We start from the raw sequence: 111,361 nt of genomic DNA, 5'->3' as shown, positions 1-111,361 counted from the left end.
AACAAGCTTATCTTATAGTTCAATTTAACTTTGAAAATGACCCAGATATTATCAGATACTGTATAAGAGAAAAGTCAAGATCTTTGACCAAAACATGATTTAAATACAGTGTTGTAAGCTATGACTGTGTGTGATGGAGTTTTTGTTGTCTGGTCAGGTGGAAACATTTTGTTAAGATAACATCAGATCACCAAACCACAAACAAGTGACATCAAAATCTGTTCTGTATGCAATGGACATTTTAGGATGAATCACAACAAAACAAGGGATTCTAACGTTGGTGTGTTGTATAAAAAACACCTCATAAATAGACACATTATAAAAAGAGAGAGTACTGAGCATGTGTTACTGAAAGATGTTTGATGTAGGTGGAAGGACATTATGGGGAGGGACAACGCTGTTGAGAGGGTGCAGTATGAGTCAATGTTTTTATTCCCGGAGAAGCAGAGGACCTTGATACTTGTTTTACGTGTACCTAAACACCCATTTGATTTAATTCCATTTGACACATGCTTGCATTTCTCTGAAGATACTGGTTGTCAAATATTTGCTTGACTGAACATTCTTCAAACAGATCACATCTCTGGAAAATGGAAATATATCCGATAATCGTCAGTTTGATTTTAGGTTTAAATACACTTGGATCCTCAAACGCAGCAGGTAATAAAATGTTTCATTCAATTGGACGATTATAATTGATTCATGAGAGATGAGAAGAATCTGTACACTTAATGCCTTTCAGTAAAAGTATCAGTTGATTGTTTAACTAAAAGCATTTATGAAGCATTTTTTGCTGCCATATAAAAAAGAGATGGACATTTGAACTAAATCATGAAAACACTAAATAAATAAAGTTGCGAAACGGTACATCACTGCCCGATTTTTCATATGTGTACAGCTGCAGTAAATGTTATAAATTATGCTAAATGTTCAATACATGCATAAAGAATGATCATTGTCTCATTGGGTTCCCTTTCTGTTTGTCTCTCGACGTTGTGTCGAGACTGACAGAATGGGGTTTGACTTGAGAACCTATCATCTCCGTTTATACTTTTGAGAAGGCCAATGAACTTGGCGAATGGGACAGCGTGACCATTCATTCTCCTTTTTGTTCTTCGGAACCTGCAAGGCTTATGCTGAGTGATCTTAGATTCTTTCTACTGGGTCTATGAAGCAAAGCAGCGGAACTCGTCCAAGCGTTTTGCCACTTCCCCTGTGCGTTTCGGTAGTTGTTTCTAAATGGGAAAATTCTCCTACAGCGAGCACATGTCACCAGGCATGTCTCGCCGCTGTAGTCTTGGGTGCGACCGTCCCCAGCATGCTGAGGTAGCAACCGTGGATATGGTTATGCAGTCATTGCTGGTTGTTTGCGTGGACACAGCCACAATATCGTCTTGGATGGCAACATTGGATGGCGTCTTTCTGACATCAGACACTGAGGACTCGCAGCTTGCAGCTTGAGCCCAGGTCCCGCGTCCCGCATAGGGGCCAGTTTCCCGGAAAGGCATGAGGAGCATGAAAACCTGGAGCGCCCTCTTCGGGGTGTTCACGGTAGATGAGCTTGGTTGCCCTGACTTCCCTCGACTCTGGAGCACCTAAGGGCAATGTCGGTAGCCCAGATAGAGCATGCTGTTACGGGACCTTCTGAAGCTTGTAAGCTCTCGTCATCGCTGAGGTTGGACAATGTGCACTTTGGTGGTCTGAGGCAACTTGTGCAGATGTGAGATTACAAGAAAGCCAGCTTTCTAAATGCATCCATTGCCCACTTACTCCCAGGGTGCCCATGACATGCAGCAGCCTCAACTCGATGTTGCGCATCCAACTTTCGCAGCCATCCGCACCCTCCATTCGTCGCTGCGTCCGGCGGCGAAGACTTTAGGCAGGTCAGTTAGCAGACCCGCTTGCCACCTGCCCTCACGAGACAGCCATGCTGCCCACAACAGAACATCCCCCCACAGGGGCAATGAAGCAGATCCCCTCGCTAGCTCCTTCATCATGCTATCTAGGTGCACGCCAGCACGTCACTACGAGTAGTGAGGACGGTTCGGTTCGTCAGGCACCCCGCCCAAGTTACCTCAGTCAGAGGTGAGAACACTCCTGTGCTTCGGTCCGAGGTTACCAGCCTTCTGGAGAGGGGGGCGATCAATGACGATCGCCAGGGTGGGGGGGCAATGCCGGACGAACGCCAGAGCAAAAGGGACCGCAGCATCGCGCTCTTGCATTGATCATTCAAATGGGGACATACCTGACGAAGAGATGGATGAGGAGTTATGAGCATACTTGAGCCACGAGATCTGTTGACTGCAGGAGCTGGGATTGTGGGACGTCAGACAGCGGAGTCTTCATTCTAGATTCTGGTGGGCTCACTCACACTGCCAGTTGGACTGGGGATGGAAACCTGAGGACAGACTCACAGAGGCCCTATCTGTCTGCAGAACTCTTTTCAGAACTGGGAGGTGAACTGAGGACCCCAATCGGAAATGACGTCGACCTGTAGACCGTGGAGACGTGGTCCACCAACAGCTGAGTTAACTCTTGGGCGAAGGGGATCTTGGGCAAGGGAACAAAATTGACCGCCTTGGAGAAGCGATCCAACACCATAAGGATGATGGTATTATCGCCAGAGGGTGAAAGGCCAGTGACAAAATTCATGGCAATGTGTCACCAAGGGCAGGAGGGGATGGGAAGAGGATGGAGTAGACCAGCCAGTGGTCGATGAGATGGCTAACATTGAGCACACACTGAGCAAGCCAACACAAAGCTCTGGCACACGGAAACCAAGGTTCCTTGAACCCCTGGATGGCCTGCCAGCCTGGACGAATGACACCACTGAAGGACGTCAGGGCACAGTGCAGCGCAGTGCAGTCGGCATGAACACCTTGCATGCCGGACACTCATCCGGCACTTGTACCTCTCAACCAGCCTCGGCCACTCATTGCTTGAGACTTGTGGCTATATAAATAATATAAAGATCCAACACAAAGTCAACAGTGCCACAGTCAAATATGCCCTAAAAACAGTTAAGCAAATAATTCATTTAAGTTTGACCCCTTTATTATGCTCGTTTTATTCAGAAATAACCTGTCAACTCAAGGACGTAAAATATGGAATAGAAAATATAACACCAGAGGGAAAAACTTTCTTTCGAGCTGGAGAGACGGTCCGTATTACCTGCTCTGAAAGATTCTTGCTGTTATTTACAAAAGAAAGCACAAAAACATTTCACTGTCAGAATGATGGGGAATGGGACAGCCTTCCTACTTGTGTGGGTGAGCATACAGAGAAGCTTTTTTTGGACTTATTGCTTAACTCGTTGTATATATAATCTTGAATAACAAATCTTCTTACAGACATTAGATGTGAAATTCCTCGTGACAGACGTCTTTATTATCAAAGTGATTACTTCTATGGAGAAATGAAATTGGATGCGAAAAGATCTTACAGGTGTTTGACTGGATATCGTCAAACGGCAGAGATGGCCACATGTACAAGAGATGGTTGGAAACCAGATCCACTGTGTGCTGGTACTGTATGTCTTTCTATCAATCCACAATCGGTGCTATTAATACATCATATCATTTACATTCTAATACTGTGATGAATTTGTTTTCCAGACATTACCTGTGAAGCACCAAACATCCCAAATGCGAAGATTGTGAGTGGTGAACGCACTAAATACGATGTGTCCTCAAGAATAGAATACAAATGTCTTCCAGGATTCGAACCCGAGCAACTTATACAAATCACATGTAATTCTGCAGGCAAATGGGAAAACAAACAGGACTGCGTTGGTAAATCATGTTATTATCATTCATCTAAACACCCTCAACATCTGCGTATTGATATCAATGAGACCGTATTTATATACTTCACAGAAAAGGAAGGATCTTGCATTACACCAATTTTGGAAAACGGGTACATAGAGAGAAACCCCCCTACAGAGGACAGTATCTTTTATTCATGCAACACAGGTTATAAAACGGTCTTTGGGTACTGGTGGGGAGCAGCGACGTGCCACAACAGCCATTGGTCAAATGAGCCGCAATGTATTCGTGAGTGTTTTTACTGAATCAGATTTCACAGCCCAGGAGTAAATTTTACTTTAATATATTAAGTAACAAAGTAAACTATATGCAAATTTATTGAAAATCAGTATTGAGAATGATTTGCTTGGGTAGTATTTACTAAACCTCAAGAATATTTTTTTTCAGTGGAATGCGTGTGTTATGAAAATGTGTTTGTTGGGTTTACAGCGGAGGACAAATGTGGTGTTTTGCCAATTGTTCAACATGGACAGCTAAACGAAACAATCCCTAGACAATCTGCAGAAATCGTATGTGATCCAGGATACAAATCATTAAAAAAATCTATTAAATGCGACAAAGGTTCATGGGAAACAATAACCTGTAAAGGTGAGCCGTTTCATAAATCTCTCTATATATATATATACAGTATGTTGCAAAACACAAGTGACATATTACATTAGATAAATGAATACATGTTAATTATGTTGTGGTTTTGTTGCTGAAAGTTGGCAGTTACTGTTTGCTATTAAAGCATTCCTAAACATCAATTCTGCTGTCATTCAAGACATTCTGGAAATATAGTATATCAATTCAAGTGTATAATGCATCATGCTTAACGCTATGTTATTTTTTGCATTCTGCCAACAAGTTGCATTGTAAAAATGAAAGACTCTCAAATCTTGTGATTTTCCAGTGGATGAGGAGGGTTGTGACAGTCCTCAAAGAGTTGAAAACGCGGTCATCATCTCTAAACCTCAACAATGGTATTCATCTGAATCCCATGTGATTTACAGATGTCATGGAAATATCACAATGACAGGGGAAAGCAAAGTTCATTGCCACAATAAAGTTTGGGACGAAGCACCAACGTGTGAAGGTGAGCTTTCAGTGGTGTTGACACCACTTTAAATAATAAACAATACCAATCTAGTAGGGAATATTTACATATTAAGCACTATACAAATGTTAGTTCTTCTAATAGCTTTCTCTTCAATAGCTTAACACAGTATTTTAACAATCAAAAGACAATATATCATCAGACAAAAAAATTGACAAAATAATGCATGTATAAATTCTATCTGATTTCAAATGTTCTTGTTTATTGTAGCTTTTTGTTCAAAGCCTCTTCTGAAAGTAAACAATGCCAAACTAACTGATGAAATCCAAGATTTCCAAGAGAGGAAATATTCACATGGAGACACAGTACCGTATGAGTGTGATGATGGCTATGAATCTATGGGAGAGACCATCGCCAAATGTGACGTGTACACTTGGATTTACCCAGAATGCATTAGTGAGTCAAGTTCTATAAATCCTGTAAATTTGAATATAATATATGCACATTACATGTAGACACGTCTACATATACATGCCATATTATTAGCTTTATTTTTATATTTTATATAGCGCTTTTTACAATTTTCATTGTTACAAAGCAGCTGTACAAGAAAACATTGACTATAAGCAAAACATATAAGGTTATGTAAGTCAAAACACAGGTCAAATATCATACAGACTATAAATTCAAGTAGCCCCCCCGACCAGGCAAACAGTGCAAAACAGTATGCAAACGGTGACGAGGATCCCAAAACCTCAGAGGGAAACCAGGCCTAACCAGGGGATTCCAGTTCCCCTCTGGCAAAAGCTGCAGCCTCTGCACAAGGCAAAATAAAAAAAGTTCATTATGAATCTAATGCGCCTGAAGTTTTGTAGAGTCGACACGCCCTTTGTCCAGCTCTATCATCACAGCATTTGTCAGGTCTGGGTATGTACTGCTTTTCTGCCCACTCTAGTAATCTTGGAACAATGAGACAAGACTGGCTGAGAGTAGAGTACTGTTCTGCTCTCTTTGATGCAACAAATGCATCAGCTGTTATTGGAAGTGTTCCTGGTTCCGGTTGATCTAACTAGTGCAGCCTAAACCTTCGGAATATATATATTATGATAGTGTAGTGTATCCAAGATTAAAAAGATGCGTCTTTAGTCTAGATTTAAACTGACAGAGTGTGTCTGCCTCCCGGACAGTGCAGGGAAGACTGTTCCAAAGTTTAGGTGCTAGATAGGAAAAGGATCTGCCGCCTGCACTTGATTTCGAAATTCAAGGTATTACCAACTGACCTGATGCCTCAGAGCGTAGTGCAAATGAAGGAATGAAAAGTTCATGAAAAGTTCACTCAAGAAGTGAGGATATTATCCAGTATTTGCAGGCATTGCTATTTAAATGTGAAAGTTATAATACATTTTTACATGTAATACAGGAATATTGAACAAATTCCACTTTTTTATTTCAGAAAAAGCTCAGTGTGCCAAACCGACAGAGAACTTGCAGTTTGTGACTCTGTTAGATGAGAAAAATCTATACAACAACTTTGATAATTTGACATACAGGTGCAATAAACCATATGACAAAATTCAAGGAGGAACTTTGATGTGTAAAAATGAAAAATGGATTGGAACGATTGACTGCACAAGTGAGTCACATTTACAAATGATTTATAACAATAAGTCTGAAAACTCATTTAAAATTTCAATTAAAAGCAAGATATTGAAATGTAGCTATTAAAAAGGTAAGTACATCAGTATTTTATTGATGAACTGTAGAAAACTGTTCAAACCAGACATACATGCGTTTGTGATTTGTTCAGGCAGCATTTGTCCTCCACCACCTTCAATTGAAGATGGAGATTATAACATTGAGAGTAAGACTGATGAAATCATCACAAAGGTATCATACTCTTGCAAATCTTACTTTGTGCTGGACAAACCACAGAGATTTCACATGTGTCGGGATGGGAAATGGGAGACGCCTCCAAAATGTCTGAGTAAGTCATCCATTACCAAAGTAGTCGAATTCCATTACACTCCTAAACACATACAGTACTTCTGGACAGATTACACGAGCCATGCAAAATAATAATGCAAATGAACAAACAAGTAAAGATGATATGAAAGTATACACGTCCATCTTAAAGACATCTAGCAAACACTCACAAAAGTGTTTGTTTGTTTGTTCATTTAAGTTTTTAACAGAAATCGCTCACAGCACCTTTCATCCGTTCTATTTTGTCTCTCGCAGAGCCTTGCGAATTTACACCTGAGATTTATAAGGAGTACAATATAAAACCTCAGCGAGATAAATATGTAAAACACAGAGAAAGCTTTACACGTGATTGTGAGTATGGATGGATGGTTGGAGGTCTGATAAGAAAATACAGAGTTAAGGTGTCGTGCTCTGATGGGAAGATGACAATTGATAATAAATGTGAGTACATGTTAGTCTCTTTATATTTATCACAGTGTTGGTTTAGTCACGGTGCACAGCTGAATGTGTTATAAATGTTATGTTATCTTATGCATGTCCTGTAAGAGGAAGGTTTGAAAAAGCGACAGATCATTCAGAGACCATTAAACTCTTCTCCTCACATGAGTTTCCATCAGGAGAAGAAGCAGTTAACTCATGTGATCACATGTCATTTTATTATACTGTATATAGCCACAATCTTTTTTTCTTTTCTTTAAGTGACCAAACATATTAAACAAAATAAACTGAAGCACACTAAGGTAATGCATGAAAGTTCACAATGAATCTGAGAGAACGTTGTTGAATATTGCTCTATTTTTATGCACAGAAAATCTGAAATCAATAAAAAGAAAATATGACAGGGTTATCAAAGATTTGATTTCTTTGATCACATTTTATATAGAATACTTAATTTCATCCAAAGTATAATCGGAGATGATAGGTTCTCAAGTCAAACCCCATTCTGTTAGTCTCGACACAACAAGACAACATTTTTATTTAAAGGCAATAATTGTTCAATAAAAACAAAGTGAATATCTAATTCTAATGTTCAGTGAGTTATAAGATGTATTCACAGTTTCATAATGTTATGTGTTAAGGCCTGCAGATTTCTGATGTAACCAAACCATGAAGATGGACAGACACAGCGACAAGAGCACTCAAATGCATTTATAACCACTGTTGCTTTAGTGAACAAGCTTATCTTATAGTTTTATGATTTGTATAATCTTTCTTAAATTCACAGTTAATTATTCTTTAAGAAATACATTCTTTATCATTCAGCTACTTTCCTCTCTTTTATGTACACACATGAGCTTTAGAGCTAAAAAGACTAATTTTCATCGCTGCCTTACAATCGATTTAACTCTGAAAGTGACCCAGATATGATCAGATACTGTATGAGAGAAACATCAAGATCTTTGAGCAAAACATGATATTAAATACAGTGTTGTAAGCTATGATGGTGTGTGATGGAGTTTTTGTCAAGCACAAAGGAGAACGTAATACTGTCTGACACATTTCAGCTGATTCAGCCTTTAGTCCGTGTATACGGTGTATACACCAGACGGGACCGCTGTAGCTAGAAGCTCTCTCTATACTGTACGCATCAAAGCAACCGTTTTAGATCATGGTTTAAAGCAGGGGTCCCCAAACTACGGTCCGCGGGCCAGCCACAGGTTTTGACCGGCCCTCTGAACAACGCCTTATAGTGTGTTCACACCAAACGCGAATGAAGCGTTAAGCGCAAGTGATTTTCATGTTAAGTCAATGCAAAGACGCGGCAAGAATTTTCGCCAAAGTTCAGATTTTCAACTCACACGAATCACGCAAACGCTCAATTCGTGCGAGTTGATAATTCTGGACTTTGGCGAAAATTCACACCGCGTTGACCAATCAGGAGCTTGCTCTAGTAGGGCCGTGAGTGAGCGGCAGAAGCCCCTTCCATGACGCGAATTTGCGCCTGTAATGAAGCGGATTTCAGTAAACTCAAAATGTTCAAGCGTCCAACTACACGCGAATAGCGCCATTTACCGCGTTCAGTGTGAACAATCTATGAGACTTATTTTTTTTCAAATATACAGTTTCGCTTATATCATGTCTATATTTGATAATAAATATTGGCTTTCAGACTCAAATTTCGCTAAGTTCCTAACATAACGTAATTATTTGTTAAATTCACATACCACCGGAATGGTATGCTCAACATAACGTACCATTGCGATAGAACAGCTGACGCGCGAACCAGCAGAAAATTTTAAAGAGACGACAACATGGCCAAGCGGTTGGGAAAGAGAAAGGTTAATTCATATGCATAAGTAAATGTTTTGAATTTGAGTAGCACTCGATATAAAAATATTTCATTATGATAGTAATAACATTGCTCTTTAAATAGGCTATATCTCTTGAAAAGTAATCATTAATGGTGCATAACAAAATAAACTATTCTACCATTAGGAGGCATAATAAATACATTTCAAATCATAATTAAATCTCCACAATAATTCAAGTAGTACCTCCGGCACATGTCATTTTCTTTTACAAACCAACCCGGCCCCCCATTAAGGACAGGGAGAATTATGTGGCCCCTGCAGAAAAAAGTTTGGGGACCACTGGTTGAAAGGTTAATACATGAAAAAAAGCGTGATTGTATAATGTAAAGCTAGAAGAAGGTGGTCAACATATTTTTAAAGTATTATTCTGAAAAGGTAATGCCATCTGGGAAAACCCATCACATTGTGAAATTGTACATATTACAAGTTTTGATTACATATTAAAAAGGTTTCAGACCCCTTCCAAATCCAAGTTTTACAGCGTGAATATCAATTAACCATGCAACCATATAATAAGATTGATTCATAGATGAAGTATACGATCAATCATAAATTAAAAATGTATTTCTTAGTTATATTTTACCAAGGCGATGACATTCGGTGGCTTTGTGTCGAACTCAAATCCAGTAAACGTTACAGGGTTTGTGACCAGCGAATGTGTGCAAATGTGCTTTTTGTCCGTCAGAATTTCGAACGCCGACATCACCATTTTAATCTAGAGGTTATATGGGTGCTGTGTTCCTGTTGTAAAATACATTTGGCCAAAACTAATTTATAAAAGATGAAATGCTATTGTGTGCACAGGCTATTAAGTGCAGGCGAGCCCTCTCTCCATTCCCAAATGTCCCAGACCTCAAATACACATAAATGACCATTTTAGACTTTCTTCGTGTTTCTTGCGTGAAGGAAATGCTGTATTTGTTTAAACAACAAGATCTTTATATATTGACAACATTACCCTTGCAAGACGTTCAACTGATGTGGTGGAATGAGCTGCAGTTCGGTCAAGATAGAGTGGAGTGGAGCCATGAGATCTATCTATAGAGCCACTATGGTTCCCAATCTTTTCAGTTCAAGTACCACCTTTAATAAAACAGTTATTCCAAGTACCAATGATCGCCATAGAAAAAATCACATGAATAAACATTAAAATGAATAGTAGATCTGTGAATCTGTATCTTTACAACTAAATTCTAATGTGTTATCAACAATACAAACACTTTCTCATTTTCTCACACTGTCTTCAAACTAACTACATTTTCCATGTTTTTTAACCAAAACTCACAGTCGAATCTTCACAGAGGTGTTATGCAATGGGGATCATGCCATTTTGGTTATATGTTCAGTGGCCTAGAAGACGGGCACACACTACACCGTCAAAAATATCATTTACGGTGTAAAGAAATGGGATATTTTTAGAGTTTGCTACCGGAACCCCTGACGCATATGAGCGTGAGGTCCGGCTATGACCCAGCGCAGGATCACATCTCTCCGTGTCTTCTGTGCTGGGAGACCGATAAAGAGAAACAGCTTGTTCCACACGTGATTTGTGAATGTGTATACCATTTTACAAACTTTTGTCATTTTCTGAATGTTTGGGCATTTTAATGTGATTTAACACGTTGTCTGTAAATGCACGTTCTAAGACTGAACTTTATGCTGCACAGTGGCGTATCCATGGGGGCACTGGCCCCTCTTGAAAACTGATTGGCCCCCCATTGTGCCCCCACCCTTCTACTTGTCTGTCACTCACAAATTCAAATTATAATCGTTCAGTTTGTAGTAATTCATGATTGCGTCGCGATGCTTCTCAACGAGGACCAAGAATAGGAAGCTGCTGTTTTCGAACAACAACAACAAAAAAACACACGGTAAGTTGATCTATTTTATATTGCTTATGTTTTTTCGATTAGCGAGTTGTTGCAGTGCAAGAAGGGTTTGGTACTATTAACGTTGGCAGCTACCGTCTTTCGGTGTAAGGACAGACCAGGTTCGATGACGATGTTATCTCCTAGAGCAGACTAAGATAATGCTAATCATTATATTTACTATGCACCTGACCTGATGCTGAATGTAAAATGGGAGTTACTTATTTTTTGGCCGCAACAACGCAAGTTATATTGCAAGCGAGGTGACGAAATAAATCGTATGATTTATGATGTTTATCTAAAGCTACACACTTTAAGGTGAGACACGGCAGGCAAAAACATAGTTTTCTATTATTTTTTACTTGTCAATTGTGAGATTTGGGGCTAATGTTATTTGTCTTCAATAACATGTCGTCTTTCAGACTTGTGGTGAGACAAAAGTTGGCGTTCTCTCTCTCTCTCTACAAATATGGTAATTTCCTTTTCATCAGCAACCAATCGTGAAAGTAAAATGGGGCATTTAACTCTAAAAGCGAATCTCATAGCTGATGCCAATTTCCGACAACGTGATTCGTTCAGACGCATCACGTGACATGCTCTGACATTTCCACAGTGTTTTTGACTGTTTTTCTGTTCAGTTTAAGGCCATAAACGCCGAGTTATAAGTTTTAAAGTGTTTTAGTTGGTTTGTATTGTTTTTTCTTGTTGTGGTATGGTATAATCAGTGCTGCACATTTGCTTAAATCACATTAGTCTCTATATTTATATATTGGTACTTTAGTATATTGGTCATTTCAGGATCATACAGAAAAAGTGCACTCCAGAGTGTTATTCTATTAATGCATAAAGTTATGTGGTTAAAATCCTTGTATTTTACTAATATGCCTTTGTGTTATAGCTGTCTCTAGGGATGAAACAGATGAGAGTGAAAGTGATGTGGAAGAGCTGGATACTTCCCCACCTTCAGAAGCTGAATTGTACTTTTTTTTAATTAACCAGATACATAAACCTATTATAAGCCACATTTTACTACTTATGAACTAAGTTGTTGTTTATTTGTTTGGTCAGTATTAACAGTTGTTTGGCTAAAATTAATTGTATCTAATTTCTATAACTTGATGTTTACTTTTCTTGCCATGCTATACAATATATTGTAGTTTTCTTGAATTTTGTGTCAAAGTAAATAAAATTAGTCTCAAATTTAGTGTGTACTGTGTTTTCACAGAAGTTTATTTATTACAGTTTTTCTTTCACTTTTGTAATGTGAAAAGTTAACACAAATTGTTTTGTTTTGATTTAGAGCCGTGAATAAATGCTATTAAAATATAATAGGGTATCACTGTTTATTACTGAATTTAAAGGTTCCTAAACTCTTAAAATTATTTTGATATACAGTTCACACAACACAAGATTGGCCCCTCTGTATTAATTGTGGCCCCTCTTGTGCCCCCCTGTTGAAAAAATCCTAGAATCGCCCCTGACGCTGCATGATACAAAAAATTATAATAAAGTAATATATCCAAAATCACTGCATATAGCAAGCAATATGACACTTTCAGAACTTGTCCTTCTCTGCACTGAAAGCAATCGTGCATGTAAGGAGGACGGAGAAAGAGTGAGCAGGAAAAAAAGGAGAAAGGGCCTTTATGACGGTTTAAATGTTAAGATGCTTTATTTCATTCCTCCTTTACATGCGGAAAATAAAGTAACTTTATCGGTAGTTCATTGGTAATGAAGGTGATGTATTCCCGTATGTAAAAAATATTAATTATTATCAAGTAGTTTTAAGGTTTTGTGGTCTAGTATTGTATGGCACAGCATTGTTACGTGACGTTCAAGGAATATGTCCATTCATTTGACTATTTGTGGCTTGTGTTTTGAATATTTTCCTCTACATTTCAGACATTTTACCTATACACATTTATTATTTTTATTATAAAGGTATATTCTGTTCTGAACAAATTCTGTAAATTCATGTTTTTTAGCTTCAGGGTTATATTTTCTGTTTGATATATTGTAAAGGTTAATAAGCGGAAATAAATAAAACAAGTTTATTTGATTTAGAATCTGGTTGTTTCTTGTTGTCTCTATTTCACCCTGAAACTGAAGAGAAACAAATACAAAAAGAAAGAATTTAGCAAAGATACAGGCATTGGTTGGTTTAGTCAGGCATGCTTAAGCACCCCTAAAAAGAAGCTCAGCACCCCTAAAACTTATTATTTAGTGTTGTGAATCAACTAAGTTGCTCCAAAGCTGTCTCACACTTCTTTCCTTTTACATAGAGTTGTTCCGATTGCGAAACCATATTGGTGAGTACTGGAGTCAGTATCCTGAATCACCTTGGTACACCTATAACAAGTGTTTATTTTCGGACTATTTTAGGTGTGGAGTAGCACAGGATATGGGTGACTCGTCCATAGTCATAAACGGATAGAAGTAGCGCCTGTTAATATGTTCTTCCGCAAGACGCATTCAGTTCTGTTTATTAACTGCTAGAGCGTGAAACGAAAACAACTAAACTGCGGACCTGTGTCTCTGTTGTTAAAGTTTATCGTTCATTTGATACTTATTTTAACAGTCTGGAGTCATGTAAACATGACGTCACGTGCGTCTTTTCTGGTCAGTCGTCATGGAAACATGATCGCCCTGGCGTTTGGACCACAGTAATAATTGCTTGAAATAATTGAACCCCAAAGGGTCATTGACAGGTTTGCCAGCCTCAAAGTGCGGCGACACAGATGAACTCTCCCAAAGAAGAGCCAAATGGGGATTCAGGGGAAGTACTTTAAAGATTTCCCTCTATTTCTTTTTTTATATCTTTACTTTCTAAGTATTTTCAAGACCTCTGTAAATTATCTGGATATTTTGGACTTTTTGGTTTTACCTTCTTTTTATTTTTTTATTTTATTTATTGATGACTTTTATTGGTTTATGAAAGTTCAGACTGGCGTGCGACCAGATACGTTAGAGATGGTCATTTGTAAATAATTTACAGAAGGTGAATTACATTTTGTTGTCCAAGTACCTGTTACTTGGTTCAATGACAATAAAGATCTAATCTAACCAATCTGATGACTGTTGATACAAAAGGAGGCATATGGAGTTAAGGGTCAGGAAAAGCTGTGTGAAGAAGGTTTTGTGTTTGTTACAGGGGGCTGTCTGTGTGAACTCTCACGATTAAGCTGGTGTCCTGAAAAGGTCTCAAACCTTGTTTGTATGTGTTAGCGACCACTCGTTCAGTATTTTAGGTTTAGTTAGTTAAAACGGCTCCGTTCTAACGTTCTTACTTTAAAGGGATTGCCATGCAAGGAGTTCTGTTCTGCAAAAAACGGTCTAAAAAAAGGTGTAAAAAATTTTTGGATTTTGGAGTTAGTTGAGTCAATGTTAAAATGATTAAGTTATTTTTCAATAGACACATTTTTTGTTTTTGTGTGAAATGAGGGTGGGTGGTGGCAGTGGGGCTCATTGGGTGCTCAGCACCCCTAAAGCTCTGACCCTAAAATTGCCCCTGGATACAGGTATCCTACAAAGGTTTTTCAAGGTTAAGGTTGCATGACTTTTGAATTATTCACTTCTTTAGATTAGATTCAACTTTATTGTCATTACACATATACAAGTACGGTGTAACGAAATGTAGTTTAGGTCTATACAATAATACAATCTAATACAATATTGAGAAAATATTATACAGTGGGCATGGATTATGAAAATATTTTACAGTAAGAATGTGTATACAGTTCAACTTCCATGTCAATGTAGACGGGATTTAGCTCTTCTTCAGCTTCTGTTCTCTGGCATTTTTTAGCAGGTTTTACTTTACAATAAAGACTTATTTTAAAAAACACTGTGTATTTGGATTTGTTTAGATTGTGCAATGTTTGTCAGCACACAACCCTGAGCAGAAAATCATTAAACTTTTTACCAGTCAACTGTCAATCTTTGCTAGGAGACTACATTACTTCATTCCATTAAAACAGGTAAACTGCTATAAAGATTTTCTACATTTACACAATATATTACAGTCATCATGTTTTATACTATATTTACTGACTACTGTATTTACACATTTGGATAAAGGTTAATGTTTAAATTCATATTGAAATAAACTAACATTAAACATTCTTTAATATTTGTATAGCTTATATTTGATAATAAATTGTACTTTCGGTCATGTTAGCGCCAACATTGTTTTATTCTCTGTTTATCCACCTATAGACTTTCTTGCAACAAACACCGACGGCTCACATGTTAAAACACATTTAATGTCTAATTTATGCAGGAACTGTTGGCACAGTTTATTTGTACTATTTTATTTTACTATCATTATTTAAAAAACATCATTCCTCGTGTTTTATACATTCTTCAAACATGTAAATCTTCTGTGTAAAAAGTATTAATCCAAGGACTGCTTATGATGTTCTGCTTACAGCTTAACATGAAATCCTGCAAGATATTTCTCTTTCTTCTTCTTTTGACATGGAAGGAAATCACAACAAACACTGAAGGTAGGGCTGTTTGTGTTCTGTGCCAAAATCATACCAAACTGTGGCCTCGGAGTAAACTGAGTATTGAAAATGCCTGTTTTTCTCCAAAGGAGACCTTTTATATTCTTGTACATACTTATATCATTTCTTGTAGAAGTCACCTGTCAGGAGCAAGATCTCAATAAAGTTCACATTTTAATGGGACATCCAGGAGTCAATCCACCTTATAAATCTGGACATGTCTTGGTTTTCAAATGTACTCATGATAACATGAAGATGAACGGCCAACGAGCAATTGCATGCCAGTCAGATGGAAACTGGGATAATCCATATCCACAATGTGAAGGAAAAGGTTTATTGAACTTTCAAATGCTTAACACTATGTTTTTATGTGACCTTTTCTGATTGGTAGTTTTGTTTCCAGTCAAATGTAGCCACGTCTTAATACAATACAATAAACAAAATGTTCCTATTGTACAAAACTTGGTTTCACTGGGTTCAAGCACTCTGGGTTTTATCTTGTTTTTTCCCCGTTTATTGGCAGCTTTTTGTTCAAAGCCTCTTCTGACTGTAAACAAATCCAAACTTATTGATGAAACCCAATATTCACATGGAGACACAGTACGCTATGAGTGTGAGGATGGCTATGAATCTATGGGAGAGACCACCGCCAAATGTGACGTGCACACTTGGATTTACCCAGAATGCATTAGTGAGTCAAGTTCTATAAATCCTGTAATTTGAATATAATATATGCACATTACATGTAGATACATGTCTACATATACATGACATATTATCCAGTATATGCAGGCATTGTTATTTATTTAATACAGGAATATTTTATTTCAGAAAAAGCTCAGTGTGCCAAACTGTCAGAGAACTTGCGGTTTGTGACCCTGTTAGATGAGAAAAATCTATACAACAACTTTGATACTTTGACATACAGGTGCAATAAACCATATGACAAAATACCAGGAGGAACTTTGATGTGTAAAAATGAAAAATGGATTGGAACGATTGACTGCACAAGTGAGTCACATTTACAAAAGATTTATAACAATAAGTCTGAAAACTCATTTAACATTTCAATTAAAAGCAAAATATTGAAATGTAGCTATTACAAAAGGTAAGTTCATCAGTATTTTATTGATGAACTGTAGAAAACTGTTCAAACCAGACATACATGCGTTTGTGATTTGTTCAGGCAGCATTTGTCCTCCACCACCTTTAATTGAAGATGGAGATTATAACATTGAGAGTGAGATTGATGAAATCATCACAAAGGTATCATACTCTTGCAAATCTCACTATGTGCTGGAAGAACCACAGAGATTTCACATGTGTCGGGATGGGAAATGGGAGACGCCTCCAAAATGTCTGAGTAAGTCATCCATTACCAAAGTAGTCGAATTCCATTACACTCCTAAACACATACAGTACTTCTGGACAGATTACACGAGCCATGCAAAATAATAATGCAAATGAACAAACAAGTAAAGATGATATGAAAGTATACATGTCCATCTTATAGACATCTAGCAAACACTCACAAAAGTGTTTGTTTGTTTGTTCATTTAAGTTTTTAACAGAAATCGCTCACAGCACCTTTCATCCGTTCTATTTTGTCTCTCGCAGAGCCTTGCGAATTTACACCTGAGATTTATAAGGAGTACAATATAGAACCTCAGCGAGATAAATATGTAAAACACAGAGAAAGCTTTACATGTAATTGTAAGTATGGATGGATGGTTGGAGGTTCGAGAGGAAAATACAGAGTTAAGGTGTCGTGCTCTGATGGGAAGATGACAATTGATAATAAATGTGAGTACATGTTAGTCTCTTTATATTTATCACAGTGTTGGTTTAGTCACGGTGCACAGCTGAATGTGTTATAAATGTTATGTTATCTTATGCATGTCCTGTAAGAGGAAGGTTTGAAAAAGCGACAGATCATTCAGAGACCATTAAACTCTTCTCCTCACATGAGTTTCCATCAGGAGAAGAAGCAGTTAATAGTTTACTCATGTGATCACATGTCATTTTATTATACTGTATATAGCCACAATCTTTTTTCTTTTCTTTAGGTGACCAAAGATATTAAACAAAATAAACTGAAGCACACTGAGGTAATGCATGAAAGTTCACAATGAATCTGAGAGAACGTTGTTGAATATTGTTCTATTTTTATGCACAGAAAATCTGAAATCAATTAAAAGAAAATATGACAGGGTTATCAAAGATTTGATTTCTTTGATCACATTTTATATAGAATACTTAATTTCATCCAAAGTATAATCGGAGATGATAGGTTCTCAAGTCAAACCCCATTCTGTTAGTCTCGACACAACAAGACAACATTTTTATTTAAAGGCAATAATTGTTCAATAAAAACAAAGTGAATATCTAATTCTAATGTTCAGTGAGTTATAAGATGTATTCACAGTTTCATAATGTTATGTGTTAAGGCCTGCAGATTTCTGATGTAACCAAACCATGAAGATGGACAGACACAGCGACAAGAACACACAAACGCATTTATAACCACTGTTGCTTTAGTGAACAAGCTTATCTTATAGTTTTATGATTTGTATAATCTTTCTTAAATTCACAGTTAATTATTCTTTAAGAAATACATTCATTATCATTCAGCTACTTTCCTCTCTTTTATGTACACACATGAGCTTTAGAGCTAAAAAGACTAATTTTCATCGCTGCCTTACAATCGATTTAACTCTGAAAGTGACCCAGATATGATCAGATACTGTATGAGAGAAACATCAAGATCTTTGAGCAAAACATGATATTAAATACAGTGTTGTAAGCTATGATGGTGTGTGATGGAGTTTTTGTCAAGCACAAAGGAGAACGTAATACTGTCTGACACATTTCAGCTGATTCAGCCTTTAGTCCGTGTATACGGTGTATACACCAGACGGGACCGCTGTAGCTAGAAGCTCTCTCTATACTGTACGCATCAAAGCAACCGTTTTAGATCATGGTTTAAAGCAGGGATCCCCAAACTACGGTCCGCGGGCCAGCCACAGGTTTTGACCGGCCCTCTGAACAACGCCTTATAGTGTGTTCACACCAAACGCGAATGAAGAGTTAAGCGCAAGTGATTTTCATGTTAAGTCAATGCAAAGACGCGGCAAGAATTTTCGCCAAAGTTCAGATTTTCAACTCACACGAATCACGCAAACGCTCAATTCCTGCGAGTTGAAAAATCTGAACTTTGGCGAAAATTCACACCGCATTGACCAATCAGGAGCTTGCTCTAGTAGGGCCGTGAGTGAGCGGCAGAAGCCCCTTCCATGACGCGAATTTGCGCCTGTAATGAAGCGGATTTCAGTAAACTCAAAATGTTCAAGCGTCCAACTACACGCGAATAGCGCCATTTACCGCGTTTAGTGTGAACAATCTATGAGACTTTTTTTTTTTTCAAATATACAGTTTCGCTTATGTCATGTCTATATTTGATAATAAATATTGGCTTTCAGACTCAAATTTCGCTAAGTTCCTAACATAACGTAATTATTTGTTAAATTCACATACCACCGGAATGGTATGCTCAACATAACGTACCATTGCGATAGAACAGCTGACGCGCGAACCAGCAGAAAATTTTAAAGAGACGACAACATGGCCAAGCGGTTGGGAAAGAGAAAGGTTAATTCATATGCATAAGTAAATGTTTTGAATTTGAGTAGCACTTGATATGAAAATAATTCATTATGATAGTAATAACATTGCTCTGTAAATAGGCTATATCTCTTGAAAAGTAATCATTTATGGTGCATAACAAAATAAACTATTCTACGATTAGGAGGCATAATAAATACATTTCAAATCATAATTAAATCTCCACAATAATTCAAGTAGTACCTCCGGCACATGTCATTTTCTGTTACAAACCAACCCGGCCCCCCATTAAGGACAGGGATAATTATGTGGCCCCTGCAGAAAAAAGTTTGGGGACCACTGGTTGAAAGGTTAATACATGAAAAAAAGCGTGATTGTATAATGTAAAGCTAGAAGAAGGTGGTCAACATATTTTTAAAGTATTATTCTGAAAAGGTAATGCCATCTGGGAAAACCCATCACATTGTGAAATTGTACATATTACAAGTTTTGATTACATATTAAAAAGGTTTCAGACCCCTTCCAAATCCAAGTTTTACAGCGTGAATATCAATTAACCATGCCACCATATAATAAGATTGATTCATAGATGAAGTATAGCTAAATATGGTGGGGGAGTGACTTTATGTCTGAACAAAGCAAAATCGTATATATACACTGTGAGAGTTGATTTGACCATTTTTAACACTGGTGATTTTGCTGTGAACGGACGTGTTGTTGATGTTTGGGTCAAACACTTGCTCTTATCCCAAGCACACTCCACCGGGCTGCTCGCGTGCGGAGTAGAAAGTCGGTGCGTTCCAAACGGGATACATTGCCCTCTGAAGGGGGAGAACTAATGTGAGATGAGAGAACTGCTCGGTCGGCTTCTGTTTCTGAAGTTGGATACCTTTTATGGTTTGTCTCTTGAATCTGCATGAATGGGGATGACTGTGACGATGCACAAGCAGCCTTATTAAAATCGAAGGAAGTATTACAGCTTTTGCGCGGTGTCAGTACTTTTCTCTAGTAATTGTACTTATTTCTCTGCACATCCCAATTTTGAGGTACAACGGGGAGATAGAAAACTTGAAAACTGACCTGAACTGTATATCTGGACAAGTGCAGAGACGCAATAAAAAGAAAACTGCAAGCAGAAACAGTAATGTTCATACATACAATACACGCCATAGAAACCATGGGCCAAAGCAGTCCGCTCGTCATTTGTTGTATGTGCCCTTGATGGTAATCTACATTCTACGTTCACACATCGTCACCTACTGGAATTTGCCGGTAATGTTACTACTTCTATTACTGGAAGTACCGATTTACCCCAAAGTAAAGTACAGTGATCTGTTAACTGCAATTTTCTTGCAATTTACCAGTAAAGACTGTACGTGTGAAAGGGACTATAAATAGACACATCACAAAAAGAGAGAGTATTGAGCATGTGGTAACTAAAGGATGTCTGATGTAGGTGGAAGGACAATATGGGGAGGGACAACGCTGGTAAGAAAGTTCAGTATGAGGTAATAGTTTTTATTCCTGTATAAGAGGAGCATTGTGCTGCATGTATTGTCTCCATGTTTAGCAACAACTTAACACCCATGTGATTTAATTCCATTAGACACACGTTTGCTTTTCTCTGAAGATACTGCTCGTCGAATATTTGCCCGACTGAACATTCTTCAATCAGTTTCTTGTTTAACCACAGGACAGATCACAGCGCTGGAGGATGGAAATATATCCAATAATCGTCAGTTTGATTTTAGGTTTAAATACACTTGGATCCTCAAATGCTGCAGGTAATAAAATGTTTCATTAAATGGGACGATTATAATATATTCATGAGAAATGAGACGAATATGTAAGAATATAAACCGGTATGTCTTTCAAACAGTTGTGAAATTTAGAAAGAGCTGTATGGATTTGCTTAATTTACACCTATTGTTTAACTAAATACATTTATTTATGCCATATAAAAAAAGAGACGGACAAAATTAAACAAGTAGAGGAAACCAGAAATGTGGACATAAAACAACATTTTTGCGAAACGTTCATTCAGTTTTTATTTGTATTGTTGTACACATTTTGGCACAAAATGTATTGGGCTCTACATTGTATAGCCAATACAACAACACTGTTTTAGAAAGCGATTTCTGAATGGATACCTCTATACAACAAGGCTGAATTTGTTAACATGAGTAAATGCGTTTGCTAACATGAACTAACAATAAACAATGTCGCTTTTCAATTCCAATTTATGGTACTATTATGTGTTCATGTTAGTTCATTGTGCATAACTAATGTTAACAGATACAATGTTTGATTTTAAAATGTATTTATAACTGCTGAAATGAACATGTTCTATGATTAATAAAGGCCTTCAATGTTTAGTTTTATTGTTAGTTCATATTAGCTAATGCCATAACTCGTGTTAACCAATTGTTAAGTTTTACCTATGAATGCATATTGGATGCATGTCAAAAACCTATGACTGATACTGTTTGTCCTTCTTTTCTAGCAGTTTGTTGACTTATTGAAAGAACTGTTTTGATGCCTTATGCACTTTGAGCAGATTTTACAGACAGGGCTTAAAGGGACAGCTCACCCACAAATAAGATTCTGTCATCAGTCGAGTTCTTTCAAAACGGTCTACATATCTTTGTTCTGATGAACAGAGAGAAAGATATTTCGAAGAATGCTTGTAACCAAACAGTTACAAGCCATAGTTGGTAAAATGACAACGGTACTCAATAGTGCCCCAGAACTCTTTGCTGTCCTACATTCTTTAAAACATCTCCTTTTGTGTATAACAGAACAAAGAAATGTATAAAGCTTACTTTTGCAGTCAATGGTGGCCAAGAACTGTTGGGTTATAAGCATTTTTCCAATGCTGCTGAACACAGAGAAAGATATTTGAAAGAAAGTCTGTTTATAAACAGCAAACTTTTTTTTCTTCACATAAGAGAAAGGCTCTTGTACAACATCACATTTGGAAAATGGGTACATGCACGGACATCTTCCTCAAGAGAAAAGTGCCTATTATTCATGCAACACAGGTTACAAAACATTCTCTGGGAACTGGTGGGGAGCAGCCACATGCAACAACAGTCAGCAGTCATCTGAGCCACTGTGTATTCGTGAGTGTGTTTTCTGAAACAGATTTCAAAGCCCAGGAGTACAATTTGAATGTGTTTGTTATGAAAATGTGTATGTTGGGTTTACAGAGGAGGACACATGTGGTGTTTTGCCAATTGTTCTACATGGACATCTAAAAGTAACAATCGCTGAACAATCTGCAGAAATCGTATGTGATCCAGGATACAAATCATTAAAAAAATCTATTAAATGCGACAAAGGAACATGGGAACCAATAACCTGTTATGGTGAGCCTGTTACCTATAAAACTACAGTAATAAAAGTATTAACAAAGTATAGATATATATAGTATAGCTTTATGTTTGGCAAAATGCAAATGTACCACAAGTCATGTCGGATAAATAACATTTAAATGTAAAGTAAATAAAGGTGTGATTTTTCCCTTTTCTAGTGGATGAGGAGGGTTGTGACAGTCCTACAAGAGTTGAAAACGCGGTCATCATCTCTAAACCTCAAGAACGGTATTCATCTGGATCCCATGTGACCTACAAATGTCACATACAATTCACAATAAACGGGAAGGACAAAGTTTTTTGCCGCAATTCAGCTTGGGACAAAGCACCCACATGTGAAGGTGAGCTGGCATTTATGACCTCTTCAGGTAGTAAGCAATGCCAATCTGGAACAAAGAAATCGGACAAGAATATTTACCGAATGCGCATGTGTCGAAGTGCTCTGGTGAACACGCACCATAGACTGAAAACACACAGGACAATATATTGAATAAACTTGTTAGTTTGTTTCGTTTTTCACACAAAAAGCATTCTCGTCACTTAAAAAAATACAATTGAGCCACTATGAGCGGATGGACTTGAAAAATCACAAGATCATGTGGTTGAGTAAAAAATTACAACATTTTTATTTTGAGGTGAAGTTTTCTTTTAAGGTTGCTCGACATCACCACCGCCAAGCCTCCGAAAACGCTTTCGAACTTTATAAAAAATGTGTTCCCTGGAAAGTTATCATCTGTGAATGAATCCGCATCTACGTTTTAAGAGATTTGTGTCCATGTTGCATTATTTGTGAGCTTTATATGCGCGATGACGTGTAACGTCCCCGCCAAAGTAAGTAGACACCTTTACAAACTTGATAGTAACCACCATTTTAAAGACACAATCAGGCTTTAAAAAAACAGTGTGTTTTATGTCATGGAATAAAACGTTAAATAGTTTTTTTAACCACAGACCTTATTTCATGCGATTTACCCAAAAAAGTTACTCAATAAACAAAGCTAAAACAACAGAACTACGGGACGTGTGAAGGGACAATCTGGGTGTACTATTCTAAACCGCATTTCGATGCTTTACCTTTCATGGATTTATGGCCCTGTGAGCTGCATTACCTTTTTATTCTGAATAAATATATTGAAGAACTTGACATTCAAATTATGTTATTTTAGATCTAAAGTAATTCAATGATTTTAAAGATTTATAACAGAAGGGAGCCCTATTTGCCCTGCACAACACCCGAAAGGTGCAACCACCTGTGGGGATCAATTGTTCTCTTCATTCGATCAGATAAGATGTCCACAGACAACTCAAAAACAGTGAAACAAATTCAACGATGCATGCATTACTTATAAACAATTTATAGGTTTACATTAGGCCTCCATTCAATTCAACTTCATAATATCTAACATATAAACATTTTTAAACGTGCATGTTGCTATAGTACGGATACTCACAAAATACTGCAGGTTCGTTCGACTTCTTGAAATGCTGCAGACTGATCGGCAAATGTCTAACTACTGGGTACCGCGAGAACATTTCGAAAGCACACAGAGCTCTGCACTTCTGCTCTGCTCATGAAAGCAAACAAAACTCGTCTTGCAAACAGCTTTGTAGTTCGGTTCATACTTTGTCAAGTATGGAGGACTAAAAATGACAGAAGGAAAAATAAATAAATAAATAAATAAAAGTAGAAATAAATAAATAAATGCATAAATAATAGTGAAAATAAATACATTTTGGTAATATAAATGGCTATTTCTGTATTTTTGCATGTATTGATTAATTTATTTATGCATTTCTATATGTATTTATACATTTATTTCTATATTTATGTATTTATTTATTTCTACATTTTTTATTTCTACATTTTTTATTTCTACATTTATTTATTTCTGTATTTCCACATTTCTACATTTATTTATTTCTGTATTTACACATTTCTACATTTATTTTTCCCTGCGCCTGTATGCTAATTGAGTGGGGGGTGCCAACATCAGTCTGAAGAAGGATTGGTTAGAGCGATGTGATCGAATCTTGATTTCGCTGCCCTGTTTCGCTGGTACAAGCAAGCCTACTCGTTAATGCTGCTTGAGTATGTAGCCTGGATGGAGACTTTTGTTCAAGCGATTGCTAACGATTTAAGATCATTAGCGCAGGATTGTGAGAACAATGCGTCCAATGACTATCTCCAGTTTCGTTTGTGCAGAGTAATGGAGGATTTAGTTCAGATCAGTGCTGAAATGGATGTCGAAGTTGAGGTAGCAGTGCTAGAGAGTCTTCAAGAAATCCTCTGCAACTTCACATTCTCTCTGAGACAGAGATGCCGCCTACAGGAACCGACCATCCGTTTGTGAAACTTATTAGAAATCATGTTTCTATAGGCATTTAAAGTGGAAAACTGACATTTTCTCCCAAATACTACAGTAAACCATTACCATTAGTTATAAGTCATTATAGTAGGAAAGCATGTTTTTTCAAAACGCTATAATACGCTTTCAAAAGCCATTCCACAGTTAAACTTGTACAAACTTATGTTACTGTATTAAAATCATGTATTTGCATTTTGTAGCTAATCATCTAGACACTAACAACACATCTACTAAAGGATACACATTAAAAAAAGATTTTCACAGGAGTAGGCTACAGGTAAAACAATTTTAACCCGTTTTATTTGACGGAAATATCAGTAACAGTAACTGTTAAACAAAAGTTGCAGACGGAGACATTGCTTTCACAACATGCATAATGCAAACATTCTGACAAAAATGTTCTTCAATTACGGAAATTCTAAACGTAAAACAAAATATATAATATTGAGGAGACACACAGACACACAGCATGTAAATAAAGCTTTAAAAGCGGTGTTTCTAGAAATTACCGTAGTTTACTAAGTATGCACGCATAATGAATCAAACGGCGGCTGGCTTGACCGCGGTTCTGTCTCAGAGAGAATGTGAAGTTGCAGAGGATTTCTTGAAGACTCTCTAGCACTGCTACCTCAACTTCGACAACCATTTCAGCACTGATCTGAACTAAATCCTCCATTACTCTGCACAAACGAAACTGGAGATAGTCATTGGACGCATTGTTCTCACAATCCTGTGCTAATGATCTTAAATCGTTAGCAATCGCTTGAACAAAAGTCTCCATCCAGGCTACATACTCAAGCAGCATTAACGAGTAGGCTTGCTTGTACCAGCGAAACAGGGCAGCGAAATCAAGATTCGATCACATCGCTCTAACCAATCCTTCTTCAGACTGATGTTGGCACCCCCCACTCAATTAGCTTACAGGCGCAGGGAAAAATAAATGTAGAAATGTGTAAATACAGAAATAAATAAATGTAGAAATGTGGAAATACAGAAATTAATAAATGTAGAAATGTGGAAATACAGAAATAAATAAATGTAGAAATAAAAAATGTAGAAATAAAAAATGTAGAAATAAATAAATACATAAATATAGAAATAAATGTATAAATACATATAGAAATGCATAAATAAATTAATCAATACATGCAAAAATACAGAAATAGCCATTTATATTACCAAAATGTATTTATTTTCACTATTATTTATGCATTTATTTATTTATTTCTACTTTTATTTATTTATTTATTTTTCCTTCTGTCATTTTTAGTCCTCCATAGTCAAGAGCCTTAACTTCCATAAAAGCATGATGCTCGCTCTTATAAAGTCCTCGCACTCTGGGTATCTTGAATCTGGCCTACGGGCGCGAGAGGTTCCCACAGATGCGTTTTTTGACGTTGATTAGTTTTGGGACACTTGCGCATAGCACTGCATGTATTCATAAGTATGTACAATGTTTTTAACAATCAAATGATGGTGAAGGGTGAGACACCTGGCGAGTCACATGGTTTTTGAAAAGAGCCACGTGGTTCCGCCCACAGACCTAACCCAACCACCACAACCACCTCTTAACCCCCCATCACCCAATCGTGGGTCTCCAAGATCTCGGTTTTAAACTTGTATCATTGTTTAGTTTATCATATATATATATTCTGCAAACAAATCATCCTAAAGGCAAATTAAACAAGATTGTATTTACCATGAACTGTAGTATACTGCTTAATCTTTGTATTTGATACTGTGATATCATTAGGTAGCATTTGTCCTCCACCACCTTTAATAAAAGATGGAGATTATATCATTGAGGATAAGAAAGATGAGGTCATCACAAAGGTATCATACTCTTGCCAATCTTACTATGTGCTGAAAGAACAGAAAAAACATTACAGCTGTAGGGATGGGATATGGGACACCCCTCCAGAATGCCTGAGTAAGTCTTCTAATACCATATTATTGTCAATCCCCTTATGAAGTTTATTCTGATGTCTTTAAATCAGTTTGTCTGTCTCATAGATCCTTGCAAACTAACACCTATGATTTATATGGAGTACAACCTACAACCTGTCCAAGATAACTACATAAGGCACAGTGATGAAGAGATTCAACTTGATTGTAAAAAGGGATGGAATGCTGGAGGTGTCCTGAGATTAGATTATGTGAAGGGGACATGCTCTGATGGGAAGATAACTATTAAAAAGAAATGTGAGTACGTGTTAGTCTGTTTTCACTTCACACATTAATGACAGTGCTGTAGTCACACTGGACATCTGAATGTGTTTTTATCAAAGATCAATTCTGCATTTTATTTAAGTGATGTTTTACCATAATAAATGTACCCACAGTACCCACAATAATAGTGTTTTTATCCTTTACTTAAGGTGATTCAAAAAATATATTTGGATAGACTTGGGCTAAGACTGAGGTAATGCAACAATGCAAATTTACAATGAATTTAAGAGAAATGTAGAAGTGAAACATTATACCAACCAACCTGTAATGATGTATTTTCTGTTTCATTACATTTTGTATTTAGACCTGAAGATTTCTGATGCACCAAAGCATGAAGATGGACAGACACATGAGACAGAGACACAGAGACAAGAACACATGAATGCATTTATGTTGCTGCAATCTATATGCTCACCATAAAGTTTCATGGTTTCAAATAATCTTTATAAAATCTCACTTCGGAATAAAGATTCACATTCAATCTGTTGCAGTGAGTTTGGTTTATCATTCAGTAACATTCTCCTTTTTTATTAACACACAAATACTAACTATATTGAAAACTTTAATAATACTATCATTATTTTATTATAATGTTTATTTGCCTGTACGTTTCTTTAAACAACATGATTCTGTTACTTGCCGAGCAAAAGCCCAATGACTGTGGAGGCCTCGTGTTGAGAAACTCTCTGAGACGTTTGAATCAGATAAATGAATTCTATAATCTGACAAAAGTTTTATTATATATGTATTACCAATATATACTGAATATATTACCAATATCATATTTATGGTGTAAAGAAATGGGATATTTTTAGAGTTTGCTACCGGAACCCCTGACGCATATGAGCGTGAGGTCCGGCTATGACCCAGCGCAGGATCACATCTCTCCGTGTCTTCTGTGCTGGGAGACTGGCAAAGAGAAACAGCTTGTTCCACACGTGATTCGTGAATGTGTATACCATTTTCCCCGTTTGGGAATTAACACGCTCTAAGACTGAACTTTATGCTGCATGATACAAAAAATAATAATAAAGTCATATATCCAAAATCACCTCATATAGCAAGCAATAACAGACTTTCAGAACTTGTCCTTCTCTGCACTGAAAGCAATCGTGCGTGTCAGGAGGACGGAGAAAGAGTGAGCAGGAAAAAAAGGAGAAAGGGCCTTTTGACTGTTTAAATGTTAAGATGCTTTATTGCGTTCCTCCTTTACATGCGGAAAATAAAGTAACTTTATTGATAGTTCATTGGTAATGAAGGTGATGTTCCCTTTCTGTCGGTCTCTCGACGTTGTGTCGAACCGACAGATGGGGTTCGCCCCTGAGAACCTATCATCTTCTGACTATTTTGAAAAGGCCAATGAAATTGGCGAATGAAATTTGCATGCCGGGCTCCGCCCCCGGATATCCGGGTATAAAAGGGGAGCCGGCGCTCATTCATTCACCTTTTGTTCTTCGGAGCCTTCGCATCTGATGACATTCTTCGAATTGCCGAATTCTACGACGCGGTGCAGCGGAGATTCCCCTGGGCGTCCTGGCAGTTCCAGAGGTATTTTTCTAAAAGAGCAATTTCCTCAGCGTGGCATTGCCCGCTGATCTCTTGGGTGCAGTACACTCATCGAGGACGGGGACGGACACGGTGGTTGCCGCAGGTGTTCGGCAGCCTCGTGGATTCGTCCTGCCCGCACTGCGGGCGGATGGCTATTCAGACGTTGCGTCACTGCGGGCGGATGGCTATTCAGACGTTGCGTCACGGTGGCTGTGTTCTGTAAGATCCAGCCACCACCTCGTTTGCTTCCCGTTCTGTGACCGCAGCGGCTACGGCCCTGCCGTCAGCGGCGGCGAGCAGCGAGGGTGATGTGGGGATTATCGTGAGCGTTAATCCGTCAGCCGGCCGGCTCGCGGACTACTCACGCCCCGTCTCTCTCGTTTAGCAGTTCCCCAAAGATGGTCCTAAGCCGTCTTATTCCTCAGCCACGTGCTCGGACAGGAGCCGTGGAGATGAGGTCTCTCTTGCAGCATCGGAGAGTGACCTGCTGGCATCAGACTCTGGCGATTCCCTGAAGCTCTCCCCTCGGGAGGTCGAGCACAGGTGAGAGCAGACGTCAAGATGTCAGCCATGCTCGCTCGGACCGCCGTGAGTGTCGGATTGCGGTGCGCCGCAGCCCTGACGCTCGCGGCTGGGTACTTCGCACATTGGGTCCGGGCACGACTCCAAGCCGTGCCCGGCTCAAGTGCTGAGTTTTACCGAGCTGCATAAGGAGTTCAGTAAGACCTGGAGCGCCCCCTTCGGCGCGCTTCCGGCTAGCTGACTCTATCGCCCTCTCTTCCCTCGGGGCGGGGAGGCAGCTAGGGACTATGTCAATGCACCCTGGGTGGAGCATGCAGTCGCGGGTATCCGCAGACAGCGGCCACCTGGGGAGCTTGACCTAGACTCACCGTCCAGGGCATGTAAGGTCTCGACATCTCTGGTGTTGAGGCTGGCAGTGCCGCGGGCCAAGCTGCCACCACTCTTACACCATGGCCATCCTGCAGGCCAGGGCGCTAAAGAGAGCCCCACGGGGTAAGACCGACCCAAGTACTGCCGCCGCCGACTGGCCCTCCGGGGACCACGGTGGCAGCGCAGGCTGGGTCAGACGATGTCCACATCAGTGGCCCGGAAAGATGCCTCGGACTCAATCTTGCGCAGGTGGGCGATGTCGAGAAAGGCCACTTTCCCGACTCCCCTCTCGCAAGGTCGGCTGATTGGTGGAGCTGTCAAGGACTGCTCCAGCAGCCTTTTGACAGTGTAGAAACAGACCGGCCTGCTGTGACCCGGCCGCCTTTCGGCCGTCGAGGTCTCGCATGTGGTCTGCCCCCCAGCAGCCCCGGCCTTCTCCACCGTTGACTTCGGTTCTGGTGCCCCCGCAGGTGGCTCCCCGGAGGAAGACGTCGATAGAAGGACCACCTAGAGAGATTGAACCATCGGGCCCGACCCAGCCTTGGTCGCTGGATGGTCGGACTGGGGCGGTCCCTGCCGCGTCCCAACACCTTCTGGGCCCCTCCGGGGGCCTAGTGCCCGCCTTCTCAAAAGGAGAGGTCTCTCTCTGGGTCCCACTTTGCAGCCGCTCTCACCCTCTGAAAGATGGTGTTCGGCAACTCGACGTTGTGTTGTGGCGGCACGCAATGGCGAGTATAAAGCAGCCCTCAGCACTCTCGCTTCGAGACCCTGTGAGGTCCCTGGGTGCTTGGTTAGCATTTCAAACCATCACGGTGGCTGGGAGTGCGGTCCGTCTCGGCATTCGATCCAGTTCGCCAGAACTCCGCTGGGCTTCGGGCATCCTCTTACCTCAGCAGAGGCAGGGATGTTCCCGTGCTCCAGGCCGGGGCTGCCACCCCTCTGGCGAAGGCGATCGAACCGTCCCCTAGGCCGAGATGTCCAGTGGCTTCTACAGCCGCACTTCATCATCCCCAAAACCAGGGGTCACTGCATACCTTGAGCAGCACCTTGCAAGGGTGCCGTTCAGGAGGCGCAGAGGCGTCCTGGTGTCTGTCAGACACCAGGAGTGGTTCATGACAACTGACCGCATACTCTCATGTCCAGTCTCCCTCGGCACTGTCGAGGGGCTGGCATGTCAGTAATGGGTCAGCCGGGAAAAAGAGCAGCTCTCCCTGGCGCAGAGCTCCCCTTTTCCTGGTAGGGAACTCAACACTGTCTCCATGACGGTGTGCTCGCTCTCTAGCACGCACAGTCAGTGCTGAGCTGCTTGTACTTCAGGCAGCAGCCAGTGGTCCCCTGAAATCAGTTTCAGAGGCTCCTGGGCATTCGAGCCGGACCTTTGGGTCTGGCTCCTGGACGGGACGAGGAGTTCCTGGATGATCTACCCCCCACAGTGGTGGAGACTATCACTCAGGCAAAGGCCATGCCCACAAGGCTGGATGCCTTTAAGTGGCACCATTCTCGTCCTGGTGCTCTTCTCGAGGAGAAGACCCGCGGAATTGCTCGCTCAGGAACGTGCTGTCCTATTGAAGGAGAGGCTGGGGAGTAATCTCCCCTTCCACTTTGGAGCGTGGGTACCCGCTGTCGCGGTTATCATGTACCAGTTGCTGGTGAGCCTCTGGGGCGGCATGACCTGATTATTAGGTTCCTCTAGGGCGCGAGGGGCTAAAGCCTCGCCCGCGCCCGGTACCCTCTTGGGGCCTTAAGGTGGACCTCTGGGTTCCCTTTTTTTCGGGCCCTGCGGAGAGCCCCCTTCCTCGTTCTGCGAGGGGGGTTGGCTCTCCTGCTGGGGCTCGAGTCCATCCAGAGGGTGAGGCACCTGCAAGCATTTCGTGTCCACCGATTGCCAAATTTAGGCCCGGTGACTCTCACGTGATCCTGAGACCCCGGCCGACTTGCATGCCCAAAGTTCCGCCGCCCCCCTTGGGAACTAGGTGGTGAACTTGCAGGCACTCCCACACCGGGAGAAAGACCCAACCTGTACGCGTGGTGTCCAGTAAGCGCATTGCGCCTCTACTCGAACCACACGGAGGGCTTCAAGGCCCTGAGCAGCTCTTGTCTGTTATGGAGGTCAGCAACGGGAGTGCTGTCTCCGAGGAGAGTTGTCGCGCTGGATTGCACACGCCGTCACTACGGCGTGCCGATCCTAGCCCGTGCCCATTTGAGTGACGGTACACTCCGCTCGGGGTGTGGCCTCCTCGTGGGCATCGGCTCAGTGCGCCTCTCTGGCAGACATCTGTAGAGTTGCGGGTTGGGCTACGCTATACCTCGCAGAGGCTTGCAACCTCCGCGAGTCTTGCCAACAGGTGAGACCAGCGGTCGTAGGGCGTACGCCTGCGCATAGCGCCATTCCCCTTCTTAGGTGGATCAGTGCGCTATGGGCTGCCTCCCTTCTTTCCCCAAGGGTGAAGAATAGGCAGTCCGTCCATCCATCAAAAAGCACTCAGGGCGGCGGGCTCGGCGGAGCAGCCCTGCCGCCTATGGCCGGGTATCAAGCTGTGTTATTACATATAGCTCTAACCGGACCTAGTGCCCCACACGTAGTAACCCCCCACTAGGGTGGTTCCGTCTGAGATGTCGTCATGAGATGGTTCCCCGCGTGGCAACCCATGACCTCCCCCAGGTGGACATCCACCTTGCGGCATTCCGCACATACCTCCCATGAGTTCTCCCCTATTTGGTGAGACCATGTTGGTGTCTCCACTGTATTCCCCCCTATGGTGGGAAGTGGTCTCCGTAGCGCACGTCCACATTGAGGGAACAGCGCTTACCCAGTAGCCCTACGGTACCGGACGGCTTCTCGTTTAGAGAACAAAGCCTCCGTCTGTGGTGGCCGAGGGCAGGGGCTACTCATCTTTGCCAAAAGCTCTGGGACCCCCTGCCTGCACACTGGAAGGTTACAAATTTCGCGATAGCGCTCACGTGTGGCTTGCCCAGGCCGGTCAACGTCGCTTCGCTAGAGATTGTGACGCGGCTTAGTGCTGTGGCGTTTTCAATAGGAACCCCATCTGTCGGTTCGACACAACGTCGAGAGACGTCCCTCATGCCACAACACTAGCCGTCCGCTGCAGCGATCGTGAGATGCTCTCAGGCTCCTCAGCACAAAAGGTGAATGAATGAGCGCCGGCTCCCCTTTTATACCCGGATATCCGGGGGCGGAGCCCGGCATGCAAATTTCATTCGCCAATTTCATTGGCCTTTTCAAAATAGTCAGAAGATGATAGGTTCTCAGGGGCGAACCCCATCTGTCGGTTCGACACAATGAGTCGTTCCCTCCATCAGGGAACAGAGGTTACATACGTAACCGAGACGTATTCCCGTTTGTAAAAAATATTATTATCAAGTAGTTTTAAGGTTTTGTGGTCTAGTATTGTATGGCACAGCATTGTTACGTGACGTTCAAGGAATGTGTACATTCATTTGACTATTTGTGGCTTGTGTTTTGAATATTTTCCCCTGCATTTCAGACATTTGACCTAAACACATTTATTATTTTTTATTATAAAGGTATATTCTGTTCTGAACAAATTCATGTTCTTTGGTGCATCAATGCGTTGTACCCCTGTTAACCACCTGGTGTCATCCCCACATAAACACGATCATTTTAGCTATATATAACACTCATTTACTCTCATCCAGCACTACACATAACAAGTGGTCAGGAAGAAACAGGTTCTACCAACAAATATTAAAATGCATTTAGAGAGAATGCTGTTCTGGAGGAAATTATTGGAGCAAACAAGTGCACTTGAAGTCAATGTTTTTTTTGTGCTTAGTTTCAGGGTTATATTTTCTGTTTGATATATTGTAAAGGTTAATAAGAGGAAATAAATAACACGAGTTTATTTGATTTAGAATCTGGTTGTTTCTTGTTGTCTCTATTTCACACTGAAACTGAAGAGAAACAAACACAAAAGAAAGTATTTAGCAAAGATACAGGTATCCTACAAAGGTTTTTCAAGGTTAAGGTTGCATGACTTTATTATTCACTTCTGTGTATACAGTTCAACTTCCATGTCAATGTAGACGGGATTTAGCTCTTCTTCAGCTTCTGTTCTCTGGCATTTTTTAGCAGGTTTTACTTTACAATAAAGACTTATTTTAAAAAACACTGTGTATTTGGATTTGTTTAGATTGTGCAATGTTTGTCAGCACACAACCCTGAGCAGAAAATCATTAAGCTTTTTACCAGTCAACTGTCAATCTTTGCTAGGAGACTACATTACTTCATTCCATTAAAACAGGTAAACTGCTATAAAGATTTTCTACATTTACACAATATATTACAGGCATCATGTTTTATACTATATTTACTGACTACTGTATTTACACATTTGGATAAAGGTTAATGTTTAAATTCATATTGAAATAAACTAATATTAAACATTCTTTAATATTTGTATAGCTTATATTTGATAATAAATTGTACTTTCGGTCATGTTAGCGCCAACATTGTTTTATTCTCCATTTATCCACCTATAGACTTTCTTGCAACAAACACCAACGGCTCACATGTTAAAACACATTTAATGTCTAATTTATGCAGGAACTGTTGGCACAGTTTATTTGTACTATTTTATTTTACTATCATTATTTAAAAAACATCATTCCTCGTGTTTTATACATTCTTCAAACATGTAAATCTTCTGTGTAAAAAGTATTAATCCAAGGACTGCTTATGATGTTCTGCTTACAGCTTAACATGAAATCCTGCAAGATATTTCTCTTTATTCTTCTTTTGACATGGAAGGAAATCACAACAAACACTGAAGGTAGGGCTGTTTGTGTTCTGTGCCAAAATCATACCAAACTGTGGCCTCGGAGTAAACTGAGTATTGAAAATGCCTGTTTTTCTCCAAAGGAGACCTTTTATATTCTTGTACATTCTTATATCATTTCTTGTAGAAGTCACCTGTCAGGTGCAAGATCTCAATAAAGTTCACATTTTAATGGGACATCCAGGAGTCAATCCACCTTATAAATCTGGACATGTCTTGGTTTTCAAATGTACTCATGATAACATGAAGATGAACGGCCAACGAGCAATTGCATGCCAGTCAGATGGAAACTGGGATAATCCATATCCACAATGTGAAGGAAAAGGTATATTGAACTTTCAAATGCTTAACACTATGTTTTTATGTGACCTTTTCTGATTGGTAGTTTTGTTTCCCGTCTTAATACAATACAATAAACAAAATGTTCCTATTGTACAAAACTTGGTGTCACTGGGTTCAAGCACTCTGGGTTTTATCTTGTTTTTTCCCCGTTTATTGGCAGTTTTTTGTTCAAAGCCTCTTCTGACTGTAAACAAATCCAAACTTATTGATGAAACCCAATATTCACATGGAGACATAGTACGCTATGAGTGTGAGGATGGCTATGAATCTATGGGAGAGACCATCGCCAAATGTGACGTGTGTGTATGGACTTCATAGGATTCATATGCGAGAAATACTGCTCACACGGATATGATGAGCGAAGATCAGCACACCAATACTAACGCGTTGCAGTTTGCTTCAATCTGATCAACGGATACTTTGCTGCATGGTTTGTCTTAAAACGTTTTACTTGTGAATATAGCGAGGCAACAAGTTCTGTATCATGCGCCACAGAGAGCCGTAACTTCCATAAAAGCATGACGCTCGCTCTTCTAAAGTCCTCGCACTCTGGGTATCTTGAAACTGGCCTGCGGGCGCGAGAGGTTCCCATAGATGCGTTTTTTGACGTTGAATAGTTTCGTGACACTTGCGCATAGCACTGCATGTATTCATAAGTATGTACAATGTTTTTAACAATCAAATGATGGTGAAGGGTGAGACACCTGGCGAGTCAGGGGGTTTTTAAAACAGCCACGTGGTTCCCGCCCACAGACCTAACCCAACCACCACAACCACCTCTTAACCCCCCATCACCCAATCGTGGGTCTCCAAGATTTCGGTTTGAAACTTGTATCACTGTTTACTTTATCATATATATATATTCTGCAAACAAATCATCCTAAAGGCAAATGAAACAAGATTGTATTTACCATGAACTGTAGTATACTGCTTAATCTTTGTATTTGATACTGTGATTTCATTAGGTATCATTTGTCCTCCACCACCTTTAATAAAAGATGGAGATTATATCATTGAAGATAAGAACGACGAGGTCATCACAAAGGTATCATACTCTTGCCAATCTTACTATGTGCTGAAAATACAGAAAAAACATTACAGCTGTAGGGATGGGATATGGGACACCCCTCCAGAATGTCTGAGTAAGTCATCTAATTACCATATTATTGTCAATCCTGTTATGAAGTTTATTCTGATGTCTTTAAATCAGTTTGTCTCTCTCATAGAGCCTTGCAAACTAACACCTGAGATTTATATGGAGTACAACCTACAACCTGTCCAAGATAACTACATAAGGCACAGTGATGAAGAGATTCAACTTTATTGTAAAGAGGGATGGAATGCTGGAGGTTTACGGAAATTAGATTATGTGATGGGGACATGCTCTGATGGGAAGATAACTATTAAAAAGAAATGTGAGTACGTGTTAGTCTGTTTTCACTTCACACATTAATGACAGTGCTGTAGTCACACTGGACATCTGAATGTGTTTTATCAAATATCAATTCTGCATTTTATTTAAGTGATGTTTTACCATAATAAATGTACCCACAGTACCCACAATAATAGTGTTTTTATCCTTTTCTTAAGGTGATTCAAAAAATATATTTGGATAGACTTGGGTTAACACTGAGGTAATGCAACAATGCAAATTTACAATGAATTTAAGAGAAATGTAGAAGTGAAACATTTATACCAACCAACCTGTAATGATGTATTTTCTGTTTCATTATATTTTGTATTTAGACCTGAAGATTTCTGATGCACCAAAGCATGAAGATGGACAGACACATGAGACAGAGACACAGAGACAAGAACACATGAATGCATTTATGTTGCTGCAATCTATATGCTCACCATAAAGTTTCATGGTTTCAAATAATCTTTATAAAATTCTCACTTCGGAATAAAGATTCACATTCAATCTGTTGCAGTGAGTTTGGTTTATCATTCAGTAACATTCTCCTTTTTTATTAACACACAAATACTAACTATATTGAAAACTTTAATAATACTATCATTATTTTATTATAATGTTTATTTGCCTGTACGTTTCTTTAAACAACATGATTCTGTTACTTGCCGAGCAAAAGCTCAATGACTGTGGAGGCCTCGTGTTGAGAAACTCTCTGAGACGTTTGAATCAGATAAATGAATTCTATAATCTGACAAAAGTTTTAATATATACACCAATATCATGCAATCCTTCATTTCAACCTTCTCAGATTGATGGAGCTTTTTTTCTGGATGGAGGAAAAAAGGTTTATGCCGTATCAGAGATCTATCTATAGAGCCACTATGGTTCCCAATCTTTTCAGTTCAAGTACCACCTTTAATAAAACAGTTATTCAAAGTACCAATGACCGCCATAGAAAAAATCACATGAATAAACATTAAAATGAATAGTAGATCTGTGAATCTGTATCTTTACACCTAAATACTAATGTGTTATCAACAATACAAACACTTTCTCATTTTCTCACACTGTCTTCAAACTAACTACATTTTCCATGTTTTTTCACAAAAACTCACAGTCGAATCTTCACAGAGGTGTTATGCAATGGGGATCATGCCATTTTGGTTATATGTTCAGTGGCCTAGAAGACGGGCACACACTACACCGTCAAAAATATCATTTACGGTGTAAAGAAATGGGATATTTTTAGAGTTTGCTACCGGAACCCCTGACTTATATGAGCGTGAGGTCCGGCTATGACCCAGCGCAGGATCGCATCTCTCCGTGTCTTCTGTGCTGGGAGACCGATAAAGAGAAACAGCTTGTTCCACACGTGATTCGTGAATGTGTACACCGTTTTACAAACTTTTGTCACTCTCTGAATGTTTGGGCATTTTAATGTGAATTAACACGTTGTCTGTAAATTCACGTTCTAAGACTGAACTTTATGCTGCATGATACAAAAAATTATAATAAAGTCATATATCCAAAATCACTGCATATAGCAAGCAATATGACATTTTCAGAACTTGTCATTCTTGTCAGGAGGACGGAGAAAGAGTGTGAAGGGAAAAAAAGGAGAAAGGGCCTTTATGACGGTTTAAATGTTAAGATGCTTTATTTCATTCCTCCTTTACATGCGGAAAATAAAGTAACTTTATCGGTAGTTCATTGGTAATGAAGGTGATGTATTCCCGTATGTAAAAAATATTAATTATTATCAAGTAGTTTTAAGGTTTTGTGGTCTAGTATTGTATGGCACAGCCTTGTTACGGGACGTTCAAGGAATATCTCCATTCATTTGACTATTTGTGGCTTGTGTTTTGAATATTTTCCTCTGCATTTCAGACATTTTACCTATACACATTTATTATTTTTATTATAAAGGTATATTCTGTTCTGAACAAATTCTGTAAATTCATGTTTTTTGGTGCATCAATGTTTTTTTGTGCTTAGTTTCAGGGTTATATTTTCTGTTTGATATATTGTAAAGGTTAATAAGAGGAAATAAATAACACAAGTTTATTTGATTTAGAATCTGGTTGTTTCTTGTTGTCTCTATTTCACCCTGAAACTGAAGAGAAACAAACACAAAAGAAAGTATTTAGCAAAGATACAGGTATCCTACAAAGGTTTTTCAAGGTTAAGGTTGCATGACTTTTGAATTATTCACTTCTGTGTATACAGTTCAACTTCCATGTCAATGTAGACGGGATTTAGCTCTTCTTCAGCTTCTGTTCTCTGGCATTTTTTAGCAGGTTTTACTTTACAATAAAGACTTATTTTAAAAAACACTGTGTATTTGGATTTGTTTAGATTCTGCAATGTTTGTCAGCACACAACCCTGAGCAGAAAATCATTAAACTTTTTACCAGTCAACTGTCAATCTTTGCTAGGAGACTACATTACTTCATTCCATTAAAACAGGTAAACTGCTATAAAGATTTTCTACATTTACACAATATATTACATCATGTTTTACACTATATTTACTGACTACTGTATTTACACATTTGGATAAAGGTTAATGTTTAAATTCATATTGAAATAAACTAATATTAAACATTCTTTAATATTTGTATAGCTTATATTTGATAATAAATTGTACTTTCGGTCATGTTAGCGCCAACATTGTTTTATTCTCCATTTATCCACCTATAGACTTTCTTGCAACAAACACCAACGGCTCACATGTTAAAACACATTTAATGTCTAATTTATGCAGGAACTGTTGGCACAGTTTATTTGTACTATTTTATTTTACTATCATTATTTAAAAAACATCATTCCTCGTGTTTTATACATTCTTCAAACATGTAAATCTTCTGTGTAAAAAGTATTAATCCAAGGACTGCTTATGATGTTCTGCTTACAGCTTAACATGAAATCCTGCAAGATATTTCTCTTTCTTCTTCTTTTGAAATGGAAGGAAATCACAACAAACACTGAAGGTAGGGCTGTTTGTGTTCTGTGCCAAAATCATACCAAACTGTGGCCTCGGAGTAAACTGAGTATTGAAAATGCCTGTTTTTCTCCAAAGGAGACCTTTTATATTCTTGTACATACTTATATCATTTCTTGTAGAAGTCACCTGTCATGAGCAAGATCTCAATAAAGTTCACATTTTAATGGGACATCCAGGAGTCAATCCACCTTATAAATCTGGACATGTCTTGGTTTTCAAATGTACTCATGATAACATGAAGATGAACGGCCAACGAGCAATTGCATGCCAGTCAGATGGAAACTGGGATAATCCATATCCACAATGTGAAGGAAAAGGTTTATTGAACTTTCAAATGCTTAACACTATGTTTTTCTGTGACCTTTTCTGATTTGTAGTTTTGTTTCCAGTCAAATGTAGCCACGTCTTAATACAATACAATTAACAAAATGTTCCTATTGTACAAAACTTGGTGTCACTGGGTTCAAGCACTCTGGGTTTTATCTTGTTTTTTCCCCGTTTATTGGCAGTTTTTTGTTCAAAGCCTCTTCTGACTGTAAACAAATCCAAACTTATTGATGAAACCCAATATTCACATGGAGACACAGTACGCTATGAGTGTGAGGATGGCTATGAATCTATGGGAGAGACCACCGCCAAATGTGACGTGCACACTTGGATTTACCCAGAATGCATTAGTGAGTCAAGTTCTATAAATCCTGTAATTTGAATATAATATATGCACATTACATGTAGATACATGTCTACATATACATGCCATATTATCCAGTATATGCAGGCATTGTTATTTATTTAATACATGAATATTTTATTTCAGAAAAAGCTCAGTGTGCCAAACTGTCAGAGAACTTGCAGTTTGTGACCCTGTTAGATGAGAAAAATCTATACAACAACTTTGATACTTTGACATACAGGTGCAATAAACCATATGACAAAATACCAGGAGGAACTTTGATGTGTAAAAATGAAAAATGGTTTGGAACGATTGACTGCGCAAGTGAGTCACATTTACAAAAGATTTATAACAATAAGTCTGAAAACTCATTTAACATTTCAATTAAAAGCAAAATATTGAAATGTAGCTATTAAAAAGGTAAGTTCATCAGTATTTTATTGATGAACTGTAGAAAACTGTTCAAACCAGACATACATGCGTTTGTGATTTGTTCAGGCAGCATTTGTCCTCCACCACCTTTAATTGATGATGGAGATTATAACATTGAGAGTGAGATTGATGAAATCATCACAAAGGTATCATACTCTTGCCGATCTTACTATGTGCCGGACAAACCACAGAGATTTTACATGTGTCGGGATGGGAAATGGGAGACGCCTCCAAAATGTCTGAGTAAGTCATCCATTACCAAAGTAGTCGAATTCCATTACACTCCTAAACACATACAGTACTTCTGGACAGATTACACGAGCCATGCAAAATAATAATGCAAATGAACAAACAAGTAAAGATGATATGAAAGTATACACGTCCATCTTATAGACATCTAGCAAACACTCACAAAAGTGTTTGTTTGTTTGTTCATTTAAGTTTTTAACAGAAATCGCTCACAGCACCTTTCATCCGTTCTATTTTGTCTCTCGCAGAGCCTTGCGAATTTACACCTGAGATTTATAAGGAGTACAATATAAAACCTCAGCGAGATAAATATGTAAAACACAGTAGAGAAAGCTTTACACGTGATTGTGAGTATGGATGGATGGTTGGAGGTTCGAGAGGAAAATACAAAGTTAAGGTGTCGTGCTCTGATGGGAAGATGACAATTGATAATAAATGTGAGTACATGTTAGTCTCTTTATATTTATCACAGTGTTGGTTTAGTCACGGTGCACAGCTGAATGTGTTATAAATGTTATGTTATCTTATGCATGTCCTGTAAGAGGAAGGTTTGAAAAAGCGACAGATCATTCAGAGACCATTAAACTCTTCTCCTCACATGAGTTTCCATCAGGAGAAGAAGCAGTTAATAGTTTACTCATGTGATCACATGTCATTTTATTATACTGTATATAGCCACAATCTTTTTTCTTTTCTTTAGGTGACCAAAGATATTAAACAAAATAAACTGAAGCACACTGAGGTAATGCATGAAAGTTCACAATGAATCTGAGAGAACGTTGTTGAATATTGTTCTATTTTTATGCACAGAAAATCTGAAATCAATAAAAAGAAAATATGACAGGGTTATCAAAGATTTGATTTCTTTGATCACATTTTATATAGAATACTTAATTTCATCCAAAGTATAATCGGAGATGATAGGTTCTCAAGTCAAACCCCATTCTGTTAGTCTCGACACAACAAGACAACATTTTTATTTAAAGGCAATAATTGTTCAATAAAAACAAAGTGAATATCTTATTCTAATGTTCAGTGAGTTATAAGATGTATTCACAGTTTCATAATGTTATGTGTTAAGGCCTGCAGATTTCTGATGTAACCAAACCATGAAGATGGACAGACACAGCGACAAGAGCACTCAAACGCATTTATAACCACTGTTGCTTTAGTGTAAAAGCTTATCTTATAGTTCAATTTAACTTTGAAAATGACCCAGATATTATCAGATACTGTATAAGAGAAAAGTCAAGATCTTTGACCAAAACATGATTTAAATACAGTGTTGTAAGCCATGACTGTGTGTGATGGAGTTTTTGTTGTCTGGTCAGGTGGAAACATTTTGTTAAGATAACATCAGATCACCAAACCACAAACAAGTGACATCAAAATCTGTTCTGTATGCAATGGACATTTTAGGATGAATCACAACAAAACAAGGGATTCTAACTTTGGTGTGTTGTATAAAAAACACCTCATAAATAGACACATTATAAAAAGAGAGAGCACTGAGCATGTGTTACTGAAAGATGTTTGATGTGGGTGGAAGGACATTATGGGGAGGGACAACGCTGTTGGGAGGGTGCAGTATGAGTCAATGTTTTTATTCCCGGAGAAGCAGAGGACCTTGATACTTGTTTTACGTGCACCTAAACACCCATTTGATTTAATTCCATTTGACACATGCTTGCATTTCTCTGAAGATACTGGTTGTCAAATATTTGCTTGACTGAACATTCTTCAAACAGATCACATCTCTGGAAAATGGAAATATATCCGATAATCGTCAGTTTGATTTTAGGTTTAAATACACTTGGATCCTCAAACGCAGCAGGTAATAAAATGTTTCATTCAATTGGACGATTATAATTGATTCATGAGAGATGAGAAGAATCTGTACACTTAATGCCTTTCAGTAAAAGTATCAGTTGATTGTTTAACTAAAAGCATTTAAAAAAGAGATGGACATTTGAACTAAATCATGAAAACACTAAATAAATAAAGTTGCGAAACGGTACATCACTGCCCGATTTTTCATATGTGTACAGCTGCAGTAAATGTTATAAATTATGCTAAATGTTCAATACATGCATAAAGAATGATCATTGTCTCATTGGGTTCCCTTTCTGTTTGTCTCTCGACGTTGTTTCGAGACTGACAGAATGGGGTTTGACTTGAGAACCTATCATCTCCGTTTATACTTTTGAGAAGGCCAATGAACTTGGCGAATGGGACAGCGTGACCATTCATTCTCCTTTTTGTTCTTCGGAACCTGCAAGGCTTATGCTGAGTGATCTTAGATTCTTTCTACTGGGTCTATGAAGCAAAGCAGCGGAACTCGTCCAAGCGTTTTGCCACTTCCCCTGTGCGTTTCGGTAGTTGTTTCTAAATGGGCAAATTCTCCTACAGCGAGCACATGTCACCAGGCATGTCTCGCCGCTGTAGTCTTGGGTGCGACCGTCCCCAGCATGCTGAGGTAGCAATCGTGGATATGGTAATGCAGTCATTGCTGGTTGTTTGCGTGGACACAGCCACAATACCGTCTTGGATAGCAACATTGGATGGCGTCTTTCTGACATCAGACGCTGAGGACTCGCAGCTTGAGCCCAGGTCAAGACTGACGCAGAGTTGTTTCAGCTATGCTAGCCCGGCCGCCATGAGCATCGGGTTGCGGTGCACTTTACTGCCTTCCCAGCAGCCCACAGCCGGAGTCTTGGTACCTGGATACGGAACATGGGGAACTGCGTCCCGCATAGGGGCCAGTTTCCCGGAAAGGCATGAGGAGCACGAAAATCTGGAGTGCCCTCTTCGGGGTGTTCATGGTAGATGAGCTTGGTCGCCCTGACTTCCCTCAACTCTGGAGCACCTAAGGGCAATGTCGGTAGCCCAGATAGAGCGTGCTGTTATGGGACCTTCCGAAGCTTGTAAGCTCTCGTCATCGCTGAGGTTGGACAATGTGCACTTTGGTGGTCTGAGGCAACTTGTGCAGATGTGAGATTTCAAGAAAGCCAGCTTTCTAAATGCATCCATCGCGCAGCGTGGGATGTTGGTGACACCGGCAGCAGACAGAGGAACGTCTTCAACCAGCCATGACCAGGCCCCGGTCGGTATTTGCAGCCCTCCAGGTAGTGGCCCGGACGGGGACCACCCAGGGAGACTTGCGCAGCTCCAGTAATATCGTCGCTGTCGAGCCGCACTGGGATGGTCCTGGCCACGTCCCACCTCAATCCTACCCAGGGCCTGTCGACCATTTTGCCCACTTTCTCCCTGGGTGCCCATGACATGCAGCAGCCTCAACTCGAAGTTGCGCATCCAACTTTCGCAGCCATCCGCACCCTCCATTCGTCGCTGCGTCCGGCGGCAAAGACTTTAGGCAGGTGAGTTAGCAGACCGGCTTGCCACCTGCCCTCACGAGACAGCCATGCTGCCCACAACAGAACATCCCCCCACAGGGGCAATGAAGCAGATCCCCTCGCTAGCTCCTTCATCATGCTATCTAGGTGCACGCCAGCACGTCACGACGAGTAGTGAGGACGATTCGGTTCGTCAGGCACCCCGCCCAAGTTACCTCAGTCAGAGGTGAGAACACTCCCGTGCTTCGGTCTGAGGTTACCAGCCTTCTGGAGAGGGGGGCGATCAATGACGATCGCCAGAGTGGGGGGCAATGCCGGACGAACGCCAGAGCAGAAGGGACCGCAGCATCGCGCTCTTGCATAGATCATTCAAATGGGGACATACCTGACGAAGAGATGGATGAGGAGTTATGAGCATACTTGAGCCACGAGATCTGTTGGCTGCAGGAGCTGGGATTGTGGGACGTCAGACAGCTGAGTCTTCATTCTAGATTCTGGTGGGCTCACTCACACTGCCAGTTGGACTGGGGATGGAAACCTGAGGACAGACTAACAGAGGCCCTATCTGTCTGCAGAACTCTTTTCAGAACTGGGAGGTGAACCGAGGACCCCAATCGGAAATGACGTCAACCGGTAGACCGTGGAGACGTGGTCCACCAACAGCTGAGTTAACTCTTGGGCGAAGGGGATCTTGGGCAAGGGAACAAAATTGACCGCCTTGGAGTAGTGATCCAACACCATAAGGATGATGGTATTATCGCTAGAGGGTGAAAGGCCGGTGACAAAATTCATGGCAATGTGTCACCAAGGGCAGGAGGGGATGGAAAGAGGATGGAGTAGACCAGCCAGTGGTCGATGAGATGGCTAACATTGAGCACACACTGAGCAAGCCAACACAAAGCTCTGGCGCACGGAAACCAAGGTTCCTTGAACCCCTGGATGGCCTGCCAGCCGGAAGTCCCGTTGAGATAGGTCCGAAGGAGGGAAGATCCCCATAGTGAGATGAGTGCCGGTGGTGGAGGGTGGTGCAGTCCGGGACGCCAACAGGAACTTTGGAGAAGTAGAGAATAGGCTAACGAGAACTGAGGGAACTAGGTTAACTGCTGGAGATATTACTACACAAGACAAGATAGTTTTAACTACAAGACCTAAAGCCAAGACGGCAGAGCACAGCGTTCAGAGGTTTACCTTGTGACGGTCCGAAAAGACAAGAGAACGAGAGGGACTTAATAGGGGAACCTAACAAGGCTCAGGCAGCGAGAAATCAAAGATAAGGATGATAATGATGGCCAGAAAGAACTACAGGAGAACAGGGTGAAGTGGTGATGAGAACCTGGTGAGGGAAAAGCCTGACAGGGGGGATGAGTGAGGTAGACACCGGACGTACGGCAAGCTGACAAAAACACTAGTACGTGCCTCCGAAAGAACAACCACAGACAAAGTGACAGGAAGGTGACAGGAAGGTGATGCTTCACTATTAATAAGAATAAAGGATTCTGAAGAATCTATTGAAATAAAGAAAACAAGGCTTCAAAGTTATAGTTTGCAATAATTGTTAATGTAATTTTATATTATGTTTTTAAAATCTCTATTTGGTCAAATCCTCCTATATTATTATTTTGCTTGTGGCTATATAAATAATATAAAGATCCAACACAAAGTCAACAGTGCCACAGTCAAATATGCCCCAAAACAGTTATGCAAATAATTCATTTAAGTTTGACCCCTTTATTATGCTCGTTTTATTCAGAAATAACCTGTGAACTCAAGAATGTAAAATATGGAATAGAAAATATTACACCAGAGGGAAAAACTTTCTTTCGAGCTGGAGAGACGGTCCGTATTACCTGCTCTGAAAGATTCTTGCTGTTATTTACAAAAGAAAGCACAAAAACATTTCACTGTCAGAATGATGGGGAATGGGACAGCCGTCCTACTTGTGCGGGTGAGCATACAGAGAAGCTTTTATTGGACTTATTGCTTAACTCGTTGTATAATTGTTTTATTATAATAAATCTTGAATAACAAATCTTCTTACAGAGATTAGATGTGAAATTCCACGTGACAGACGTCTTTATTATCCAAGTTATTACTTCTATGGAGAAATGAAATTGGATGCGAAAAGATCTTACAGCTGTTTGTCTCGATATCGTCAAACAGCAGAGATGGCCACATGTACAAGAGATGGTTGGAAACCAGATCCACTGTGTGCTGGTACTGTATGTCTTTCTATCCATCCGCAATCGGTGCTATTAATACATCATATAATTTACATTCTAATACTGTGATGAATTTGTTTTCCAGACATTACCTGTGAAGCACCAAACATCCCAAATGCAAAGATTGTGAGTCGTGAACGCACTAAATACGATGTGTCCTCAAGAATAGAATACAAATGTCTTCCAGGATTCGAACCCGAGCAACTTATACAAATCACATGTAATTCTGCAGGCGAATGGATAAACAAACAGGACTGCGTTGGTAAATCATGTTATTATCATTCATCTAAACACCCTCAACATCTGAGTATTGTGTCAATGAGACCGTATTTATATACTTCACAGTAAAGGAAGGATCTTGCATTACACCAATTTTGGAAAACGGGTACATAGAGAGAAACCCCCCTACAGAGGACAGTATCTATTATTCATGCAACACAGGTTATAAAACGGTCTTTGGGTACTGGTGGGGAGCAGTGACGTGCCACAACAGCCGCTGGTCAAATGAGCCGCAATGTATTCGTGAGTGTTTTTACTGAATCAGATTTCACAGCCCAGGAGTAAATTTTACTTTATATTAAGTAACAAAGTAAACTATATGCAAATTTATTGAAAATCAGTATTGAGAATGATTTGCTTGGGTAGTATTAACTAAACCTCAAGAATATTTTTTTTCAGTGGAATGTGTTTGTTATGAAAATGTGTTTGTTGGGTTTACAGCGGAGGACAAATGTGGTGTTCTGCCAATTGTTCAACATGGACATCTAAAAGAAACAATCCCTGGACAATCTGCAGATATCGTATGTGATCCAGGATACAAATCATTAAAACAATCTATTAAATGCGACAAAGGTACATGGGAAACAATAACCTGTGAAGGTGAGCCGTTTCATAAATCTCTCTGTATATACAGTATGTTGCAAAACACAAGTGACATATTACATTAGATAAATGAATACATGTTAATTATGTTGTGGTTTTGTTGCTGAAAGTTGGCAGTTACTGTTTGCTATTAAAGCATTCCTAAACATCAATTCTGCTGTCATTCAAGACATTCTGGAAAAAAATATAGTATATTAATTCAAGTGTATAATGCATCATGCTTAACGCTATGTTATTTTTTGCATTCTGCCAACAAGTTGCATTGTAAAAATGAAAGACTCTCAAATCTTGTGATTTTCCAGTGGATGAGGAGGGTTGTGACAGTCCTCAAAGAGTTGAAAACGCGGTCATCATCTCTAAACCTCAAGAACGTTGTAGCGACTATGAGTTTTGGGGAATAATTAACTCAAATGGATTGAATATTCATTAGTTTATGAATATAATTTGCTTGTCGTTAACAACAAATATCAATTTCCCGATAGGGGAATTGTTTAATTAAGTACAAGTAACCTTTATAGAATTGCTTTAAGTTATCTGACGACTTCGTTTGTCCTGCAAACTAAAGTTGTAGACTTCCAACTCACTTCTCAATAGAGGATTACTGCTTTACAAACGTTTAAGAAACATTAAATTTCTGATCAGGATAAAATAATATTTCCTATGTTCTTACAGTTTGTATTACTAAAATAGTATTACAATATACAGCTTAAATAACGTTTAAGATCTTATTTCATTGACTTCGAGTTATATGAGCAAACAGCAGATTCAATTCAGGTGTACTTTTGGGATTTTATTGACTACGAGACAAAGGGGAAATAAACCAACTAACTAAACAATGATGAACAATTAGACAAACACACATGGAACGTAAAAGCAGTAAAGAATGAAAGTAATAGACAAAGTAGGAGTGGCATTATTACATCAGCAATTCACATCTGCATAAACCATCAAGGACAACCTCCTTATTGAAAGGGGTAAAACTTATGTGCAGCTATTTATAAATAGACCAGATACTTGCATTGGCTTTTAGATGTGCTGGGACATGTTCTGGTCTGCGCTGATGGAAGTCCTGATGCGTTTAAAGCGAGCGGTGAGTCCGTTGGGTTCTCCCTGAGAACCGGATTGGCTGCCGAAGGAAGTACGAACTTAGCCGAAGCAAACTGCCGAAAAAGGGCTGTCTCCAGGGAGGAGACAGGTCTTGAGATATTGAAGGAACAGCAACGAGCGCATTTTCTTCCGTGCACAGATGTTTTAACCCTGAGGGCGTCACGCCCCTCCCGAGTGGGCGATCCAATGTAGTGAGCTGATTTTTGAGCGGGAAAGGTTCCTTTGTCCGGCTCAACAGCCCATTTGCATTTATGGTCACCTGGAAGTTTTGGCGCTGTAATATTCTTAGATGAAAATAAAACGAGTATGGTATACAATACATTACTGTGCTATACACCATCATCTAAAGAAGGAAAAGGGGAACCTTTATGTATGAAACATGATAGGGTTATTAGAACATTGACCCATAATTTGTACAAGAACACAATTATGAGCCTAGTTACGGTGTAACACCTATGCCTTTGATATTATGGTTAGGCTAGCATATCATGGGAACAAACATAAACGGTAGAAACAATTATTTACACTTTAAGCCTTTGGCAAGAGGGGAGAAAGAGACATTCTTTGGTAGACTTTGAATCTCTCTCTGTTCCTGGTGCCACATGGCTTTTGTCACCTTAGGACGCATCCTGTAAAAGGCATTTATGACCTCGTCAGGTAGTAAGCAATGCCAATCTGGAACAAAGGAATCGGACAAGAATATTTACTCGGCACACAAACCGAATGCGCATGTGTCGAAGTGCTCTGGTGAACACGCACCATAGACTGAAAACACACAGGACAATATATTGAATAAACTTGTTAATTTGTTTCGTTTTTCACACAAAAAGTATTCTCGTCACTTAAAAAAAATACAATTGAGCCACTATGAGCGGATGGACTTATGGATGGTCTTGAAAAATCACAAGATCATGTGGTTGAGTAAAAAATTACAACATTTTTATTTTGAGGTGAAGTTTTCTTTTAAGGTTCCTCGACATCACCACCGCCAAGCCTCCGAAAACGCTTTCGAACTATAAAAAATATGTTCCCTGGAAAGTTATCATCTGTGAATGAATCCGCATCTACGTTTTAAGAGATTTGTGTCCATGTTGCATTATTTGTGAGCTTTATATGCGCGATGACGTGTAACGTCCCCGCCAAAGTAAGTAGACACCTTTACAAACTTGATAGTAACCACCATTTTAAAGACACAATCAGGCTTTTAAAAAACAGTGTGTTTTATGTCAAGGAATAAAACGTTAAATAGTTTTAGCCCTATTTGCCCTGCACAACAGCTGCAACCACCTGTGGGCATCAATTGTTCTCTTCCTTCGAAAAGATAACATGTCCACAGACAACTCAAAATCAGTGAAACAAATTCAACGATGCATGCATTACTTATAAACAATTTATAGGTTTACATTAGGCTTCCATTCAATTAAACTTCATAATATCTAACATATAACAATTTTTAAACGTGCATGTTCCTATAGCACGGATACTCGCACAACACTGCAGGTTTGTTTGACTTCTTGAAATGCTGGAGACTGATCGGCAAATGTCTAAACTTCTGCTCTGCTCATGAAAGCAAACATAACTTGCGTCTTTCAAACAGCTTTGTAGTTCGGTTTGTACTTTGTCAAGACACTAACATACCGCCATTTGAACTCCTCTGTCAACCTTGACAGCTGTATGTATGGACTTCATAGGATTCATATGCGAGAAATACTGCTCACACGGATATGATGAGCGAAGATCAGCACACCAATACTAACGCGTTGCAGTTTGCTTCAATCTGATCAACGGATACTTTGCTGCATGGTTTGTCTTTAAAACGTTTTACTTGTGATTATAGCCAGGCAACAAGTTCTGTATCATGCGCCACAGAGAGCCGTAACTTCCATAAAAGCATGACGCTCGCTCTTCTAAAGTCCTCGCACTCTGGGTATCTTGAAACTGGCCTGCGGGCGCGAGAGGTTCCCACAGATGCGTTGTTTGAAGTTGATTAGTTTCGTGATACTTGCGCATAGCACTGCATGATTCATACGTATGTACAATGTTTTTAACAATCAAATGATGGTGAAGGGTGAGACACCTGCAGAGTCACGTGGTTTTTAAAACAGCCACGTGGTTCCAGACCACAGACCTAACCCAACCACCACAACCACCTCTTAACCCCCCATCACCCAATCGTGGGTCTCCAAGATTTCGGTTTGAAACTTGTGTCACTGTTTAGTTTATCATATGTATAATCTGCAAACAAAACATCCTAACGGCAAATTAAACAAATTGCATTTACCATGAACTGTAGTATACTGCTTAATCTTTGTCTTTGATACTGTGATTTCATTAGGTATCATTTGTCCTCCACCACCTTTAATAAAAGATGGAGATTATATCATTGAGGATAAGAACGACGAGGTCATCACAAAGGTATCATACTCTTGCCAATCTTACTATGTGCTGAAAATACAGAAAAAACATTACAGCTGTAGGGATGGGATATGGGACACCCCTCCAGAATGTCTGAGTAAGTCATCTAATACCATATTATTGTCAATCCTGTTATGAAGTTTATTCTGATGTCTTTAAATCAGTTTGTCTCTCTCATAGAGCCTTGCAAACTAACACCTGAGATTTATATGGAGTACAACCTACAACCCGTCCAAGATAACTACATAAGGCACAGTGATGAAGAGATTCAACTTTATTGTAAAGAGGGATGGCATGCTGGAGGTTTCCAGAGATCAGATTATGTGATGGGGACATGCTCTGATGGGAAGATAACTATTAAAAAGAAATGTGAGTACGTGTTAGTCTGTTTTCACTTCACACATTAATGACAGTGCTGTAGTCACACTGGACATCTGAATGTGTTTCATCAAAGATCAATTCTGCATTTTATTTAAGTGATGTTTTACCATAATAAATGTACCCACAGTACCCACAATAATAGTGTTTTTATCCTTTTCTTAAGGTGATACAGAAAATATATTTGGATAGACTTGGGTTAACACTGAGGTAATGCAACAATGCAAATTTACAATGAATTTAAGAGAAATGTAGAAGTAAAACATTTATACCAACCAACCTGTAATGATATATTTTCTGTTTCATTATATTTTGTATTTAGACCTGAAGATTTCTGATGCACCAAAGCATGAAGATGGACAGACACACGAGACAGAGACACAGAGACAAGAACACATGAATGCATTTATGTTGCTGAAATCTATATGCTTACCATAAAGTTTCATGGTTTCAAATAATCTTTATAAAATTCTCACTTCGGAATAAAGATTCACATTCAATCTGTTGCAGTGAGTTTGGTTTATCATTCAGTAACATTCTCCTTTTTTATTAACACACAAATACTAACTATATTGAAAACTTTAATAATACTATCATTATTTTATTATAATGTTTATTTGCCTGTACGTTTCTTTAAACAACATGATTCTGTTACTTGCCGAGCAAAAGCCCAATGACTGTGGAGGCCTCGTGTTGAGAAACTCTCTGAGACGTTTGAATCAGATAAATGAATTCTATAATCTGACAAAAGTTTTAATATATACACCAATATCATGCAATCCTTCATTTCAACCTTCTCAGATTGATGGAGCTTTTTTTCTGGATGGAGGAAAAAAGGTTTATGCCGTATCAGAGATCTATCTATAGAGCCACTATGGTTCCCAATCTTTTCAGTTCAAGTACCACCTTTAATAAAACAGTTATTCCAAGTACCAATGACCGCCATAGAAAAAATCACATGAATAAACATTAAAATGAATAGTAGATCTGTGAATCTGTATCTTTACACCTAAATTCTAATGTGTTATCAACAATACAAACACTTTCTCATTTTCTCACACTGTCTTCAAACTAACTACATTTTCCATGTTTTTTCACCAAAACTCACAGTCGAATCTTCACAGAGGTGTTATGCAATGGGGATCATGCCATTTGGGTTATATGTTCAGTGGCCTAGAAGACGGGCACACACTACACCGCCAAAAATATAATTTACGGTGTAAAGAAGTGGGATATTTTTAGAGTTTGCTACCGGAACCCCTGACGCATATGAGCGTGAGGTCCGGCTATGACCCAGCGCAGGATCGCATCTCTCCGTGTCTTCTGTGCTGGGAGACCGGTAAAGAGAAACAGCTTGTTCCACACGTGATTCGTGAATGTGTACACCGTTTTACAAACTTTTGTCACTCTCTGAATGTTTGGGCATTTTAATGTGAATTAACACGTTGTCTGTAAATGCACGTTCTAAGACTGAACTTTATGCTGCATGATACAAAAAATTATAATAAAGTCATATATCCAAAATCACTGCATATAGCAAGCAATAACAGACTTTCAGAACTTGTCATTCTTGTCAGGAGGACGGAGAAAGAGTGTGCAGGGAAAAACAGGAGAAAGGGCCTTTATGACTGTTTCAATGTTAAGATGCTTTATTTCATTCCTCCTTTACATGCGGAAAATAAAGTAACTTTATCGGTAGTTCATTGGTAATGAAGGTGATGTACTCCCGTATGTAAAAAAATATTCTTATTATCAAGTAGTTTTAAGGTTTTGTGGTCTAGTATTGTATGGCACAGCATTGTTACGTGACATTCAAGGAATGTGTCCATTCATTTGACTATTTGTGGCTTGTGTTTTGAATATTTTCCTCTGCATTTCAGACATTTTACCTATACACATGTATTATTTTTATTATAAAGGTATATTCTGTTCTGAACAAATTCTGTAAATTCATGTTTTTTGGTGCATCAATGTTTTTTTGTGCTTAGTTTCAGGGTTATATTTTCAGTTTGATATATTGTAAAGGTTAATAAGAGGAAATAAATAACACAAGTTTATTTGATTTAGAATCTGGTTGTTTCTTGTTGTCTCTATTTCACCCTGAAACTGAAGAGAAACAAACACAAAAGAAAGTATTTAGCAAAGATACAGGCATGGGCGTAGCTAGCCCCTTTTTAGGAGTTCTTCAGCACCCCTAAAACTTGCAGTAAGAAATGTTATTCTAAAAAAAAATCGTCTTTTACAAGGATAAATAATGTGCAAAACACACTCCGTAGTTTTTTGTTTAAAATGTATGTGTTAAGGATGAAAATGAAACATCCCCGCTTAGCAAATGGTGTCATCCTCTTCTCTTCTTCTACTTCTCCTCTGTACCTGCATTGCTCAGCGCGACCGTCATCCAGCGCAAAACACACGCGGAGTGAGAATCCTTTGTTTAGTGTTGTGAATCAACTAAGTTGCTCCAAAGCTGTCTCACACTTCTTTCCTTTTACATAGAGTTGTTCCGATTGCGAAACCATATTGGTGAGTACTGGAGTCAGTATCCTGAATCACCTTGGTACACCTATAACAAGTGTTTATTTTCGGACTATTTTAGGTGTGGAGTAGCACAGGACATGGGTGACTCGTCCATAGTCATAAACGGAGAGAAGTTGCGCCGGTTAATATGTTCTTCCGCAAGACGCATTCAGTTCTGTTCAGATTATTCACTTCTTTAGATTAGATTCAACTTTAATGTCATTACACATATACAAGTACAGTGTAACGAAATGTAGTTTAGGTCTAACCAGAAGTGCAGTTAGCAAGTGCAGGATATACAGTTAGAATAAATACAGAATACAATATTGAGAAAATATTATACAGTGGGCATGGATTATGAAAATATTTTACAGTAAGAATGTGTATACAGTTCAACTTCCATGTCAATGTAGACGGGATTTAGCTCTTCTTCAGCTTCTGTTCTCTGGCATTTTTTAGCAGGTTTTACTTTACAATAAAGACTTGTTTAAAAAAACACTGTGTATTTGGATTTGTTTAGATTGTGCAATGTTTGTCAGCACACAACCCTGAGCAGAAAATCATTAAACTTTTTACCAGTCAACTGTCAATCTTTGCTAGGAGACTACATTACTTCATTCCATTAAAACAGGTAAACTGCTATAAAGATTTTCTACATTTACACAATATATTACAGTCATCATGTTTTATACTATATTTACTGACTACTGTATTTACACATTTGGATAAAGGTTAATATTTAAATTCATATTGAAATAAACTAATATTAAACATTCTTTAATATTTGAATAGCTTATATTTGATAATAAATTGTACTTTCGGTCATGTTAGCGCCAACATTGTTTTATTCTCTGTTTATCCACCTATAGACTTTCTTGCAACAAACACCGACGGCTCACATGTTAAAACACATTTAATGTCTAATTTATGCAGGAATTGTTGGCACAGTTTATTTGTACTATTTTATTTTACTATCATTATTTAAAAAACATCATTCCTCGTGTTTTATACATTCTTCAAACATGTAAATCTTCTGTGTAAAAAGTATTAATCCAAGGACTGCTTATGATGTTCTGCTTACAGCTTAACATGAAATCCTGCAAGATATTTCTCTTTATTCTTCTTTTGAAATGGAAGGAAATCACAACAAACACTGAAGGTAGGGCTGTTTGTGTTCTGTGCCTAAATCATACCAAACTGTGGCCTCGGAGTAAACTGAGTATTGAAAATGCCTGTTTTTCTCCAAAGGAGACCTTTTATATTCTTGTACATACTTATATCATTTCTTGTAGAAGTCACCTGTCAGGAGCAAGATCTCAATAAAGTTCACATTTTAATGGGACATCCAGGAGTCAATCCACCTTATAAATCTGGACATGTCTTGGTTTTCAAATGTACTCATGATAACATGAAGATGAACGGCCAACGAGCAATTGCATGCCAGTCAGATGGAAACTGGGATAATCCATATCCACAATGTGAAGGAAAAGGTATATTGAACTTTCAAATGCTTAACACTATGTTTTTCTGTGACCTTTTCTGATTTGTAGTTTTGTTTCCAGTCAAATGTAGCCACGTCTTAATACAATACAATTAACAAAATGTTCCTATTGTACAAAACTTGGTTTCACTGGGTTCAAGCACTCTGGGTTTTATCTTGTTTTTTCCCCGTTTATTGGCAGTTTTTTGTTCAAAGCCTCTTCTGACTGTAAACAAATCCAAACTTATTGATGAAACCCAATATTCACATGGAGACATAGTACGCTATGAGTGTGATGATGGCTATGAATCTATGGGAGAGACCATCGCCAAATGTGACGTGCACACTTGGATTTACCCAGAATGCATTAGTGAGTCAAGTTCTATAAATCCTGTAATTTGAATATAATATATGCACATTACATGTAGATACATGTCTACATATACATGCCATATTATCCAGTATATGCAGGCATTGTTATTTATTTAATACAGGAATATTTTATTTCAGAAAAACCTCAGTGTGCCAAACCGACAGTGAACTTGCAGTTTGTGACCCTGTTAGATGAGAAAAATCTATACAACAACTTTGATACTTTGACATACAGGTGCAATAAACCATATGACAAAATACCAGGAGGAACTTTGATGTGTAAAAATGAAAAATGGTTTGGAACGATTGACTGCGCAAGTGAGTCACATTTACAAAAGATTTATAACAATAAGTCTGAAAACTCATTTAACATTTCAATTAAAAGCAAAATATTGAAATGTAGCTATTAAAAAGGTAAGTTCATCAGTATTTTATTGATGAACTGTAGAAAACTGTTCAAACCAGACATACATGCGTTTGTGATTTGTTCAGGCAGCATTTGTCCTCCACCACCTTTAATTGAAGATGGAGATTATAACATTGAGAGTAAGACTGATGAAATCATCACAAAGGTATCATACTCTTGCCGATCTTACTATGTGCCGGACAAACCACAGAGATTTTACATGTGTCGGGATGGGAAATGGGAGACGCCTCCAAAATGTCTGAGTAAGTCATCCATTACCAAAGTAGTCGAATTCCATTACACTCCTAAACACATACAGTACTTCTGGACAGATTACACGAGCCATGCAAAATAATAATGCAAATGAACAAACAAGTAAAGATGATATGAAAGTATACACGTCCATCTTATAGACATCTAGCAAACACTCACAAAAGTGTTTGTTTGTTTGTTCATTTAAGTTTTTAACAGAAATCGCTCACAGCACCTTTCATCCGTTCTATTTTGTCTCTCGCAGAGCCTTGCGAATTTACACCTGAGATTTATAAGGAGTACAATATAAAACCTCAGCGAGATAAATATGTAAAACACAGTAGAGAAAGCTTTACACGTGATTGTGAGTATGGATGGATGGTTGGAGGTTCGAGAGGAAAATACAAAGTTAAGGTGTCGTGCTCTGATGGGAAGATGACAATTGATAATAAATGTGAGTACATGTTAGTCTCTTTATATTTATCACAGTGTTGGTTTAGTCACGGTGCACAGCTGAATGTGTTATAAATGTTATGTTATCTTATGCATGTCCTGTAAGAGGAAGGTTTGAAAAAGCGACAGATCATTCAGAGACCATTAAACTCTTCTCCTCACATGAGTTTCCATCAGGAGAAGAAGCAGTTAACTCATGTGATCACATGTCATTTTATTATACTGTATATAGCCACAATCTTTTTTTCTTTTCTTTAGGTGACCAAACATATTAAACAAAATAAACTGAAGCACACTGAGGTAAGTTCACAATGAATCTGAGAGAACGTTGTTGAATATTGTTCTTTTATTTTATGCCCAGAAAAAGACAATTAGAAAAAAACATGACATCATTATCAAAGTTTTTTTAAATAGAGATTTCATTAATCACATTTTATAAAGAATAATTAATAATTTCCTTAACATTTGGATGATTATATAATTCTTTTGAGATATTAATGTGCATGAGCTTTCCCTAAGAGTTTTTATAAAATGTTTATGTCTACCAACACCTATAAATGTATTCACAGTTTCATAATCTTCTGTGTTTAGATTTCTGATGTAACCAAAGCATGAAGATGGATAGACAGCGGCAAGAGCACACAAACACATTTATATGCACTGTTGCTTCAATCTACATGCTTATAATATAATTTTAGGATTTCAAGAAATCTTCGTTAAAAGCTATTACAGTGAATTTGCTCTCTTCTTCTTGATCATTCAGCTACTTTGCTTCATTTATGTACACAGCTTTAAAGTTAAAAGACTAATTTTAATTGTTGCCTTATCATTTTAAGTGTGAAAATAACCCACATATGATCAGATACTGTATGAGATCTTTGACTAAAACATGATTTAAATACAGTGTTGTAAGCTATGACTGTGTGTGATGGAGATGTTTTTATCGGGTCAGGTGGAAACATTTTGTCATAAGATCACAAACAAGTGACATCACAATCTGTTCTGAATGCAATGAACGTGTTAGGATGAATCCCAACAAAACAAGGGAACTTTGGTGTGTTGTATAACGAAACTGTTCTTGGCCACCACTGTCCCACATAGGAGAAAAGACAATGGTACACAAAATGCACCATAACGGTCTTCTTTTCCTAAATTCTTCAAAATATCAAAAGATTGTGGTTAACAGAACAAGTACATTTTCCACACAATGGTAGTCAATGGTGCCCCAGACCGGTTTGGTCACCTTGTCGACAACGGTTTAAAAAGAATAGACCCACTTTAATCTCGGCCATTTCCAGCATTGATGGTAACAAGTGTTTAGGGTCACAAAAAGGGAGAACGCTGTTCTGGAGAGCATTATTGGACCAAATAAATGCTCTATAAGTGAATGTTTTTTATATTAGTAGATTAGGCACAACATGATTCTATACCTATAAAAAAATGTCAACATTTAAGTTAAATCAGATTTGGCCCTCACAAGAACAGTACAGACAAACCACATACACACCTGCTGCATCTTCAGTCCTAAACTTGTGGTACTGGTATATGATTTTATATTATTCCACATACAAAATAAAGTTTGACATTAAAACAGTGTAGATGTACAAATACTCAGAGTTTGGTATTTACATATAGTCATTTAGCAGATGCTTTCGTCCAAAGTGACTTACAGAAAGTTCAGGGAGCAATAAGCGATATTTCATACAGGAGCAATAATACAATAGATGCTAATACAAAGTTACTAGTTTCAAAAGCTGGAACACTACCTGTTTAGAGAAAGAGAAATTGTTTTTTTTTCATTTGTCTGTCCAGTATTCACAGAAGAGATGGGTTTTAAGTAGTTTTTTTAATGTTGTGAGGCATGTGGTTGACCGTAACAATGTTCCACCAGGAAGGAGTTGTGAAGGAGAATGAGAGGGAAAGTGATTTACTGCCCTTATTAGTAGGGTTCTTGATGGGGTGTAGGAGTGTAGTAGGGTGTGAAAGTATGCTGGTGCAGATCCAGTGATAGTCCTGTATGCAAACATCAGTGAATTGAATCTAATCCGGCCTTCAACCGGTAGCCAGTGGAGAGAGATGAAAAGGGGTGTTTCATGAGCCCCTTTGGGCTGTTGGAAGATGAGGCGTGCTGCTGCGTTTTGAACCAGCTGAAGTGGTTTGATAGCCTTTGCAGGAAGACCAGCAAGGAGAGCATTGCAGTAGTCCAACCTTGAGATAACCAGGACCTGGACAAGGAGTTGTCCCACATGCTCAGTGAGGTAGGGTCTAACCTTTCTAATGTTGAATAAGGCATATCGACATGACCGCGTTGTCTTTGCAATGTGATCATTGAAGGACAGCTGTTCATCAAATATGACTCCGATGTTCCTGGCCGATTCGGAAGGAGTGATTGTGGTATTGCCAAATAGGATGGTGAGTCGCATCATGGGGTGTGCCGGAAATATGAGTCGTTCGATCTTGGCAGTGTTCAGCTGGAGGTGATTTCTGCTTATTTTTAGGGTTATACATCTTTACAAGAGGAAATAAATGGCAGGAGTTTATTAGATTTACAATCTGGGGGCGGATTCACAAAACATTCTTACACTGTAATAACAACGAATTTCCTTAAATTTGGAAGATATGGCATTGTTGTTAAATAAAACACGGCGATCATATTGTAAATATTTTGAGATTTAAATATGCACTACCTTGTTTGGACAAGTAAACTGCAACAAGTGTTGTTATTTAATGTTTATGCCTACCAAACTGTAATAACGTATTCATAAACTTCTGTATCAAGGCCAGAAGATTTGTGATGTATCCAGAGCGTGAAGATGGACAGATGCACAGCGACAAGAGCACACAAACCCATTTATAACCCCTGTTTCCATAATATCATAAAGTTCATGCTTTGATTCGCTTAAAAGGAATAGGTTAATAATCCAACGATTTCAGCACATTCTTGTTCAGAATAAAGTTTCAAATTAAAACTATATCACTAAGTTAGGTTATTTTTATCGTTTAGCCACTTTCTCCCACCTTGTTACACACAGGAGCTTTACTGACCTAAAACTCGATGACTCAATTTCATTAAAGCCTTTAATAACTTCTTCTAAAATATTTATTTGAAAGTGACACACATATTATCAAACATGACAAAGGCAATTTCTTGGGGATAAGATCACCTCAACACATCGCTATCAGGGCCGGATTATCCAATGGGCATTTTGGGCACCGGCCTGGGAACATGCGTGCTTGGGGCCCAAGAAAGGGGGTAGAAGTTTTTGCTATATTCATTCTGTGTGCCTCTCTGTCACACACACAAGTGCGCACACAAAGCAGTGTTTCAATGTAGGCAAGTCTGTCTCTTGATTTAGTAACGTTTACAAGACCTTTAGCAGCTTTTGTTCAGGAGAAGCACGTAGCGAAATAGTTAGAGACGAGACCGTGCGTTCTTGCAAATGGAAGTGAATTACAGTATGGTGGGAAATGTCTTAATATTGTTGTTGCTGGTCCAGAAAAGCATTGTTGTGTTGTAAATCCTATATGATGAAGAATGTGTACTGTACAGGTGTTGATATTGATCTTCAAATTGTGATCATAATTTGTAATTTGGCAATGTAATCCTGTGCGTATTGGGGGGAGTTTACTAGACACTTGTGGCCAGAGGCACGTGCATTCTTAATCCGTGTCTAATCGCTACATAAACCATACACATCGCTATCAAAAGGAAGAGTATTGAGTATCAATCACATATGGTCACATTGACATACACCAATGGGTCCCGGCTGTCTTCTTCCGAAACAGTTGGACTTATGGTACTGAGAGATACTGAAAGACTTTAGAATAGAGACAAAGTCATTCTTGACATTACTGAACAAAATGAATAAGTGCAGTATGAGTCAATTTTTTTGCTCTGTTTTTTCTCAGTGTTTAGCACAAGTTAGTAACACACATGCACTTCCTCGAAACTCAGATTTTGATTTAATGGGGTCTTTAAGCCCACGTACCCACGTGATGAAATCTTCCTCATGTGATTTACGGCCTCTCTTACACATTTACTTTAATCTGAAAATCAGTGGTTTGAACATTAAGATTTGCAGACTGAAATTCCTCAATCAGTTTCTTAACCACAGGACAGTACACAGCACTGGAAAATGGAAATATATTCAATAATCGTCAGTCTGACTTTAGGTTTAAATACATTTTGATCATCGGCAGGTAATTAAATGTTTAGTTAAATTGAATATATACTGTATATATACAGTATCTGTTCTTGCAAATGAATTCTTCAATTATTGTTGAATATAGACAAATCAATTATATGACAATGGGTTGCTATATAATGTTAAAGTTATGCAGATACAGACATTTATTATGTTTCTGATGTTTCCAGTGCACGATGATGGGCTTTAGTCTTCATACTCATGTTATAAATTATATTATATTATATTATTCCAAAAATAATGATTGAATTTTGTCAATTATGTTTCAAAACAAACTTGACAAACTAATACACAGAGTTTGGCATTAATCACTCATCAGCTTTGTACTTTATTCTTATTTTCTGTGGCAGTTTTGTTTTAACACTAAGTTTAACTTAGATTTTAAAGGGATAGTTCACCCCAAAACTCAAATTAGCTGTTTATTTACCCACCCCAGGCCATCCGAGTTGTAGGTGACATTTTTTCTTGAGTATAACCACTCAGAAGATTGTTTGGTAAATCCGTAGCCCTCTTTGCTACGTATAATGGGAGACTATGGACTCCACCTTTCTAAGAGTTCCTAAAGCACATAATTCAAAAAAAGCGGCTCCTGGAGACATGTTGACGTCTTGTGAAGCGAATCGTTCAATATTTTTCATAAAACTGAACCTCATTTTTTATAATATTAGCCATACTGTGCAGCATCTGCACTCTTCCCGATCGCAATCTTCTTTATGTAGTACTAGCGCAACGTTGAACTTCTTCAGTCTGTTCAGTAAGGAACGTCATCCTTAAAAAGGTCATCCTTAAAAAAAGAGTTCCGCTTGAATCTCAGCGTGGCAGGACAGCCACAAATTCAAAGCAATCCACACACGGGTGGCGATTTGCAAATGCAGATTCACCAATCCATAAATACATGTTACAACATTCACAAATGTTAATTGGAAAGTAATTCAAGAACATGATATACATATTTGTGAAAACATTCTGAATTTATTTCTGAGATATATATTTGTGTGAGCATTTGGGGAAAATGTTTGTGAATTTATGAATTGTGTTTTGAATTTACGAATCTGATTTTGTGAATGCGAATTGTGCTGTGAATTTATGAATTGTGTTTTGAATTTACGAATCTGATTTTGTGAATGCGAATTGTGCTGTGAATTTATGAATTGTGTTTTGTAAATGTTTTATTTTTAAAACTGTTGTGTCTCCATACTTTAAGACCAATGCAGCCTGATCCCACAAAAACAACATCACAAAAAACGAAAACCTTTATGCAAAATATTATATTGTTTTTGCCAGCAGTTTGCCAGTAATTTACTGTAGATTTACATTTTTGTAATTTGTGGGCAACAGTTTGTTCAAAGATAAAGGATCATTTAACATTAACAAGTCTCTATCCTTACAGAAAAAACTATACAATAACAGTCTCATGCAAAGCATTCTGTGAACCAAAATAAATTTAAAAAAAGATTTATGTGGATTTCTGGTTCCCACAATGCTTTGCATGAAGCTGTTATTTTATAGTTTTATAGTATATAGTAAAGACTTGTTAATGTTTAAAATTCCCTTATCTTTGAACAAATTGTTCCAAATAAACTAGATGATTATAGATCTACAGTAAGTTACCGGCAACTAGCTGCATAACTACAGCAAAAACGTTTACAGTGTACAGGGCCGGATTATCCAATGGGCATTATGGGCACGGGCCCAGGGGCCCATGCGCGTTGGGGGGCCCAATTAAGAGGAAGATTTTTTTTATAACACCAAATATAACCAATGAAATACAAGCTTACATTTTATTAATCTAAAAAGACTGTTCTAATTGGTTAAACGCAAGTACGTAACAGCCCGCGCAATGCCGAACTATTTTTAAATAATTTCGCGCTTAATCAGTCTTAACGTACTTTGTCGTAGTTCAAAATGAGTGAAAGTGGTTGTAGAAAACGCAAACGAAAAAGAGAAAAAGAGGAGAGGGAGGCATCTTTATTAAGGCATGTGCCATCAATAAAAACATTCTTTAAACGGAGCCAGGGGGAGAATCAGGGTGAAGTTGAAGATGACGAGCAAACTGACCAGGGACGGCAGCCCGGAGTCGGGCCGCAGCCCACACCGGAGCCCAACCTGTCTGAGTCCGAAGCTAGCTGTAGCAGCACGCCGTGGATTTATCAGGTGTCTGATCCGGCGTTGTGGGGGGCAATCACTGACGATGGACGCGCTGTCCTTATCGATCGTGGTCATGCTGCCTTTCATAATAGACGGAGTAAATATCCAGCCTCAAACCGTGACGATGGTTTGGGCGGAAAGGTGCGCTCTCTCACTAATGATCTGTTGTGTTGTCAACTCCCAAATGGCGAAAAAGTTTCCCGAGACTGGATCACCTATTCACCATCCACAGGTAATATTTTTTGCTTTGCCTGTATGCTTTTTTCGACAAAAAGAAACCAATTTGTTAGTGGGTTTTCTGACTGGAAACACCCTGAACGTGTGCGTGAACATGAGAAAAGCACAGAGCACTGTAATTGCATGTTAGCACTGCTTCGGCGCTCATCTGTCACTGGGACTGTAAATTCAAAACTAGTGCAACAAATGGAGGGAGAGAGGCGTTACTGGCGGGACGTGCTCAAACGTGTTGTGGCTGTCATTAAATTTCTGAGTGAAAGAGGGCTTCCTTTCCGTGGTAGTGATGAAGTACTTGGTTCATCACAAAATGGTAACTTTCTTGGCATTCTGGAAGTCATTTCTCAGTTTGACCCTTTCCTCGCTGAGCACATTAACAAGTATGGATCGAAGGGTAGGGGCAGCACATCTTATCTTTCATCCACTATATGTGAGGAATTGATTCAACAAATGTGTGTTTTCAACAAAGTGAAAACTACCATAGCTGCAGAGATACAGCAGGCAAAATATTTTTCTGTAATAGTGGACTCCACTCCTGACCTGTCACATACTGACCAGCTGACATTCATTTTCAGATTTGTGAGTAAAGAGGGTAAAATAATCGAACGATTTATTAGCTTTGAACCAATTGAAAGTCACACAGGGGAGAGCCTCGCTGACACTGTGATGGCTATGCTTGATAGTTTAGGCTTAGATATTGCAAACTGTAGAGGCCAAGCATATGAAAATGCAAGCAATATGTCAGGGCGTTATAACGGGCTGCAGGCTCACTTGAAGAACAAAATCCTTTAATACATTACATACCCTGCGCAGCACATTCTCTCAATTTGTTGGGTGTAAACAGTATAGATGGCAGCTGTCAAGCTGCAAGTCAGTTTTTTGACCTCATGCAGTCCCTATATGCCTTTTGTGCAGGTTCCACTCATAGATGGAACAGATTATTTAATAATGCAGACATAAAGGTAGACATGACATTAAAATCATTGTCAGTAACACGTTGGAGTTGTCGTGCAGATGCATCTAAAGCCCTTTGTGCAAACTATTCAAAAATCAGGGATATAATTCAGAGCATATCATCTGATACAGGAGAGAAACGTGAGACACGCAATGAGGCAGGAGCATTGTGCTCAAAATTGGGCACTCTCGACATGGCATTTATGACACAGTTTTGGCACTGTGTCTTAGGCAGATTTAAAGTGACAAGTGAGGACAAAAGCCTGACATGGATCTGATGAGTGCAGTTCGTCTGTTTGAGTCTTTGAGATCATGGGTTGTATCACTTCGAGACCAGTTTGACCATTTTGAAAGATCTGCAAAGAATATTCCTGGGGTGTGCCAGTCATATAAAGATGAACTGCAGCGGGCCAAAAAGCGCAAAGCATTTTCAGATGAATCAACAGAGCATGAAGTAACTCTGAATGGCCGGGAACGATACCAGGTAGAAACATTCAATGTCATTATTGACAAGCTAGTCAGCTGTTTAGACCACAGAGCAGATGCATACCGGAACATTAATAACACGTTTGGGATTCTACTGAACATGGAATCTGCCGATTTGCTCACTGTTCGTAAACAGGCTGATGCACTCTGTGCCTTATATTCTTCTGATTTAGATCAGAACTTTGCAGATGAAATTATCCAGTTCAGATGCTTCATGGAGAGTGAGGTGGATAAGTCTCCTCGAAACATGCTGCTGGTGCTCTTAAAACATAGTCTGCAATCAATTTTCCCTAATGTGTTTGTAGCCCTGTGTATTTTTTTGACATTGCCGGTTACAAACTGTGAAGGAGAAAGATCATTTTCACACATGGCAAGAATTAAAAATGAACTCAGAACAACACAAACACAGCAGCGCCTCAGTGCACTGTCACTGATGGCCAATGAATCTCAGCTGGTAGCTAAAGGACTTGGACTTTGATGACATTGTAACAGAGTTTGTTAGCAGGAAAGCCAGAAAAAAGTCTTTCTAAGGACAGAGAAAGACAGAAACACTGCAAAAAATTACTTTCTTTCTTAGTATTTTTGTCTTGTTTTAAGTACAAATATCTAAAAATTCTTAAATTAAGATGCATTTTCTTCATGAGCAAAATTACCTAAGAAAATAAGTCTAGTTTTTAGACATAAAATAAGATTTTTTTGTGAATTTGTGCATAATACAAGCAAAAACAAATCTGCCAATGGGGTAAGCAAAAAAATCTTAGCTTACCACATTGGCAGTTTTATGCACAAATTTAGGCTATTATGCTCATCAAGAAATTGCATCTTAATATAAGAATTTTTAGAAATTTGTACTTGAAACAAGACAAAAATACTAGGCAAGAAAGTCTTTTTTTGCAGTAAAGAGGAGAAGAGATACAGACAGAGGAAGTGTCAAGTAATCCCAATTATGTTGGCCGGTAAACTGAAATCAAACCCTGACACATCATTGCAAATTATATCCAATAAACAATTTCATAACAATGGGAAAATTTGCGTGCCCTAAATGTTGAAACACGCACGTAAAAAAATTATGCCAAGGGGTACTGTTTTTCACTCAGTCGCTTCAAAATGCACCTTGGATTACAGTAAACGATGTGAATCATACTATCCAAACACTACGCCACACATTGACAACCAACAAGAAGCACTTTTCAGGCATATTTTTAAATATGAAAAAACGCTAGCACTTACCAAATCCATATGATGACAAAGGCATATAGCAATGTTCAGTCATAGTGTTGTCGATTGGCTGAAATGTAACCGTGTTCTTCCTAAACACATAGTATCTCAAAATACATCAGCACAATGAGAGAGGAAGTGGCTTAGCTGGCTGAGAAGTACGTTATTGCCCCGTATGCATAAACCCCATTCAGGGGCGTCATGCACCCATTTTTTAAAGGGGACACAGTGTGCACAACACACAGAAACATGTCCTATACGTACAAATACATACATTGAAAAAGAAAATAAAAATGAAGCAAAATGGTTACCCTTTGTTAAACTGCCTATAAAACAGTTGTTGCACCCTGAAATTAAACTGTAACATAAAAGTTATTCACTTTAAACGATGCTACCTGTATACCAACTGCCAAGATGAGTGTTTGACTGTGCATACTAAAACAACTTATCGCAATTGCCATTCGAAAGCATCTGGAGCAGTCTGTTCTCACATACTGGAATCACTATGTGCCACTTTTAAGTCAAAACCCAGTTCATGGGTCCAGTTCTCTCACCCCTGTTTAGTTGCGGGGTCTAAACGAAAGTCGGTGACAAATGCATTGCCTAAATGACGGCGCATACTAGCATAGAACGAGTCTGAAAATCCTGTACATCATTAGCCAGTGCTGTTGCTTCTGTCGGATTGACAAATGTTAAGCTCCTGTACGTGATAAAAACTGCAAAAAATCTCCAAAAGAGGACATGGGTGCCGATCATAAATGATACAGTTTCTTCCTATAGAATCGTGCAACTGATAAGTAGATGTCTAACTCGTCATTTGAAGGTTATGTGCAAAACTAACTATTCAAAAATCTGAGGGGGCACGTGTTAAACAGTTATTAACACTATTATGAAGTTTTACCGTTTTCAATCAGTGTGATTTAGATTTTCTCATAGAGCCTTGCACACTTACACCTGAGATTTAGAAGGAGTACAATATACAATCCGTCCAAGATAACTATGAACACAACAGTGAGGAAAACTTAACACTTGACGGTAAACCCTGGATTTTATGATGGAGGTTTGAGAAGACTAGTTTATGTAAAGACGGGTTTTTTTTATTCAAGTATTTTATTCAAAACTATGAGTAAATCTATCTATTTTTACATCCTCATTTACAACACAAATATACTATACAACATACTGACGTATACTGTAGAACATTTTAAAGATCACTTCTGTACTCGGTTACATGCTCGATTTATAAAGTTTTTACAGTCATTGTAGACATCTGTAAACAGTGTATTTAACTGAATGTGTTATGAATGTATGAACTAGTGTAGCTAAAATGCAAGATGAAAGTTTAAGTGGTCAAATTACATTTTTTAACACTTAATTTTACCTCAATAATTTTTTTTAAATAATTTTTTAGGTGATAAAGAAAACTAGACAAGATAAAACAAATGGTGCAAACACTAAGATACAAAAATTATGAATATTCACAATGAAATTTAGAAAATATAATATTGTTCTATTATTCAATGCAGAGAAAAAGACATTTCTTAACATTCCATTGTTTGAACACATTTCATTTACAATAATTACTAAATGGACAATTCCAACATTGTGGCTTGACATTTTGCGTTATGGACATGACATAAAAATGCTCAGAGAATGAATTTGTTACGAATAAATTGACCCATTCTGTTTTTATTTTACTTAACCCCTGTTGATAGAGTCTTAACATCAAAAAATCTCAGTCTATGAACAAATTTTCTATTTGTGGGTTATGGATGTGACAAAAAAAGGACATGTTTTTTGGGAGACGACAAATTTTCCAAATGATATTTTTATGTACATACTGTAGAACTGTTTTGGTGTGTCATTTTTTTCTGTGTTGTTGTTTAAAAAGAAAGCATTTCTACCAACCTGTTTTGATGCATTCATGATGTAGGAATATCTTCTGTGATTGACCTGAAGATCTCTGATGTATCGTGAAGATAACCTACAAGAGTAGGCAACACAAAAAGAGAGAGAGAGAGACCCATTTATTAGTCTGGAATGTTGTTTTACTGAGATAAATACTCTACTAAACCAAACTCTCACAGAAACCTGTTGTACATTTTTTTATCATGAATACATATTTTATCAAATCAAAATGTATTTCTCTATATTTTTTTTTAGTTATACGTAACAAACCTCTGCATAATAATTAGACAAATTAAATATAATTTTTTTAATACTGCATTACTAAAAATATTACATTAATCTTAGGTTATGTACAAAAATTGAACGTCTGCAGGTGGTTTTAACTTATTTCGGAAACGGGCATCTATTAAATTGTGATCATGCCAGTTCCATGTGTTTTGTGTGGAGAAAGAGAAATACAAAAAAAATTATAAAAATAATTCCTATATTCTATCTATTGTTCCTGTGTTTTTTAGGTATTTAAAAAATATTTCATGTACTCTTGATTGCCTTGACCCGTTTCCTAACAATACTTTTAAAGAGATAGTATCCACTCCCAACCATCCTGATTCTTGTATTAATTGGAATCTCTGCCTTTCATATGCAGAACAGTCATTAAGGATATGCCAAACTGTTTCTAATTCTCCACATTACTATTCATGACTATAGTTTATTTTTTATTCAAAAGACTTTGTTTGTTTTGTCCCCTTGTGGGAAGTGTACTATTACATCTGTCTTGTTTGGTTCTTGTTTTCCCCATCGAGGGTTTTTGGTTTTGTTATTTAATATTCGTCTGCATAAAACTGTACATTTACAAAACAGAGTTTGGCATTTACTATTACTCATATTATCATATCTTCTATGGCAGGTTTGTCAAATCCTTTGACTCCAATGGAACGTTTTTCACAGCAATGACGGTTCTGACTAAACTAATGGAGCTTCGACTAAACAGACTGATTGTGACGAACTTTTAACAAGACGTAGGTCCTTTAATAAATTAAAGAAAATAAGCATTTTAAGAGAAACCTGGAACAATCTAAAGGCTCCATGAATCACGTGACACGTGGAAATTTTGAACTTCAGATGTCACGGCTCTCTCTCAATGGTTCTGGGTGAGATAAAAGTCATGGGTCTAGAACAGCAATGTGCCCTACATATTGAAATAAATATGACATTCATTACGATTCGATACTAACTCCTATTTATAACACGGCTATCCGGAACGTGTTATTCTCCAAAACACCCACATAACACATGGCTCAATTGAGATGTTATTTACAAATGAATAAATGAAGTTTTGTATTACATTGTTTCTTGAAAGGCTGCTACGATGTTTTTTCCACTTGCTGAGGGTTTGCATTCACCCTTAACAAAATATTTCAAGTCAACATGTGCCAAGTGGCAATGATATAACATGTCCTGATCATCCGGGGTCTACATTGTATTATTCTGAACTTCTCTCAAACAAGGTCAGTGCGGTGGGATTCTCACTCTACAAAGGTTAAAAACCCTTGAGCTGGTGCGGTTGCATCACAGTACACTGACGCAAGAAAACTCACAAAAGAATTGATATCTACCTTTTTACAATTTATTTAATTGTCAGAGGAATTATTGTAAGTTGATTATATCAATACAATACTATTAAGCAGAATCTAGGGTCTTGCTTTTTCATTGCCTCATTTCCCATAAAGCACAACAATTCTTTTATTTGTTTTTAAGAGTCCCATACAAAGAGCACTTTATATTTACACACACTATTTGTTTAGCAGCGCCACAGTTTGCTGAGTTTTCAAAACAGTGTTTATGTTGACGACTGGACCGTGCCCTGTAAACCCTAACTTCAGCATTAATCCTGATAGTAACATTATTTCAAACAATTACATGTTTAAAATAAACTTCAAATGTTGATTTTGGAAATCACAACCTAGGAGAACAAGCTGATTTTAGTGTTTTGAGCAAATTCAATTTATAAAGCCCTGAGATGACCTTTTGAAATCTACAAAGCTATTTTAATGTGAATAAAGAAAAGTATTTGATTACTTTAGCCTTATTAGAAAACTCATGTATTTGAAACATACTAAAAATACACCAATTTGGTTTTAAACAAACATCATACATCACATACAAAAGTCCTTCCCAGAACTGTCAAATATTAACTTTGTTAAAGACTTTGTTGGATTTCTTCATCTCCCAATGTGAGTCAACTAACAGAGATCATGAGATCAAGTCTTGCTACTTTATCCCTATGGATATTCATCAGTATTGATGCTACGACACAGGAAGGTAAGGCCTTTTTGAGCATTCCATGTAAAGAATGACAATACATTTTAACAGCAAGAATGAAATGCAGATGTAAAGTAAGAATAATTGTGTCTAGGTCAGTGGTTCTCAAACTTTTTTGGTCATTCCCCACTTTAGACAAGGGGGAATTGTTTCAAGCCCCACCTGCCCCCATCGCCCCAACACAATGCTAATGAAATGCGCAACAAGCTTAACATGTTCCAATTTATTGAACTAACAAGTAGTATCAGAGTAACAAGTTGTATCTAAAATACAAACTATATACATCAAATAACAGAAAGTTCTAAAATAAAGAAAATAAAAGTGCAGCTGTGTCATAATAACTTTCATGAAATAAAAAAATAGAGAAAATAAAAGTGCAGCTGTGCACTACTAATTTCAAAAATAGAAAATATATAAAAGTGCCATTTTGAAATCTGTAAAAAAAACATTTAAATATGGCTGCGAAAGTTTGTTCCGTTACAATTAATATGCCGATGTCACGTTATTTTGGTACTTCGGTTCCAGGTTACGTTTTTCTCGGGGTCTCATATCTAATGTTCTTTTAATATAGACTCCATGTAGACTAGTAATGATTACCCCTTTAATGTTTCCATGGCGACGCGTCATATTTGTCACGTGACACACCGCAGCCACACCTTATGACAGATCGCCTTAATTTCTTTTTTATTTCAAAATATTCACAAACTTGCTTACCACGTCATCAACTATCTGATATTCCGATTCACAAAAATGTGTAAGTGAGTGTGTTTGGTCATTTATAAATAATCTTGATCTATACGTGAGACGGGTGCCACCATGTTTCTTTGCGACGCAGTTCAGAGAGTTTTGTCTGTCATCAGTTTCTCCCGAAATACATGCAAGAAAGTGGCCGGTGAACTCAGAGAACTTTAACTCTTGTAAACTTTATAGTTACTTCCACTATGTTTGTCTGATGTGAATAACACACGTCGTCAAATTATATTTGAATTGATTGTTATTGCTGCTTCCACAGACACGAGTGTGTATCTTACAAACTCCAAATGTATTGTTTTACTTGTGCTTATGTGTATTTAAATGGCTAAAACCTAAAAAAAAAAAAAATATTAGGTTGAAAACACTGCATAGTTGTGATATATGACAGCGCTGAGCTCGTCCGTCTCTAGCTCAGCGCAAACCAACGCGCAAAAGCACTATTTGAATCTGGTAGTCACTGAACATTCTAAATCTCATATCTGGGACCATATTCTCATGGGCACGTAAATAATATCCCATATATGGGACCAAACCGGATACCGCTCAAAAGGTTAACAATTTCTGTAGCGAGGTAGGCGGGACGAGAGCCGGGATTCGAGTCTGGTGCGTGAATGATAACGAGCGTCAGCTGTACGCGCACCGTACTATTGGTTTGCGGCACCAGTGTAACAAAGTTCCATGAAGGGAAGGAAGGAGGCGGGAACCGGCGAACATGTAACATCTTTAATCTAATGAAATAAACAAGGACGTAAAAGACAAACACAAACACAATTTCCGGGCCCGGTCCTCTCTCGCTGACGGTCCGGCCGCTCGTCCACTTATGGTTCACAATCCCCTCCGTGATACCAGACCAGTGCGCGTACAGCTCGTTATCATTCACGCACCGGCCTCGAATCCCGGATCTCTCCCCGCCTACCTCACTACAATTTTATTTGTAACCATGAATACAAAATGCCGGAAGATTTGATCTCACGTTTCCATGTAAGGCATAAAAAGGAACATTTCCTCCCGTTCGGCGCGCCCCACCTGTCACGTCTCTATTCCCTACCAGTGGGGCGCGCCCCACAGTTTGAGAAACGCTGGTCTAGGTGAACTCCTAAAAGCAACCAAATGTTTGGATTTGTGACTGATGTGTCGTTCTTTATTTGTCTATCAGTGTGTCCTGAGCCCCCAGAAGTAGAGAATGCTCAAATTTCTCAAGACTCCATGAGATCCAACTACATTAATGGTGATGAAATAGACTACATTTGCAATGATGGCTACGTTTCTCTGCGGAAAATCACCTACAGGTGTAAAAATAACATTTGGTCTAAGCAGCGTAGTGCGGAGTGTACACGTAAGTTTATGACATCTCTTTCTAAACTGAATATTAGGCTTATATTTGGTAAATGTAACAACATTTTGTTTCTTTAATACACAGATAACGTTGTTATGTTTTACAATATTATATAATTAATGATAATATTATATCATTATGTGAACTGGATAAAATGGCAAACTTCAATACTCACACATCAAGCAGTATTTGGCATAAATTTTAACTAGATTTGGACACCACACTCATAAGTATCAAAAACATTATATATAAAATATAAATTAAAACACAGCAATATAAAGAGAAACATAGATACAACGTTTTGAATGCAAGCGCAGTAAGTAAACAAAACATTTAAATTTCTAACTAACTAAAAATAACAAAAAATATTGTTTTTTCTGAATTCAGTCAAACGCTGTGAGCCGCCGGCAGATATTCCAAACGGCCATTATATTATTACAAAGGGCAAGGGCTTTTTCGTAGGATCTACCATTGTGTACACCTGCAAAGATGGGTAAGACTTCACAGGAAATCAGACTGAATCTACTGATAAAGTATTTTTACTATAAAATATATTTTGTTTTCAAGCTACCAGATGATGAGTCGAATTTATACCAGAACGTGTCGCCCGACCGGATGGGACAATCAGTTACCCGTGTGTGAAGGTACCGATGAAGTTTACTATAACAATGCTCCAGTAACAATACAGCCCCAACCACCACCAAACAATTACTATAGTCCAAGAGAGTCACTCCCACCAGCACAGTGGCAATGGGACAAATGGTGGGGATAGGCTCATTCCGCGGATAGGCTCGATCCACTGGAGAAGTAAGGGGAATAGAGCAGAGGTTGTTACCCCCTCACTGAAGGACTGCTCAACGAGACAAATCTCTCGGTGAGAGACACTAGATTACCAGCCGTAAGACGGCTAGGAAGTCCCGTTGAGATAGCTCCGAAGGAGGGTAGATCCCCATAGTGAGATGAGTGCCGGTGGTGGAGGGTGGTGCAGTCCGGGACGCCAACAGGAACTTTGGAGAAGTAGAGAATAGGCTAACGAGAACTGAGGGAACTAGGTTAACTGCTGGAGATATTACTACACAAGACAAGATACTTTTAACTACAAGAACTAAAGCCAAGACGGCAGAGAACAGCGTTCAGAGGTTTACCTTGTGACGGTCCGACAAGACAAGAGAACGAGAGGGTCTTAATAGGGGAACCTAACAAGGCTCAGGCAGCGAGAAATCAAAGATAAGGATGATAATGATGGCCAGAAAGAACTACAGGTGAACAGGGTGAAGTGGTGATGAGAACCTGGTGAGGGAAAAGCCTGACAGGGGGATGAGTGAGGTAGACACCGGACATACGGCAAGCTGACAAAAACACTAGTACGTGCCTCCGAAAGAACAACCACAGACAAAGTGACAGGAAGGTGACAGGAAGGTGATGCTTCACTGTTAATAAGAATAAAGGATTCTGAAGAATCCATTGAAATAAAGAAAACAAGGCTTCAAAGTTATAGTTTGCAATAATTGTAAATGTAATTTTATATTATGTTTTTAAAATCTCTATTTGGTCAAATCCTCCTATATTATTATTTTGCTTGTGGCTATATAAATAATATAAAGATCCAACACAAAGTCAACAGTGCCACAGTCAAATATGCCCTAAAACAGTTAAGCAAATAATTCAATTAAGTTTGACCCCTTTATTATGCTCGTTTTATTCAGAAATAACCTGTGAACTCAAGAATGTAAAATATGGAATAGAAAATATTACACCAGAGGGAAAAACTTTCTTTCGAGCTGGAGAGACGGTCCGTATTACCTGCTCTGAAAGATTCTTGCTGTTATTTACAAAAGAAAGCACAAAAACATTTCACTATTTATTACATCATATCATTTACATTCTAATACTGTGATGAATTTGTTTTCCAGACATTACCTGTGAAGCACCAAACATCCCAAATGCAAAGATTGTGAGTCGTGAACGCACTAAATACGATGTGTCCTCAAGAATAGAATACAAATGTCATCCAGGATTCGAACCCGAGCAACTTATACAAATCACATGTAATTATGCAGGCAAATGGATAAACAAACAGGACTGCGTTGGTAAATCATGTTATTATCATTCATCTAAACACCCTCAACATCTGCGTATTGATATCAATGAGACCGTATTTATATACTTCACAGAAAAGGAAGGATCTTGCATTACACCAATTTTGGAAAATGGGTACATTGAGAGAACCCACCCTACAGAGGACAGTATCTTTTATTCATGCAACACAGGTTATAAAACCTTCTCTGGGAACTGGTGGGGAGTAGCGACGTGCAACAACGGCCGTTGGTCAAATGAGCCGCAATGTATCTGTGAGTGTGTTTTGAATGTTGTGTTCAACACTGACATCTAAAAGAAAGTAACGCTGGACAATCTGCAGAAATTGTATGTGATTGTAAGTGAACACATCATCACAAAAATCAAGTGAATGCGTCAGCAGTGGACTGGAAATACCAACCTGTCAATTTGAGCATCTTTCGATATATGAACTGTTACAGAGGTAGCACTTCATAACACATTTTGAAGACAAACTTTATGTTGGCTTGACAAAGCCTAGCCCAAAAACTTAGTATAATAATTTTTTAAGTTTTTAAAATGGTTAAACATTTAGCTTTAAAAGTGTTTAGTCTGAAAAACAGTTGTAGAATGAAGATAGCACATATTAACTTATTTTACATAAGGTTAACATGGGCACAACCTACACACGATTTTGAAGTGTAATCTTACAGAGGCTGCCTGCGGCTTTTATTGTTGTAACCCACATTTTTCGACAAAATCCTCGTCCAGAGTTTTTACTCAAAGTTCAGCGCAATGTTAAGTCCACCTGAAGTTATTTTCCACCTGCTCTACGAGCATCGTAGGGCAGATCGCACAAAAAAGTCATAGCATGTCAGAGCCTGTGTGAATCTTGTCTTTTTCAGTGGATGAGGAGGGTTGTGTCAGACCTCCAAAAGTTGAAAACGCAGTCATCATCTCTAAACCTGAAGAATGGTATTCATATGGATCCCATGTGATCTACAGATGTCGAAGACTTTTCACAATGAAGGGGAATAACAGAGTTTCTTGCCACAATACAGGTTGGGATGAAGCACCAAAATGTGAAGGTGAGCTCTCATAAATAGTCATATAGCTAATCTAGCAGAGAATATTTACAGCACTATAAAAATGTGAGAAGGAGTTTTAGTCCTTTCTCTCAAATAGTGTTTTTAGAGAAAATCTTGAGCGCAGACATTTTACAGTAAAATAAATCGGACAAAATCTTGACAAAAAAATGTCTGCATAACACTTATTTCTGATTTATTGTCAGCTTTTTGTTCAAAGCCTCTTTTGACAGTAAACAATTCCAAACTTATTGATGAAATCCAAGATGAGAGGAAATATTCACATGGAGACACAGAACGCTATGAGTGTGATGATGGCAACCGCATTCTTTAACCAAACTAAAATCGAAGTAAATATGGATGTAAATCCTAAAAATTCACTGTGTGAACGTGACTGTACAAAGGAACGTATCAAATGTAGATATATTATACAATATATAACGGCATTAAACAATATATTTTTGTACATATATATATTTTACTATATATTGTACAAATTTGCAGTTTGTGACGCGTTTAAATGAGAAAAGTCTATACAACAACTTCGAAAGTTTCACATACAGGTGCAATGAACCATATGACAAAATTCCAGAAGGAACTTTGATGTGTAAAGGTGAAAAATGGATTGGAACGATTGACTGCACAAGTGAGTCACATTTACAAATGATACATAACAATACGTCTGAAAACTCATTGAAAATTTCTATTAAAAGCAACATTTTTTGAATTCTGCTAATAAATCATTAGGGCTGGGCAATCTTCCCAAAAAGTTTATAACAGTTTTCATAACAAAGAATCTCGTTCAGGGCAGGGGTAGTAGTCTACGATCACACTCTTATGAAGGAAAATTACAAAACTTGTTAGCAACCGCCATTTTTAAGACACAATCAGGCTTTAAAAGAAATCACAAAACGGTCATAATTGGCATAATTCAATGATTTAAAAAATGTATAACACAAGGGTGCCCTATTTGCTCTGTACACCAGGTGCAACCACTCAATTGTTCTCTTCCTTCGATAAGATAACATGTTCACAGACAACTCAAAAACAGTGAAACAAATTAAACGATGCATGCATTACTTATAAGCAACTTATAGGATTACATTAGGCTTCCATTCAATTCAACTTCATAATATCTAACATATAAAAAAAATTATAGTACAGATACTCACAAAATACTGCAGGTTGGTTCAACATCTTGAAATGCTGCAGACTGATCAGCAAATCTCTAACATCTGGGTACCACGAGAACATTTCGAAAGCACACAGAGCTCTGCACTTCTGCTGTGCTCATGAAAGCAAACATAACGTACTCGGTTACTAAAGTAAGCTCGGTTCCCTAATTGGGGGGGAACGAGTACTGCGTAGCAGGATGCTATGGGGAAAACCTCTTTTTCTCCGATGACTGAAGCTTTTCAATAGTGCAGTGAAAACTGCACGGCCATTGGTCTGAGAAAAGTAAAACTTTAAACCAATGGCAGCAAAGCTGCACGGACCAATGGCTATGGCACCCGCCAAAATGGGCGGGGCATATGGCTATATAAGCAGACACATCGCTGTAGTGTCCTCAGGTTACTTTGACTGAAGCGACGACCATCTGCAGCTTGTAGCACGGCCAGGAACGCAGTACTCGTTCCCGTATCTCAGGGAACCGAGGTTACGTATGTTACAGAGTACGTTCCCTATCGATACTTACTCGTACTGCGTAGCAGGAGGCTATGGGGAACCAGTATAATCACGCCGTGCTACAAATGGAACAAAAAACACCAGTTAGTCCAGGAGCCTTGGCTCGGGGACAGGGTATGGAACAGGGAATCCCTGCTGAAGGCGGAAAAGGCCAAGCTAATAGGTGGCCTAGTCCGGCTGATTGTCCCAACAGTGTGCTAGGTGCTGGTGTGGTTTGAGAACTGAGGTTCAGCAGCCTAATTTAAGTAGAAAGGACCCGGGCCTGGAGGGCCGGAATGTCCAGACTGTAGAATCTGGTAAATGTGGACAGCGAAGCCTAGCAGGCTGCCGCACAGATATCCTCTATGGAGACACCACTAGACCAGGCCCAGGAAGAGGCAATGCCTCTTGTGGAATGGGCTCTAATTTCTGTGGGACATTGAAGGCCCACAGAAGAATATACCAGCGCAATAGCCTCAACTATCCATTTAGACAGTTTATGCTTCAAGACCAGGGATCCTCTGATGCGGTCACCGAAGCACTCAAAAAGCTGATTCGACCGCCTGAAGGGGGCGGAACGCTCAATGTAAATTTTTAACGCTCTGACTGGGCAGAGCAGGTTCAGCTCCAGGTCCCGCTCGGAGGAGGGGAGCACAGAGAGCGTAATTACCTGTGCTCTGAACGGAGTAGAGAGCACGTTAGGTACGTAACCGGGCCTTGGTTTGAGGACAACCGTGGAGTCATTAGGCCCAAATTCAAGACAGGAGGGGCTCACGGAGAGTGCCTGTAGGTCGCCCAAACGCTTCACCGATGTTAGCTTTAAAGAACGGTGGTCCACAGATTGCAGAGGCTCGAAGGAAGAACTCTTCAGAGCCCTCAGGACCGTGGGCAGATCCCATGTGGGAACTGTAAGGGGGCGAGGGGGGTGTAGCCATCTGAAGCCCTTCAAAAAACGAAAGATAAAGTCGTTCTTGCCCACTCCTTTGCCCGCAATGAGGGCATGTGAAGCTGAAATGGCTGCCACATAGACCTTGAGCGTGGAAGGGGAACAGCCTTTATCCAGCAACTCTTGTAAGAAGGACAGAATTAGCGATGTATCACAGGACACTGGGTCTGAGCCACGTGGTATACACCAGCTCGCCGTCGCACAGAGCCCCCCAACCTGTTTTGGAACTCTCGGTTTCAGCCAGTATTGAATGGGCGCATTCTCTGGAACCCCTTGAGGGGGTGTGAAACCCCTGGTTTGAAGGAGGCCGCGAGCTGCCGAATAGCCAGAGCACGGTCTGGCGAGATTCTGGCCGTCATACAGGTTGAATCGAAAACTGTCCCCAGGAACAACATACATTGACTGGGGGACAGTGCGCTCTTGGCAAGGTTGATCCTGAGCCCCAGGCATTCCAGATGGCTGAGGAGGAGGGATCTTTGGGACCTTAGCTCTTCCTCCGACTGTGCTAGAACAAGCAAGTCGTCGAGGTAGTTCAGAATGCGGATTCCCGCCTGCCTGAGAGGAGATAAAGCCGCAACCATGCATTTCGTGAAAGTTCGGGAGCCAGTGAGAGTCCGAATGGGAGGACCATGCATTGATATGCAACCCCCTCGTAGGCGAATCTCAAGAATCATCTGTGACAGGGGGCTATCTGGATGTGGAAGTACGTGTCTTTCAGATCCAGGGAGAAGAACCAGTCCTCTAGGCGTATTTGTGAGAGGATCTGTTTCAGTGTAATCATTCTGAAACGGCATTTCATAAGGGGGTGGTTCAGATGTCTGATATCGAAGATGGGGAAGTAGCGGCTGTAGAAGCCCGACTCGGTTTGTTCTGGAGGAACTGGTTCTATGGCTCCTTTGTCCAGTAAATTCCTTAATTACGTGCGCAGAACGTGGGAATTTGCGCTCTGCACTCGGGTGGGGATGACCCAGCGTAATCGCGGGGGTCGACTAGCAAACTGGAGTGAATATCCTTGATATATTATTTACAGGACCCAATCCGAAGCACCATGGATGGCCCGCCAGGCCTTGGCCCGTGTTGCAAGAGGTTGGGTGCAATAAGGAGGTATGCCGCCTTTTGGGGGCTTGACTCCAGAGGACAGTGGAAGAGGAAGATTGCTCTTTTTTTTGACAATGTTTGTGTTTATTTATTTTTTTGCTAAAACAGCAGTATGATGTGCGGTCATTAGAACAGACCCTGCACTCACACCATGAAACAAAAATTAGTTTTTGCCGGCACCCGGAACTGAACGGGGTGACATAGTCTGTGCTCCTCATCTGCTATAAATGTTACTGTTTCCAAATATATAGAGACTGTATGTGTCCCACGAATAATACTACAAAGTAATTATTTTGACAAAAATAATTCATAAAGTTCGGCATACTTAATATTAGATCACTAAATTCAAAAGCAGTTATTATAAATTAAATGATCACGGACAACAGTTTTGATATACTCTGTCTTACCGAGACCTAGCTCAAACCAAATGATTATTTCGGTCTAAATGGGTGTACCCCACCAAGCTACAGTTATATGCATGAGCCACGTCCGGTTGGTCCGGTTGGTGGTGTCGCTACAATATTTAGAAACATTCTTACTGTAACTCAGAGAAGAGATCATATATAAAAATCATTTGAAGTGCTTGCGTTGAACATAATTATTCCTAACAATTAAAAAAAACATTGCTTTCTTTTACATTGGCTACGGTGTATAGACCCCCTGGTCCCTATACTGATTTTCTGAAAGAGTTTGCGGACTTCCTATTGGACCTATTGGTTAACGTTGATAAAGTACTAATTGTCAGAGATTGTAATATCAACGTACATAGCGCTAACGATGCATTAGCTGTGGCGTTTACAGAACTACTACACTCTTTTAGAGTAATACAACACATTAAAGGACCCATTCATCGATTTAATCATACATTAGACCTGATTATATCTTATGGAGTCGATCTAACCAATATAGATATTATGCCTCAAAGCGACAATGTCACCGATCACTATCTTATAACAGGTACATTGCGCACAGCAGGAATCAGCCCTTTAACTCGTTAATGAAAGGGGAGAACAATTACCCGTTAACTCTCTTAAAAACCATACCAATAAATAAAGAATCGAGTGTCGTCTTCCTTGTGTTCGTCTCCACTGAACGAGATCACGGCAGTGGGCGCTGATCAGGCTGGGAGAAACGAACCGGCGAGATATCTCTCTGTGGAGAAGGCGAGGCACGCTGAGTGGGCGTGAGCTCGCGCTTCCCTGAGCACTTAGTTCCTCTACCCTGCTGCTTCATCCGCACAGAGGTCTGTGGGGGCTGAAGCGGTATGGATTGAGGGGCGGATTCGCTCTCTGAAAAGAAAGCTATCTGCGAGCGCTGAGAGAAGAGACTCCTGCTCTCGCAGTGAGAGCATTCCGTCTCTCTGAGAGCGTCTTCAGCGTCGGAAAGTCCCAAGCATGAGACGCACTCGTCGTGCCCATCAGCAGCGTGTAGGTGACCCCACACGAGTGACAGGGACGACACTGCATTCGCAACAATGGCGCAGGAAATTTGCTCCGAAATTATGCGTTTTTAGTGTTGCCGGTTAGCAGCAGGGAGAAGACCGGCGCTGCCATGTAGCGAAACTGCTAACTAGCCGTTGTGAAGCGAAGCCGCTGAGAAGCGAAAGATCGAGTCGTCGCTGAAAGGAGAAGAGATCCTGAGGACACTACGGCGATGTGTCTGCTTATATAGCCGGATAGCGGCTTCTCGTATCACTGTTATGCTGTTGACACCCAGATCTATATCTCGTTTCACCCAGACGATACCACTGTAGCAGCTAGCATAACAGCCTGCCTAGATGACATCTCAGCTTGGATGAAAGAGCATCACCTGCAGCTGAACCCAGCCAAGACAGAACTACTCGTGTTTCCGGCACGCCCCACGGTCCAACACAATCTCACCATCCAGCTTGGAGTCATATTTGATGAACAGCTGTCCTTCATTGATCACATTGCTAAGACAACGCGATCATGCTGATATGCCTTATTTTCACACCCTACTACACTCCTACACCCCATCAAGAACCCTGAGTTCAGCAAACGAGCGGCGCCTTGTAATGACTTCTTAGAAGGGCACTAAATCCCTTTCCCGCTCATCCTTCACGACTCCTTCCTGGTGAAACATTCTTCCCAATGCGGTCCGGTCAACCACATCTCACAACCTAAAAAAAATACTGAAAACACACCTCTACGGCTAATACTTGACAGATGAAAAAAAAAACAGGTAGTGGTCTAGTTTTTGTTGAAACTAGTAACTTTGTATTAGCACCTTTTGTACTATTGCTCTTTGTATGACATATAGCTTATTGCTCCCCGAACTCTTCGTAAGTTGCTTTGGATAAAAGCGTCTGCTAAATACCTAAATGTAAATAGCCATAAGCCTTTTGGCGGGTGCCATCGCGATTGGTCCATGCAGCTTCGCTGTTTTATTTTTCTCACACCAATGGCCGTACAGTTTTCACTGCGCTATTGAAAAGCTTCAGTCATCGGAGAAAAGGGAGTTTTCCCCATAGCGTCCTGCTACGCAGTACGAGGGAAGTATCAATAGGGAACTAGCGTCTTGCAAATAGCTTTGTAGTTCGGTTTGTACTTTGTCAAGACACTTACATACCGCCATTTCAACTCCTCTGTTAACCTTGACAGCTGTATGTATGGAATTCATAGTATTTAATATGCGAGAAATACTGCTCACACGGATATGAAAAGTGAAAATCGACACATCAATACGAACGCGTTGAAGTTTGCTTCAATCTGATCAACGGACACTTTGCTGCATGGTTTTTCTTTAAAACGTTTTACTTGTGATTATAGCGAGGCAACAAGTTCTGTATCATGCGCCACAGAGAGCCGTAACTTCCATAAAAGCATGACGCTCGCTCTTCTAAAGTCCTCGCACTCTGGGTATCTTGAATCTGGCCTGCGGGCGCGAGAGCTTCCCATAGATGCGTTGTTTGACGTTGAATAGTTTCGTGACACATGCGCTGCATGTATTCAAACGTATGTACGATGTTTTTAGCAATCAAATGATGGTGAAGGGTGAGACACCTGTCGAGTCACGTGGTTTTTGAAAAGAGCCACGTGGTTCCCGACCACAGACCTAACCCAACCACCACAACCACCTCTTAACCCCCCATCACCCAATCGTGGGTCTCCAAGATCTCGGTTTGAAACTTGTATCACTGTTTAGTTTATCATATGTATAATCTGCAAACAAAACATCCTAACGGCAAATTAAACAAGTTGTATTTACCATGAACTGTAGTATACTGCTTAATCTTTGTCTTTGATACTGTGATATCATTAGGTAGCATTTGTCCTCCACCACCTCTAATAAAAGATGGAGATTATATCATTGAGGATAAGAAAGATGAGGTCATCACAAAGGTATCATACTCTTGCCAATCTTACTATGTGCTGAAAGAACAGAAAAAACATTACAGCTGTAGGGATGGGATATGGGACACCCCTCCAGAATGTCTGAGTAAGTCATCTAATACCATATTATTGTCAATCCTGTTATGAAGTTTATTCTGATGTCTTTAAATCAGTTTGTCTCTCTCATAGAGCCTTGCAAACTAACACCTGAGATTTATATGGAGTACAACCTACGTCCCGTCCAAGATAACTACATAAGGCACAGTGATGAAGAGATTGAATTTGATTGTAAAAAGGGATGGCATGCTGGAGGTTTCCTGAGATTAGATTATGTGAAAGGGACATGCTCTGATGGGAAGATAACTATTAAAAAGAAATGTGAGTACGTGTTAGTCTGTTTTCACTTCACACATTAATGACAGTGCTGTAGTCACACTGGACATCTGAATGTGTTTTTATCAAAGATCAATTCTGCATTTTATTTAAGTGATGTTTTACCATAATAAATGTACCCACAGTACCCACAATAATAGTGTTTTTATCCTTTTCTTAAGGTGATACAAAAGAAATATTTGGATAGACTTGGGTTAAGACTGAGGTAATGCAACAATGCAAGTTCACAATGAATTTAAGAGAAATGTAGAAGTAAAACATTTATACCAACCAACCTGTAATGATGTATTTTCTGTTTCATTATATTTTGTATTTAGACCTGAAGATTTCTGATGCACCAAAGCATTAAGATGGACAGACACATGAGACAGAGACACAGAGACAAGAACACATGAATGCATTTATGTTGCTGAAATCTATATGCTCACCATAAAGTTTCATGGTTTCAAATAATCTTTATAAAATTCTCACTTTGGAATAAAGATTCACATTCAATCTGTTGCAGTGAGTTTGGTTTATCATTCAGTAACATTCTCCTTTTTTATTAACACACAAATACTAACTATATTGAAACCTTTAATAATACTATCATTATTTTATTATAATGTACGTTTCTTTAAACAACATGATTCTGTTACTTGCCGAGCAAAAGCTCAATGACTGTGGAGGCCTCGTGTTGAGAAACTCTCTGAGACTTTTGAATCAGATAAATGAATTCTATAATCTGACAAAAGTTTAAATATATACACCAATATCATGCAATCCTTCATTTGAACCTTCTCAGATTGATGGAGCTTTTTTTCTGGATGGAGGAAAAAAGGTTTATGTCGTATCGGAGATCTATCTATAGAGCCACTATGGTTCCCAATCTTTTCAGTTCAAGTACCACCTTTAATAAAACAGTTATTCAAAGTACCAATGACCGCCATAGAAAAAATCACATGAATAAACATTAAAATGAATAGTAGATCTGTGAATCTGTATCTTTACACCTAAATTCTAATGTGTTATCAACAATACAAACACTTTCTCATTTGCCTGCTGTCTTCAAACTAACTACATTTTCCATGTTTTTTCACAAAAACTCAGTCGAATCTTCGCAGAGGTGTTATGCAATGGGGATCATGCCATTTTGGTTATATGTTCAGTGGCCTAGAAGACGGGCACACACTACACAGCCAAAAATATAATTTACGGTGTAAAGAAATGGGATATTTTTAGAGTTTGCTACCGGAACCCCTGACGCATATGAGCGTGAGGTCCGGCTATGACCCAGCGCAGGATCGCATCTCTCCGTGTCTTCTGTGCTGGGAGACCGATAAAGAGAAACAGCTTGTTCCACACGTGATTCGTGAATGTGTACACCGTTTTACAAACTTTTGTCACTCTCTGAATGTTTGGGCATTTTAATGTGAATTAACACGTTGTCTGTAAATGCACGTTCTAAGACTGAACTTTATGCTATATGATACAAAAAATTATAATAAAGTAATATATCCAAAATCACTGCATATAGCAAGCAATATGACACTTTCAGAACTTGTCATTCTTGTCAGGAGGACGGAGAAAGAGTGTGCAGGGAAAAAAAGGAGAAAGGGCCTTTATGACGGTTTAAATGTTAAGATGCTTTATTGCGTTCCTCCTTTACATGCGGAAAATAAAGTAACTTTATTGGTAGTTCATTGGTAATGAAGGTGATGTATTCCCGTTTGTAAAAACTATTCATTATTATCAAGTAGTTTTAAGGTTATGTGGTCTAGTATTGTATGGCACAGCATTGTTACGTGACGTTCAAGGAATATGTCCATTCATTTGACTATTTGTGGCTTGTGTTTTGAATATTTTCCTCCGCATTTCAGACATTTTACCTATACACATTTATTATTTTTTATTATAAAGGTATATTCTGTTCTGAACAAATTCTGTAAATTCATGTGTTTTGGTGCGTCAATGTTTTTTTGTGCTTAGTTTCAGCGTTATATTTTCTGTTTGATATATTGTAAAGGTTAATAAGAGGAAATAAATAACACAAGTTTATTTGATTTAGAATCTGGTTGTTTCTTGTTGTCTCTATTTCACCCTGAAACTGAAGAGAAACAAACACAAAAGAAAGTATTTAGCAAAGATACAGGTATCCTACAAAGGTTTTTCAAGGTTAAGGTTGCATGACTTTTGAATTATTCATTTCTGTCCATACAGTTCAACTTCCATGTCAATGTAGACGGGATTTAGCTCTTCTTCAGCTTCTGTTCTCTGGCATTTTTTAGCAGGTTTTACTTTACAATAAAGACTTATTTTAAATAACACTGTGTATTTGGATTTGTTTAGATTCTGCAATGTTTGTCAGCACACAACCCTGAGCAGAAAATCATTCAACTTTTTACCAGTCAACTGTCAATCTTTGCTAGGAGACTACATTACTTCATTCCATTAAAACAGGTAAACTGCTATAAAGATTTTCTACATTTACACAATATATTACAGGCATCATGTTTTATACTATATTTACTGACTACTGTATTTACACATTTGGATAAAGGTTAATATTTAAATTCATATTGAAATAAACTAATATTAAACATTCTTTAATATTTGAATAGCTTATATTTGATAATAAATTGTACTTTCGGTCATGTTAGCGCCAACATTGTTTTATTCTCTGTTTATCCACCTATAGACTTTCTTGCAACAAACACCAACGGCTCACATGTTAAAACACATTTAATATCTAATTTATGCAGGAATTGTTGGCACAGTTTATTTGTACTATTTTATTTTACTATCATTATTTAAAAAACATCATTCCTCGTGTTTTATACATTCTTCAAACATGTAAATCTTCTGTGTAAAAAGTATTAATCCAAGGACTGCTTATGATGTTCTGCTTACAGCTTAACATGAAATCCTGCAAGATATTTCTCTTTATTCTTCTTTTGACATGGAAGGAAATCACAACAAACACTGAAGGTAGGGCTGTTTGTGTTCTGTGCCAAAATCAGACCAAACTGTGGCCTCGGAGTAAACTGATTATTGAAAATGCCTGTTGGGATAATCCATATCCACAATGTGAAGGAAAAGGTTTATTGAACTTTCAAATGCTTAACACTATGTTTTTATGTGACCTTTTCTGATTTGTAGTTTTGTTTCCAGTCAAATGTAGCCACGTCTTAATACAATACAATTAACAAAATGTTCCTATTGTACAAAACTTGGTTTCACTGGGTTCAAGCACTCTGGGTTTTATCCTTTTTTTTTCCCGTTTATTGGCAGTTTTTTGTTCAAAGCCTCTTCTGACTGTAAACAATTCCAAACTTATTGATGAAACCCAATATCCACATGGAGACACAGTACGCTATGAGTGTGATGATGGCTATGAATCTATAGGAGAGACCATCGCCAAATGTGACGTGCACACTTGGATTTACCCAGAATGCATTAGTCAGTCAAGTTCTATAAATCCTGTAATTTGAATATAATATATGCACATTACATGTAGATACATGTCTTCATATACATGACATATTATCCAGTATATGCAGGCATTGTTATTTATTTAATACAGGAATTTATGAAGCATTTTTTGCTGCCATATAAAAAAGAGATGGACATTTGAACTAAATCATGAAAACACTAAATAAATAAAGTTGCGAAACGGTACATCACTGCCCGATTTTTCATATGTGTACAGCTGCAGTAAATGTTATAAATTATGCTAAATGTTCAATACATGCATAAAGAATGATCATTGACACATTCGGTTCCCTTTCCGTTGGTCTCTCGACGTTGTTTCGAGACTGACAAAATGGGGTTTGACTTGAGAACCTATCATCTCCGTTTATACTTTTGAGAAGGCCAATGAACTTGGCGAATGGGACAGCGTGACCATTCATTCTCCTTTTTGTTCTTCGGAACCTGCAAGGCTTATGCTGAGTGATCTTAGATTCTTTCTACTGGGTCTATGAAGCAAAGCAGCGGAACTCGTCCAAGCGTTTTGCCACTTCCCCTGTGCGTTTCGGTAGTTGTTTCTAAATGGGCAAATTCTCCTACAGCGAGCACATGTCACCAGGCATGTCTCGCCGCTGTAGTCTTGGGTGCGACCGTTCCCAGCATGCTGAGGTAGCAATCGTGGATACGGTAATGCAGTCATTGCTGGTTGTTTGCGTGGACACAGCCACAATATCGTCTTGGATGGCAACATTGGATGGCGTCTTTCTGACATCAGACACTGAGGACTCGCAGCTTGCAGCTTGAGCCCAGGTCCCGCGTCCCGCATAGGGGCCAGTTTCCCGGAAAGGCATGAGGAGCATGAAAACCTGGAGCGCCCTCTTCGGGGTGTTCACGGTAGATGAGCTTGGTTGCCCTGACTTCCCTCGACTCTGGAGCACCTAAGGGCAATGTCGGTAGCCCAGATAGAGCATGCTGTTACGGGACCTTCTGAAGCTTGTAAGCTCTCGTCATCGCTGAGGTTGGACAATGTGCACTTTGGTGGTCTGAGGCAACTTGTGCAGATGTGAGATTACAAGAAAGCCAGCTTTCTAAATGCATCCATTGCCCACTTACTCCCAGGGTGCCCATGACATGCAGCAGCCTCAACTCGATGTTGCGCATCCAACTTTCGCAGCCATCCGCACCCTCCATTCGTCGGTGCGTCCGGCGGCGAAGACTTTAGGCAGGTGAGTTAGCAGACCCGCTTGCCACCTCAGGGCCTCGCCCTCACGAGACAGCCATGCTGCCCACAACAGAACATCCCCCCACAGGGGCAATGAAGCAGATCCCCTCGCTAGCTCCTTCATCATGCTATCTAGCTGCACGCCAGCATGTCACGACGAGTAGTGAGGACGATCCGGTTCATCAGGCACCCTGCCCAAGTTACCTAAGTCAGAGGTGAGAACACTCCCGTGCTTCGGTCCGAGGTTACCACCCTTCTGGAGAGGGGGGCGATCAATGACGATCGCCAGAGTGGGGGGCAATGCCGGACGAACGCCAGAGCAGAAGGGACCGCAGCATCGCGCTCTTGCATAGATCATTCAAATGGGGACATACCTGACAAAGAGATGGACGAGGAGTTATGAGCATACTTGAGCCACGAGATCTGTTGGCTGCAGGAGCTGGGATTGTGGGACGTCAGACAGCGGAGTCTTCATTCTAGATTCTGGTGGGCTCACTCACACTGCCAGTTGGACTGGGGATGGAAACCTGAGGACAGACTCACAGAGGCCCTATCTGTCTGCAGAACTCTTTTCAGAACTGGGAGGTGAACTGAGGACCCCAATCGGAAATGATGTCGACCAGTAGACCGTGGAGAACCAACAGCTGAGTAAACTCTTGGGCGAAGGGGATCTTGGGCAAGGGAACAAAATTGACCGCCTTGGAGAAGCGATCCAACACCATAAGGATGATGGTATTAATCGCCAGAGGGTGAAAGGCCAGTGACAAAATTCATGGCAATGTGTCACCAAGGGCAGGAGGGGATGGGAAGAGGATGGAGTAGACCAGCCGGTGGTCGATGGGACGGCTAACATTGAGCACACACTGAGCAAGCAAACACAAAGCTCTGGCGCACGGAAACCAAGGTTCCCTGAACCCCTGAAGGACGTCAGGGCACAGTGCAGCGCAGTGCAGTCGGCATGAACACCCTGCATGCCGGACACTCATCCGGCACTTGTACCTCTCAACCAGCCTCGGCCACTCATTGCTTGAGACTCCAGGTTACAGCCCCAACTACCACCAAACAATTACTATAGTCCAAGAGAGTCACTCCCATCAGCGCAGTGGCAACGGGACAAATGCTGGGGATAGGCTCATTCCACGGATAGGCTCGATCCACTGGAGAAGTAAGGGGAATAGAGCAGAGGTTGTTACCCCCTCACTGGAGGACTGCTCAACGAGACAAATCACTCGGTGAGAGACACTAGATTACCAGCCGTAAGACGGCTCGGAAGTCCCGTTGAGATAGCTCCGAAGGAGGGTAGATCCCCATAGTGAGATGAGTGCCGGTGGTGGAGGGTGGTGCAGTCCGGGACACCAACAGGAACTTTGGAGAAGTAGAGAATAGGCTAACAAGAACTGAGGGAACTAGGTTAACTGCTAGAGATATTAATACACAAGACAAGATACTTTTAACTACAAGACCTAAAGCCAAGACGGCAGAGAACAGCGTTCAGAGGTTTACCTTGTGACGGTCCGACAAGACAAGAGAACGAGAGGGACTTAATAGGGGAACCTAAGAAGGCTCAGGCAGCGAGAAATCAAAGATAAGGATGATAATGATGGCCAGAAAGAACTACAGGTGAACAGGGTGAAGTGGTGATGAGAACCTGGTGAGGGAAAAGCCTGACGGGGGGGATGAGTGAGGTAGACACCGGACGTACGGCAAGCTGACAAAAACACTAGTACGTGCCTCCGAAAGAACAACCACAGACAAAGTGACAGGAAGGGAACCCGCGTGACCTGGATCACAACAAATTTAAGTTTTAAAGTTATAGTTTGCAATAATTGTAAATGTAATTTTAATATTATGTTTTTAAAATCTCTATTTGGTCAAATCCTCCTATATTATTATTTTGCTTGTGGCTATATAAATAATATAAAGATCCAACACAAAGTCAACAGTGCCACAGTCAAATATGCCCTAAAACAGTGAAGCAAATAATTCGTTTAAGTTTGACCCCTTTATTATGCTCGTTTTATTCAGAAATAACCTGTCAACTCAAGGACGTAAAATATGGAATAGAAAATATTACACCAGAGGGAAAAACTTTCTTTCGAGCTGGAGAGACGGTCCGTATTACCTGCTCTGAAAGATTCTTGCTGTTATTTACAAAAGAAAGCACAAAAACATTTCAATGTCAGGATGATGGGCAATGGGACAGCCGTCCTACTTGTGCGGGTGAGCATACAGAGAAGCTTTTATTGGACTTATTGCTTAACTCGTTGTATAATTGTTTTATTATAAATCTTGAATAACAAATCTTCTTACAGAGATTAGATGTGAAATTCCACGTGACAGACGTCTTTATTCTCCAAGTTATTACTTCGATGGAGAAATGAAATTGGATGCGAAAAGATCTTACAGGTGTTTGTCTCGATATCGTCAAACGGCAGAGATGGCCACATGTACAAGAGATGGTTGGAAACCAGATCCACTGTGTTCTGGTACTGTATGTCTTTCTATCCATCCACAATCGGTGCTATTAATACATCATATCATGTACACAGCAATGTATTCGTGAGTGTTTTTACTGAATCAGATTTCTCAGCCCAGTTGTAAATTTTACTTTAATATATTAAGTGACAAAGTAAACTATATGCAAATTTATTGAAAATCAGTATTGAGAATGATTTGCTTGGGTAGTATTTACTAAACCTCAAGAATATATTTTTTCAGTGGAATGTGTTTGTTATGAAAATGTGTTTGTTGGGTTTACAGCGGAGGACACATGTGGTGTTTTGCCAATTGTTCAACATGGAGATCTAAAAGAAACAATCGCTGGACAATCTGCAGAAATCGTATGTGATCCAGGATACAAATCATTAAAAAAATCTATTAAATGCGACAAAGGAACATGGGAACCAATAACCTGTTATGGTGAGCCTGTTACCTATAAAACTACAGTAATAAAAGTATTAACAAAGTATAGATATATATAGTATAGCTTTATGTTTGGCAAAATGCAAATGTACCACATTTGGAAGTCATGTCGGATAAATAACATTTAAATGTAAAGTAAATAAAGGTGTGATTTTTCCCTTTTCTAGTGGATGAGGAGGGTTGTCACAGTCCTACAAGAGTTGAAAACGCGGTCATCATCTCTAAACCTCAAGAACGGTATTCATCTGGATCCCATGTGACCTACAAATGTCACATAAAATTCAGAATAAACGGGAATGACAAAGTTTTTTGCCGCAATTCAGCTTGGGACAAAGCACCCACATGTGAAGGTGAGCTGGCATTTATGACCTCTTCAGGTAGTAAGCAATGCCAATCTGGAACAAAGAAATCGGACAAGAATATTTACCGAATGCGCATGTGTCGAAGTGCTCTGGTGAACACGCACCATAGACTGAAAACACACAGGAGAATATATTGAATAAACTTGTTAGTTTGTTTCGTTTTTCACACAAAAAGCATTCTCGTCACTTAAAAAAATACAATTGAGCCACTATGAGCGGATGGACTTGAAAAATCACAAGATCATGTGGTTGAGTAAAAAATTACAACATTTTTATTTTGAGGTGAAGTTTTCTTTTAAGGTTCCTCGACATCACCACCGCCAAGCCTCCGAAAACGCTTTCGAACTTTATAAAAAATGTGTTCCCTGGAAAGTTATCATCTGTGAATGAATCCGCATCTACGTTTTAAGAGATTTGTGTCCATGTTGCATTATTTGTGAGCTTTATATGCGCGATGACGTGTAACGTCCCCGCCAAAGTAAGTAGACACCTTTACAAACTTGTTAGTAACCACCATTTTAAAGACACAATCAGGCTTTAAAAAAACAGTGTGTTTTAGGTCATGGAATAAAACGTTAGATAGTTTTTTTAACCACAGACCTTATTTCATGCGATTTACCCAAAATAGTTACTCAATAAACAAAGCTAAAACAACAGAACTACGGGACGTGTGAAGGGACAATCTGGGTGTACTATTCTAAACCGCATTTCGATGCTTTACCTTTCATGGATTTATGGCCCTGTGAGATGCATTACCTTTTTATTCTGAATAAATATATTGAAGAACTTGACATTCAAACGATGTTATGTAAGATCTAAAGTAATTCAATGATTTTAAAGATTTATAACAGAAGTGTGCCCTATTTGCCCTGCACAACAGCTGCAATTGTTCTCTTCCTTCGATAAGATAACATGTCCACAGACAACTCAAAATCAGTGAAACAAATTCATCGATGCATGAATTACTAATAAACAATTTATAGGTTTACATTAGGCTTCCATTCAATTAAACTTCATAATATCTAACATATAACAATTTTTAAACGTGCATGTTCCTATAGCACGGATACTCGCACAACACTGCAGGTTCGTTCGACTTCTTGAAATTCTGCAGACTGATCGGCAAATGTCTAAACTTCTGCTCTGCTCATGAAAGCAAACATAACTAGCGTCTTTCAAACAGCTTTGTAGTTCGGTTCGTACTTTGTCAAGACACTAACATACCGCCATTTGAACTCCTCTGTCAACCTTGACAGCTGTATGTATGGACTTCATAGGATTCATATGCGAGAAATACTGCTCACACGGATATGATGAGCGAAGATCAGCACACCAATACTAACGCGTTGCAGTTTGCTTCAATCTGATCAACGGATACTTTGCTGCATGGTTTGTCTTTAAAACGTTTTACTTGTGAATATAGCGAGGCAACAAGTTCTGTATCATGCGCCACAGAGAGCCCTAACTTCCATAAAAGCATGACGCTCGCTCTTCTAAAGTCCTCGCACTCTGGGTATCTTGAAACTGGCCTGCGGGCGCGAGAGGTTCCCACAGATGCGTTGTTTGACGTTGATTAGTTTTGGGACACTTGCGCATAGCACTGCATGATTCATACGTATGTACAATGTTTTTAACAATCAAATGATGGTGAAGGGTGAGACACCTGCAGAGTCACATGGTTTTTGAAAAGAGCCACGTGGTTCCCGACCACAGACCTAACCCAACCACCACAACCACATCTTAACCCCCCATCACCCAATCGTGGGTCTCCAAGATTTCGGTTTGAAACTTGTGTCACTGTTTAGTTTATCATATGTATAATCTGCAAACAAAACATCCTAAAGGCAAATTAAACAAGTTGTATTTACCATGAACTGTAGTATACTGCTTAATCTTTGTCTTTGATACTGTGATTTCATTAGGTAGCATTTGTCCTCCACCACCTTTAATAAAAGATGGAGATTATATCATTGAGGTTAAGAACAACGGGGTCATCACAAAGGTATCATACTCTTGCCAATCTTACTATGTGCTGAAAGAACAGAAAAAACATTACAGCTGTAGGGATGGGATATGGGACACCCCTCCAGAATGTCTGAGTAAGTCTTCTAATACCATATTATTGTCAATCCTGTTATGAAGTTTATTCTGATGTCTTTAAATCAGTTTGTCTGTCTCATAGAGCCTTGCAAACTAACACCTGAGATTTATATGGAGTACAACCTACGTCCCGTCCAAGATAACTACATAAGGCACAGTGATGAAGAGATTGAATTTGATTGTAAAAAGGGATGGCATGCTGGAGGTTTCCGGAGATTAGATTATGTGATGGGGACATGCTCTGATGGGAAGATAACTATTAAAAAGAAATGTGAGTACGTGTTAGTCTGTTTTCACTTCACACATTAATGACAGTGCTGTAGTCACACTGGACATCTGAATGTGTTTTATCAAAGATCAATTCTGCATTTTATTTAAGTGATGTTTTACCATAATAAATGTACCCACAGTACCCACAATAATAGTGTTTTTATCCTTTTCTTAAGGTGATACAGAAAATATATTTGGATAGACTTGGGTTAACACTGAGGTAATGCAACAATGCAAATTTACAATGAATTTAAGAGAAATGTAGAAGTGAAGCATTTATACCAACCAACCTGTAATGATGTATTTTCTGTTTCATTATATTTTGTATTTAGACCTGAAGATTTCTGATGCACCAAAGCATGAAGATGGACAGACACATGAGACAGAGACACAGAGACAAGAACACATGAATGCATTTATGTTGCTGAAATCTATATGCTTACCATACAGTTTCATGGTTTCAAATAATCTTTATAAAATTCTCACTTCGGAATAAAGATTCACATTCAATCTGTTGCAGTGAGTTTGGTTTATCATTCAGTAACGTTTTTATTAACACACAAATAATAACTATATTGAAAACTTTAATAATACTATCATTATTTTATTATAATGTTTATTTGCCTGTACGTTTCTTTAAACAACATGATTCTGTTACTTGCCGAGCAAAAGCCCAATGACTGTGGAGGCCTCGTGTTGAGAAACTCTCTGAGACTTCTGAATCAGATAAATGAATTCTATAATCTGACAAAAGTTTTATTATATATGTATTACCAATATATACTGAATCATGCAATCCTTCATTTCATCCTTCACAGATTGATGGAGATTTTTCTGGATGGAGGAAAAAAGGTTTATGCCGTATAGGAGATCTATCTATAGAGCAACTATGGTTCCCAATCTTTTCAGTTCAAGTACCACCTTTAATAAAACAGTTATTCCAAGTACCAATGACCGCCATAGAAAAAATCACATGAATAAACATTAAAATGAATAGTAGATCTGTGAATCTGTATCTTTACACCTAAATTCTAATGTGTTATCAACAATACAAACACTTTCTCATTTTCTCACACTGTCTTCAAACTAACTACATTTTCCATGTTTTTTCACCAAAACTCACAGTCGAATCTTCACAGAGGTGTTATGCAATGGGGATCATGCCATTTTGGTTATATGTTCAGTGGCCTAGAAGACGGGCACACACTACACCGCCAAAAATATAATTTACGGTGTAAAGAAATGGGATATTTTTAGAGTTTGCTACCGGAACCCCTGACGCATATGAGCGTGAGGTCCGGCTATGACCCAGCGCAGGATCGCATCTCTCCGTGTCTTCTGTGCTGGGAGACCGATAAAGAGAAACAGCTTGTTCCACACGTGATTCGTGAATGTGTACACCGTTTTACAAACTTTTGTCACTCTCTGAATGTTTGGGCATTTTAATGTGAATTAACACGTTGTCTGTAAATTCACGTTCTAAGACTGAACTTTATGCTGCATGATACAAAAAATTATAATAAAGTCATATATCCAAAATCACTACATATAGCAAGCAATAACAGACTTTCAGAACTTGTCATTCTTGTCAGGAGGACGGAGAAAGAGTGTGAAGGGAAAAAAAGGAGAAAGGGCCTTTATGACTGTTTAAATGTTAAGATGCTTTATTGCATTCCTCCTTTACATGCGGAAAATAAAGTAACTTTATCGGTAGTTCATTGGAAATGAAGGTGATGTATTCCCGTATGTAAAAAACATTAATTATTATCAAGTAGTTTTAAGGTTTTGTGGTCTAGTATTGTATGGCACAGCATTGTTACGGGACGTTCAAGGAACAAGTCCATTCATTTGACTATTTGTGGCTTGTGTTTTGAATATTTTCCTCTGCATTTCAGACATTTTACCTATACACATGTATTATTTTTATTATAAAGGTATATTCTGTTCTGAACAAATTCTGTAAATTCATGTTTTTTGGTGCATCAATGTTTTTTTGTGCTTAGTTTCAGGGTTATATTTTCTGTTTGATAAATTGTAAAGGTTAATAAGCGGAAATAAATAACACGAGTTTATTTGATTTAGAATCTGGTTGTTTCTTGTTGTCTCTATTTCACCCTGAAACTGAAGAGAAACAAACACAAAAGAAAGTATTTAGCAAAGATACAGGCATGGGTTGGTTTAGTCAGGCATGCTTAAGCACCCCTAAAAAGAAACTCAGCACCCCTAAAACTTGGAGTAAGAAATTTTGTTATTCTAAAAAAAAATCGTCTTTTACAAGGATAAATAATGTGCAAAACACACTCCGTAGTTTTTTGTTTAAAATGTATGTGTTAAGGATGAAAATGAAACGTACTCGGTTACTTACGTAACCTCGGTTCCCTGAGATACGGGAACGAGTACTGCGTAGCAGGACGCTATGGGGAAAACTCCTTTTTCTCCGATGACTGAAGCAATTCAAAAGCGCAGTGAAAACTGCACGGTGATTGGTTGGAAAAAAGCAGAGCTTTAAACCAATCGTAGCGGAGCTGCCGGACCAATGGCGATGGCACCCGCCAAAATGGGCGGGGCTTATGGCTATATAAGCGGACACATCGCCGTAGGGTCTTCAGGTTACTTCGACTGAAGCGACGACACAGCAGCTCGTAGCACGGCAAGGAACGCAGTACTCGTTCCCGTATCTCAGGGAACCGAGGTTACGTAAGTAACCGAGTACGTTCCCTATCGATACTTCACTCGTACTGCGTAGCAGGACGCTATGGGGAACAAGTATAATCACGCCGTGCTACAGATGGAACGAAAAACCTAAATGGTCTCGGAGCCTGGGCTCGGAGACGGAGTAAAGCAGGGAAACCCTGAAAGCGGTAGAGGCCAAGCTAGAAGGTGGCCTAGACCGGTTATCGTCCCAAAGTAATTAAGTGCTGGCGTGGCCATAGCCATGGCTCAGCGACCTAATTCAAGCAGAAAGGACCCGGGCCTGAAGGGCCGGAACGTCCAGGTTATAAAACCTTGTAAAAGTGGACGGCGAAGCCCAGCAGGCCGCCGCACAGATATCTTTTATAGAGACACCGCTATACCATGCCCAGGAAGAGGCAACGCCTCTAGTGGAATGGGCTCTAATTCCCGTGGGGCATTGAAGGCCCAAGGAAGAGTAAGCCAGCGATATAGCCTCAACTATCCACTTCGATAGTCTATGTTTCGAGACCGAGGACCCTTTGGTGCGGTCACCGAAGCACACAAAGAGCTGTTCCGACCGTCTGAATGGGGCGGAGCGCTCAAAGTATATTCTTAACGCTCTGACTGGGCAGAGCAGACTAAGCTCTGGATCCCGCTCTGAGGAGGGGAGAGCAGAGAGCGAAATAACCTGTGCTCTGAACGGAGTAGAGAGCACCTTAGGTACATAGCCATGTCTTGGTTTGAGAACGACTCTGGCGTCGCCAGGCCCAAATTCCAGACAGGATGAGCTCACAGAGAGAGCCTGTAAGTCACTCACACGCTTCACCGATGCTAAAGCGAGAAGCAGAGCGGTCTTGAGCGTCAAAGGACGGAGGTCCGCAGATAGCAGCGGCTCAAAGGGAGGACCCTTTAGAGCCCTCAGGACCGTGGGCAGATCCCAAGAGGGAACTGTAAGAGGGCGAGGGGGGTGTAGCCGCCTGGAGCCCTTCAGGAAACGAACGACAAGATCGTTCTTGCCCACTCCTTGTCCTCCGATGTGGGTATGTGAGGCTGAAATAGCCGCCACATAGACCTTGAGTGTGGAAGGGGCACGGCCGTTATCCAACAACTCTTGTAAAAATGACAGTATCAGTGATACGTCACAGGACACTGGGTCAGCGCCGCGTGTTGTACACCAGGAGGCGAAGACAGACCATTTGAGGGCGTAGAGGCGTCTAGTAGACGGAGCTCTAGCTTGTGATATGGTGTTCAGTACGCTCTCTGGGAGGTCCGTAGGCTCCCGTCGAGAGGCCAAAGGTGCAGAGCCCACAGCTCTGGCTGGGGGTGCCATATCGTGTTCCCTGCCTGAGAGAGGAGGTCCCGCCTCAGGGGAATGGGCCACGGGGCTGCTATTAGCAGCTGGGAGAGATCTGCGACCCAAGGCTGGTTCGTCCACAGAGGGGCTACCAAAAGCACTCGGTGAGCTTGATCCCTGATTCTCCTGATCGTCTGCTGCAAGAGCGCGATCGGGGGAAAAGCATAGAGGAGCCGGTTGGGCCAAGCGTGGGCCAAGGCGTCCTTGCCCTTCGAGAAGTACGTCGGGCAGTGAGTATTGTCTTCTGAGGCGAAAAGGTCGACTTCTGCCTTGCCGAAGAGTTTCCAGATTTGTTGAACCGACATGGGGTGGAGCGTCCATTCGTCTGAAGGAACATTGCTCCGAGATAGCATATCTGCTCCCCGGTTCAGTTTGCCTGGAAGGTGAGTTGCCCTCAGTGAGCGCAGATTGGACTGGGCCCATTCCAAGAGGTGAGAAACTAGGGAAAAAAGGCGTCTTGAGGAGAGGCCTCCCTGGTGATTTATGTAAGATACTACCGTCATGCTGTCTGATCGGACTAAGACGTGACGATCTTTTAGCACCGGTAGGAAGTAGCGGAGGGCCAACCATACTGCCTGCATTTCCAGGTAGTTGATATGGAGGCTTCCTTCCTGGTTCGACCAGAGGCCGAAGGCCGGGTCGCCATCGCACAGAGCCCCCCAACCCGTGTTGGAGGCGTCTGTCGTGACCACTTTCCGACTGGATGTGGAGCCCATGGGCACACCCTGCTCTAGCCAAAGGGGATCTTTCCACGAGGCTAGGGCGGTTACGCAGGCTTGATTCACCACAACACGCAGTCGACCAAGACGCCAAGCGTGTGGAGGAACTCTGGGCTTCAGCCAGTACTGGAGGGGGCGCATCCGGAGGATGCCCAGACTCAGTACCTGAGATGCAGAGGCCATCAGACCTAGCATTTTCTGAAAAACCCTGAGGGGGCGTGAAACCCCGGGTGTGAATGAGGCCGCGAGCCGTCGAATGACCAGAGCTCGGTCTGGAGAAATTCTGGCGGTCATGCGTTTTGAGTCGACTGTTCCCAGGAACAAAATGTTTTGGCTGGGTGACAGTGCGCTCTTGGCAAGATTGATCCTGAGTCCCAGGCACTCCAGGTGGCTGAGGAGGAGGGATCTGTGAGACTTTAGCTCGTCCTCCGACTGGGCTAGAACAAGCCAGTCGTCGAGGTAATTCAGAATGCGGATTCCCTTCTGTCTGAGAGGGGAAAGAGCCGCGTCCATGCACTTCGTGAAAGTGCGGGGAGCTAGAGAAAGTCCGAATGGAAGGACCGTGTATTGATAAGCAATTCCCTCGTAGGCGAATCTCAAGAATCGTCTGTGACGAGGGGCTATCTGAATGTGGAAGTAAGCATCTTCCAGGTCCAGGGAGAAGAACCAGTCCTCTGGGCGTATTTGCGAGAGGATCTGCTTCATCGTGAGCATCCTGAAGCGCCGTTTCATAAGGGCGTGATTCAGATGCCTGAGATCGAGGATGGGGCGGAAGCCGCCGTCCTTCTTTGGTACTAGAAAGTACCGGCTGTAGAAGCCTGACTCGATTTGGTCTGGGGGAACCATTTCTATGGCTCTTTTTCCCAGTAAATTCCTCAACTCCGTGCGCAGAACGTGAGAATTTGAGTCCTGCACTCGGGTGGGGACGACCCCGCGAAAGCGCGGGGGTCGACGAGCAAACTGGAGTGAATATCCTTGGGATATTATTTCCAGAACCCAGTCTGATACCCCGGGGATGGCTCTCCAGGCCTTGGCCCGGGTGGCAAGGGTTTGGGTGTAAAGAGGAGATACGCCGCCTTTTGGGGGCTTGACTCCCAGGAACAATGGAAGAGGAAGTTTGCTCTTTTTTTGACAAAGTTTGTGTTTTATTAAACATTTTGCAGAATGTGGTGTGGGCGTTAGAAAAGGCCCCGCACTTACAACATTGCATTTTAATAAAACATTTTTGCCGGCACCCGGAACTGAACGGGGTGACCTGGCAGACATGAGAGCAGTCTTTGAAGGAGGGCCGGCTGGAGCGGGTCCTGTAGCCTTCCTCTTCCTCGCATCGGGCTCAGGATGGGGCCTGAGGCGCGGGGTCCAGCGTGATCTTTGGCCGGGGACCTTGTCGCTGAGGATGCGGGAAGCGCCGTCCAGATCGGGAGCGCTGACGGCTGTCAGCTCCCGAAGCCTTCTGAGCAGCAGGGGTTCTTACCGGCTGTTGCGTCGAGGCTGGCTTAGGATGGCTCGCCACCGGCCGAGATCCGGGTCTTTTAGGCAGAAAGTGCCTCATGGCTTGCGAAGACTTCTGCGCTGCCGTGAAGCGTTCTGCGAAACCCTCCACCGCCGGTCCGAAGAGGCCGGTCGTGGAAATAGGAGCATCCAGGAAGGGGACCTTATCCGCATCCTTGATCTCCGTGAGCGTCAGCCATAGATGACGCTCAAGCACCACCAAGCTGGCCATGGATCTGCCTATCGCCTGGGCCGTGGCCTTGGTGGCGCGTAGAGCAAGATCCGTCGCGCTCCGTAGCTCTCTGAAGAGCGCAGGGTCAGGGTCGGACTCATCCATGCCTTGGAGGAGCTTGGCCTGATAGACCTGGAGCACAGCCATGGAGTGAAGCGCTGAAGCCGCCTGGCCTGAGGACGAGTATGCGCGTCCAGCGAGGGCCGAGGTGGTCCTGCACGGCTTGGAAGGATGAGACGCTTTAGCCCTCCATCCGATGGCTGCGGGCGGACACAGATGTGCGGCCACAGACTCATCGAGGGGGGGTAGCTTCTCGTATCCTTTTTCCTCTGCGCCGTCCACGGAGGTGAGCGCAGAGGAGGAAGAAGGTCGAAGACGGGCCGAGTAGGGGGCGCGCCATGACTTCGTGAGTTCGCCGTGAACTTCTGGAAAGAACGGTGAGTTACGTTGACGAGGAGCCTGACGGCGCCCCGGCAAAAACCACTCGTCCAAGCGGCTGCGAGAGGGTTCCTCTGGGGGAGACCACTCCAAACCCAGCTCGTTAACCGCCTTCGTGAGGACCCGGAAGAGCTCGGAGTCCGCACTGGGGGCGTGTCCGCCGGGTTCTGGAGACGGCGAGGGGGCGGGGTCATCCAGCGAGCCCGCTAACTCCTCCCCGTCTGAAGCCGCTAACGACATGGCGTCGTCATCCTCCGGTTCGTTTCCACCGAACGAGATCATGTCACAGGCGGCCGCCAGTGGACGCTGATCTGTTCGGGTGAAACAAACCGGGGAAACATCTCTCTGCGGGGAAAGCGAGGCACGGCGTGCCGGCGTGAGCTCGCGTTTCCCCGAGCGCTTAGCTCCTCTACCCCGCTGCTTCTGTCGCACAGAGTCCTGTGCGAGCAGCGGCGGCGGGGATCGAGGGGCGGAGTCACTCTCTGAAAAGAAAGCTATCCGCGAGCGCAGAGAGGAGAGACTCATACTCTCGCAGTGAGAGCATTCCGTCTCTTTTAGCGCGTTCTCTGCGTGGGAGAGACCCAGACATGAAACGCACTCGTCGTGACCGTCGACAGCGTGCAGGAAAACCCCACACGAGCGACAGGGACGACGCGGCATTGTAGCGCAGTGAAAACTGCACGTAAATGCCGCAGGAAATTTGCTCTAAACGCTCTCTGAAAAGAAAGCGTGAAAATTGCTCTTTAGATTCGCCGGATAGCGGCAGGGAAAAGACCGGCTGGATCGCTAAGCCGCTCACACGCGAAGACGCCAACAGAAGCCGCCGGAGCGAAGCCGCTGATGAATCCGCTGGAGCGAAGGCGCTGAGCCGAAGGTCGAATCCGCTGCAGGTGCTCTCTCGACGGCGAAGCAGTCAGTCTCGGGAAGCGAAGACGAGTCGTCGCTGAAGGAGAAGAGATCTGAAGACCCTACGGCGATGTGTCCGCTTATATAGCCATAAGCCCCGCCCATTTTGGCGGGTGCCATCGCCATTGGTCCGGCAGCTCCGCTACGATTGGTTTAAAGCTCTGCTTTTTTCCAACCAATCACCGTGCAGTTTTCACTGCGCTTTTGAATTGCTTCAGTCATCGGAGAAAAAGGAGTTTTCCCCATAGCGTCCTGCTACGCAGTACGAGTGAAGTATCGATAGGGAACATCCCCGCTTAGCAAATGGTGTCATCCTCTTCTCTTCTTCTACTTCTCCTCTGTACCTGCACCGCTCAGCGCGAGCGTCATCCAGCGCAAAACACACGCGGAGTGAGAATCCTTTGTTTAGTGTTGTGAATCAACTAAGTTGCTCCAAAGCTGTCTCACACTTCTTTCCTTTTACATAGAGTTGTTCCAATTGCGAAACCATATTGGTGAGTACTGGAGTCAGTATCCTGAATCACCTTGGTACACCTATAACAAGTGTTTATTTTCGGACTATTTTAGGTGTGGAGTAGCACAGGACATGGGTGACTCGTCCATAGTCATAAACGGAGAGAAGTAGCGCCGGTTAATATGTTCTTCCGCAAGACGCATTCAGTTCTGTTTATTAACTGCTAGCGCGTGAAACAAAAACAACTAAACTGCGGACCTGTGTCTCTGTTGTTAAAGTTTATCGTTCATTTAATACTTATTTTAACAGTCTGGAGTCATGTAAACATGACGTCACGTCTTTTCTGGTCAGTCGTCATGGAAACATGATCGCCCTGGCGTTTGGACCAGAGTAATAATTGCTTGAAATAATTAAACCCCAAAGGGTCATTGACAGGTTTGCCAGCCTCCCAAAGAAGAGCCAAATGGGGATTCAGGGGAAGTACTTTAATGATTTCCCTCTATTTCTTTTTTTATATCTTTACTTTCTAACTATTTTCACGACCTCTTTAAATTATCTGGATATTTTGGACTTTTTGGTTTTACCTTCTTTTTTTTAATTTATTTTATTTATTGATGACTTTTATTGGTTTATGAAAGTTCAGACTGGCGTGCGACCAGATATGTTAGAGATGGCCATTTGTAAATAATTTACAGAAAGTGAATTACATTTTGTTGTCCAAGTACCTGTTACTTTGTTCAATGACAATAAAGATCTAATCTAACCAATCTGATGACTGTTGATACAGAAGGAGGAATATGGAGTTAAGGGTCAGGAAAAGCTGTGTGAAGAAGGTTTTGTGTTTGTTACAGGGGGCTGTCTGTGTGAACTCTCACAATTAAGCTGGTGTCCTGAAAAGGTCTCAAACCTTGTTTGTATGTGTTAGCGACCACTCGTTCAGTATTTTAGGTTTAGTTAGTTAAAACGGCTCCGTTCTAACGTTCTTACTTTAAAGGGATTGCCATGCAAGGAGTTCTGTTCTGCAAAAAAAGGTCTAAAAAAGGTGTAAAAAAATACATCTGGATTTTGGAGTGAGTTGAGTCAATGTTAAAATGATTAAGTTATTTTTCAATAGACACATTTTTTGTTTTTGTGTGAAAAGAGGGTGGGTGGTGGCAGTGGGGCTCATTGGGTGCTCAGCACCCCTAAAGCTCTGACCCTAAAATTGCCCCTGGATACAGGTATCCTTCAAAGGTTTTTCAAGGTTAAGGTTGCATGACTTTTGAATTATTCACTTCTGTGTATACAGTTCAACTTCCATGTCAATGTAGACGGGATTTAGCTCTTCTTCAGCTTCTGTTCTCTGGCATTTTTTAGCAGGTTTTACTTTACAATAAAGACTTATTTAAAAAACACTGTGTATTTGGATTTGTTTAGATTGTGCAATGTTTGTCAGCACACAACCCTGAGCAGAAAATCATTCAACTTTTTACCAGTCAACTGTCAATCTTTGCTAGGAGACTACATTACTTCATTCCATTAAAACAGGTAAACTGCTATAATGATTTTCTACATTTACACAATATATTACAGTCATCATGTTTTATACTATATTTACTGACTACTGTATTTACACATTTGGATAAAGGTTAATGTTTAAATTCATATTGAAATAAACTAATATTAAACATTCTTTAATATTTGTATAGCTTATATTTGATAATAAATTGTACTTTCGGTCATGTTAGCGCCAACATTGTTTTATTCTCTGTTTATCCACCTATAGACTTTCTTGCCACAACCACCAACGGCTCACATGTTAAAACACATTTAATGTCTTGTTTTTTCCCCGTTTATTGGCAGTTTTTTGTTCAAAGCCTCTTCTGACTGTAAACAAATCCAAACTTATTGATGAAACCCAATATTCACATGGAGACACAGTACGCTATGAGTGTGATGATGGCTATGAATCTATGGGAGAGACCATCGCCAAATGTGACGTGCACACTTGGATTTACCCAGAATGCATTAGTGATTCAAGTTCTATAAATCCTGTAATTTGAATATTATATGCACATTACATGTAGATACATGTCTACATATACATGACATAGTATCCAGTATATGCAGGCATTGTTATTTATTTAATACAGGAACATTTTATTTCAGAAAAAGCTCAGTGTGCCAAACCGACAGTGAACTTGCGGTTTGTAACTCTGTTAGATGAGAAAAATCTATACAACAACTTTGATAATTTGACATACAGGTGCAATAAACCATATGACAAAATACCAGGAGGAACTTTGATGTGTAAAAATGAAAAATGGTTTGGAACGATTGACTGCACAAGTGAGTCACATTTACAAAAGATTTATAACAATAAGTCGGAAATCTCATTAACATTTAAATTAAAAGCAAAATATTGAAATGTAGCTATTAAAAAGGTAAGTTCATCAGTATTTTATTGATGAACTGTAGAAAACTGTTCAAACCAGACATACATGCGTTTGTGATTTGTTCAGGCAACACTTGTCCTCCACCACCTTTAATTGAAGATGGAGATTATAACATTGAGAGTGAGATTGATGAAATCATCACAAAGGTATCATACTCTTGCCAATCTTACTATGTGCTGGACAAACCACAGAGATTTTACATGTGTCGGGATGGGAAATGGGAGACGCCTCCAAAATGTCTGAGTAAGTCATCCATTACCAAAGTAGTCAAATTCCATTACACTCCTAAACACATACAGTACTTCTGGACAGATTACACGAGCCATGCAAAATAATAATGCAAATGAACAAACAAGTAAAGATGATATGAAAGTATACACGTCCATCTTATAGACATCTAGCAAACACTCACAAAAGTGTTTGTTTGTTTGTTCATTTAAGTTTTTAACAGAAATCGCTCACAGCACCTTTCATCCGTTCTATTTTGTCTCTCGCAGAGCCTTGCGAATTTACACCTGAGATTTATAAGGAGTACAATATAGAACTTCAGCGAGATAAATATGTAAGACACAGAGAAAGCTTTACATGTAAATGTAAGTATGGATGGATGGTTGGAGGTTCGAGAGGAAAATACACAGTTAAGGTGTCGTGCTCTGATGGGAAGATGACAATTAATAATAAATGTGAGTACATGTTAGTCTCTTTATATTTATCACAGTGTTGGTTTAGTCACAGTGCACAGCTGAATGTGTTATAAATGTTATGTTATCTTATGCATGTCCTGTAAGAGGAAGGTTTGAAAAAGCGACAGATCATTCAGAGACCATTAAACTCTTCTCCTCACATGAGTTTCCATCAGGAGAAGAAGCAGTTAATAGTTTACTCATGTGATCACATGTCATTTTATTATACTGTATATAGCCACAATCTTTTTTCTTTTCTTTAGGTGACCAAAGATTTCAGACAAAATAAACTGAAGCACACTGAGGTAAGTTCACAATGAATCTTAGAGAACGTTGTTAAATATTGTTCTTTTATTTTATGCCCAGAAAAAGACAATTAGAAAAAAACATGACATCATTATCAAAGATTTTTTAAATAGCGATTTCATTAATCACATTTTATAAAGAATAATTAATAATTTCCTTAACATTTGGATGATTATATAATTCTTTTGAGATATTAATGTGCATGAGCTTTCCCTAAGCGTTTTTATAAAATGTTTATGTCTACCAACACCTATAAATGTATTCACAGTTTCATAATCTTCTGTGTTTAGATTTCTGATGTAACCAAAGCATGAAGATGGATAGACAGCGGCAAGAGCACTCAAACACATTTATATGCACTGTTGCTTCAATCTACATGCTTATAATATCGTTTTAGGATTTCAAGAAATCTTCCTTAAAAGCTATTACAGTGAATTTGCTCATTCAGCTACTTTGCTTCATTTATGTACACAGCTTTAAAGTTAAAAGACTAATTTTCATTGTTGCCTTATCATTTTAAGTGTGAAAATAACCCACATATGATCAGATACTGTATGAGAGCTTTGACTAAAACATGATTTAAATACAGTGTTGTAAGCTATGACTGTGTGTGATGGAGATGTTTTTATCGGGTCAGGTGGAAACAATTTGTCATAAGATCACAAACAAGTGACATCACAATCTGTTCTGAATGCAATGAACGTGTTAGGATGAATCCCAACAAAACAAGGGAACTTTGGTGTGTTGTATAACGAGACTGTTCTTGGCCACCACTGTCCCACATAGGAGAAAAGACAATGGTACACAAAATGCACCATAACGGTCTTCTTTTCCTAAATTCTTCAAAATATCAAAAGATTGTGGTTAACAGAGCAAGTACATTTTCCACACAATGGTAGTCAATGGTGCCCCAGAACGGTTTGGTCACCTTGTCGACAACGGTTTAAAAAGAATAGACCCACTTTAATCTCGGCCATTTCCAGCATTGATGGTAACAAGTGTTTAGGGTCACAAAAAGGGAGAACGCTGTTCTGGAGAGCATTATTGGACCAAATAAATGCTCTATAAGTGAATGTTTTTTATATAAGTAGATTAGGCACAACATGATTATATACCTATAAAAAAATGTCAACATTTAAATTAAATCAGATTTGGCCCTCACAAGAACAGTACAGCCAAACCACATACACACCTGCTGCATCTTCAGTCCTTAACTTGTGGTACTGGTATATGATTTTATATTATTCCACATTCAAAATAAAGTTTGACATTAAAACAGTGTAGATGTACAAATACTCAGAGTTTGGTATTTACATTTAGTCATTTAGCAGATGCTTTCGTCCAAAGTGACTTACAGAAAGTTCAGGGAGCAATAAGCGATTTGTCATTCAGGAGCAATAATACAATAGATGCTAATACAAAGTTACTAGTTTCAAAAGCTGGAACACTACCTGTTTAGAGAAAGAGTAATTGTTTTTTTTTCATTTGTCTGTCCAGTATTCACAGAAGAGATGGGTTTTAAATAGTTTTTTTAATGTTGTGAGGCATGTGGTTGACCGGAACAATGTTCCACCAGGAAGGAGTTGTGAAGGAGAATGAGAGGGAAAGTGATTTACTGCCCTTATTAGTAGGGTTCTTGATGGGGTGTAGGAGTGTAGTAGGGTGTGAAAGTATGCCGGTGCAGATCCAGCGATAGTCCTGTATGCAAACATCAGTGACTTGAATCTGATCCGGGCTTCAACCGGTAGCCAGTGGAGAGAGATGAAAAGGGGTGTTTCATGAGCCCCTTTGGGCTGTTGGAAGATGAGGCGTGCTGCTGCGTTTTGAACCAGCTGAAGTGGTTTGATAGCCTTTGCAGGAAGACCAGCAAGGAGAGCATTGCAGTAGTCCAACCTTGAGATAACCAGGGCCTGGACAAGGAGTTGTGCCGCATGTTCAGTGAGATAGGGGTCTAACCTTTCTAATCATGAATAAGGCATATCGACATGACCGCGTTGTCTTTGCAATGTGATCATTGAAGGACAGCTGTTCATCAAATATGACTCCGATGTTCCTGGCCGATTCGGAAGGAGTGATTGTGGTATTGCCAAATAGGATGGTGAGATCATGTCGCATCATGGGGTGTGCCGGAAATACGAGTCGTTCGATCTTGGCAGTGTTCAGCTGGAGGTGATTTGTGCTTATTTTTAGGGTTATACATCTTTACAAGAGGAAATAAATGGCAGGAGTTTATTAGATTTACAATCTGGGGGCGGATTCACAAAACATTCTTACACTGTAATAACAACGAATTTCCTTAAATTTGGAAGATATGGTATTGTTGTTAAATAAAACACGGCGATCATATTGTAAATATTTTGAGATTTAAATATGCACTACCTTGTTTGGACAAGTAAACTGCAACAAGTGTTGTTATTTAATGTTTATGCCTACCAAACTGTAATAACGTATTCATAAACTTCTGTATCAAGGCCAGAAGATTTGTGATGTATCCAGAGCGTGAAGATGGACAGATGCACAGCGACAAGAGCACACTAACCCATTTATAACCCCTGTTTCCATAATATCATAAAGTTCATGCTTTGATTCGCTTAAAAGGAATAGGTTATTAATCCAACGATTTCAGCACATTCTTGTTCAGAATAAAGCTTCATATTAAAACTATATCACTAAGTTAGGTTATTTTTATCGTTTAGCTACTTTCTCCCACCTTGTTACACACAGGAGCTTTACTGACCTAAAACTCGATGACTCAATTTCATTAAAGCCTTTAATAACTTCTTTTAAAATATTTATTTGAAAGTGACACACATATTATCAAACATGACAAAGGCAATTTCTTGGGGATAAGATCACCTCAACACATCGCTATCAGGGCCGGATTATCCAATGGGCATTTTGGGCACCGGCCTGGGAACATGCGTGCTTGGGGCCCAAGAAAGGGGGTAGAAATTTTTGCTATATTCATTCTGTGTGCCTCTCTGTCACACACACAAGTGCGCACACAAAGCAGTGTTTCAATGTAGGCAAGTCTGTCTCTTGATTTAGTAACGTTTACAAGACCTTTAGCAGCTTTTGTTCAGGAGAAGCACGTAGCGAAATAGTTAGAGACGAGACCGTGCGTTCTTGCAAATGGAAGTGAATTACAGTATGGTGGGAAATGTCTTAATATTGTTGTTGCTGGTCCAGAAAAGCATTGTTGTGTTGTAAATCCTATATGATGAAGAATGTGTACTGTACAGGTGTTGATATTGATCTTCAAGTTGTGATCATAATTTGTAATTTGGCAATGTAATCCTGTGCGTATTCGGGGGGGTTTACTAGACACTTGTGGCCAGAGGCACCTGCATTCTTAATCCGTGTCTAATCGCTACATAAACCATACACATCGCTATCAAAAGGAAGAGTATTGAGTATCAATCACATATGGTCACATTGACATACACCAATGGGTCCCGGCTGTCTTCTTCCGAAACAGTTGGACTTATGGTACTGAGAGATACTGAAAGACTTTAGAATAGAGACAAAGTCATTCTTGACATTACTGATCAAAATGAATAAGTGCAGTATGAGTCAATTTTTTTGCTCTGTTTTTTCTCAGTGTTTAGCACAAGTTAGTAACACACTGGCACTTCCTCGAAACTCAGATTTTGATTTAATGGGGTCTTTAAGCCCACGTGCCCACGTGATGAAATCTTCCTCATGTGATTTACGGCCTCTCTTACACATTTACTTTAATCTGAAAATCAGTGGTTTGAACATTAAGATTTGCAGACTGAAATTCCTCAATCAGTTTCTTAACCACAGGACAGTACACAGCACTGGAAAATGGAAATATATTCAATAATCGTCAGTCTGACTTTAGGTTTAAATAAATTTTGATCATCGGCAGGTAATTAAATGTTTAGTTAAATTGAATATATACTGTATATATATTCTGTATCTGTTCTTGCAAATGAATTCTTCAATTATTGTTGAATATAGACAAATCAATTATATGACAATGGGTTGCTATATAATGTTAAAGTTATGCAAATACAGACATTTATTATGTGTTTTATGTTTCTGATGTTTCCAGTGCACGATGATGGGCTTTAGTCTTCATACTCATGTTATAAATAATATTATATTATTCCAAAAATAATGATTGAATTTTGTCAATTATGTTTCAAAACAAACTTGACAAACTAATACACAGAGTTTGGCATTAATCACTCATCAGCTTTGTACTTTATTCTTATTTTCTGTGGCAGTTTTGTTTTAACACTAAGTTTAACTTAGATTTTAAAGGGATAGTTCACCCCAAAACTCAAATTAGCTGTTTATTTACCCACCCCAGGCCATCCGAGTTGTAGGTGACATTTTTTCTTGAGTATAACCACTCAGAAGATTGTTTGGTAAATCCGTAGCCCTCTTTGCTACGTATAATGGGAGACTATGGACTCCACCTTTCTAAGAGTTCCTAAAGCACATAATTCAAAAAAAGCGGCTCCTGGAGACATGTTGACGTCTTGTGAAGCGAATCGTTCGATATTTTTCATAAAACTGAACCTCATTTTTAATAATATTAGCCATACTGTGCAGCATCTGCACTCTTCCCGATCGCAATCTTCTTTATGTAGTACTAGCGCAACGTTGAACTTCTTCAGTCTGTTCAGTAAGGAACGTCATCCTTAAAAAGGTCATCCTTAAAAAAAGAGTTACGCTTGAATCTCAGCGTGGCAGGACAGCCACAAATTCAAAGCAATCCACACACGGGTGGCGATTTGCAAATGCAGATTCACCAATCCATAAATACATGTTACAACATTCACAAATGTTAATTGGAAAGTAATTCAAGAACATGATATACATATTTGTGAAAACATTCTGAATTTATTTCTGAGATATATATTTGTGTGAGCATTTGGGGAAAATGTTTGTGAATTTATGAATTGTGTTTTGAATTTACGAATCTGATTTTGTGAATGCGAATTGTGCTGTGAATTTATGAATTGTGTTTTGTAAATGTTTTATTTATTTGTGTCTCCATACTTTAAGACCAATGCAGCCTGATCCCACAAAAACAACATCACAAAAAACGAAAACCTTTATGCAAAATATTATATTGTTTTTGCCAGCAGTTTGCCAGTAATTTACTGTAGATTTACATTTTTGTAATTTGTGGGCAACAGTTTGTTCAAAGATAAAGGATCATTTAACATTAACAAGTCTCTATCCTTACAGAAAAAACTATTCAGTAACAGTCTCATGCAAAGCATTCTGTGAACCAAAATAAATTTAAAAAAAGATTTATGTGGATTTCTGGTTCCCACAATGCTTTGCATGAGGCTGTTATTTTATAGTTTTATAGTAACTAGATGCTTATAGATCTACAGTAAGTTACCGGCAACTAGCTGCATAACTACAGCAAAAACGTTTACAGTGTATCACAGCAGCTTGCACAGGTGAAATGTTCACGAAGTTATACAAAAGCACAGATTTTTGTATAAGAGTAATGGGTGTTATTAGCTTCTTTATTTAAGTTTATTTTAGATTTTGCAATGCTAGCAGAAAAGTTTAACTTTTTGGCAGTAAACTGACAATCTTTGCTAAGAGACTACATGAATGAATTCCTTAGAAAACAGCTAAAGAACTATTTTTAATAAATACCTTTAAGAAAAGAAAATGCTTATTTGTTTATATAATTTCTCAATACATACAGTATATACTACACTATATTTACTGATACTATTTATTAAATTTGATCAACTTTGAATTGCCTTTATCGTAGTAAAGATTTAGATCTTTCTTAATTTATTAACAATCTTAAATATTTCATACATTTTCGGTCATGTTAGCACTGACAATGTTCAATCGCAAAAACTGAACTGGTCCCCGGTTGAGCCCGATCATCAGTTTTTCTTTCTCCGCCTTTATACCTCTGGGAGTTTGGTTTGGTTTACTTGTGACAGTTGCCTGTGGCTTGCTGACAATAAAACACAGATATTGACTAATAATTTAAAAATTTTCAGTTCAAACTGTTAAATATATAATTATAATATTATTATTATTTTACATTATTCCAACATGTAAATATTTCTGTAAAACTTTCTTGTAACAATGCACATTGAGCGTGTTCACGTAAAACCACTTCTCAGCCATATAAAACACAACACGCAAATAAAACTACAGTCAAAGGTATTCATTACACAAACTGATCGCAGACCTTTTTGCACCAAATCCATATGATAACTTTATAAGAAGATGCCCAGTCCGTGAATGCATGCAGTTTGCTGCCACTCAAAAAGTAAACCGGTTAGCTAGTCGATTGCGGGAGCCAATACCGTTTCACGTTCAAAGCCAACGAGATGACACGATCGGTCATGAGACACACAGGAGAGCCAATGGCATCGAAGCTGATGTAACGCTTCCTTTGGCGGCAATTTTTGAATGTTTGTTTTTCGATTCTGGATCTGAAATTAATTGCGATAAATAAACTTTTACAATACCTGCTCAATTTGTCTGAATAGTGTCAAGTAAACGCAATTATGTTGGCCGGTAAACTGAAATCAAACCCTGACACATCATTGCAAATTATATCCAATAAACAATTTCATAACAATGGGAAAATTTGCGTGCCCTAAATGTCGAAACACGTGGTACGCACGTTAAAAACTTATGCCAAGGGGTACTGTTTTTAACTCAGTCGCTTCAAAATGCACCTTGGATTACAGTAAACGATGTGAATCATATTATCCAAACACTACGTCACACATTGACAACCAAGAAGAAGCACTTTTCAGGCATATTTTTAAATATGAAAAAACGCTAACGCTTACCAAATCCATATGATGACAAAGGCATATAGCAATGTTCAG

General features: G+C 39.7%; 6 protein-coding genes and 2 long non-coding RNA genes across 12 annotated transcripts; all 8 read left to right on the top strand.

The window, feature by feature from the left end:
- The first annotated feature begins 3,356 nt into the window (after positions 1–3,356).
- On the top strand, positions 3,357–8,285 carry LOC306902843 (complement factor H-related protein 1-like). 2 transcript variants are annotated; one of them, XM_079471710.1, is made up of 11 exons: positions 3,409–3,524; positions 3,615–3,791; positions 3,876–4,052; positions 4,254–4,412; positions 4,720–4,902; positions 5,134–5,319; positions 6,317–6,496; positions 6,671–6,847; positions 7,102–7,287; positions 7,546–7,586; positions 7,926–8,285. In XM_079471710.1, exons 1-11 carry the CDS (start codon positions 3,416–3,418, stop codon positions 7,944–7,946), a joined length of 1,596 nt encoding a protein of 531 aa, XP_079327836.1. In that variant the 5' UTR covers positions 3,409–3,415; the 3' UTR covers positions 7,947–8,285. The 2 variants fall into 2 exon arrangements, with proteins under 2 accessions (XP_079327837.1, XP_079327836.1); XM_079471711.1 differs by lacking the exon at positions 7,546–7,586 and having other exon boundaries at positions 3,357–3,524.
- Positions 8,286–14,892: 6,607 nt separating this feature from the next.
- On the top strand, positions 14,893–18,337 carry LOC306902858 (coagulation factor XIII B chain-like). The gene is made up of 9 exons (XM_079471734.1): positions 14,893–15,003; positions 15,456–15,531; positions 15,665–15,862; positions 16,055–16,222; positions 16,363–16,542; positions 16,718–16,894; positions 17,149–17,334; positions 17,598–17,639; positions 17,979–18,337. The coding sequence occupies exons 2-8, from the start codon at positions 15,462–15,464 to the stop codon at positions 17,612–17,614; spliced, it is 996 nt and encodes a 331-aa protein (XP_079327860.1). The 5' UTR covers positions 14,893–15,003; positions 15,456–15,461; the 3' UTR covers positions 17,615–17,639; positions 17,979–18,337.
- Positions 18,338–20,444: 2,107 nt separating this feature from the next.
- LOC306902852 (complement factor H-related protein 1-like) lies at positions 20,445–27,611 on the top strand. 3 transcript variants are annotated; one of them, XM_079471725.1, is made up of 9 exons: positions 20,445–20,660; positions 20,759–20,936; positions 22,101–22,274; positions 22,362–22,520; positions 22,685–22,867; positions 26,646–26,822; positions 26,906–27,094; positions 27,271–27,314; positions 27,426–27,611. In XM_079471725.1, exons 2-8 carry the CDS (start codon positions 20,867–20,869, stop codon positions 27,294–27,296), a joined length of 978 nt encoding a protein of 325 aa, XP_079327851.1. In that variant the 5' UTR covers positions 20,445–20,660; positions 20,759–20,866; the 3' UTR covers positions 27,297–27,314; positions 27,426–27,611. The 3 variants fall into 3 exon arrangements, with proteins under 3 accessions (XP_079327851.1, XP_079327850.1, XP_079327849.1); XM_079471724.1 differs by having other exon boundaries at positions 20,487–20,660; positions 20,846–20,936; XM_079471723.1 differs by having other exon boundaries at positions 20,573–20,640; positions 20,846–20,936.
- A 13,183-nt stretch (positions 27,612–40,794) lies between these two features.
- On the top strand, positions 40,795–41,675 carry LOC306902870. The gene is made up of 3 exons (XR_013787492.1): positions 40,795–40,931; positions 41,195–41,236; positions 41,576–41,675. It is a non-coding gene; the product is annotated as an uncharacterized lncRNA (long non-coding RNA).
- A 340-nt stretch (positions 41,676–42,015) lies between these two features.
- On the top strand, positions 42,016–51,354 carry LOC306902849 (complement factor H-related protein 1-like). The gene is made up of 10 exons (XM_079471719.1): positions 42,016–42,328; positions 45,598–45,792; positions 45,888–46,061; positions 46,152–46,328; positions 46,412–46,588; positions 46,787–46,945; positions 50,391–50,567; positions 50,651–50,839; positions 51,015–51,058; positions 51,171–51,354. Exons 1-9 carry the CDS (start codon positions 42,259–42,261, stop codon positions 51,038–51,040), a joined length of 1,344 nt encoding a protein of 447 aa, XP_079327845.1. The 5' UTR covers positions 42,016–42,258; the 3' UTR covers positions 51,041–51,058; positions 51,171–51,354.
- Positions 51,355–53,232: 1,878 nt separating this feature from the next.
- On the top strand, positions 53,233–57,247 carry LOC306902855 (coagulation factor XIII B chain-like). The gene is made up of 10 exons (XM_079471731.1): positions 53,233–53,371; positions 53,886–53,996; positions 54,449–54,524; positions 54,658–54,855; positions 55,048–55,215; positions 55,356–55,535; positions 55,710–55,886; positions 56,141–56,329; positions 56,587–56,628; positions 56,920–57,247. Exons 3-9 carry the CDS (start codon positions 54,455–54,457, stop codon positions 56,601–56,603), a joined length of 999 nt encoding a protein of 332 aa, XP_079327857.1. The 5' UTR covers positions 53,233–53,371; positions 53,886–53,996; positions 54,449–54,454; the 3' UTR covers positions 56,604–56,628; positions 56,920–57,247.
- Positions 57,248–69,694: 12,447 nt separating this feature from the next.
- On the top strand, positions 69,695–94,890 carry LOC306902841 (complement factor H-related protein 1-like). The gene is made up of 11 exons (XM_079471705.1): positions 69,695–69,803; positions 71,713–71,892; positions 72,280–72,385; positions 72,460–72,536; positions 73,806–73,982; positions 74,067–74,243; positions 74,853–75,035; positions 92,363–92,539; positions 92,623–92,811; positions 92,987–93,030; positions 93,143–94,890. The coding sequence occupies exons 1-10, from the start codon at positions 69,737–69,739 to the stop codon at positions 93,010–93,012; spliced, it is 1,359 nt and encodes a 452-aa protein (XP_079327831.1). The 5' UTR covers positions 69,695–69,736; the 3' UTR covers positions 93,013–93,030; positions 93,143–94,890.
- A 7,657-nt stretch (positions 94,891–102,547) lies between these two features.
- LOC306902840 lies at positions 102,548–105,103 on the top strand. Of its 2 annotated transcripts, none has more exons than XR_013787489.1 (7): positions 102,548–102,604; positions 102,920–103,110; positions 103,226–103,405; positions 103,579–103,755; positions 104,010–104,195; positions 104,459–104,500; positions 104,792–105,103. It is a non-coding gene; the product is annotated as an uncharacterized lncRNA (long non-coding RNA). The 2 variants fall into 2 exon arrangements; XR_013787490.1 differs by having other exon boundaries at positions 103,323–103,405; positions 104,792–105,102.
- The last annotated feature ends 6,258 nt before the right edge of the window (positions 105,104–111,361 follow it).

Source organism: Barbatula barbatula, assembly GCF_947034865.1.
Source record: "Barbatula barbatula genome assembly, chromosome: 13".
Classification (NCBI taxonomy): domain Eukaryota; kingdom Metazoa; phylum Chordata; class Actinopteri; order Cypriniformes; family Nemacheilidae; genus Barbatula; species Barbatula barbatula.
The sequence above is the reverse complement of the archived record's forward strand: the minus strand, read 5'-3'. Positions and strand labels throughout refer to the sequence as shown.

Bases quoted from the DNA above. Each gene is read 5' to 3' on its own strand.
- LOC306902858 (XM_079471734.1), top strand. From the start codon at position 15,462: ATGAAATCCTGCAAGATATTTCTCTTTCTTCTTCTTTTGACATGGAAG. The intron at 15,863-16,054 runs GTTTATTGAACT...GTTTATTGGCAG, and splicing joins TCCACAATGTGAAGGAAAAG to CTTTTTGTTCAAAGCCTCTT. The intron at 16,895-17,148 runs GTAAGTCATCCA...TGTCTCTCGCAG, and splicing joins GACGCCTCCAAAATGTCTGA to AGCCTTGCGAATTTACACCT.
- LOC306902849 (XM_079471719.1), top strand. From the start codon at position 42,259: ATGGAAATATATCCGATAATCGTCAGTTTGATTTTAGGTTTAAATACA. The intron at 42,329-45,597 runs GTAATAAAATGT...CGTTTTATTCAG, and splicing joins TGGATCCTCAAACGCAGCAG to AAATAACCTGTGAACTCAAG. The intron at 46,062-46,151 runs GTACTGTATGTC...TTTGTTTTCCAG, and splicing joins ACCAGATCCACTGTGTGCTG to ACATTACCTGTGAAGCACCA.
- LOC306902843 (XM_079471710.1), top strand. From the start codon at position 3,416: ATGAAATTGGATGCGAAAAGATCTTACAGGTGTTTGACTGGATATCGT. The intron at 3,792-3,875 runs GTAAATCATGTT...TATACTTCACAG, and splicing joins AAACAAACAGGACTGCGTTG to AAAAGGAAGGATCTTGCATT. The intron at 4,413-4,719 runs GTGAGCCGTTTC...GTGATTTTCCAG, and splicing joins GGAAACAATAACCTGTAAAG to TGGATGAGGAGGGTTGTGAC.
- LOC306902855 (XM_079471731.1), top strand. From the start codon at position 54,455: ATGAAATCCTGCAAGATATTTCTCTTTATTCTTCTTTTGAAATGGAAG. The intron at 55,216-55,355 runs GTGAGTCAAGTT...ATTTTATTTCAG, and splicing joins GATTTACCCAGAATGCATTA to AAAAACCTCAGTGTGCCAAA. The intron at 55,887-56,140 runs GTAAGTCATCCA...TGTCTCTCGCAG, and splicing joins GACGCCTCCAAAATGTCTGA to AGCCTTGCGAATTTACACCT.
- LOC306902841 (XM_079471705.1), top strand. From the start codon at position 69,737: ATGAGATCAAGTCTTGCTACTTTATCCCTATGGATATTCATCAGTATT. The intron at 72,386-72,459 runs GTAAGACTTCAC...TTTGTTTTCAAG, and splicing joins GTGTACACCTGCAAAGATGG to CTACCAGATGATGAGTCGAA. The intron at 75,036-92,362 runs GTGAGCTCTCAT...TGATTTCATTAG, and splicing joins TGAAGCACCAAAATGTGAAG to GTAGCATTTGTCCTCCACCA.
- LOC306902852 (XM_079471723.1), top strand. From the start codon at position 20,596: ATGTCTGATGTAGGTGGAAGGACAATATGGGGAGGGACAACGCTG. The intron at 20,641-20,845 runs GTAAGAAAGTTC...GTTTAACCACAG, and splicing joins TATGGGGAGGGACAACGCTG to GACAGATCACAGCGCTGGAG. The intron at 27,095-27,270 runs GTGAGTACGTGT...CCTTTACTTAAG, and splicing joins GATAACTATTAAAAAGAAAT to GTGATTCAAAAAATATATTT.